We start from the raw sequence: 144,179 nt of genomic DNA on the forward strand, positions 1-144,179 counted from the left end.
GAAAAAAGGTTGGATGCTCTCCAGGCTTTGGTAAAGAAGGTATGGTTACTGTCTGCTCCCCGAGCTCTTCTATGGTTGCGACTGCACATTTGGCGTCAGTGATATTTTGGGTTCTTGGGCACGTTTCCATCCCCTGTGCTTGATGACGTGGTTCTTGAGTAGGTGGGATCCAGGGTCCGGTTCTCTGAAGGATGGGGTTCCAGGGTCCGGATTGATTCACAGAGAGTTGCAATGGTGGTTGGATGCAGACCACCTGAGGGTAGGGGTGTCTTTGTCACCTCTGAGACCCGTGGTGGTGACGACGGATGCCAGCCTCTCCGGTTGGGGGGCATGGATGGGGTCAGCTCAGATTCGGGGGTTTTGGTCCCCTCGGGAGGCGAGTCGGTCATCTAATTGGCGAGAATTGCGGGCTATATTCCTGGCTCTGGTCCATTTCCAGGATTCCCTGAGGGGGTTGGCGGTTCTGGTTCGCACAGACGACTTAGTGGCCGAGGCTTATGTCATTCGGCGAGAGTGGTAAATGTTCGGGCGGATCTACTGAGCAGCGTGATTCCTTCCTCTCAACTTTTCTCTCTCCGGAGGTCTCTGTTTCGGCATCTGGTTCGGCTTTGGGGTCTTCCAGTGCTGGATGTGTTTGCGTCAGTAGAGAATGCGATAGTGGAGTGCTTCTGCTCCCGGTTTCGGTGTCCCCAAGCATGGGAGGTGGACGGGATGTCATGTCCTTGGCCTTTTATATGCATTCCCTCCGTTTCAACTATTCAGGGCGTTTCTGTTAGGTGCCAGTGGCTTTGAGTTCTACCTTGCTGGCTTCATGGAGACGTTCAACTTTGCTTTCTTATGGTAGACAGTGGAAGGTGTTTTCGTCTTGGTGCTTAAGTCGTGAGTTGGATCCTTCCTGCGCTTCTCTCTTTGAGGTGATGCAGTTCCTGCAGGACGGTGCTCGTTTAGGGTTGTCAGTGGCTTCTCTTCGGGTACAGTGGGCGGCTATTCAGGCATTTAGGGACCATGGCGTAATCTTCAAGTTGAAGGGCGATTGATGCCTGGATTTTTTCAGGGGCTTATTAATTTATTTCCTCGCCCGGTACGTTCTTTTCCCTCATGGGATCTGTCCTTGGTTTTGGATGTGTTGACGGGGGCCCCTTTTGACCCATTGGGGGACTGTGATTTGCGACGTCTATCTTTGAAGACGTTCTTTTTGGTCGCCATTACTTCGGCTCGTCGGTTGGGGGAATTGGGGGCATTGGCATGTTCCTTTCCTTTTTTGTAAGATTTTTCCCGATAGGGTGGTTCTGGTTCCGGTGCCTTCCTTTATTCCAAAAGTCAATTCTTCGTTCCATTCCAGGCAGGCGGTCATCCTTCCTTCAATTTGTCCGGATCCCTCATCAGGGGAGGAGGTCCGTTTGCATTCGTTGGATGTACGTAGGGTTTTGTTGGAGTATCTGCGGGCGGTGGCTCCTTTTCGTACAGGGGATTCACTGTTTGTTACTTTTGGTCCGGCGCGCTAAGGTGAGAAACCTTCCACGGCTTCCTTGAGTCGGTGGGTTCGATCTTTGATTCTGTTGGCCTATTCCTTGAAAGAGGTGGTTCCTCCTCTAGGGATTCAGGGGAGGTCTTCCAGAGGCATGGCGGCGACGGTGGCAGAGCTTCAGGGGACTTCAGTGGTGGAGATTTGCAGGGCCGCCGCTTGGGCTTCTCCTTCGGCGTTTGTGCGTCATTATAGGCTGTCGGACTTGGATGGTTTGGAGTCGGTGTTTGGTCACCGGGTCTTATCCTCTATGAGATAATGTTTGGGATGTTCTTGGTGCAGGATATTAACTAAGGGTCTTGCAACTCGATGTCCGTCTCCTGTGTGTTTTTCTTGCTATGTCTCATTGGTTAAAAGGAAGGCGAGGGAGGGACGGGAGGTAATGCTTCCATTTTCTTACGATAATGGCATTACTCCTAGTCCTACTCCCTCGCCTTCCTTTTCCGTTCCCTCCCACCCTCCCGGTACGGACTGTCCGAGTTGCGGCTTGGGCTTGGTTTTTGTACAGGAGGGGATAAGGGTGGGGGGGGTTTTTGAAAGGGGAAGGGAGGGTCTAGGGGGGAGGCAGGAGGCCTCATTGGTTAAAAGGAAGGCGAGGGAGTAGGACTAGGAGTAATGCCATTATCGTAAGAAAATGGAAGCAAAATGGTTTAAGCAGCTTTTGATCACGAGAGGGTAAATGCAGTTACTCAAAACTGATAACTCAAGTTCAGTGGTATTTGCGGTCTCACACTTTTTGCTGGTCACTTGCAAGGTTAGTGAATGCCCAGCCATTGATCAACAGTGACTTGCACGTTCTCCATGTAAAATATTTAATGGATTATTGTTAGACGGAGGTGGCGTTCATTATTAATTGCATTTATTGATTTCCATACTTTACAAAAAAAAACATAATTAATCATTTTAGTTCCATACTAAGGACATGACGATAATGATTAACTGTTAGATAACTGTTAGCCGTCTTAAGTTTTTTTTAACATAGATTCTGAACCCGTATTTTATTGTATTCATTATAAAAAAGAGTGGCCTTTAACCCGAAATAAACTATTTTGACTGAACACTTAAAAATAAACTCTGTACGTATGGGACCTGAGTGTTAGGGAAAAACTGATGAAAGATGCGAATCGTATGGATATTTTTGTGTTTTCTCGTGAACTGTTAATAGAATCTGATTTATTATGCACCACAAAAAAAATAAACTAGGACGGGGGAGCCTCCAGACTTCTAGCTATTAATGGGTCCACAACTCATTATTTTACACTACCTGAGGTTGAACTTGACTTTCACTATATGCAAGCAATTAGAAATACACCTAGGATCCAGCCGAAAAATCATACTTCCGATTGTTTACTATCAATTGATAAGCAGAAATAGGTTTGTATTAAAAAACTTCGAAGAGGTTAGTGATGATTTAAAACAGCAGTGTGGTAGCACAGAGCTAATCCTAACAGCTAAATTCAACTTAAGCCTTACTTTTAGCAGCCTCGATAATGAGCGGCGTATGGAACAGAATTTATAATATTTTTTTCGAAAATTTCGTATTTTAACATCATTCACGCATTAGAAAGAGACCATTTTATCCAGGATTTCAGTTTAGGAAACACCTTATGAAATCTCAAATGAGTGCGTGAGCTGGGCAGTGCCATTGACCACCAGCAACTGAGGCGTGTAAAGTGAGTCTTAACGATAGTGACCTTTTGGAGCCATTGAGGCCCATATTTAAGGAAAAATTACAGAGTGCAATGCTGCGCCAAAATTGGCAGCGCCGCACTCCGTCATTTTCACAACGCCGGGTTGCACCCTGTTTAAATGAATATGGCTCGCCCCTGTGTTGTCCCCTGCGCTGGCGCTATATTTAGCTGCCAGTGCCAATGTAGGCATCCTTGCACCATCGTGCAAGGATGTCTGCTTTGAAGGGTGTGATTGTTTATGTGCACATAGGTACCAAAGCGTCATTTTCAAATGATTGTTTATGTGCAGGAAGGGACACCATCCCGCACATAAACAATAATTTCTGGCATTTGCTCTTTCTATGGCAGCACGCATAGAAAAAGCATAAAACGAGGAGGAATAATTGTATTCTTCCTCGTTGCGATTTGCTAAAGCCATACCTGAGGGTGGCATTAGATTTTGGCGCTGCCTCAGGTTTACAAAATCTCGTAAATCTGAGGCAGCATCAAAATGCAATGGGTGTTGCTGTGGCACAACCACAGCAACACCAATTGCACGCCCCTCTGACACAGATAACTGCATCAGAGGGGCCCATATTTGCAAGGAGGTGTAACAATACAAAAAGTGGCGTTACACCTCCTTGTAAATATGGAGCAGAGGTTAGTGCCACTGGAGCGTCATATAAAGTGAATCTCCAGTGGTGCTAGGGGCTCATAAATATGCCCTTGAATCTTTTTCAACATGGAGATTTCACAGCAGTTTTTAATAACAGTAGGGATGTCTTGTGGGGCAAGCTGTGGGCAAACTTTGTACAACGCCAGCTTAAAATTTGGTTTATTAGAACCTTCATTAAAATGGTTTTTTGAGGACCTGACACCATTAAGATCTCTCGTTTCCTTCTTGTTGGATTTGCACCTTTCTTCAGGGTCATCCCCAAACTTTTTTCTCCCATCGCCCTATTTCCTGAACCTGTTTTTGTAGGCTTTTAGGACTCGACACAGTTCACCACTGCTAACTAGTGTTAAATTGCTTGTGCTCGCTCTTTAAACATGGTGAAATTGACTTACATCCAATTGACACATTTAATTTACTAACTCCCTCCCTTGACCAGTGGTACTCCATGAGCCCAGGGTCTGTATATTTAATGCTAATATTGAACATGCAGTACTGATAGTGTCACACACTTAAGTAGCTCTTTAAACATGCCTCAGGCCTACTATTGCATCCTGTGTGTGCAGTTTAAACCGTTGATTCAATCTGGCAAAATAAATATTTTGTCAAACCTTCCTTTTAATACATATATGTAATCCGTAGGGTAGGACCTAAATAGCCCATAGGGCAGGGTGCAGTGTTTAAAACGTTTCCTTGTCTTGTTAGTGAAAAACTCTTTTTTCACTACTGTGAAGCCTGCCTCTCTCATAGGATAACGTTCGGTGCCTTGTTACATTTATTAAGTGATAACTTTTGATTGGGAACAGATAAAAAAATATTGTTTAATGTCTACGAAATTGTAGTTAGAAATCCTTTTTAATGGTAAATCAGATTTTAAGTTTCCATTTTGGAAAGGCCATCATTAGAAAGTTGGCTTTTTCCTGCCCTATTTGGTACCTGCAGCCTGTCCTAGTTTACATGACTAGGTTCACATGACTGGGTGTTGTTGCCAGTTATTCCTCCCAGACAGCACACAATAGAGGGATTAAATGTTCCTGGATGGGCCAACCGGAATGGGAGTGGGGTGGTGAGGTTGGAGCTGGGCACAGCCCCACTTCCAACTCAAAAGGCTGTGCCCTGCCTTCACACAAAGGACTTGTCACCACTGCACAGTTCATACAGATACCATGAGCCAAGGCAGGGGAGGCAGGAATGATCCAGGACTTCAAAGGGAATTCTCTAGAAACGCCCCCTTTTTCAAAGTGGGCACCAGGTATAAATATTGGACCTTCAGACCTAACTCTTCAGTGCTATCCTGGACCTGTGGATGCTACAGAAGATTGACTGCTGTGCTACTTTGCTACCAGAAGGACTGTCAGTCACCTGCCCTGCTACTCTGCTGAGAAGGAAGACCTGTACCCTTCATCCCAGGCTGAACCTCCTGTTCTGAGCTACAGGGACATGACAAGCTCCAGAGGCTCTCTGCACCTGCCCAGCTGACCTGATCCTGGCATGGACCTGCAACTAGACCTGAAATTGGACCTGCCTGAGCCCTGCTGGCCTCCACTGGAGAGAGTTCCTGATCCCCAAGAGGTGCCCCTCATGACCTGGACCCTTAGTGTGGCAGCAGTTGAGCTGTCTCTTTAAGAAAAGGAAAAATCCTGAAGATTTGGGATCTTTGCTAATGGGCCAGTTTGTGCCAAGATCTTGTGACCTGTCAACATAAAGTTCCATTGAACCTGACTCTTTGTGCTACAGCGACTGCCAGCAGCGCCCAACAATGCGAGCTCTGCACTTTGCAGTACACTGTTGACAGCTTGTGGTGGCTGCAATGCCCGACAGGATCTTCACACTACACTGACAACCATCCGTGATGCCTGGCATGCCCTTCGTACTACTTCAACAGTCATCTGTGACGCTCTCCCTTTTCCTCGTGGTTCTTTCCACTGCAAATGGAACTCTTCGTCCTGGACTTTGAAGCAAACATTTTCATCAGGACTAATCTGGTCCCTGTATCCGGCCTGTGCTCCAGCACGGTTGTCCTGAACTTGTGACTGTCAACTATGATTGGTGCTTTGTGCTTTTAGGCACTTTAATTACCTGAAATCTATTGAAATTGCTTATCTATTGTTCTACTGATTGGTCTTTTGTCATTTTGGTGCCAAATAATTTACTTAATCTATTTTTCTAAATTGATGGGGGATTTTTCTTGTGTTATCTTTTACTTGACTACCGTTGGAAGAGCTGCATAAATACTTTACACATTGCCTCAAAGTTTAGCCTGACTGCTTTTGTGCCAACATACCAGAGGGTTAAGCACAGGTGAATTTGGGGTTGCTTGTGGCTTCCCCTGACAGAAATTCTGTCTGCTGCTTGAGTAAGGTTTCACTCCCCTTAACTACTAACAATCTTCAACACTTCTGGATTGGCAAAGTAGCCCTGTAGCCACCTTGCCATCCTACACTTAGTATGCAGTTGACAAATGTCCCCTTTAGTGGGTTCCATTAAGAAGGAAAAAGGCTCAAAGGGCAGAAAATACCTCCCTGATATTCATGGACGTCAGATAGCCTGAATGCCAGGGGTAGCGGAAGTGACATCACACTGACCTTCCCTTTCATATGCACACACAGTCACAAAACAAGGAGAATGGCGCCCCTACAGAAATCAGTAAGGAGGAGCTATGGATAAACTGCTGCTATATTCCAGACTTTGGTCTTTCCCCGTGAGCCAAAGGTCACAAAAAATGTGCCAGGGGTCACAAGGGTCAAGTCAGGGGTCGCAGTTGTGACCTCTGGCATCCCCTAAATGACATTGATGCTGATAATATTGGTAATTCTTGATTGAAGATGTGGAATGATGAAAGTGTTGAAAAGCAAGGCACCAAAACTACCCTCAGATGGGGTCAAGAAAGAGCACAGCAAGAAGTAATGCAGAAAGCCATTCCAATAGGAATCCTGCTGTAGCAAAAATGAGAGATAAAAATGATGTCTAAGGTGGCAAGGAAAGCAACGGAAAATAGGCATAATAGAACATTGCAATGAAACCTTGTCTGACTAAGGTTTCCTTATATATGGTCAGACTGGAAATGATATCACATGAAAATGGGATGACATCATCTGGATTGAGAGCCCTGATAATAAATACTGTAATGCAGTCATATTGGACATGAATAGATTTAAAGCTAACTAAGCCTCCTTTTTTCAGAGAGGCAGCTCTTACTCCAGGTGTGAGGTTTAAAAAGATGGACCTTCTGTTCTTTGCTTCCATGCTCTCTGGCTCTGCCAGCCAATTTTCCAGTTTGGCAGTCTGCTCGCAAATGAACCTGCAAAAGTGCTCACTGTAGTTCTGTGAAGCAGCAGCAAAATCACTACTGCGTACTAAGTGCGGGCCAAAGATGTGCTGCATTCTTTTCTAGAAGTGCTAGGTCAAGAGTAACCATTGTGTAAAATTGGTTTAGGGGTTGCCCTTCTAGTGAGACTACGCTGCAAGATTTTAGAGAAATATGTAAACTGTATTCAGGTGTGTAGCTTCAGAGGGTGTGGGGGATGGTACACCCAGGCGCAGCTCCTCCTCTATGGCAGAGGCAGCTGCAAAACCTTTTTTTATCGTTTTGTAGTAAAAGGAGCAGGGCCAATGGGGCTGTGACGGGGACGAGGGGTAGTGCACAACATGCTGTCTTGGGCCAGCCAAGCAAACATGCGCACTTGGCTCTCTCCAACCCAGCAATGCAAGCACTGTGTTACGGGGTTGGGGAAAGCAGGCAGAGACTTCTCCTCTGCCACGGAGCGCCCTGGCTGGGTGCTCCATCCAATCCTAACACTGCTTTCATACTGCCAGCAGCATGAAAGTTGTGCTAGGATTGGAAGCAGGGCAGGATGGGAGCTTGTGCCTGCAGTCCAGTCGAAGAGCAGATCAGAGTGGCGAGTAGCGATGCAGTGTAAAAAGGTACATTTAAAGAAAAATTATATTCTTTTTTTTTTTTTTGTGTCCCTCCGTCATGAGCCATCCCGCCTCTTTCCCTCCTGTGAGCTGCCGCTGGGTACACCTCCCTAAAAAAATGAATTTTCTGATAAATAGTTGAGTACAGATACTTTCAGCCAGGTATGGGGAGATGTCTGCCGGATTTCACAAGGAATTTTTACATTCTTTCTGACAAAAATGCACAAACACTTTCTCTCCCTCTCAGTTTTTAAAGTCATCCAAAATGTTGGTAATTTTACAAAATATTTTGTTTTTGCTCGCTTAGTACCCGTACCAATACGCATTTGTCTATCTTTCCACTGCCCCTTAGGCCCTTCCCATGCACCCTGCTTGTCATATAATATATTTTTACATTTTATGCCGGCCTAATTATCGGAAAATACGAAGCTAACACCCCTCCTATTTTACTGGCCAAGCTACTCCCCTGATAATCATGTTTTTTAGATCACAAAGTGTACTCAAAGGAAAACATTTTGGCAAACTTTACACAATTTATAAAACATAGAATGGCAAGATATTTTTGTGCTATAAAGATATTCTCAATCTGAGTAATAGGCTGAAAGGTGATATTATCATGATGGAGGCACAAGAGGAGTGTGCTATTTTACTGTATTGCACTCTGGGCTATTGCAGTGAGAGCCAATCATTCTAATAAAGCTCATTGTGAAATGCCGATTATTGTTGATAATGCCAGTGATGCACATTCAGTCAAGTGATCTGTGGATAGATAAGGCAGTATTCCTGTTTCTGAGAGGGAGTGGTAGTGGAAGGATACAGTATGGTGGGATAGATTGGATGTGGCATCTGCTGTTAAAGGGTTACTTGCAAGTTTATATGAAAGTGATCAGACAAATTGGACATAGAGTTGCTACCTTTTTCAGAGAAAAATACCGGCCATTTTGTATATGTTTGGGCGCTCTGGAACGGCTAGACAATAGTACCTAAACAACAGTTTATATAAAAGCATCTGTGTTTTTTACCATATCAGTTCTGTATCAATGTACTTCAAAATCCATTTCTTTCTAACCAACTTTATTTATTTTAACAAACAGTGCAAATCCTCCTTGCATTACAAGGCATAAACAATAATCAATCAGATCCTTGACGTTGCGAGCTGAACTGTTTGTACATGACGCAGATATGTTACATTGACAGATCATGATAGGCCCACCATTTCCCCAGATTTTGTAATGTTTCGGAGGACAGCCACAGGACACATTAATTGGTTTTTCAACTTGAGCAGACCAATCAACCCCCGCCCCCCACTTTGATATTGAGGGGAGTGTAGACTGTTTCCAGATGCAGGCTCTCTCTCTTTTGGCTATCAAGCAGGCCATCCCTATGAAAATACAATCTGCTCGTGGGCCTTCCAGCTCCTCTAGCAATCCCAACAGTGCTATTTTGGGAATCAGATTGATTGTGCACCCCAGGACTGTTGATATCTCTCCTCCCACTGCCTTCCGAAAGAGTTGTATCTTCGGGCAATCCCATACTAAGTGGAAAAGTCACCATCGGGAAGACTGCACCTTGCACAGTTAGAAAGGGTGCCCAGGAACATTTGCTTTAAGCATGCTGGTGACAAGTAAGTAGCATGGATGTAGTAAATTTGTATCAAACCCAAGCGCATGGATATTGCTAGCTCTCTAGGACCCAGAGCGGCTTTCCTCCAGTCATCGTCATCTAAGTTGCCTATCCAAGTACCCATTTCTTTCTAAGGGATTTGAAGCCCTTCGGTCTGGCTAGAGGGACCCAGTTAGGCCTGCTGAACCAAAATATCTTAAATACTGGTGGAGGAGAGTTAATTGTATCTGAAACACAGATGTGTTGTGCAGCTGGGGCAGTGCATCAGTTCTTAGATGCAGAGAGGCTGTGGTGCGAGATCCTGATGCGTCGACATTGAGGATCCTGTTGACAGGACTTGCGATGCAAAGATTAGTATTGAGGATTGCAGGGGGCAGTCGAGGTCTCGATCCACGCACTGGCGGTGATGCGGTTGTGTGGCATCATCGTTGAAGGTGCTGTTGACCAGAGATGTGAGGAGCGTGTGCCAGGGAAAGCGTTGCGCAGTGGTGTATTCAAAGGCCTTACGCTGGTCCCAAGGTGCGAAGATGCAAGTCTGTTGTATTTGTTCCAACCAATGCAGTAGCGGTGGTGAACCAGTTATGTTCTATGGAACAGTGGCAATGCGTGGGTTCTGCTTTTGCAGCAGTAGATGTGTTGGTTCCATGGGAGCAAGTACCTTAGGCCCACTTCCACGGGTCCAGGACTGAGGTGGCACCACTGGCCAGGGCAGCTCACAGATGACAGAGTCCAGCTGCTGGAGCAGGGTGGTTAGAGGCCTTTTATGTTCCTGAGACTTCAGATCATTAGGCCAGACAGCTAGCCCTCTGAGTAACTCTGGGTTCTCAGTTTGAAAGATGCAGGTCCAGTCCATCTCACTCCTAGATAAGAATGCAGCAGGCACAGGTCAGCAAATCAGGAATCTAGCAAAGCAGCAGTCCAGAAGAGTGGTGGGCCTTTAGCAGCACCGCAGCTCTTCTTCCTGGCAGAGTGTCCAAGGGTCCAGAGGTGCACTGAAGTGGTGGTGTCTGAAGTCCAGTAGTTATAATTTAGTGCCCTGGCTCTAGAAGGTGAAAGAAGCTTCTAGAAAGTGGCTTTATTGTGGAAGAATTCCTTTCCTACTCTGGCTTCACGCTGTCTGGAGTGACAATACAAGATTGTTAAGCTCTGTGTGTGAGAACAGGACACACCATATTCAGGAGTAAGTGAGGCTGTGTCCGGCTCTTCTCTCCCACCAAGCCCAGAATGACCCATAAATTCACATCTAAGCTCCCATTATGTGTGGCTGTCTAGGAGGAATACACAAAGCCCAGCTGCCAACTACACATGGTATTGTGACCAGAGACAGGCTGCAGGCACCAAATGGCTAAGACAAGAAAATGTTAACCATCTAAAAGTGGCATTTTCAGAATTTGTAATTTAATATCCGACCTCACCATAAGTTAGGGTTTTAAACTGTGATTCCGGAGACACAAAAAATGAAGGGGTTATCTCTTCCCATTTGAAAGCCACACATATAGTATGTAAGAAGGTAACTTCAATCTTATTCTATTTGAGCGATAGGCCCTGCAGCAGTGAAAATGTATTTAAGAATGTTGCACTACCAGGACATGCAAAACTAAAAAATACATGTTCTCCTCTTTGAATACCTTGCACCCTGCCTTCCTGGCTGTTCGGGTCCAATCCTAGGGGTGACTTTTATGTATTAAAGAGTAAGGATTGGACATGGCAAATAAAGTTTATTTTGTAAACTGCACTCACCAGCTCTGCAATGGCAGGCCTCAGACAAGTTTAAAGGGGTAATTAAGTGGGTGGTACTATCAGTGCCACATGCCTACTAATAGCATTAATTTACAGGCCCTGGGCACTTGTAGTGAGCTTTACTAGGACTTACAGGAAAATTAAATATATCAATTAGGTGATGAATCAATATTGTCATGTTTTAAGGAGTGAGCACATGCACCTTAGCACTGGTTAGCAGTAGTAAGGTGCTCAGAGTCCTATGGACAATATCAATAGGTCCAGCAAAAGGAGGAGGAGAGGCAAAACGTTTGGGGGAAGACCACCCTAAGTCTGACAGATCTAACAGTCCTCCTACCCCTGTTGTGCAGGAGTCTGAATGCTGGGATATGTGGCTTTTATCGTGCCTGGTAATTACAGAGTGTGTTAAATATATAATATATTACCCTTTGTTACATTTCTTTAAACCTGTTGGAATGTAACAGGGTAAAATAGTATGTTATTTCCTTTAACATAAGGATTTTGGTGCAGTAATCACCAGAAATGGAATATTATTCCCAAAAAGGTGGAAAACTTGCCATTTATTGCCCCCTAGATAAAGGGCCTCATTACGAGTCTGGTGGTCTTCAGTCCACCAGACTCGCAATGGTAGTCGGACTGCTGTGACTTTGACAGTCTGACAGCCAAATGACAACTTTGGTGGTGGACCACCATCCCTACTGGGAACATGGTTCCCGATGGCATGCCGGCGGTCGGGATTATAATCAGCCATGGCAGCACTGAACTCAGAGCCGCTATGCTGATTACAACCCCCCTTCCCACAAGCCTTTTCATGGAATATGTGACAGAACAACTAGGTCCTAAACAACTGTAGCCTAAACCACTACTGCTAAACAACTAAAAAGTCTCTACAACTAAGTACTGAACAACTACTGTCTAAACAACTATTGTGCCAGAATAACAATTGCCTGAACAACTAATATATATATATATATTCTAAACAACTAATAAACCATAAAAACCAAAAGGAAAACCTTACCTTAAAATTAGTTGTTCAGGCAATTGTTATTCAGGCACAATTGTTGTTTAGACAGTAGTTGTTCAGTACTTAGTTGTAGAGACTTTTTAGTTGTTTAGCAGTAGTGGTTCAGGCAAGTAGTGGTTTAGACCTAGTTGTTCAGGATGTTTCCCTTTTCATGGCTGGGACGCCGCCATTGAAAGGCTGGCGGAAAGGTAGTGCACAGGGCCACAGGGGAGCCTCTGCACTGCCCACAACCATGTAGTGGGCAGCATTCGGGCACCCCTCCCCAGCACCATTGGAATAGCAGACAGTGCGCATTCCGATTGTTCTGGTCAGCCCCCGCTGTGCTCGGAGATAGAACTTGGCTCCTTTATGGAAGCCAAGTGCTATCTTGTAGCACTGTTCCCACCAGACTGACTGGCGGAAATGCTCAATTTCAAGGTTTCCACCATTCAGCCAGGTCAGGCCAGCCAAAACCTTGTAATAAAGTGGGGGGAATGCCACTGCCATGACGGTGGTGTCCTCCCTGCATTGGGATCGCCCAACTCGTATTGAGCCATAAAGGCTGAACCAGATTTTATGGGGTGTGATAAATCACACTTACTCCTCCGACGTACTCATAATCAAGGGCCTAATAGGGAACATTTGAGGCTGCATTTTGGTCTTTTTGACGTTAACAAATTTCAACATTCTTAGAAATCCTGCAAAACTAAGGCAGGGGGCGTTTACTTAGGTATGCGTGAGAAAATTAAGTCCATATTTTATGATGCTGTCCAACCTTTGCATATGAATGAAAAAATGTAAAACCTTCATTGTAATGACTGCGAATGACTAAATGCTACCATGGCTCTGCTTTACATTGTTTTAATGGTTCTGATATGCAATCAGCCAGAGCCATTGATAGATTTCTGTAAGTAAGTTATATTGAAGGCCCACCACTTATTAGGTAGAACGACTTGATTAGGTCTGTAAACCTTGACTAACGTTTTCATTTTCTGCTATGGAGAGCAGGTTCAAGACTGCGATTGTGATAGATACTGTTGCTTTTTTAGAGTAACTTTACTTTTTTTTCATTTTGCTGTTATGATTTTTTACTTTAATGTTTTCTATGGTACTGTATTGGTTTTGTTAACCAAACAATATGTTTATCATGATCACTATAAAATATTGCAATAAATCAGTCTGCAGTTCATTGTCCGTCTTTGTCAATATGCATCACCCAATACTAGTTACGCCCTTTACCATAAATGCTTTTATGTGCATGTGTGCACATGTACTTCAAAAGCCTCATATACTGCATTTGTAAATGCATTCATCCATGCACTCAATCACCTGATCATCTATCTATGCACATATCTAGTCATTCAGCAATTTATTTATGCACTGAGTCACCCATTTATCCACCCACACACTCACTGATCCATACATGTCTATCCATGCATGCAACTCCTTACCAGTTCATTCATCTGTGGCTTTGGTCACTCTCCAATTAATTCATTCTTACATACATGTACCCATCCATTAATGCACTTATTGTCCCACTTTCATATTTTTCCACTCAAATTTTCATACACCACTCACCCAAACTTGTTAAGCTATGAGGAACATATCTAGTCATCCTGTCATTCATGCACTCACTCGCCTATTTATCCATCCATGCCGTCACTCATCCATTCATTACTCCACACGCTCAGTCAGTCAGCCCTTCTTTCATCCTTGCATTCCCTGCACAGTCATTCACCCATTTATTTACCCATGCCTTAACTCACTCACCCATTCATCCATAAATGTACCTATACATTCACCAAACCATTGACCATTCTCAAATTCAGACGCTCAACTACTCACAATGCCACGCACACAAACTAATCAGGCATTGAAAAAAGGCGTTCCCACATAATATTGTTTTTTTCATACTGGCCGACAATAATAACGCTGGAATATCGACTACTGCTATACCATTGAGTTAAGTATATATAGGTATGCAAAGTTTTACTATTCTTAATTCCACATCTACTTACCTTGATGACACGGTCTAGGTAAGTGGGCATGGAATTAAGAATAATATGTTTATATTTGACAACACATGATTATCTTCATATTCTGGTAGTCAATGTTCTGGAGTCGATATTGTTGTAGGTCGATATTTTGTACCTCAGTGTTCTGACATATAACTGTGAAGACGCACTTTCAGATCTAAAAAAGGAGAGCTATTGACTTTGTTAACATACATACACAAACCAGTGCCATAGCCCATTAAAATTCACACAATCTGCTTTGTACTATATACACGTGGGACATACACAGAAACAACATATCAGATTTGCGATAATAATATAGTTATTCACAGTATATCCTGAAGAAAAGACATTGAGCGAGAAATTGTGTCAATGATTTTTTAATTTGCAAACGCTAGCGAAGCTAAAGCTTTTCTACATTAGGTCATGTTTACTGCAAAATCGAGTTGGAATAAGTAGACTTATTATGTATCAAGTTAATTCACATGGAGAAACCTTCAGGTCTAAAACACTCCCACCACGGACACACAAACCTTTACGGAGAAGTTATCAGTTGGTGCTAACAAGAGGTGTTACTATAACCCAACATTTAGAGAACTCACTGATCGACCTCTGGCTGATGTAAGGCTGAAGCAACCCACCAACTACAACCCATAGCCTTCTGATCCGTCACTGCTGCAGGGGATGAGCCAATGTTGAAAGGAGTTTTGTATTATTTATTATTGACAGTCCCTCCCGTGGTGGATCGAGCTGTGTCTTCTTGTTTAGAGCCAACTGAGGCAGGGCTGGGTGGAGTTGTGGATTACACAGTGGAGACAGCTGAGACAGGGCTGGATGAAGATGTGTGTTATATGTTGGACACAGCCAGAGTATTGCTGGATGAAACAGTGTTTTTAATCAACAAGATTATCTATCCGGGGAGAGTGGGGTTGTATATATTTTTTTTATTTACACAGCCAAGCAAGAACTAGATGTATGTGGGTAGTCTGCGAGAGGCAGCCAAGCCATGGCAGTGTGCGATGTGTTTTAATTTAGAGAACGCTGCATGGGGCTCCCTGTGTCATGACAGAGACCACCCCCTGCTGGGTACACCGTGTAGATTCAGTAGCCCCAGTACTGGGGCCTGCGTGCAGTGTTTGCATGCCCGGTAGAGCCTGACGCGATCTCTGTACAGTGGGTTCACCGTGTAGATTCAGTAGCCCCAGTGCTGGGGCCTGCGTGCAGTGTTTGCATGCCCGGTAGAGCCTGACGCGATCCAGTGCTGGGGCCTGTGTGCAGTGTTTGCATGCCCGGTAGAGCCTGACGCGATCTCTGTACAGTGGGTTCACCGTGTAGATTCAGTAGCTCCAGTGCTGGGGCCTGTGTGCAGTGTTTGCATGCCTGGAAGAGCCTGAAGCGATCTCTGTACAGCGAGCTAGAGACAGTTCAGTCACTGCTGACAGAATTTCACATCCCATGATAACAATTTTAAAACAGCCCGTCAGCCTGTTAGAGTCTGTGTAGTCCATGTTAGAAATAGTCGGGGAAATGCAGGCTGCTGCTGGGATTTATCAGTCCAGATTCTATGTTGGAGACAGCCGGAACCTGCTGGTTGGAGCTGTGCACTCTGCGCTGCAGACAGCTCACCAATGTTGAAAGGATATGTTTGTGTTTGTTAAAACATCTAGGGCTGGTTTGTGGTACATTTCACACCTTCTTTTCAATAATATTGGTATGTTTGTGATCAGTGACAGTTCCAAAAGGGCCGTTTTCTATTTCTATTCTATTCCCAGTGCACAGGCGCTCATCCTCCTTAAATGGACTCAGTCTTGGAAATGTGCTAGAAACCAGAAGCTTTCCTACTTTTTGCAGATGTTGCCTGAGCATGGCTCGGAATACCAACAAACATGCATAGTCATATGCTGTCTGTGCTACACGCGTGACCAACCTGTTGAACATCCGCACAAATTCCACTGCCTATGCTGGGACAGTACCCCCACCAGTGTTGTCTCTCGGCTCCTTTTCTTCACATGGACTGTTAACCCCCTTGGAACTGATTTCACAAACGTGACGATATCCCATGCGCCTGGTGTGAAGTGCATGATATTTTAAGGAGCTTATAATAAGGCGACCAGGATATACGTCACGTTTGTTTCGAGTAGTACTCCACCAAACTCAGGATCAACCCCTGTTATTTTTTGTGGTCTACTTGTGCGGCTGTTAACTTGTGCTGTCTGAGCCGGTGACATATGGCTGGCGTCTGGTCCCAGAGCTCTCTCTGAACCAAAACTATTCATTTTAGTGAAGTGTGAATTGTCACATTTTTTGATTGAGGTGAACAGTGCAAACCCCTTACAATATGTTTATTTTTATAATCGCAACCTCTGCAAAGCACGCTTTCTTTCCCTAGAGGCCAGAAAATTGGACCGGCCGATGTATTCCTAGTTACACGTGCGATATTCCCTATCACAATTCACACCCATGATGCACTGAAAGTGAACTGGGAGAAGATCGTCACAGTGCACCACAATCTGGTGTCTAGTTTTCTCCTGATTATTCGTATAGTGTCCACTTGGCTTGCGTTCAATACTGTAGAGGGTAAACGCGTCTTGGCTCAGGCAGTCTTTCTCTTGGCGACCTTGGGTTCCGCACACTTTGTTCACTTCTCTCTCAGTGGCCAGTATAAAGGTCTGGGTCAGCCGACCTTCGATGGGGATGCACCTCCCTTTCATGTCATCATTCCATGTACTTGGCACTCTCCCGATCACATGCCTGTTCAAAAAACGCTCATGAGGGGAGTTCCACAGTTCACAACAACATTCGATTTGTTTTAGTTTTTGGTTTATAATGTGAGGAACACCATTATTTGGACCATACATAAGACTGTTAGCAAATAGCAAGCACTTCCTTTCTACAGTAAGTTTTGTCACCTTATCACTTCCCCTGATTGGTTCTGACCTCCAGCCTCCTCTTTCTACAAACAGGTCATTGTGGCTTCTTGAAAAATAGTAGGTTCCACATTGCGTGTTGGTATAGGCGATGGTGACGAAGGTGAGCAGCAGAAACAGGACCAGGATGCTCATCCTCTTCATTCTTCAGTCACCTGCAGAGGAGACATGTCAGATTGTGAATATTCATGCTATCCATACCCAGGAATGGGAAATAAGAGCTTGGGAAAGGAAAAAGGTTTGTAAGAGGGAAATGGTGGAGAGCTGGGGGTTTCAATGTTATGCCCTCACTAGAAACAGATTTAGGGCGTAACGTCAGACTAGTAGGGACTCCATATAATCACTTGGAGGAGGCACAAGCCTTGCCTGGATCTCCCAGAGATTTAACATAGCGCAGAGGCCATTGAGCTAGCGCACAGTTCAAGTGCGCGTAGCCAAAGAGTCATTTGAATTCATGAGTAAACTTGAGATACCGGCCTTGAAAATACTGTAATAGGTTGTAATAACAGGCTCTAAGAAGAAAACAAATGCACTCAGCCTTGAAATAAGTCAAAACTAAATTAGTTTCTCATTCTTAAAATAAGTCAAGAGTAACTTAGGTTCTCATCCTTGAAATAAGACAAGAGTAACTTAAGTTCTCATCTTAACTGACGCTTACTACAGAGCATCACTGGATAAAATTAGAGTGTTAACTAATAATTAGCGTGAACTTAGTTCTTTAGCATAGAAAGGGAAGATTTTTACTTCAGCAGATGTATGAAATCTGCAAAAAAAGTGTGGAAATTCACTTCCCGAGCATGCTGTTCCCTTGTCCTTTTTCTAGATACTAAAGCAGTAGGGTTTCTGTTGTGCAGGGAGAAAACTAGTTGCACGTCAGGGCCATCGCTTTTTTGTTGCTCTAAAATAAACTCCCGTTTCCGGAGTGTGCCTTAGAAAAACAGAAAAGTTTGATGAGATGAGTAAAAAAATAAATAAATGATTCACCGCTCCCTCAGCAAACCGCTCCTCCTATAGTGCTCTACCAGCAGATCCACTGTTAGGCAGGTGGGAATTTGACAAGATGGAGGTCAGCCCTTCATTAGCAGAGTGGAGCCCAGGGCATCTGCTTACATGGGGCCATCTGCTGAAGTCTGAATGACCTCCGAAATCGTAAACCGTCTCAACGACAGGTATTACCTTTTCCTATGGTTTAGTACTAATTTCAGAAAAGTTGTTAAAACAGCACACTGAGTTGAACTACGGAGATTGAACCTGTGACCCCTGTGACCACTCATTGATCACCTCAGCAGGCCCATTAGTCCACTGAGCCATCCCCTCTCCAGCTTTACCCCAAAGAAGTAAATCTACAAAACTAATCTTGGTTTCAAGGCGGCGGAAGTACGAATTGTGAAATAGACAAGGTGGCAAGAGTGAGAGAGACAGATAAAGAAGTTTAGATGACAGACAAACAACTAGAAACATATGGAAACAGATAGGTCGACAGACTGACAGCGTGAGAGGAGGGTTGAGCACACCCTTTCCGTATTAAAGGCTGAGTCAGGACAGCATGTTAATACATTTGTGGACGGTTATTAAAATAACATTTGTTTCATTCTTGAAAATCAGATATATAACCTGTAGTCTTTTAAAGCTTCTAAAATTAAAGTGTACACTTCATTATCAAACACATGTGGCACAGGTAGCACTGTGTCTTAATATGGTGACGTTTCTTGTTTGAATTTTGTTGATTTCAGAGTGGAGTAGATCTATACACACCAACCGCAATGCCATGTATATAGGGTCAGAATATTTTCAGATATCACATTAATCCTCCCATTCTTCAAAGTAATTCCGCTCTCTCAATTATTGTAAGATAAGTAATCTCTGTATGTCTTTATGTACTCCTATGTGCACAACACAATGTTTTCAGCCAAATAAAGTATACAGCGATATTTATATTGGCCAAGTATTGCATAGTGCCTCTTGTACACTGGATTATACATACAACCTTTGAACTGCCTCTACTATCAGCAGTGGATGCAGAAATCCAGAGCACCACTGTTAGAAACCAACCTGTTAGACCTCACAGCCTTAGGGTGGTCACCCTCAACTTTTTGCCTGCCTCCCTCCTTTTGGACACTGTTTTTGCTGGTTGTAGGACTCTGCGCATTTAACAACTGCTAACCAGTGCTAAAGTGCTTATGCTCTCGCCCTTAAAACATGCTGACATTGGCTCATACCCAATTGACTTATTTAATTTACTTATAAGTCCCTAGTAAAGTGCACTACTTGTGCCCAGGGCCTGTAGAATAAATGCTACTAGTGGGCTTGCAGCACTGATTGTGCCACCCACATAAGTAGCCCCTTAACCGTGTCTCAGGCCTGCCATTGCAAGGCCTGTGTGTGCGGTTTCACTCTCAATTCGACTTGGCATTTAAAAGTACTTGCCAAGCCTTAAACTCCCCTTTTTCTACATATAAGTCACTTCTAAGGTAGGCCCTAGGTAACCCATAGGGCAGGGTGCTATGTAGATAAAAGGCTGGACATATACCTGTGTAGTTTATATGTCCTGGTGGTGTAAAAATACTAAATTAGTTTTCACTGCTGTGAGGCCTGCTTCTTTCATAGGCTAACATTAGGGCCACCCTCATATACTGTTTGAGTGGTTAATTCTGATCTGAAAGGAGTAACAGAGTCATATTTAGTATGGCCAGAATGGTAATACAAAATCCTGCTGACTGGTGAAGTTGGATTTAATATTACAATTTTAGAAATGTCACTTTTAGAAAGTGAGCATTTCTCTGCACTTAAATCCTTCTGTGCCTTAGAGTCCACATCTGGCTAGGTTAGTTGACAGCTCCATTGCACATTTCACCCAGACAACCCCAAACACAGGATGCTCAGTCACTCCTGCACACATTTGCATACTGAATGGGTCTTCCTGGGCTGGGAGGGTGGAGGGCCTGGCACCTACATTTGCAAGGACAGTGATCTGCCCTCACACAATGGGCTGCCAAACCCCCTACTGGGACCTTGGCAGACAGGATGGAACTGAAAGGGGACCTTGTGCACTTCTAAGCCACTCTTTGAAGTCTCCCCTACTTCAAAGGCACATTTGGGTATTTAAACCGGGTCTCTGACCCTACCAATTCAGACACTTGTGGACAGATACCTACTGGGAAAGAAACTCTGAACCAGAACCTGCAACCTGCCCACCTCACCTGACTGCTTTGCTGAAAAGGACTGCTGCCTTGCTGTTGCCCTGCTGCCTTGCTGCCCCCTGGCTCTGCTGAGAAGTGCTCTCCAAGGGCTTTGATTGAGCTTGCCTCCTGTGTTCTGAAGTCTCAGGGCCAAAAAGACTTCATCTCTGCAAAGAACTCCTTGTGCGGCGAAAAAACAACGCACAGCCTGCCAGAATGAACGAACAGCCTGCATCATGGTGAGCAAATCACTGCACGCCGAACTGGAACGATGCAGCCCCACTTCCCGAGTGGAGATTGACGCAGTGCCAGCGTTGCAACGGAACTTCGACGCATGGCCCACTGGATCGACGCATAGTCGAGCCGGAACGGCGCAGCCTGACTTCCTGCGAGAAGAATCGACGCAGCACCTGCCGTGCGATAGAAATTTCCCTGCATCACCCACCGGATCAACGCAGCTCCTGTGACTTCGTCCTGCACGCCCAGGATTTCTCCATATCGTCCCCGGGTCATCCAAATACCCCACAACCCAAAGAGGATCCAAGTCTGTGCACCAGAAATCGATGCAAAGCCCTTGTTGCGTGGAAAAATGTAAACGCATCGTCTGTGTGCGCCTGGAGAAACCGATGCACACCTCCCCATTTTTCACGCATCTCCTCCTCTGCGGTCCTGTTTGGATAATTCCGATGCAAACCAGGTACTTTGTGCTTACAAAGGACACCTATTGCTTCTTAAGAACTAAGGACTCTATTTATCATTACCAAAGTGATATTTCAACTTGTACTTATCAAATATTGATTGTTTTGACCTTATTTTAATCAGATAAATATTCTATATTTTTTCTATATTTTTCTAAACCCGTGTGGTGTATTTTTGTGGTGTTTATACTGTGTTATTGTATGATTCATTGCACAAATACTTTACACATTGCCTTCTAAGTTAAGCCTGACTGCTCTGTGCCAAGCTACCCAAGGGTTGAGCAAGGGTTAATGTTGCGTTTGCTTGTGCCCAGACAAGGACTGTGGTTGCTGCTTGTGCAGGGATCACTCCTCCATCAACCAATAACCTAATTGCTTACTGTGATCTTTCCTCTTTCATTATACTCAGAACTGTACCAAAGCTACCATGCCTAAACCGGCAAGATAGGTACTTTTTACTGAAGCGGTGACTAGGAAATCCTCCAAGGCAACATCTGACTCAGGAACACTGGCAACAAATTCACCATTAGAGGCCATACTAAAAGAACTTACTACATTATGACTCTCCATATCCATAGTAGAAAATAACACCATGAAGACCTCAGCAGATATCCCGTCTATCTGCTCTGACATTGTCTCCTACAATGAGCACATAAAGAAAATGGAAGAAAGTTTACAAGTCAAACAAAGGATAATGGCCTCCAAAGACTGAGGACCACTGGTTTCTACAGAAAAGGGTTATCAAACTGATAGAGAATATGTGAGAAGAACATTTCTGCTTCTCCGGCATTCCAGAAAAGTTGGAAGGCACTGACATCATTAGTTTTCTGACGAAATTCATACCTGAGCTCATTAAATTGACATTTGTCCATCCCTGGAAATACAAAGAGCTCACAGGGTCTGATCACAGAGACCAGAGTCTGCAGGGAGCCCACGACAGACCATCACCTGCTTCTTATACCACCAACAAGTGAGGAAAACCATTCATGAAGTGAAGTGGCTTGCCCCTTTGGGCATGAAGATATGCAGATTATCATCATCCAAAATTTTTCAAAGATGATCGTCCAATGTAGGAAAAGATTCCGGACTCTCAGGCCAAGACTTTAAAAAACTGGGTATCCACTATGGCCTTTAGGACCCTTCGACTATGCTAATTACATGCCATATAAAAACCTCAGAATATGATGATCCTGTTCAACCAGAAGGCCTATTCCACACCCTCAAAGAAGACATGGCTGCTTCTCAAAACTGAGGCCAACACAGGACACGCCTGAAAGAGACTCAGCCAGAGGAGGAACAAGAACATTTCAACAAACTGAAAGTGACCGTTTAGACTCATTGAAACAGCAGTGCCTATGGGTCCCAAATATAAACACACGATTAAGCAATCAGCACCATGACACAAATCCGGATCACCACTGAAATCACCTCAATTACTGGATGCAGCATCCCATTCCAGGAAAGAAGCTGCTAATGCATTAATTAGACCTTTTGTTTCTTTTGCTCCCTATTCTACACTCTCCCGTTACATATTTATAGTAAACACAGATGGCTTGAATCAGGGTTCTGGCACAAGGCATGGCCACCTTTGTAGGCGTTGATATTCTGGGCCACCTAACCATAGGTACAAATGATGTTGCATATGATTGTCACAATCCTGCACTAGGGTCCCACTCATTATACAATAGGTCAGAAGACACTAGGCACTCTTGTGGGATTAGAAACCTAAATACCATGGAATGTTTATTATGTATAGCTTTGGGAGAGACTCCGAGATCTACAACATGTCACCAAGAACGATGGTCACGATTTTAACATACATGACCATCCCATATTATTGCAGTGACAACTTTACTTTTGTTGGGAGATGCAAGTGGCGTCCCTGGGAGATAAGCTACAACCCGACTAAAGCGCCAGGTCTAGATATACAGTCGCCACATAGACTAGATCACTAATAGGATCATTCTGTTACCGTTCCTTCATCCACCCAAATCACCAGCTGCATCTTTCCATCGCTTTGAACTGGGTGATGCACACTATAAACAGCCTCAATATAATTTCCCTGAATGTCTATGGGCTGACAAATTACATTAAAAGAAAGAAGGTACTTGCACATCCCCCATACACTGCATCCCGACGTAGCGTTTATGCAAGAGACACATCTATTTGATGAGGCTAGTCTAAAACTGTGCAGGGACTGGTAGGCAGCTAATATCATGCAAAAAGGCGAGACCTCAAGGAATCCACGCAGTCTTCTGTGAATAAACATTTTAAAAAAATGCCATCTCATATGCAACGGCCTGCCTCTTAAAGTGCTAACAACATGGCAAGACCTGAAAGCTCACTATATTTTGCTTAAAGTGACAATTCAGAACAAACTTCATCACTGGATTCTACTATATGTGGTTGCTTGAACTCAGAGGGATACTTTTAGGGATATAACTAGGATCTTGCTCCAGTACTCATGCACAAAAATCTTACTCAGGGGTGAATAGAACTTACCTCCTGACCTGTATTTGCACAAATCTCAACACCCATTAACATAGAGCCTGACAGACAAAGGATTACTCCAGGATCTCCAAATTGACTTCTCCCTTCATGATCCGTGGAGACTCTTCCTATCCAAGATAGGGAATATACACTCATCTTCTGCGTACAGGGGACATGTTCTTGTATTGATTGTATTGAATATATCCTGATCATGGCCCCACTCCTTGGCAGAATCATGGACGCCATGAAACCAAACGGAGTGTCTGAACATGAAACAATAAAGGTAGATTTAGGACTAATAAATCTCCCAGTGGGACAGTGACGGCTCAACATATTCTACTACTGAATGTCTAATGCTAAACGAAAAACTCACTCTCATGCTACGTACATACTCAGATAATCAGATAAGAATGAATGCTCAGTCACTTCCACCAAGACAGCTTGGGCAACAGGAAAGGCAAGTGTCTGAAGGGAAGTAATGAAAGACGCACCCCTCAATGAATGTGAAACACAAATAAACAAAGCCCAACTGGAAACCCACGGGACTTCCCTCACCCCAATTTACAAAAATATGCATGCCACTGCAGACTTACACAACCTTCTACAGGCAAAATATGCTTTGAACCAATCGTTCACTTCTCAATCTGAAATACCTCAGTTCAGTCTTAAACATCGCCACTTCGAAAAATGGGGAAAAGGCAGAGATGCTTTTAGTTATGCAGTTCAGGAAAGAAGGGTCCCAAAATTTCAGCTCTGCCATATGTGACGCAAGAGCCATCATAGCTAGAGACCCGCTATATCTACAAGGAATACAATTGTGGACTCTACACAGGAGAGTGTCAGAATTCTAGACTCTATCATTTTCATTGCCAAAACTTACATCTGAACACACGGACTCCACTAATCAAGAAATCACTGAAGACGAGATAACGCACGTAATAGATGAACTCCCATACACCAAGGAGCCACAGATACCAGTCAGAAGACTGTCTGTCTACCAAACCTATATTAATACCATTGACATACAAACTGTTTGAGGAACTTAAGGACGGCAAACCTCCTCTAAGGGAAATTAATAGGACCAAGATCACATTGTTATTGAAACAATAAACATTGATATGAAAATTCTGGTGAGAGTGTCCTTCCAGGCTAAAATGGGTTGTATCGAAATCTGTTCAAAGAGATCAGATGGGCTTCATGCACCTCCGCATCTCACTTGAGATCACTCAGCCTCATGTTGTGGCAAGTAAAATATTATTCTGATAAAAAGGTGCCACTGTCATTGGATGCAGATAAGTTGTTCAATAGGGTGCAGTGGTCTTATCTATTTTATGCTCTACCAGGCTTCAGCACGGGGGAAAAGTACCTGATCGAAGTCTGATGTCTGTACATGAACCCTTCAGTGGTAGTTGTTTTATAGTGTCACCCACCCTCTACCATACATTGTTACTGCAATACAACCTGAAGGCTGGGCTCGGCCCAAGGGTATAAATACATGTGGAAGTGACTGCTCGAGGTACTTATCACAGGTCCCAATGTACAGTGTCTCTGTATTTTATCACAGCTGCAGCAGAGATGTTTCAGAAGCCAGGCCTACCTGTTTGTAGCCCCCACAAGGGCGCTTCATCTGGTGATAAGAAGTGATTCCTTTTGCATGCTTGCTGGTGCGATGACTGTAGGAGGCCGGCTTGGTTTGTAGTGGGTACCAAAGGTACTTTACACGTTATACCAGGTCCAGTTATCCCTTATTAGTGAAGTGTAGGCAGTGTCGAGAAGCCAGACTGCTAGAGGTAGCTGTAGGCAGAGCAGCCAAGGCTGAACTAGGAGACATGCAAAGCTCTTGCAATACCACTGTAGTCACAAAGTACTCACACACAACAAAGACAATACTCAGTATTACCAAAAATAAAGGTACTTTATTTTAGTGACACAAGGCCAAAAATATCTTAGAGGCTATACTCTCTTAGGAGGTAAGTATTAAACACAAAAAATACACTAGTAACCAAAATCAGGTAAGTAAACAGTCATAAAATAGTGCAAACAGTGAAAATCACTATAGGCTATTATTGGCCTACGGGCAATACAAATCCATATACTAAAATAGTGGCATGCGAATGTCAGTTTCCCACCTAGGAAAGAGTAGTGTGTAGAGGGGCGCTGGGAGTGTAAGAAAACACCAAAGGTAAGTAAAGTACCCCACCCCAGAGCCCAGGAAGACAGGCGTAAAGTACAGCAAGTTTCTTCAGAACACACTATGGGTCGTTATAAAGGATTATGCAAAAAACAAGCAAGAGTGCAAGACACTAATGATGGATTCCTGAACCTGAAGACCCGTGGAGAGAAGAGACCAAGTCCAAAAACAGCTGAAGAGTCCAGGAGTAACAGGAGGCCCTGCTGACTCGGATGAAGGTTCAAAAGTGGATTCTCCGGTTAGAAGAAAAAGTCAGAAATAAACCAAAGAAGACGCTGTGGGTTCCTGCTTGGTGCAAGAGATGTCCCACTTCAAGTAGAAGAAGCAGGCTGGTTTTTGTTGTTGGATTCCGCCAACAAGCATTGGCTCATGCAAAAGACGCGTTTGGTGAGAAAAGGCGCTACCTGGACCTAGCAGAGAGCCCTCAGAAGAGCAGGCAGCACCAACAGGAGTCGCAGGACATGTGGACAAAGGAGTCGCAAATGGCATTCATCGCAGCACTACACAAAGGGATGCCATGCTGCCGGAGAACAACTCAGGGAGCTGAGTATTGCAGGATAGAGTGCTGGGGACCTGGGCTATTCTGTGCACAAAGTGTACAGAAGCTCTAGGAGCTCCACAACATGCGGTGCACAGGGGTACTGTCTGGCTCGGGGAGGCAAGCTCTTACCTCCACCAAATTTGGACAGGTGGACCTTTGGACAGTCAGGGTCACTTTGGTCCACCACCTGTGCTCCAGCATCCATGCTCGCCATCAGGAGAGGGGACCCAGAGTACCAGTCGTTGCTGCAGAGAGGTGCCTGCTGAAGCAGGGAAGTGGCTCCGTCACTCCACGGGAGATTCCTTTGGTCCTCTGGTGCAGAATGAAGACAGGAGGTCCTCAGAGCGTGCACAACCTGGAAACTGTTGCAGTTGCTGTCAGGAGCTGAAGTTACAGAGTTACAGTAGCCTTCTTGGATACTTTGTTGCAGTTGTACAGTTCCTGGAGCAGTTCTGCGGTTGATCCGACCGTAGAAGGTGAAGCAGAGGTTGCAGAGGATTCCTGCTGGAGTCTTGCAAAACCAAATCTGAGGAAATACCAAGAGGAGAGACCTTAAATAGCCCTGAGAGGGGGATTGGTCACCTAACCAGGTAAGCACATACCAGGAGGGGTCTACAACGTCACCTGCTGGCACTGGCCACTCAGATGCTCCCAGAGTATCCCAACACCTTGGAATCCAAGATGGCTAACACCACAGACACTCTGGAGGAGCTCTGTGCACCACCCTTGGGGTGGTGATGGACAGAGGATTGGTCACTCCCCTTTCCTTTTTCCAATTTCATGCAAGAGCAGGGACTTGGGTTCCATGAACCGGCGTAGACTGGATTATGCAAGGAGAGCACCGTTTGTGCCCTTCAACGCACTTCCAGAGGCTCTGGGAGGATACCCCTCCCATGCCTGTAACACCTATTTCCAAAGGGAGAGGGTGTAACACCCCTGTCCCAAAGGAAATGGTTTGTTCTGCCTTCCTGGGATTGGGATGCCCATTCCGCAGGAGGGCAGAAGCCTGTCTGTGAGGTGGCAGCAGATGGGGCTGCAGTAGAAGCCTCAGAGAGCTGGTTTGGCAGTACTGGGGGGTCCACGGTGGAGCCCCCAGGGTGCATGGAATTGGCCCCCCAATACCAGAATTGGACTGGGGGTACAATTTCTCAATCTTAGACACCGTACATGGCCATATTTGGGGTTACCATTGTGAAGCTACATATGTGTATTGACCTATATGTAGTGCACACTTAGAATGGTGTCCCCACACTCACAAAGTCCGGGAAATTGGTCCTGGACAATGTGGGGACACCTCTGCTAGTGCAGGGGTGCCCTCACACACAGTAACTTTGCACCTAGCCTTCAGAAACTGAAGGCTAGACATATAGGTGACTTACAAGTTACCTGCTGCAGTGAAAATGGCTGTGGAATAGTGCTTACACTATTTCACTTAGGCTCCAAAGGCAGTCCTGAAAAAGTGTTTGTATGTGCTCCTTATGGATGGCAAAAGAAATGCTGCAGCCCATAAGGATCTCCTGGAATCCCAATGCTCTGGGTATCTATGTACCATATACTAGGGACTTATAAGGGTGGTCCAGTATGCCAATCTGGGGTGGAATATGGAGTCACTAGAATATAGTGGCAAATTTAGAAACAGAGAGAGCATGAGCACTGGAGGTCTGGTTAGCAGGACTCCAGTGACACAGTCAAGCATACTGACAACACAGTAAAACAGACTGACATATACGCCACAAACTATGGGCACTGGGGTCCTGACTAGCAGGATCCCAGTGAGACAGTAAAAACACACTGACAAATAGGCAGAAATTGGGGGTAACATGTCAAGAAAGATGGTACCTTTCTACAGTGACCCCATCCTGATGCCATCTGACATCAGGAGGTGCAGCGCGGTCTGCTGCATGGGCTTGAGCGACAGCCCTGATTCTCGCATCCCTCACAGGAGGCCAGGCACATGTGTTTTCTGCCACCGTCAGCCTCTTCCTGTGATTGTAACTGCAGGGGAGTGAACATGGGCCAAGTCACATGGTCCCACTCACTCTTTTTTTGATTGGTGCAACCTACTGGTGCATGAGGTGCACCGCACCCTCCTCATTGTGTACTACCAGCCTTGCCTTCCGCCACGGATTAAGAAATTACTAAAGCAGAATAGGGACACGTGAAGAGGCGCCTGCAAAATCATTGTGGACTTTCACTGTGGACTTTGGAGGTAAGGCCTGAAGGGCCCATAGGAGTGTTTGAATAGTGTTCTGGAGTACAGCCAAGTTGTGATAATAAGGAATTAAACTGCCTGTTGGGAGAGGTATGCTACTGCATGGGAGCTGAGACACATGCAATGTCTGCGAAAGGTCTTGCAGGTCTGCTTTACCCACTGGGGCTGGTAAGAACACCCAACCTGCTATTCGCTTAACTCCACAGCTGCTGCCCATACTCTGCCAAACCAAGAGTGCTTGGAGGCCGAGGAGCTGTCGAAATCTTTGGCGATGTTACATTAGCCACTTGCTGCACCTCCTCCAACCCTTCTATGCACACACTCCTCTAGCAAAGCACTGTGCCAGTTAATGAGCTTGCAGACCCGGCGACAGATGCACCACAATGGCACTCATGGTTCGGAAGGCTGAAGCACTACTTCCATGTGTCAAGGGAGACGGATGGGGCGATGAAGAGATCGCCGCTGCTCCACTTGGGAGGGAGTGGGGGGGCAAATATATGAGCTGTTTGAATCCCTTCCCAATACAGGTGATGAGGCCGTAGTGGCAGCATTGTACAGGCATTTCGACCCCCAACTAAACCCAGTGTTGGACTTGGCCTTTTTTGCAGGGGTATCCCCAAACTTTTTACCTTCTTCCTCCTATTTTTAATTACTTGTTTTAGTTGGCTTTAGGATTCTGGGCACTTTACCACTGCTATTCAGTGCTAAGGTGCAAGTGCTCCCTGTCTAAATTGTAGTAGCGATTGCTTTATTGTGATTGGCATATTTGATTTACTAATACGTTCCTAGTAAAGTGTACTATATGCGCCCTGGGCCTGTAAATCGAATGCTTCTTGTGGGCAACAAACGCAAAAAGAACAGATGATGGACAAAATGGTGAACAATGCAAACATTCTCCCCCAGTCACAAAGATTTGGGTTCAATCCATCATTTTTTTGCCCATCATGGCACCCCAGTTTCGACCCAACCATAAGCAAACCAGTCTTGACCTTGTTCCCCATGGGAACAGTTCAGCCCAAACTGCCAAGCCAGATCCTCACTGAACCAGAAACAATCATCCTGGGACCGGTTTTAGGGTATCACCCATCATCAGCCAGGCTAGCTTGAATCTAGTGGCGCAGTGAGCACGGGACTCAAGTCTGGGCATACCCTTCCAACATAGGGTAGCAAAAGCAAAAAGAACAGATGATGGACAGAATGCTGAAAAATGCAAACATTCTCCCCCAGTCACAAAGTTCTGGGTTTAATCCACAGTTTTTTTTGCCCACCACGCCACCCCAATTTGGACACAGCCATATGCAAATCAGTCTTGAGGCTGTTCCCCATGGGAACAGTCCAGCCTGAACTGCCAGGCCAGGTCCTCCCTGGACTAGAAACAAGCATCCTGGGACCAGTTTCAGGGTATCACCCTTCATCAGCCAAGCTAGCTTGAATCCAGTGGTGCAGTGAGCACAGGGCCTACGTTCAGCATTCTGGGGGTCATTCTGACCTCGGCGGTAAAAGGCGCATACCGCCGGTCAGAAGACCGCCATAACACCGCCGTGGACGCGGTAAACCGCCACGGTCATTCTGACCCGCAACTGCCAAACCTCCAAAAACCCGACATCCACAAAAGTCCGCCATACCAAAGGTCGGCGAAAAAATGGCGATGACCAAACCTCCACCGTCACGCCAACACAAATACACCCACACTATCACGACACACGAATCCATGCGGCGGTCTTTCAAACGCGGTATTCCATTGGCGGTACACCCGCCGCGGTCAAAATACACACACACATAGAAAACTCAGCCACATTGGTCATTTTGAAACACACACACCTGATACACATACTAACACCACTCCAACACACACACAACACAATATAAAACACACACCCACATCACCCACAAACCCCTACGACCCGAAATTATTGACGAAGGCTAGAGAGAGAGCACAGAATAGACAATCCCACAACACAGAGGCACACAACACCATCACCCACACAGAATCCACGCACCAAACACCACACACCACCACACGCACCACACTCATCACCACAAACGCCACCCCACACCTCATCCACACCACCCCATGGCACCCCAAAGACACCCCAGGTTCAGTGACGCAGAACTCAGGGTCATGGTGGAGGAAATAGTCCGTGTAGAGCCCCAGCTCTTCGGGGCACAGGCGCAGCATAACACAATTGCCAGGAAGATGGAGCTATGGCAAAGGATAGTGGACAGGGTCAACGCGGTGGGACAGCATCCACGCAATCGGGATGACATAAGGAAGCGCTGGAACGACCTACGGGGGAAGGTGCGTTCCATGGTATCAAGGCACAACATTGCGGTGCAGAAGACTGGCGGCGGACCCCCACCTACTCCCCCAGAATTCACAGCATGGGAGGAGGAAGTCTTGCACATCCTGCATCCTGAGGGCCTCGCAGGAGTAGGCGGAGGAATGGACTCTGGTAAGTCAAATCTTCACTACTTCATTCCCCCCACCCCACCTGCATGCCAAATCATACCCCCACCCTCACCCCCATCACACCGACTCCTTGCAAATGGCTCACCATCGCAACCCACCCATCCCAAAACCTAGCCCTGCATGCGACCACAAAGCATGCACACCCATCACCAAAGCATGCCCACTGCACACACACATCACCCCCACAAGCCACCCTCACAAAAGCCCCCACAAGGGAATGCCTGCACTTGGGTACACGGACACCCACCCATCACACGAAATGCCACACACAGAAGCAATAACCATACCTTAATACCCCTGCAGGACCCGAACGCCACCACACCGCCACGGAGGGTACAGAGATGTCCATCCCACCCCCAGAAGAGGCCCCCAGCGATGACAGCAGCTCTGTCTCCCTGGACCCAGATGACCAGCCCGGCCCAACGGGGACCTCGGGACAGTCGGTTCCCCACAGACAGCCACAGGCTATACCAGACCCAACCCCCTCTGGGAACACCAGCACAGCTCCCACCCAGCGGGCCCATGCCTCTGTCTCCAGGACACGTCAATCAGCGGTGTGTCCGCCACTACAGGGCACCCAGGTTGACCCACCACCCCAACAACAACAGGGACCTGGGGGCAGTGGTAGTGGGCACACCGTCCAGGGGACAGAGGCCCAGGAACACAGGGGAACTGGGAGGGCTGCTGTGCGACAGGGGGGGGACAGGCCCAGGGAACCCACTCTCCAAGAGGCCCTCTCCTCCATCATGGGAGCTTACCACCACTCCCAGGAGACGATGGCGACGGTACTGGCCAGGTTCCAGGAGATCCAGGCACAGCAGGAGGAACGGTACATGGGGTTCAGAGAGGAACTGAGGAACATCGGTTCCGCAATGGGGACCATCGTCGTGGCCCTTAACCAGATAGTCACCACATTGCGGGACCATGTGGCACCCCAAAGGGCCCCTGTCACTAGCCCAGGCCAGGAACAGCCTACCACCTCCGCCGGCGCTAGTGGACAGGAGGCCCCCACACAACAACAGGCCACCAGAACCCCACCTCCTGCAGAAGAAGAACCACCCCGCAAGCGGAACCTGAGATCTCACAAGAAGACAGAGTAGGATTGCAAGACCCCCGCCAGCATAAGATACCCCCTGATGTCATCCCACTGTCCCACATTGTCACCCTGTCCAACCTTTAACTGCCCCTGCTCCATCCTTCCACAGGCATATGGACAATGCACCTGTGCGTCTGAGAACTGGACTCTGCCATGGACATTACTCCACCCCCACCCATCACCGTTTTACAATCATGTACCAATATGTAGCACTTAAAATAAATCACTTATTGCACTTAAAATAACAGGAGTCTGCTTGTATTCTTAACAAATGTATTACACATAACAGTGCAATAATGTCCAGTAACTTTGTGACAACAACATACCAATTTCAATAAGCTTTAGTCCATGGGCAAACAAAGCAGAAGTCACGCAGTGGGTCATACAGCTCTGAAAAGGGAAGGGAAAGTCACAAATCAGTTAACAGGAACTGGGGGGAAACACAGACAGTACAGACGCATGAGGCCTTAAGTAAATGTAATATGGCGTGGGTGATTCTTACCTGTGTGCTACTGAAAATATTGTTGTATGACTGTATCCCTGTTGTCCGTGTCGTCCCCGTCGTCTTCCTCCTCTTCACTCTGCACAGGCTCCACAGCTGCTACAACACCACCATCTGGACCATCCTCCTGTAGGAAAGGCACCTGGCGTCGCAAAGCAAGATTGTGAAGCATGCAGCAGGCCACGATGATATGGCACACCTTCTTTGGTGAGTACATAAGGGATCCCCCTGTCATATGCAGGCACCTAAACCTGGCCTTCAGGACCCCAAAGGTCCTTTCTATGATCCTCCTAGTTCGCCCATGGGCCTCATTGTACCGTTCCTCTGCCCTGGTCCGGGGATTTCTCACTGGGGTCAGTAGCCACTACAGGTTGGGGTAACCAGAGTCACCAATTAGCCACACACGGTGTCTCTGTAGCTGTTCCATCACATAAGGGATGCTGCTATTTCGCATGACATACGCGTCATGCACTGACCCAGGGAACTTGGCATTTACATGGGAGATGTAGTGGTCAGCCAAACAGACCACCTGGACATTCATCGAATGATAACTTTTTCTGTTTCTGTACACCTGCTCACTTTCACTGGGGGGAACCAAAGCCACATGGGTCCCATCAATGGCACCAATGATGTTGGGGATATGTCCAAGGGCATAGAAATCACCCTTCACTGTAGCCAAATCGCCCACCTCAGGGAAAATAATGTAGCTCCGCATGTATTTCATCAGGGCAGACAACACTCTGGACAAAACCTTTGAAAACATAGGCTGAGACATCCCTGATGATATGGCCACTGTTGTCTGAAAAGACCCACTTGCCAAAAAATGGAGTACTGACAGAACCTGCACCAGAGGGGGAATCCCTGTGGGTTGGCGGATGGGGGACATCAGGTCTGGCTCCAGCTGGGCACATAGTTCATGTATAGTTGCTCTGTCAAGCCGGTATGTAAGTATGATATGTCGTTCTTCCATTGTCGACAGGTCCACCAGCGGTCGGTACACGGGAGGATTCCTCCTTCTCCTCGCTAGTCCCAGCGGACGGTGCCTAGGAAGGACAACATGGAGCACACAGTCAAGCAACCCACAGGTTCGTTCACACAGCTTGCACAGTACACGATTCGCTATGCATTGAAAGGCTTGTATGTGTGGCAATGCAAGGCCTAGGCCTGTGTGACGCAGTAGAAATTAAGCCATGTGGGCCCTTGAAATGGCGGCTGCCTGACCTGTGAAGTGTGACAGTGGGATGTGAGGTCAATGCGCTGGCGTGGCACACCGTGGCGGTCGAAAACTGTGGTGCTAAGCCGCATTGGTTAACATTGAACCCTACGGGTTTCAGTAGCCAATGACGATGTGCGCCGTCGGTCGCGGTACGCACTGCCGTGGGCGTGACTGCCATTTTCTATCTGATTAATCACTCGAGACCTGATCATCCACAGGAGAGGACCTATACCGCAAGTGCTGCTGTGACCTCGTTCTGGGAGATACAATGGCTGCTGCGACTGGGGAAAGGGCCCCTGCCTTCACTTCAGAAGAATTGGAGAAACTTGTTGATGGGGTCCTCCCCCAGTATGCGCTACTCTACGGTCCTCCAGACCAACAGGTAAGTACACAGGGTGCACATTGAATGGGCTATGCCTGTGTTGAGTGGGGTGGATGTAAGATGGTGGGGAGGTGAGCGAATGAGGAGTGCAACGCACGAAAGATGAGAGCATGTGCCACAAGGCAAGGTTGGGGAGGGGGGGGGCACTCACATTGACCAGGCAGAAAAGTAATGAGATTTCCTTTACCACCCTGTACATGTCACATAGGTCAGCGCCCATCAGAAGATCGACATTTGGCGTGCCATCGCCAAGGACGTCCGGGCCCTGGGGGTCCACAACAGACGGGCACCCACTGCCGAAAGAGGTGGGAGGACATCCGCCGCGGGACCAGAAAGACCGCCGAGTCTCTGCTGGGGATGGCCTCCCAACGTAGGAGGGGTGCCAGCCGCAAATTGACCCCCCTGATGTCCCGGATCCTGGCGGTGGCCTACCCCGATTTGGATGGGCGCGTGAGGACATCACAGCAGACACAAGGGGGTGAGTATCAGCACAATCTGCTATCTTTGCGCGCAGTGAAGGTGTCTGGGTGGGGGAGGAGGGCTGTGGCTATCTCTAGGCCAGGGCGCATTCTGTAGGCTAGGCCCCTCCGTTAGGCATGGCCCTGTGCCCCCGCCCCCCACCTCTGTAGGGTGCCAAGTACAGCTATCCATGGTCCGGCCTCACCCATGTGTGCATTTGTCGTCCATAGACCTGTAGGCCTAGTCATAATAACTGAGTAGTGTACCCCGATTGCGCGGCCTAGTGCAGGGGGCGTCTGTGTCTGTTCTCTCCGCCAACGGTGTTGCCAATGCATGCACTCAACCTGTCTTCATTTCTCCCCCCCCCCATTTTCTTTGTCTTCCTGTTCATGTGTGCATTCGCATCATCAGGCGGAGGAGAAGTGGCATCGGCGCACAAGGGTGCAGCATCTCACATGGCCCCGGAGGGCCATGCAACAGACTCCGAGTACACCAGTGAGACGGAGGGCGAGGGGAGCTCCACAACGGGGACCCGTGGAGACGTCAGCGACACCGACACGTCCTCGGAAGGGAGCTCCCTTGCGGTGGCGGCAACATCCGTTCCCACCGCCACAACAGGTACAGCCGCCACCCAGCGCACCAGCGCCGCCCTCCCAGCAGCCCCTCAGCCTTCGCTCCGTGCCCGCTCGCCCAGGAAGGCGGGCATCTCCTTCGCCCCAGGCACCTCAGGCCCTGCCCCAGTTACCCCTGGTGCCCTCAGTGAGGAGGTCATTGACCTCCTCAGGACGCTCATTGTTGGGCAGTCTACCCTTTTGAATGCCATCCAGGGTGTAGAAAGGGAGGTGCATCGGAGCAATGCATACCTGGAGGGCATTCATTCGGGTCAGGCTGCCCATCAGCGATCGTTCAACGCTCTGGCCTCAGCACTGACGGCAGCCATTGTCCCTGTCTCCAGCCTCCCTCTTCTGACTCCCTCCACCCAGTCCCAGTCTCCTGTTCCTCTGCCTATCCCATCCACACCATCAGACCAGCCTGCACACACCTCAACACCCAAGGGCAGCTCATCCAGACATAAGCACCACAGATCCCACAAGCATTCACACAAGCAACATCCAGATGCAGACATGCCAACAGTCACTACCACCTCTGTGTCCCCCACCTCCTCATCTCCCTCCTCCCTCCCTGTGACATCTCCACTCACACCTGCATGCACACCACCATCATCCAGTACTTCCATCACCAGCACACCCTCCATTACAGTCCGCACACGTGCAGTCACCACCCCCACTGCCATTTACACGTCCCATGTGTCCTCTCCCAGTGTGTCTGTCACCCCCTCTTCCAAACCACACAAACGCAGGCAGCCACCCACCCAACAGCCATCCACCTCACGACAGCCTCCGTCACAAGCACCTGCACCCAAAGACAGCACACTTGACTCTCCTACAACCACATCCTCTTCTTCCACTCCCATACCCACTGCACCTACCCTTCCCATGGCTCCTAAAAAACTTTTCCTCTCCAAAATTGACCTCTTTGCCTCACCTGACCCACCCCCTCCACCTGGTAAGAGTCCAAACAGCACCTCAGCCACCACCAGCTCTGCATCTACTGTGACCATAGTGCAGGGCTATTGGAGTCCACCAGCTCCTAGGGCAGGAACATCGGCCAGCAGCAAGGGGACAGACAGCCCACCCCCTGGGAAGAGGACAAAAAAGAATAAGGGCCGGCGCGACAAGCCTGTGACGGCTGCCACCAAGGACAGTAGCCTTGCCCCGTCACCTGCCACATCATCAAAGGGAGGCAAGGGCCACCGAGCTTCAGCGAAGGAGGGCAAGGGCAGCAGGGCGGAGAAGTCAGGCAGCAGGCGAGCTGCCCAGGAGGGCCCCACCAGCCCAATTCCGGTTGTGACGGACGACACCCACGGGCCCAGGACTCCATCACAGGACGGCCCCGCGACCGCAACGTCGGATGCCGAGTGAGCGGGAAGTCTTCGCCAGGTCTGGCTCCCTAGAAACACAGGACAAGCACCGCTGAACAGGGCCCCGCCGTGAGAAGCACCGCTGAACAGAGCCCCGCCGTGAGAAGCACCGCTGAACAGGGCCCCGCCGTGAGAAGCACCGCTGAACAGGGCCCCGCCGTGAGAAGCACCGCTGAACAGGGCCCCGCCGTGAGAAGAGTCGCTGAACAGGGGCCCGCCGTGAGAAGCGCCGCTGAACAGGGGCCCGCCGTGAGAAGCACCGATGAACAGGGGCCCGCCGTGAGAAGAACCGCTGAACAGGGCCCTTCCTGTCAAGCACCGCTCCCCTGGGCCCTTCATCTCAAGCACCGCTCCGCTGGCCACCGCGTCTCAAGCACCGCTCCACTGGCCACCGCGTCTCAAGCACCGCTCCACTGGGCAACGCCGTCTCAAGCACCGCTGGCCCATTGACAGTGCCGGTTCTGTGTCGAGCAGGGCTTCACGTAGCACTCTGGGCACCGTGCCTCCTCCATTAACAGTGGAGTCAATAATCCATCTGATGGACTGTGGCTTTGCGCTCCCCAGGATGGCACAGTGGGCAAGCCACCCACTGCAGAGACTTGTGAGACTGTGGCTTTGCACTCCCCAGGATGGCACAGTGGGCAAGCCACCCACTGTAGAGACTTGTGAGACTGTGGCTTTGCACTCCCCAGGATGGCACAGTGGGCAAGCCACCCACTGTAGAGACTTGTGAGACTGTGGCTTTGCACTCCCCAGGATGGTACAGTGGGCATGGAGGCCCCTTGTGGATCTGGCGTCGTGGACTCATGTGGCTGAGGTGCCCCCCCTTCCCTTCCCCCTGAGGTGCCTGTAGTTTTGTCATCTGATGCCCCAGCAGTGTTCTCTCCAATGGATTCGGGTCTCCTGTGTGGGCTTTGCCCCTGTGTTTGTGCACATTGGCCCACGGACTATGGAACTTTGACAGAATGGGCAGGACTTATTGCATATGTATATATTTTTAACTATGTTCATTCCTTATTTTGTATCTTTCATATTTCATATTTCACATTTCACATTACTTCATTTGTGCTATAATATACTTCAATTTCAATGATCATTTTATTTTGTCTTTGCATTATTTCATGGGGTTTGGGGGGTGTCAATCTGACTTGTTGCTCGGCATTGGTTTGTAGGTATTTGGGGTGGGGGGGTGGGTGTATCGCGTATGTGTGTGCCCGTAACCCTTCCTCCTCCCCCCTCCCCCCTCCCCTGTGTCGTAGGTGCAGTACTCACCGTTGTCGTATGCGCCGGCGTTCGTACTCGTGGTAGATAAGCAGGTAGACAATAGCTGGTAGGATGTTTAATTTGGGTTCCATGCTGTCCTCGTTCCTCGTGGAGTGTGTATAGGTGAGCGTTTTCTCGTTCGTAGTCTGTTTCCCCCGTGTTTTTATCGGCGGGGCTCCCGCCCCGGAAAAGGTGGCGGATTGGTGAGTTGTGATAGGGCGGGCGGTACATTGTCTGCCGCCTGCCTGTTGGCGGTGACCGCCGCGCTGTTTGTTTGTCCCGCCGTGGCGGTCGGAGTGTTAAAGTGGCGGGCTGTGTTGGCGGTTCCCGCCAGGGTCAGAATCCCATTTTTTTGACCGCCTGCCTGTTGGTGGGTTGGCTGCCGCTTTATCACCGACCGCCAGGGTTGGAATGACCCCCTCTGTCTGTTCTTTTGGCTTTTGTTGCCCTCAGTTTTGCCAACGTCTGTGGCACCAGACTCTGACTCTGTAGCTGCACCTGTGGCCCCGTGGCGTGATCACTACACCACGAAGGTGACGCCTTGCTTCTTGACCTGCTGGATTCATTGACCCTTCCTTGTCATAAGCACCTGACACCTCGCCGCCAATGCTGCATCACCTCCACTGCAACCTGAAGGAACCAACACCTTACCTCCCCTGCCTAGCAGTAAGGAACCGATGCCTCACCTCCCCGGTGGCAGTAAAGAACTAACCCTGCACTGGCTCCAATGACGCATCACCTCCTCGACTCGATGCAACATCTTTGTTTCCTCATTGTTTTCCAAGGTACTGTAACAGGGATCATTACAACTCCGTGGCCAGCCGTGCTCCCTCACGGATGGCTCTCTACTGTTTGAAGTGACTCTGTCAAGCCATTTTGATAGCCCCATTCCCTGACACTCCGGGACAGGCAGAAAGTAGGTATGGAAATTGTGGCCTTCAGCACTGAATGCCCAACATATGCCCAGCCCAGGGGCATGCTCTCGCTGTGGATGAAATAACCACTTTGCAAAAGTATGCCGGAGTGAAGGGAGAGGGGAGAGGACAGCCAACAGGGGCAGAGTGAGAGGAGCCTGGCATCAGTTGTCCTTAACGATGTGTAGCAGGAAGATGATCCTCCAAGGAATAGTCTGAGATCTTTCATAGTGCTGGAAGAGGAAGACAACAAAGAGGTCTTCATGATGTCCTTTGTGGGCAATGAAGGCAACCTGAGGCACCTTCCACCCATGTGCACTGTGGAAATCTGAAACTCGTTTGTGTGAGCTCTAATCAACACAGGGTTTCAGTCAAGATCACGGACACAACACAACTCAACAAGATTATACCTTGTCCTGAGCTTGCTCCCACCAGAGCATGAATCTAAATGTATGGAGGCAATGAACCATTGCTGCTGGTGGAAGTGGTGGAAATAGTGGTAGTGAGTGAGGGCCGATCGATGAAAGGTCGTTTTCATGTAGCCAAGGGCAAGACCAGCACCCTTCTCAGCTGCCACACAACAGAAGACCTGAGACTAGTGTTCTTCGCTCGGCAGGTCCATGAGTCACACAACTCGGCCATCGTGCAAGAATTTCCCCAATTGTTTGAAGGGCTTGGGTGCCTCCAGAACACCAGGGCAAAGCTACATATTGATGACACCATAGGACCCATGGTACTCCGACACCAGAAGGGGCCTTTACACCTGAAACCACTGGTAGAGGAGGAGTTACAGACCTTGGAGAGGCAAGGAGTGATCAAAAAAGTCACTGGGCCCGCACATGGATTTTGCCCCTTGTCATCGGGCCAAAGCCCAAGCAACCCAGAGCAATCAGGCTCTGTGTAGACATGCGGATTCCCCACAAGGCTACCTGGCGAGAATGCTACCTCACCACAATCACTGCTGACATTGTGGCAGACCTCAGTGGCGCCCAATGGTTCTCAAAACTTGATCTCAATGCTGGCTATCACCAACTGGAGCTGGACCCAGCCAGTTGTTACATGACAACATTCACCACACACGTGGGCCTCAGGAAATATCAGAGGCTGAATTGTACCATATTGGCAGCAGAGGTATTCCATAACACCATCCTGGAGACCCTTTCTGGCCTGATAGGTGTCATAAATATAAGGGACGAAGACCTGATCTTCTCTGAGACCCTAGAGGAGCACCATGTGTGTCTCCAATGATGCTGGAGAGGCTGGCCAGCTGTGGGCTCACACTCCATAGGAAGAAATTCTCTTTCTATGAAAACTCCATTAATTTCTTTGGATTTTATTTGAGAGAAGGGCTAAAAGTGTTCTCCTGGAAGGAGGAACTGATAGGTAAAGCAGTAAATCCATGAAATGCCACAGAGGTGAGAAGCTTCCTCAGAATGGTGACCTATTGTGGCCGTTTCATACAGACTTAGCTACTCTATCTGAGCCATTGAGAATGTTAACACGGTCAGATACTTATGGGACTGGACTGATGATGCTGACAGGGCATTTCGCCAGGTAAAGAGGCATTTCTTGCCAAAGCCACCAAGGCATACTTTGACTCGAGGTGCAAAACTGAACTGTGGATGTTAGCCCCGTCAGGCTAGTAGCTGTCCTCCTGTAAGAGAAAAGTGCAGGGTCATGGGTAACCATTGTATATGTGAGCAGAGAGCTATCAGACACATAGACTTGTCATGCTCAGATTAAGTGGGAAGCACCTGCAATTTGGTGGGCATGCTGCCACTTCCACCTGTACTTATGCATCCAGCAGTTCCAAGACATCACAGACCAGAAGCAGCTAGTACCCCTCTTCGCAGGGACATCTCGACATGCACCTCCCCACATTGAGCAATGGGCTGTGCAGCAGCAGCCCTACTGATTCACTGTGATATACCTCCCATGTGTTAACAGCCCAGTTGACCACCTTTCTCATCATCTTCAAAACCAGCTGGGTGCCCTTTGCAGTGAGGAAGATGAAGGGGCGGAAAGGCACATGCAAATCGTAGTGCAAAATGCATGCCCCCGAATGCTGTCAATCGAGGAAGTTAAGGAGGCAACCATGCTGGACACGAGTCTGTCCAAGGCCAAGGAAGCACTCTCTTAGAAGCAATGAAAGAACTTTCTGAAAGGAGGTGGGTCACTGAACCCGGTGGATCAGACAACAATGACTCAACTCTGGAGAGTCAGAGATGAACTGAGCACAAATGATGAGGGTTTGCTACTGTGAACACAGAGCATAGGGATGCTCTGTTGCCTGTGGGTGAGGTCAGTTGAGTTGGTGCACCAAGGCCACCAGTGAAGACGAAAGCACAGCTGTGTGACAATAGGCCTCTGTTCCAGGGGCAGGACTTTCAGCAGTATCTCAGCATCGCAAGGTGACCCCACAGTGGTCCCAAGTGAACAGGGAGGTGGAGCACTTTATGAGTACACAGAATTGTCTTAATCGATTTCTGCGAGCTTGTCGACTGACCCCGCATAGCACCACTTACTTTGTAGCGATGAGCCTGCTGATCCAACAACCTGGAAGAAACAGCTTCCCTGCCAGACCAGGCTGGCAGCCAGTGGTCCTGGACGTGCAGCCAACCTAAGAAAAGAGAAGGAAGACCAACTACTAAGCCATCCAAGCCGGGCACACCGTTGCCCCAACACTGTCAGTGGGTGACCCAGTGGTCTTGCGGGATCACCACCCAAAGTGGAAATTCCGAACAATGTTTGAGAAAGAATTGTGGACTACTGGACTAAGGAACTAAGGTCACCGCAAAGCGGGGGATGTCAACTGTTGCTCTGACTATGTCCTGGTTCAAGTGTGTATCCCCCTCAAGCGGAGAGAGGGGGGAAGTGCAAGCAAGCCAAGACGTGGGATCATCTGAGGCGGCCACTAATCTGGAGGGGCTGACACAGAGCGGAGACCTCGCAACCAGCAAGGCACGCCAGCAGATGGATGGTCTGGGTCCCCCAGTGATCATCAGTGCTTGAGGGCCACTGTGGTTCCACCAACTGGAGGCATCCCTTTACGAGATGCAGGTGGAGAATAGGGCCGGAGCCAGAAGTATGGTCTTCACCCTAACCAAGCACCAAGCCAGTTGCTCATAGACTATGAGCGTATGATGTCATTAATTTTTTTGTTTTGTTTCAAAATTAAGGTGGGATGGGATACAGAATGTCATTCGGCCACTACCATACATTTTTACCAAAATACAACCTGAGGGCATGCTTTGGCTCAAGGTTATAAATAAATGCAGGTTTGACCACTTAAGGCACTCACCATGTGACCCAGTTTGTGGTGTCTGTATTTATTATTACAGCAAAAGCAGTGACATTTCAGCAGCCACGCCTACCTGTTCGTAGCTACCACCAGGGCTCGATAGTGGGGTGCAATTGGCACATATCAACAAATCAGAGATATATATTTTTTTAAAATATTTTTTTATTAACATTTTGCTGTAACAAATATACTTTATATCTTACAGTATTGGCTATTTCGTACATCGGTATTTCAGATCATTGCAAAGTTCTATAACTCATTTCACAATTCGTTGCGACATTACTTCAGTTACTGGTGTTCTTTAATTCAGGTCTGGTGTTCCTCCTGTATCTATCTGTGTAATAAATCAGTGCCACATCCTTAGTCTTTTGGTTTTCTCATCAATCTTGGACAGCATCAAACTAAATTCTAAATTCAACTTATAACGTGATGGTATCCTGGTGGATCGGCTGTCACTCATTTGGGGCTAGTCACTTATCTTTCTCTTTTCAGGATTGGGTGAGGTCCTTCTGTGTTAATCGTCCTAATTAAGACTGTTAATCTTTCCTGCCATGTCCAACTTTACTTATCATGGATTGCTTCACTTGTGCTCCCAGACTTTATTCCGGTGCCTGTGGTCATTTCCCTCTTAGTACTTGTTTAGGGTGAGAGCTTCGGGTTCATCCCATTCCAGTGTATGTGCTGTGTCCCTGTTTCCTTCTATTGCTGTCCCCTCTTCAGCTCCTAAGTTACTCCCTCTATGGGTAGATCTCCTCTCTTTACTGTCCTCTCCCATTTTGTCAATATCTCCTCCCAGGCTGGAGCAATGAGTTTCTGGTGAATTCCTCGTTCTTCCTCTCTTTTTAACACCTGCAATTCAGCTCTGGACCATTTCTCCACCTCACCCCTCCATTCCATGAATGTGGGGGGCCCTGAGGATTTCCATCCCTTTGCTATCAGTTTCCTATATAGGACCAAAGCTAGATTTATGAATCGACTCCTCACTTTCCCACGTGGCAGTCCTGTTCTAATACCCAGGAGGGAGATAAGGGCAATTCCCTTTCAATCACTCTAGTTAAATCTGCTAACACACTGCCCCAGCCTCGTTGTATTTAGGGGCAGCTCCATACCATATGGTCAAAATCTGCATCTACATTACTGCACCTGGGACATGTCTTGGCTTCTCCCCCGTACATTAAGAATAAGCGGTGTGGTGTGAGGTATGTCCTATGAGTGTAATTGTATTGGGTATATCTCAGCCTCGTGTTTCTAGAGACCTCCTTGGAGTGTGCTAGTACTCTATTCCACTCTGGGCCTGTTATTTCACTTTCTAGGGATCTTTCCCATCTCTCTCTTAAAAGTTGCATTGGGTCAAGCGCTCCCTCCTGTTGTGCTCGGTACAATCTAGCAACGCAGTGGGAATCATCTCCTAGTGTCAAGAGGAGGTGTAGCATTTGATGTGTGGTGGGTTCTGCATTTACCGTATCCCAGTGTTCACGCACGTTATGTGTTAATTTCTGGTATAGAAGAAATTGCCCCGGCGGGACTCCCTCTCGCATAGCTAGGTCAGAAAATGATTTCAGCACCCCGTCCTAGAAGAGGTAACCCACTGTTTCCACCCCTGCTCTTTTCCAGGTCCCGAGACCTGTGCCTGTCAAGCCCTCTTCTCCCGAGTCTGTTAATAACATAGTCAGAGTTAGAGCCGGAAAATAAGGGGGCCCCACCCCCACTCGTTTACTGCACCTCTTCCAGTTTGAAATGGCAAATTTCATCATCCTACTGTCTGCCTTTTTGGTTACCTTCCTTTTAATCATCTGCGCTATGACCCAGTCCGTGCCCGCATCGCCAGTGGTACTCCATCTTTCCAGACATCCCTTCCCAGCAAGCCAGCTGGCAACCCATTGCAATTGGCAGGATACATAATAGGTCTCGAAGTCAGGGCCCCCCAGGCATCCCAATAGCACAGGTCTACAGAGGGTCACAAGAGCAGTACGTCTGCGGCCATCGTCCCAGATAAGTTCTCTAAGTAATGTATTCAGTTCACGGAACCAGTCCGGTGGGATCAATAACGGTAGATTGACAAAATAATAAAGAAGGCAGGGCAGCGTAATCATTTTAGACAATGAAATTCTGACCATTATGGTTAATTTTAGTGAGCGCCAGAACCCAAACGAAGCCCTCAAGGAGCGGAGCGCCCGTCCAATATTCGCGTCCCGCAAGTCTCCGAACTCGTGGTATATTTGTATGCCCAAGTATTTGAAGGTGCATGGGGACCAAACCAAATCCTCCGGGCACGATGAAGGTCACCCCAGGTTTTGTGTGAAGGGGAAGACACATGTCTTACCTCTGTTAAGGTGTAGGCCTGATAGTGCACCAAATCGGTCTAGGGTCGTCAAAGCCCAGGGCAAGTCCGAATCCCCATCCTTGGCATATATAATGATGTCGTGTGCATACAGTGAAATAATATGTTCTGACTGGCCCCAACTTATTCCCCTGCCCATCCCCCTATATCTCATCTCAGCAGCAAGTGGTTCTATGGCCAGGGCGAACAATAATGATGACAGCGGACATCCTTGTCGCGTGCCTCTTTGAATCGGGTAAGTGTCCAAGATCACTCTGCCCGTCCTTACCCTCGCCAGAGGTGCCAAGTATAATAAGTCTACCCACTTTATCCAGCCCTCACCCATACCCATCCGACACATCACTTTTCTAAGGTAGTCCCATCTAATTGAATTGAAAGCTTTCTCAAAGTCTACTGCAAGCAGCATCCCCGCCTTGGGCTTCTCCTCTTCTGGCATGTACAGGAGAGTGAATAAGCGCCTCAAATTCAGGGAGGTGCTGCGGTTCGGTACAAAGCCATTTTGATCTGCATGTACTAACCTGGTAATATGACGTAGTAATCTATTGGCCAGGGCTTTACTAAGGATTTTAAAGTTGTTATTTAGCATTGATAGCGGGCGAAAGTCAGTCACTGAGACCTCCTCTGACTTTGATTTGGGCAGAGGGACCACTAGAGCTTCTCTTAATGAGTCTGGCAAAGCTCCACGTCGCAGCGCCTCCATATACATTTCCACTAGTTGGGGGGTCAACGGTGGGGAGTATTTTTTGTAAAAATCCATTGGTAACCTGTCTGTGCCCGGGGTCTTACCTGGGGCCAACTGCTTAATAGTTTCTTGTACCTCATCTTCCGTCAGCGGACCCCTCAAGCTTTCTTGTTCCTCAGGTGGTAGTGTGGCCAGAGGGAGTGGGCCTAAGAAGTCGTCTAAGTCCTCCGCCCGAAGGTCCCCCGGGTCTCTATAGAGATGAGAGTAGTAATCTTTAAAGGTGTTGTTTATGGGCCCCGGTCTCCATAGACGTTCTCCCCACCTATCATGCACACTTGTGATGGGGGCATTCTCCCCCTCTGCTCTTACCAACCATGCCAGCATTCTGCCAGAGTGTCCCTCCTCCGCTTGGAGTGAGGCCAAGTGTTTCCGGAGGCTGTGACATCTAAGCTGCTCTTCAACCTGAGCATAGGACTTTCACGCCTGATCGTACTTATCTTGCTCCACCCCCCCCAGTCTCCCTGTTGCGCTCCCCTTCATGCATTATCGTCTCTAAGTTATTTAATTCCTGTTCAAGGGTGCGTCTCACTCCTGATGTTTGACTTGGACAAAAGCCTCTAGTTGCCACTTTAAGGGTCTCCCATTCAAGTGACCTTGAGGAGGCATTTCCCTTGTTAATTCTAAGGTGATCGTATAGATATATGCGGAGGGCCTCTCTATATGCTTGATCTTCTAGCGTTGAGGGGGTTTGTCTCCATGTTGGGACGGGGGGTCTGTCTAGTGTCGTCTTCCATGTGACAGTAGGGGATTATGATCTGGCAAAGTGCGAGCAAGGTATTCCGAACGAATCATGCTCTGCGCTAAATCTGCTGTGCGCATCACTCTGTCTATTCTAGTATGCACTTTATGCAGTCCCGAGTAGAATGAGCAGTCTCTGTCTGTGTGGTGCTGTTCCCACCATACATCTAGGAGGCCCCATGCTTTCATCCACTCCCTTAAATGTTTCGCTATCCTATGTGTCGCTGCGCCTGTGAGTGGGGGAGAGGAGCGGTCCAAGTTCACGTCCAGCACTCCATTAAAGTCCCCTCCTAATAATATTCCCCCAAACTGTTGATATGTGAGGTGGCTCGACAATCGCGCCATAAAGGTGATTTGGTCTTGGTTAGGGGCGTACACGCTACCCAGGACCACAGGAGTTCCATTAAGCCTTCCCTCCACAATCACATACCTTCCCTCTTGGTCATCTTCTTTGGATATTAGTTCAAAGGGGACCCCTGCCCGAATCCAAATCAAAGCTCCCCTCGCATAGCTGAGTAGCCAGTAGCAAACACTTGTCCTCTCCATCTGCGTCTTAATTTTCTAGCTCTCCCGTGATTAAGTGGGTCTCCTGCAGCATTGCTATGTGTACCCCCCTTCGTTTCAGGTAAGATAATATTCTATGTCGTTTGGATGGAGAGCCCATACTCCATGTTAGTATATTATGTTCCGACATATACAGTCTTGTTAGCATTACCTCTTGTCAGATCCCGTTCTGCGGACATAACCCCTTAACTTTCAGTGCATGTCTGAAATTCTCCATCCAGCCCATCCGGTGTACCATCAAAATGTGTAACTGCAAACCCCAACTCCCTCTCCCCAGGGCGCCTTGTGAACAGAAGGTTGCCCAGCAAATTGTGCAACAATGCAACATGTTGAATAAAGTCTTAGGGATTCTCGCCATCCTAATTGTTTGGTCAAGAATTCAGGTGGGGGGCCACGTCCGGAGGGGCCTCGAATAGACTTGTCATCTCACCTCAGGGCCAGTACACTTCTTCCGTTGTCAGAGTTCGTCTGAGGGGTTACTCACGGGGCCCGCACCGAGGACTCCGAGCATCCTATGGAGGACACCGGTGTGCCACCCGACTCCACTCCGGAGTCCCCCAGAGATGACGGCTTGCTGCTCAAGGTTGCCACCGCCTCCAGGGCCGCCAGCCGTCCGATTTCTTTCTGTGTCTGCGTTGGCCCTCCCCGGGAGTGGCCTCTGCTTCTCTGTCTCTTCGGTTTCCCTTGTACTCTGGTGTTGACTTCTGTCCTCCGGGTCGACTGTATCCCTTGGGCTTCAAGCCAGTCCCACGCTTCCTCTGGTTGCTGGAAGAACAGAGATTTACTCTTGTGCATTACTCTCAGGCGAGCAGGGAAGAGGAGCGAGTACTGGATCCCCCCCCACCCTGAGGGCCTTTTTGACTGCCATGTAGGAGTTTAATTTAATCTGGACTTCAAATGTGAAATCCGGGAACAGCGTCACCTCTCCGTTCGCCACTCTGTATGGGCCTGCTTCCCTAGCTCTTTGGAGTAGGATATCCCTGTCTCTATAATGCAGTACTCTAGCAATTACCGCTCTGGGTGGTCTGCCCGGAGCAAAGGGTCTTGAGGGCACTCAGTGCGCTCGTTCCAGTGTGAAGAATGGGGTCAAGACCTCTGGCGCTACCACTGTGCGCAACTAGTCCTCCAGATATGCTACCATGTTCGTCTCCTCTATTCCTTCCGGCAGACCCACTACATGCACATTATTTCTTCAGTTTCTCCTTTCCGCATCTTCCGCCCTTTGCTCCAGTAGTTTCACTATATCGCCAAGGCTGTCTACTGTGGCTGTTAGTTCTTTCTGCTTGGGGGTGATGTCTGCAAGTGTTGTTTCAGTCTCCCTGACTCTATCTGAGAGTTTCTGATGGTCTGCTCTCAGAAGTCCCACCTCCACCGCAACTTGGTTGATATCATGCTGCAGTGTGGCTTTAGTGTCCTCTATTGCCCCTAGTATTTTGTCTTGGACTTTCGTTTGTGACAGGTTCTGAGGGTCCCCCTCCTTGGGTTCAGCAGTTGCCAGGCCCTCCATGTTTTTGGCCCTGTGTTGGTTAGATGTCATCAGGTTAGCTATACTTTACTGCGATTGTAGCAAAAGAATGAGTAACACCGTTACAATCCGTGACAGTTCAACAGGTTGTCCCTCGTCGTTCTCATCGGTGTACGTGTTCGAGGCAATCCGCTCTCCCACATGGGTCTCTCATTCAGGGGGTTCCCCAGGCCCTGCCGCTGTCTCCTTCACTACTCGGTTCTTATCTTTGCTGTGATTAGCGTTCTGTGTTTCTTGGGCCCACCAATTCAGGGTCTTCCCTGTGCTTTCCTTCTCAGTGTCGCGGGCCAGACCCCACCCCATCGAGACCCCACCAGATCAGGGCTTCTCAGTCAATATCAGTTGTGCCTGGTCACTGTATTGCCACTGCGTGCCTCTGTGTTGCTTTGTTTGCTCTTGCCAGAGCGCTGACCCACAGTAGTCGCCCAATTCCTCTCAGTTTTGCCCGTGCTATTTATTGCTGACTCTTCGTTTCCAGGTGTCGGGCGCCGGGGGCCCCTCTTCGGGCCCGCCGATGCCCTCTTCCTTCTTCTGCTCTCCGGTGAATGTCTTTGCTTGAATGGGGTTGGGGCCGCCCCACCTCGATAACCAATATGTGCCCTTCTTTCTTTCAGAGACGCGGGGCGCGCTATTCCACCCCCCTTAGTACCTCCTCGCTTGGGCCCAGTCCCGGTCCTTTCCACCATTCTGGTCCGTGCTCTCCTCTATTTCGATGGCGCGGTGGGGGTGAAACCCTTCCCTCTCAGCTTATTCCTGTTCGGGTCCGACCCCGGCCCTCTCCACCGTTCCTCGGAGGCCAGTGCGTGCCCTCTGCTGTTGCAGCAGCGCGGAGGAGGGCACCCCTCCTCCTCTTCTGCAGCCTGTTCTTATTCGGGCCTGGACCCAGCTCCCTCCGCCGCCTCACGTGAGTCGCCCTCCGACCCGGGCTGCAAGCCACACTCGACCCCAGCGCCGGCCGCGGGCCTGGTCGAGTCGGGTCAGCCACGTCCAGCCCACAAGGAGCGGATCCCCTCTTACCGCTGCCCTGTCACACGGTCCCGCCGCTGGGCGCAGGCCAGGTCCGCCACGCACTCAGGTCTCCAGGCCCGGGCTCTCCGGTGCTCACTTTAGGCCCCGGCTTCAGTGCCGGCCACAGGCCCCACGATGTTGGCACGCCCGTGCCCCCCTGATGTCCGGAATGGGTCTCCACACGGCCTGCTTGGGCTCAGTCCCCCCAGGCACCGACCTATGGAGCCGATGGGTCCAGGTTGTGAGAAATTTTCATCAGATTAATTATAGGCCCCTGTGGAGCTGAGCGCTCTAGCATGCGCCATCTTAGCTGCTTGGCCATGCCCCCAACAAATCAGAGATATATAGAGGAATGAGGCAGGGATGCCCACTGTTTCCACTGCTGTTCATATTAGCGTTGGAGCCCCTAGCCCAAGCTATCAGCCAAAAAAAGGACATTGAAGGTACTTGTGACCAAAGCAGGGGAACACAAGGCATTATTATTCACAGATGATATCCTGGAACCCTCTACAGTCTACTCCTTACACACTCCATGATGGCAGCCTCAATAGCATATAACTACTTTAAATGAGAACCATCCATCCTGAAATACCTAGGGTTCCTCATGAACACAGAACTAGTGACTATGGTTCAGATTAATATAGTCCCTCTAACTTCCAAAATAAAGACAGCCACATTTAAATTGTCCTCACTTAACTTATCTATGAGGGGTAATACCCAAGTCTACAAAATGAATGTGGTGTGTCATTAAACTTACGTATTTGCCATGCTCCAGTTACGAATACCTACATGCATGATACAACTGATCAAGCTAATGAAGACATTCATTAGGGCAGGAAGGAAACCAAGGCTAAAAGTATGTAAGCTATATGCTGCCACTGAGTATGGAGGTGTATGGGCTTGCATTTGATCCAGCACAGAATACACTACATGCTACACAGTAGCCTAGTTAGCCCCAATGGGTACTCAAGAGTGATAATTGTGGGAAAGAATATGAATGTTATACCTGCTGTACGCCGTAAACCCAGAAACGTACAGACTTTCAACCCTATCCTACACAGAGTAATATATGTGTGGCATCGGAACACACTGTATTAGGGGATGGCGCCGCCCGCACACTAGTTCAACAATTTGAGGCAACTGCAAACATATGTATGGTAAGCACTGAGCTGTCATGCAAATGATTCAGAGATAAAGACATTAGAACAAGTGATCATTTCATTGAGGGTGGAAGGCTAAATATCTTTGTGGAAGCCCAAGAAGAGTTCCATCTCTCACGAGATTTGGGATTTCCAAAGGTTGCACCATTGCCTTGGTTAGATGCTTTGACACTTGCACCCTTTCCCATAGCTCTATGTGACTCCAAAATACTCAAATACCTGTGCATTCAATGGGTGGTTTAAGGACTATATAGGATCCTTATAGACCACACATTCCCTATCCAACACCACAGCACCTGAGGTCCTGGTGGTATGACGAATTACATCTGCAGTACACAGAGGAAGACCAGACATAATTACAACATGCCATGACAAAGTCTTATGAGAAGCCCATCTCAAACTGAGCTATTTTAAAATAGAACATAGTTGGCCCAGGGCTCCCAAACAACTATATAATATCCAACTAGAACCAGGGGCCACTTGTTGGTGATTAATTCTACTGAGGAGTGGGTATAGTCCATATTCTTTAGGACTGCCCTTCTATAGGGCAATACTGCAAAGGTAGATAGAATACCATCTATGCTGTATAAGAATTTCCAAACCTACTGTTCTGCCACACCGCTCTCTTGCATGACAATAACGGCTACCCAGACAATACACATTAGATGTCTAGATGTTAATGTGTTGGAAATTGCCTTTCTGCAGGGTCACCCACAAACTTTTTGCCTTCCTCCTCATCTTTTTCTGACCTCATTTTTGCTAATCAGTGCTAAAGTGCATATAATCTCTCCTTAAAACATGGTGACATTGGCTCATACCCAATTGGCTTATTTAATTTACTTGTAAGTCCCTAGTCAAGTGCACTACATGGGCCCAGGGCCTGTAAATTAAATGCTACTAGTGGGCTGCAGCACAGGTTGTGCCACCCACAAAAGTAGCCCCCAACCATGTCTCAGGCCTGCCTCTGCAGTGCCTGTTGGTGCAGTTTCACTGCCACTTCGTCTTGGCATTTAAAAGTACTTGCCAAGCCTTAAGCTCCCCTTTTTCTACACATATGTCACCCCTAAGGTAGGCCCTAGGTAACCCATAGGGCAGGTGGCTAAGTAGGTAAAAGGCAGGACATGAACATGTGTGTTCTATATGTCCTGGTAGTGTAAAACTCCTAAATTTGTTTTTACACTGCTGTGGTGAGGCCTGCTCCTTTCAAAGGATATCATTAGGGCTACCCTCAGATACTGTTTGAGTGGTAGATCCTGATCTGAAAGGAGTAGCCAGGTCATATTTAGTATGGCCAGAATGGTGATAGAAAATCCTGCCTAATGGTGAAGTTGGATTTTATATTACTATTTTAGAAATTCTACTTTTAGAAAGTGAACATTTCTCTACACTTAAATCCTTCTGTGCCTACCAATCCACGTATGGCTAGGTTTAGTTGACAGCTTCCTTGTGCATTCACTGAGACAACCCCAAACACAGAATGCTCAGTCACACTTGCATACATCTGCATATTAAATGGGTCTTCCTGGGCTGGGAGGGTGGAGGGCCTGACACTTACATGTCAAAGGACAGTAGCCTGCCCTCACACAAAGGACTGACACACCCGTTACTGGGACCCTGGCAGACAGGATGGAACTGAAAGGGGACCTTGTGCACTTCTAAGCCACTCTTTGAATCCCCCCCCACTTCAAAGGCACATTTGGGTATTTAAGCAGGGTCTCCGACCCTACCAACTTAGACACTTCTTGACAAGACGCTCTTGTCACAGACACTTCCTGGAGAAGAACCTGAACCAGAACCTGCAACCTGCCAAGAAGAACTGCCTAGCTGCCCAAAGGACTCACCTGACTGCTTTCTGAGAAGGACTGCTGCCTTGCTGTTGCCCTGCTGCCTTGCTGCTTTCCGGCTGTGCTGAAGAAGTGCTCTCCAAGGGCTTGGATAGAGCTTGCCTCCTGTTCCCTGAAGTCTCAGGACCAAAAAGACTTCATACCTGCAAGAAGAACTCCCTGTGCGGCAAAATTTGACCCACAGCCTGCAAGAAACGACGCACGGCCTGCATCACAATGAAAAAAATCACTGCACGCCAAACCGGAACAATGCAGCCTGATTTTGGAAGGAGAAGATCGATGCTGTGCCAGCATAGCGACTGGAAATTTGACGCACGGCCCACTGGATCGACGCAAAGCCGATCGGGAACGACGCAGCCCGACTTCTTGAGAGGAATCGACACAGCGTCTGCCGTTCGGTAGAAATTTCCACACAGCGCCCACCGGAACGACGCAGCCCCTGTGACTTCGTCCTGCAAGCGCCGGATTCCAACACATCACCCCTGGGACGTCCGAAAACCCCGCATCCCGAAAGGATGCCAGTCTAAATGCCAGAAATCAATGCAAAGCATGCTCTGCGTGAAAAAACAACACATCGCCTGTGTGCGCCGGAAAAATCTCCGCACACCTCCCTGTTTTCCATACACCTCCTGCTCTGTGGTCCCTTGCGGAGAATTTGAACGCAAAGGTACTTTTCGCCTGCAAGAGATATTTTTTGCTTTTAAGAGACTAAAGACACTATATATCATTTTTACAGTGATGTTTCAACATATACTTATTGCATCTTAATCGTTTTGACCTGCATCTTATCAAATCAATATTATATATTTTTCTAAACACTGTGTGGTGTATTTTTGAGGTGTTCTACTGTGTTATTGCATGATTTATTGCACAAATACTCTACACATTGCCTTCTATGTTAAGCCTGGCTGCTCAGTGCCAAGCTATCAGAGGGTGGGCACAGGATAATTTGGATTGTGTGTGACTTACCCTGACTGGAGTGAGTGCCCCTGCTTGGACAGGGGGTAACCTGACTGCCGACCAAAGACCCCCTTTCTAACAGTTAGCTACTGCAATAGAGACTGCAAAGCTTTGCATCCTCCAGTTGTGAAGATCCTCTCACAGCCCGAACATACAGATGTGGATAAGGGAAATGCCAAAAACAGCCACATATGAACAGGTGATATACAGCATAAACAACCAAATAGAACATTTGACAGAACTTGGGGTAGATTACATAACCGTGACAGCTAGATAGAAATGTTGACAGATTCATAAGGGTGAAAATGGTCTTCTCGGCATGTTAAAATACCACACCACAAGAGGCGCATACACACTAGAGGACTTCAGCTCATCATTAACCACACCGACCATAGCATTGTTTCCTAGATGGACTGCTAAAGATGTACATGGAAGGGGAGAAAACGGCAAGTGCACAGACCTTGGGATAGAGGTCATTAACTGAGACTCTCATTGCCACAAAACATCACCCAGGGGTGAAGGAACACTATTGTCACAGAATAGGCAGGCCACAATATCCATGACATCACAAGCATGCAAGCTATTTGTTTACTTAAAAGATCTAAAAGATCTATACGATTTAAGTGTTGGACTCCTCTGTCACGGATTTCACATTGTTGAGGTGTGCATACATTTCTCTCATTTTTGATGAAGCATAGCAATGCATTCACTGATTTATTTTTGAAGATAAGAAGAGCAAACCCACATATATATGACTGAAGGAGTGATACAGAAAGACCTAGACACCTGGGCCAAGTGATTTGGAATGGTTCCTATGCGTGACACCCTCGATGTCTGTACAACTATAATCCTGTAAAACTGCTGTTTTGCAGACTTTTGAATGAAACAATGTCTTGAATTTGAGAGTTTGTTTAACTTAATAAAGAATGAATAAATACAAAAACCTGAATGCTTCAACAACCTCAAGACTCTCACCTCCTGCATGGGGCCGTTCAACACTGGATGACAAACATGAAACTGAAGTTAAACACTCAGATAACTGGATTTCTCCTTGATTCCCGACACAACTACCATTTAAGTGATCTACTAAATTTAAGGGCATGAACCTCAAACCAAAAAGTATTACCTATGCTAAATCTATTGGCTTCAAACTCGATGGACTTCTCTACTTTTATCTATATGTCAAAGAAATGGCAATGAGTGCCAGATCCCATCTAAAACCTCTCCATATCCTCCATGTATGTATAAAGGAGAGAGGACTAAATAAATCACTACTTAACCGAGCAATCAACTTGCAGGCAATTACAATGTTAAAGTGTAACATTATAACTGTCATTTTAAAAAGGAGGTGGAAAATAGATCACCATTTAATTGGGCACTTGAAATGCAGGCAATATACCCACTGTGTGAAGTAACTCTAAAAAATAAAATAAAAAGGTGCACTTTGAACTAGCTTGTCGCCAAACAGAAAGGGCCTATTTTTAACAGAAGAGAACAATGGGCCAGATGTATGAAGCATTTTTCAAGTCGCAAATGGGTCGATTCGCAGAGAAGAAGAGAGAAGGGGTTTGTAAAGGACTGAGCAATGTAGGGGACACTGAAAAATAGATGACGCATGCTGAAAAGTGACAGGCTGAGAATATGAAGACACGTGACATGCACAGAATTCTGAAGGTGAGAAAAATGGAAAACAGAAAGATGTGCTGGGAGTGACAGAGGGTTAGAACAGTGTGAAATAAAAGAGACAGAAAAAGAAGAAATTGAGGATTTGAATGATGGAAGACAGAAAAGGCATGCTGAGAAATGACGGAAAGAGCACTGGTAAAGAGATTGTGTATGTAGAGGGCTGAGTGAAGGAATTGGCATGCTGATAAGTGATAGAGGAGGCATTAGAATTTACGTAGCAGATAGACAGGTAACTCGGGGAGCATCAGAAGGTGGAAGGCTATTTAGAGGACAGAGTGATGACGTTAACACTGGTAGAAAGATTGGGTGTTCTGAGAAGTGACAGAGGAGGTATTGGAAGATATTTGTGGCCAATGTTCCCTGTAAGGTGTGCGCACGGGCGCGCGTGCACCCTTCCTTCCCTCACCGTGCAGGCCTCTTTCCCAAGCGCGCACTTTTCAGCCACGTCACTTCCTGCATAACGCGAGAGAGTGAAACCGTACGTCACAGCTGCACTTGAAAAACAAACAGCGCAAAATCACTGTCACTCTCTTCGCTGCAGGACAAGGTGGCACCAGCAGTTCTGGAAATCAGCGTAGTAGGTATGAGGTGAGTGCGGTAATACAATAGCCCGTAATGGGCCCTGACTTTTACTCCTTCAGGAGAAGGTGTCCAGCCCAAGATGTGCCGAAATCGCATCAGAGGGAGACTTCTGTCCCAATTAAATAGACTGCGTGGATTGTGAGACTTTTTCAGATTTACTATAATGTTACTGCGATCACCACTTCCATTTTAATAGCTAATGATAGTTCTTCTGCCTCTGAAGCATAACACTTTATTTTCATGCTTGGAATTAGTAGGTGTGTAATCTCAAGGAGCTGGGGCAGAACTGAAAAGTTTACATTTTGGTATCATCTGAAGGTCGAATGTGCAATGTCTCGCAGTTTTGTTGCACACCTGCAATACCCTCGTTGTGCTGGTGTATTCCACCTCGTCCTGCTTGTGTATTGCACGTGATCTTCATCTGAGCAATTTATGAATGTCTGTGCTTTAGCGTTTCATGCTGAGCAGGCGAAGGATGGGCCTCTTTTCACCGAATCTGTGACTCTCTGATCTTGAATTTACTGTGTAATAATTCATCAAGACTCAGGGGGTCATTCTGACCCTGGCGGTAATTACCGCCATGGCGGAGGTCGGCGGTAGCACCGCCAACAGGCTGGCGGTGCACCGCTGGGCATTCTGACCGCGTCGGTTCAGCCACGGCCAGAAACGGAAAGTCGGCGGTGTCCCGCCGACTTTCCGCTGCCCTTGAGAATCCTCCATGGCGGCGGAGCGCGCTCCGCCGCCATGGGGATTCTGACACCCCCTACCGCCATCCAGTTCCTGGCGGTTCTCCCGCCGGGAACAGGATGGCGGTAGGGGGTGCCGCGGGGCCCCCCGTAAGAGGGCCCCAAAAAGAATTTCAGTGTCTGCCTAGCAGACACTGAAATTCGCGACGGGTGCAACTGCACCCGTCGCACCTTCCCACACCGCCGGCTCAATTCTGAGCCGGCGTCCTCGTGGGAAGGGTGTTTCCCGCTGGGCTGGCGGGCGGACTTTCGGCGGTCGCCCGCCAGCCCAGTGGGAAAGCCAGAATGACCGCCGCGGTCTTTTGACCGCAGAGCGGTCTTTCGGCGGGAACCGCGTGGCGGGCGGCGACCGCCGTCCGCCGCGGTCAGAATCACCACCTCAGTCTTCAAGTAGGCACATAAAAAGATTTTCTTCTACAGCAGACAAATGGCTTATGGCGTTATGTAGTCCAGGGATGCAGGTCGGCTCCTGTATCTTATACTTTTTGGTATTACGTATTCTAGGTGTCCACGGGGCGCCTTTGGTTGTAGCTGTTGCCTATTGGCATCAGGGTGAAATCTGTTTTAGTTTCTTTTACATAACACCTTTTATTTTCCACTAAATGAGTGTTGCTTAATGAGTATGTGAAGGGGTGCTGACTTTGAAGGTTTTCACTCAACTAAGGACTAACATCGTAGTTCAACCATGCGAATTAAAGTTTGCTTGCGCCTCTCCCTTTTTTGCACGTTGCTGCTATTCATTGCCTCTTTGAGCTTTAAAACCCATGTTCCTTGTCTATTTTCTTTTCTGTAGTCTGTGTTTTTGAGTGAGGGACAGTGAATTTTTAGCCAGCCTCCTACCTTCATGAAATCTTTTGCTATGGTAGTCACAGCCATGGGCGGCTCCTTCTACGTAATAGAGCCTTCCATCTGAGGACATCTTTTTGCCAATAAATATCAATGCAAACCTTGTATAGCGAAATCAAAGATATCTTCAAAACTAATCCTTTAATGCTTTAAAATATTGAAACATATGTGCAGCAGTCAATTCCACCAACAACTCTCATATTATGCAACAGTTTCTAAACTGAAAGAGCGACACAGAGCTTTGAACAGGCCAGTAAGATGAATCTCACAAACTGTGCCTCAGTCACAGGCATGGTCAAAACAAGGGTAAGCCATGGTCAACCATGGCTGACCTTGTGCTGACCAATGTTCCCTGTAAGGTGAGCGCGCGCACCTTTCCTTCCCCCACCGCGCAGGCCTCTTTCCCAAGTGCGCCCTTTTCAGCCACGTCACTTCCTGCATAACACGAGAGAGTGAAGCCGTACCTCAGTGCTAAGCTTGAAAAACAAACAGCGCGAAATCACGGTCACTCTCTTTGCGGCAGGACAAGGTGGCACCAGCAGCTCTGGAAATCAACGTGGCAGGTATGAGGTGGATTAAAAATGCATGATATGGATTCATGAGTATGCAGCCTTGGTGTTGGGTGCGCCGACAATTAATTCCACTGGCTGCACATAGGTTCCAGAGCAGAGTTTTGTGCACCGGCAAACATTCTATTACAAATTAAGGACTCCATGTAGTACTTAGAGCGCCTGCTGCAACATGCCCAGGAGCAAAACACAAGCTACTTTAGGTCCTCCTACAAGAATATGTTCAGCACATGGCTGTGAAGCCACTAGACAGGCTGCATGTAGGCGCTACACAAAAACCCACACACATGAGTTAATATATGGCATGGAAAACAAGTGCAGTTAATATCTTGCCCAGTGAATAAACTGTGGAGTTTGGATTGAAAAGTCCCAATTTTTTATATCGACCGGTCCACTTGATGACTGTGTTAAGATCCTAAAAAAAACAGAGAGCAATTGGAAATATGAGAAAAAAACTGATCTAACATCTAGGCCTCTCTGCTAAGACTGCTTGCACCTGAGGGCAGGGAGCCTGAAGTCCGGTCTCGTCGCTTAGAGGAGCTACAGGTGCATCTGTGCAGCAGTGGGGGGGGGGGTGCACCTTCTTATACCTGGGCGGTAACCCTCAGGCGGGTAGCATCTGGGAGCACCCTGATTGGCAGACACCGCATCTAAACACAGCTGTGCTGCCTTAGAATGCTCCTGTCAGGCCCACACCTACCGGCCATGGCTTTGGGAAATAGGACCACCACTCCATCACTGTCATCACCGTGCCCTTCTTAAAGGGATTAAAGATGGACCACTGAAAGGGGGCCCTGTTTGCACGACGCTGGGGTCTGTTTTACTAGGACACACGGGTCACAGGAGGCACAGGAGGGGTGTCTGATTAGGAATGCTTGGTATTGTGGGGTCAAATCTGCCATTCACAGCTGCACACAAAAGATTTTATACTCAGCTGTGATGAAGAAAACAGTCAGAGCCACCAACCCAGATGAGCCCTACCTACCCATAGTTCGGCTCCAGCTCCTAATGACATCCTGTAACTTACCAGTCCAAAGCCCTCAGTGGCAAGTTCCAAAAAAAACCTTTCGACATTCTCCACACCCTATCCCAACTGAGCACACCTACGTCCACTATATTTACCGCTCGCTCACCCACTGCCAACTTGGACTCCATCTTGTCTCATTTTGCTCATCCGCAAAGGCCTCTCTATACCCCAGACACCCTCATCTGTCTAGAGTGCCCTTCAAACACCACCAACCCTGGAAACTTTTTTGAGCATCCTCCTGCCCTCATTAGAGGCGCCCGAATGTCCCATGCTTCTATCAGCCCTACTCGACATTCCTATGTGCCTTCACAACCTAGACAATCTCAAGCACATTCTGACTCCTTCCCCCACTCTCACCATCCACGGCTGTCCTTAGCATACTCCAGACATCCCGCAGGACACCTCCCTCAACTCACGGATCCCCTTGGCCTGTCCCATCTGTCATGCCATTCATGGCATGTCCCAAACTATTTTTGCACCCTCTGCATGCCCCTGTTAAGTTCCAGGACTGCTTATCCCAACTACTCCCTCAGTGCCACCTTCAGGCTTTTTGGAGCCCCAGGCAACATATAATTTGGTGCCCTCTGTACCAACAACCTTAAATGTATTATCCTTTTTCAGATATTTCTGGCAATCATGGTGCCAACAATATCGACAACACGTTAAACTTTCAGAAACGGGGGCACAAAAACAACTGAAAGCTGAGACTGACCCACATCCGCTGGCCGTCTAGAAACAAAAGAAACATTGAACTTGCTTTAATCAATTATTATTATATTTTTGTGTTTTGATCTAAATGCTTTTTTTCTTGCCAGAGGAAGAGAGACACATAGGGACAGATTTAAGAGCCCCTAGCACCTCCTTGCGCCACATTAGCGTCATATTGTTTTTATAATAAGGTGGCCCAATGAGGCCAAAATCGCCGCCCCAAATTTACAATGTGGCACAATGCATGCATTGTGTCACTTTGTAACCCTTCGCACTACATTATGTCTGTGCCAGACATAATATATGTAAATGGGGCGTTCCCCGGTTAGGAGGGGCTGAAAAAATGGCACAAAAATGCTTATAAAATCCGATTAGTCAGGGCGAGTGGGTGAGCAGATAACTTGAGGACTGTAAAGGCTGCACCATTGAAGGTCTAAAGCATGACATAGGTTTGTAAATGGATGATAATATGGAACAGGAGTTCAGCTAAACTGAAACCCTAGGTAACTGTTCAATTGCTGTGGAGCTGTCATGCATAATGTTTTTGTAACTCCTACAACCTATGCTAAATATCTTCTTCCCAATTACAGATGGTCTACATTTGGATTTGAACGGGCAGGCATGAGTACCAAGGAAGCCCAGGTAATTCTGTAGACGTTCCAGGTGGGATTAAGGGTCTCTAGATAAATCACATTTATGAACCACACCTTTGCTTATATTGCAGGTTTGTCGGACTGAGCACGTTATCAATTTGAATGGACCGACATATGTAGAAGCATAAGGACCAGGTAATTATTTGGTCGGTACCCCATCTGGGTCACCTGGCACATTATAATATGACAACATGCTGTAACCAAATGTTAACCATATTTTCTTCTGTTGCAGGCATCTCAGACAGTACTGTTCATAGATGAGGACGGGCAGACTGGAGTAGCAGAAGAAAGAGAAGGTTATTATTTGCTAGTTTTTCCTTTTGGTGCATCTGACACATTGAAACGATCAGGTGCTTTAATCATGTTTTCTTCTTTAACAGGCATCTTGGACCCTGCCACACATAAATTTGAACAGGCATACGCGAGTAGAAGTAGAAAGACAAGGTAGTAATTTAGCAGATTTTCCTTGTGGTGCACTTAGTACAGTGGAATATGAAACCTACTTTAATCACCTTTTCTTCTGTTGCAGACATCTCCGACAGCACTACTCATAGAGTACAAAAGGCACATGTGAGTAGAAGCAGAAAGACAAGGTAGTTATTTGGTTGATTTCACTTGTGATGCACCTAGTACATTATAACATAACAACATTCGTCAACCCTTTTTTTTGTTACATCTACAGGCAGGTGTGAGAACCATTAGAAAGGCCTAGGTAATTACTTGCTACATTTTCCAAGAGATAGCTCAGCCTTGTCTGGTAGATTGCATTCAATAGCATAAGAACAAACTTTAAATAATGTTCCTCACTTTAAATAATGTTATCTCTTTTTTGATTTTTGTTTTTTTGCAGGCTTTGCAGCATAGTAGGCTCAGACTGATTGCCACCAAAATGTTCAAGCGCAAAGCTGTGACTTCTGCAGAGAGCAGTGCTTCGCCAAAAAGGAAGAAATGCTGTCTTGTGTTCAAAGAAGAATGGCTGAAAGAAATTGTGGAGACTGAGACACAGAAGTCACAGAGCAAGTTTTGCGTACAACTGGGAGATACATTTCTATACAATCCAGAAGTAGGCCCGATGGGCAAAGTATGTGCAAAAGCAAAGATTGCAGGGGACTTTTCTACTGGGAAGAAATGGAGTGATGGCTGGAAGCTGGACTACTTGAAACGCCATCTATTTAGCAAAGTTCATGAATCTGCTTTGGTGACCCTAAGAAATAAAAGTGCTGCTGTCAGGCTGGGTTTTGGAGTGTGCACCATGCTGACGGAAACCGCCAGTGACAGAGCAAATAGTCTAGAAGTGGTTGAACGGCAAAGATCCATGCATGAGGAGATAACGATTCTCATCAACAATGTGTTGCTAGCAGTCAAAATTAACACGTCAATGTTATCTGTTCAAGACATCCATGATCACGTCTCATTGTATGTGAAGATACCAGACAGCTGGAGGAGCAAGAACTATGCCTTTGAGTTTTTGGAGGCCATCAACAGCGTGATACGCTCTGACTTCATGGCAGAACTTCTCAGTGCTCGGTATCACACATTGATAATTGATGAGAGCACAGATATTTCAGTTACAAAAATGCTCATCCTCTACTTCAAATTCTGATCTGTAACATCAACAGAGCACAAAACAGTGTCGGAGGGAATTGTAACTCTGAGTACATGCAATGCGGAGGCTATCACTGTAGCTGTAAAACACTTCTACGCTGCCAATAAACTGGACCTTATGAAAATGGTCATGTTCACATCAGATGGTGCATCAGCGATGTTGGGAAAGAACAATGGTGTTGCTACCCGTCTCAAACAATCCATTTCCCATCTAGTTGAGCAGCACTGTGTTGTGCACTGAGAAGATTTGGGAGTTGATGCCTGGAAAAAAGTGCTGATGATCAGGGAAATGGAAACATTACTGAGGACTGTCTACACTGTGTTCTCCCGCTCACCTGTAAGGAAGTCCAAGCTGTACGAAATAGCTATGGTCACTGAATGTGAAGCGGTCTCCTTTCGGCCACTCAATGAAGTGCGGTGGCTTTCAAGGCATTTTGCTGTTGGTGCTCTCTTGCGTAATTATGAGGTTGCTCTCAATTACTTTGATCATGATAGAGTTGAGGAGAATGACAGAATTGCTGAATATTGCTACAAAGAAACTATCTGACTCAAACTACCATATTTCCTTTGCAGAACTGATCGACATTCTGGGTGAACTTGCATCTTTGTGCAAGCTGTTTCAGAAATGCTCTTTGATCACTGTTGAAGCTGTACAGTATGCAAGAGCAAAAATTGGCCAAATAAAGGGACTGTACTTGGGCAACACTGTCTTTTGGAGCAACACAGTAAGAGATCTGATGGCTTTGTACAGAGAGGACAGACGGTATGATAGTGAGCCAATGTTATCTTTCATTAAACTTCTTTGTGAGCACATGGAAAGAAGGTTCCCAGAAGATGAATTGAAGGAATGGACAAGCTTTGATTTCCATGCTGTAACAGAACAATCACAGTTTGATTTTGGGACTGAGAATGTACAGACTTTTTGAAAAGTATAAGAAGGTCTTGGTCCTGGGTGATTGTGACACCCCTGATGATGTTGTTCAGCAATACCAAGAGTATAAATATGTGGTGGCAGAAAATATAAAAAGCAGATTGTTTAGGGCCTTTCAAGACATGGTGAATTTCACTCTGCGGAATGCTGCACAGTATAGTGTTGTATCTCAGCTTATTGATGTCTGTGCAACTTTCCAGGCTTCAAGTGCAGACTGCGAACGAGGATTCAGCCTCATGAACTCATTCAAGTCCAAATTAAGAAACAGACTTGAAGAGAGTCACCTAGATATGCTGATTAGGACAAAGGCCTACCTCTCAAATGGGAAAGTTGACTTAGAACGAGTTTCTCAGCACTGGAAGAACGGCAAGGACTGGCGAGAAAAACAAACATGTCACACATCTAATGTTGGCACCTGACTTTTCTAAACTCTGATGTGGCTTCTCTTACAGTCCATGTGTGGGTTGGGTAAGAACATTTCTCATCCTGTCTCTTGGCAGGGGCATCATGGCATTCATCAGTAGTGTGTTCATCAAATTGTAAATGTTAACTAATTGTACAACGTGCTTTATTTGATGTGCATGGCCCTCTGCAGCACTCTGAGAGTATTCATTAAAGTTTCACAATGGTTCAACCTCCTGATTTCTGTTTTCTCTAACTGGAGTGTAGGTGGCACTTAACAGGTCATGTCCTTGGGGTGTGCCACCAGGTCACCAAACTGCCTTAATGGCCCATTATATGGAGCAATGTTTATACAAATATCCCTTTTTTGCTTTAGTGGTAAAACAAAGCTATGGAAAGACAAATGCCAAAGATCTTGGTAGTTATGGGCTGCGCTCATGTGAATGGTCAATTTCTTGGCGCACGTATCCGTGGCTGCAGCGCACAGAGACCTTACACTGCTGCACACAGTGGAAAAAAATTTGAGGGAACATTGTGGCATATTTTTTTTTATAATAATTTATTGTAAAGATAATTAAATCCAATACAAAGAAAGCAAAGAAGAAATCGAGAATAAATACCCTCAGAAACTTAATTCATGCTAAATACACACCATAATTTAGACGGTTCCCTGACAGGGAATCGAACCCACAAATTACATATTAAAAAAAGACATTCCTGCCTAAAACTGTAAGACAATTCTGAGATATAAAAATAAAACAAGCCACCCAACCTAAAACCTTGCATAGTACACAAAGACAAAATACATAGGCACAGCCCTAAAGTGCATGAATCATTAAATAGTAATTGCACTAAACATCAACATATGCTGTTAGAACTCCTCAACCTAACCAATAACAGGCAATGTGGCAAGAGCGTGAAAGAGATTCTGATTATACCTGTTCATTGCTTGCAGTGCCATTGAATTTAGATTGTGCAATTTTAATAAATTTAGTCAATAACACATTTAGCATTGGGTTGCCTGGGTCCAAAGACTGGATAATAGCCTGTCGACAGGAGCGGTTTCCCAGTTCTGAAGCAAAAATCTACGTTCCTTTGATAAAGCTGGGCACAGGCAAACCACGTGATCAATGGTTTCGTCTGTGTTACTACAACCTCTACATTCCACACCATCCCCGGGGGGTAGCTGCCATTGGGGCAGATGTTTTAAAAAACTCCAATCACCCATCCTTAAGGCCATGAAGGCCTTTTTCAACCAAAACCCATAAGGGCAAGAGAAAAAACTAGAACACATACCTGGCTTAAAGTATTCAATCACTACCCAGGCATGCTTCCGTTGAACGAGGAGGGAACAGTCTGAATGACAAGAATACAGTTAAATAAGCCTTTTAGTTTAAACAGAGAATAGGAGGGGTTACTTGCCCAAAGATCACCAGCATCTAGACGCTGTTTACATTCAACCAAGAAATGAGAATAAGTACACTTTGATTTTGACTCACTAATTTCTTGCCCAAGACTGCCTCCAAGTGACCGTCCTTGGCCTGACGCAATTTATAGCAAAGCTTCAAAAAATTACCAGCACCAACTGCCACCAAATCCGGAACCCCAAATTCCAACCGTACCTGCGCGGGTGAAGCCAGGTGCGGGACATGGAAGACTATCTTGTAGATTTTATTGACCAGCCTATTTAGTAGGCAAGAACCTTTGCCCAACAAAATTTCTTGGCCATAGGCCAGCAAAGGGATAATCTGTGCTCTCATAGTTTCCATTAGGGGAAGAAGGGTCGGCCCCTTTAAAACTTTAGATAGTTTAGAGAAGGCCACCTGCAATGCCACAGCTTTGAGTTCAATTTCCTTCTTATGTTTAACAAAACTGCCCCTGGAATCGAAATGTACCCCTAAATATTTATAAGACTGGTCAAAGACAAGTTTGCAGCTTTTATAATACCAACTAAAGCCCGAGTGTTTTTCCTCCCAAAGGAGACCACTTTTGTTTTAAGCAAATTAACTTCCAATTGATTCACGGAAATATAAGATGCAAGTTGGTTAAGCAGCCGTTGGAGGCCAATCTTAGTGCAACTAAATAGTGTAAGATCATCGGCATAAAGCAGATGACTAAACCTAAGACCACCAATCTTCGGGGGATGAGAGTTAACGGCATCAAGAGACGTTGACATGTCTGCAATAAACAGATTAAAAAGTAGGGGAGCAAGTACACAACCTTGTTTCACACCACAGGTGGTGGGAATTTTCCTAGAGAGGGAGCACCCATCACCAAGCTCAATGCGGACCCAGGTGTTTGTATGGAGTTCTATAATAGCACCCAAGAGTATTGGGGGGGTTGCCCCAGTTTTGTAGTTTGCCTTAAAATCCACAAAACAACAATTCAGCATCAGACCTGACACAATCGCCCTGTCGATCAGAATAGAAAGTGCTAATAGATTGATCGAAGTGCCTGAGCCAGCAGAAAACCCTGTTTGGACAATGGAAATTAAAGCCTTTGATTCAGCCCAGGCACGGAGATCTTGCAGAAAAAGTCTAGCTTAGAACTAAGCCTCATTGTCCAGCAGGGCTATTATCCTAATGTTGGCGGGGTCTGATCTTGAACCACTTTTATAGGGGACAAAGGATGGCACCACGCCAGGACTCAGGTATTGTTGAAGTCAAGAGGTAGTGCTCGAATAGATGTGTAAGATGGTTAGACCAAAAGAGAGGATCCTGTTTCAATAGTGTCTGTGGAAGGCCGTTGGGACCAGGGGCTACAAATTGCATAGCCCCCGAGATGATATGGGGGAGGCGTAATTGAAAAAACGTCCTCACTCCCTGCGAGGGAATTAAAGACCCTATAAACAAGGGACATGTATTAAACAAAGAAAGAGTAGATCTATGGGCCCCTCATCCAGCAGTTTTCCATCCTGCTCGCTAGCGGAGAAGTGGATAGTCAAGTAAGACGTCCAAGCTCCTTCTGAAATGTCGACAATGCCAGTGCCCCTTTGGTTGCTATTTAAGTTGTTAATAAGGGACCAAAATTTCATGGGATTTGGATCTTTGCTTGTGCTTAAAAGTTTAGCCCAAAACTGACTAAGATAGGTCTGGTGGTCATCATAAACAGCCTTCCGGTAATGTTTCCTCTGTTGTTTGTATTCAATGAATAAAACCTCAGAATCTGTTTTTTTTCTAATTGCCCTAGCTAGCCTATTACACGCTTTCTTTAAATTCCTAGTTTCCCTAGAGATGGCAAAAGACCAGGATGGAGCGCAATTAGTTGCAAATTGGTGGAACTTTGACCATAAAAGGCAAGAAAGTTTAACCCATAACTGAATTGGGGTCACACAGCCCGATCCCTCAGAGTAAAAAAAAGTAATACATTCAGTCAATACAATGCCGCCAATAGAAGCATTCCATTTTATGTGCTTTAGTAACTCAAAACAAACACCACCACCCACTGCCTGCATAACATTGTGTACAGGAAATCTAGATTTGATAGATACAATTTGTGGATAATGATCGCTCTCACTCAGGACAGAATCAAAAACCTTTCAATGAGAGGAAATAACTCAGTATTGAAAATGGTGTAGTCTAACTAGGAGCGGGATTGACCATCTGACATTGTCCACGGGGGGAGGGCATTGTCATGTGAATGGCCATTCAAGACTTTAAAGCTCATGCTGTTAAGGTGCGTTACTAAATACTCTCCCAACGGGCAATGCAGACAACCCTGGGGCCTTAATTGTTTGGGAATTAACTGGCGATTACCACAATCAGGACATTCAAGAGCCTCCACTGTATCCTGAAACAGGTTTGTATTAAAATCACCAGTTATAAGATAATTAGCACATGGGTATTCCCCAACTAAGTTGCCCACAATCTGCATCAGTCTAGAAAACCTGCCCCTTTTTTCCTTTGTTCCGGGAGCAATGTAAACATTAATTACTATGAGGGTCTGCTGTGCAGTCCCGTTCCTTATGACAATAACCTGGATCCAGTTATCACCCCAAACCAGTGGCAATATACTCACATTTAATTTAACAGTTACATAGGTGGCCAATCCTCCATTGGCACGGCCATTCTTGCTTGTTCTATGGGCCAATTTCCATATTTCTAAACACCCTGGCAATGGACAGCTATGCTCAGCCCAGGTTTCCTGAAGAGTGATTACGTTGTAACTGTTAAGAAATGTTAAAAGGTCAGCCAAGGCAAGCTTATGCGCAACCCCATTGATGTTCCATGAACATAAGGACAGATATCCAAGTGTTTGAACAGAACCACCCACCCGTGGGGGTCAATAGAGCTGTCCATGCAAGAGGGTAGATGGCAACCAATCCCAATTAGCAGACCCTTGGGAACCAGAATCGGTACGAGAAGTGCCATTAAAAGTAGAGGTGCCACCTAGGGCACTTTTCAAGATTTAAAAGTGCTTCAATACAATGGGAGCCGTTGAACATTGGGATTCTGATAGTAACACAGGATAACCAGACTCCTTATAGGAAGTAATGCCCCACAAGATAAATAAATCTCTCTTAGAGAGAATAGAGTAAGCTATTGTGGCAGAAATTAACAAAACCAAGGTGGATTCCTTTGGGTAGGGCTCCCTAGAGTCCAAAAAGTCTAAGAACGCAATGTCCTTGGAACCAATGTAGTTAAGATCTGGGATGGCATTAAAGAGTCTTAAAATATTCCTCCTATTCAATATGTCATGAGGGCCCCTGGAGTGATATTCTGGGGTAAACACAAGTTTAAGAGTTGAGTGTTCCGTTGGGGTAGTGGAGGGACACAGGGGGAATGAGGGCTGTAGCTGTTCCTATACATTGAATAGGTCCACAGGGCCCCTGAGGCCTGAATATCGGCAGAGACGGACCGGAGGCTTGGTGGCAGAATACAGGAAGACTGCTTCTATTATCAGACGGCAATTTGAGGAAATTGGAAGAACCAAAGTCCAAAACATCATCATCCATGAACAGGTTTGGATACAAACAGTGTGGTGGCAGGGCAAGCAGGCACTCCACTATCCCAAAGTGGGGCTACCGAAACCGACACACTGCCTCGGTTGCCTTTTACAGCCGAGATCAAATGGTCCTTGAAGAGGGGTTCAGTTTCCTGCACAGTAGTGCCAACCGAAGGGTCCTTAACAGGCTCAATCTGGAGGGGAAAGCCAACAGGTAAGGTCAACAAGGAATTGGATGGTGATGTCACCCTAGGGGCACCCTGCAACTGCAAGAGCTGCTGCGCCTCAGGACGAACCAACAGTTGAACGTTTGTTGAAAATCCTTGCGGGGTTGGCTCCGCCTATTGTTCCGTTGTTTACAGAGTCTTTTTTTTCCCGCTTGATCAACGAGGTTGGGCCACGGGATCAACTCCTGAGGGCATTGGTTGACCTGAAACAGGTTGTGCAGGAGTGCAGGGAAAATGGGAAGAGGCAGGCACTGTGGACTCAAGTTCGGGTAAGGAAGAAGTTGTGGAACCACCGTTGGCCGCAATGACATGCTCCAGGACTCCAGTAGCAACTGGCCGAGGAAGATTGATGGAGGTTACACTCTTGGCTGAAAGAAAATGGTCGTCCAATGATTTTGGTTGAGTGGGCCCCCGGGCCTAATCAGAGAGGGAGCTTGGATTCAGCAGGGGTACCAGGGGCACAGGAGCTATAGATAGCCTCTTGATTTCACATACAACCGAACTTAAAAAGGTTGGTGAAGATGAAAGGCTTTTAACAATTGGAGAACAACAACATGTTGGTTGCACAAAATTAGAGCTTGTCTGTGCTCTAGTAATTAGCTGATTGAGGTTTTCAATTTGTTGATCAATACCAGCTACGTAAGAGGCCAATGTGCTCAGCAGATCAACTTGGACGTCCAGTTTGTCGGAGTGATAGTTCAAAGCCAGCACAGTGGATTGGAGGGTTTGCAAAAGCTGAGGTCAGGCAGAGCCATTTGCCATGATCGTAGGAGAGGGCACAGGGTTGAATTCCCTGTCAGCACCACTCAAAGAATCAGATTGAAGACAAGAAAGGTCAAGGAGCGGTTGGTTGTTGAGCTCGCCTTCAATAAACTCTGTTTGCGGGCTGAGAACAGCCCTGCTAGAAGACCTTATTGGTAACATTGGATGAATGCTGCCAGTTGAACTCTGGCTCCATTGGGCTGCCGGAGGGCTAGGTGGCAGGGGGATGCTGTGATCCTGTGGGGAGACGTGGCAGCCTACAGTCAGCCCATCCTGCCCGGCCAACCGATCGGGAACTGCTGGAGAGGCCGCTAAAGAAGGCACCTGCTCCTCTGCGTTTAAAAAATGGTTACTAGAGATAATAATTGGTGAAAGTTCGTGTTTTGACAGAAATGCAGGTGGCTGGTCCTCATGAGGCAGTGAATGGCTTACTTCACTCTGAGATACTAACTGGGGGGATACAGGTGAAACTGGACAGTAGACTTGTGCTGCTGATAAGAGATAACCACAAGCAATGGGTAAAAGAATCGGTAACTGCAGGCTCAGTGGGGACACTCCGGCCTGACTCCGGCTTAATCTCCCCACCATTTGCCGAAAGTTCCAACTTTGTTTTTTTTTAAATAAGTCAGAAGAGAAGACTCGCGGAGCTTCGAGGGGCATGAATGTGGCATATGGACAACAGAAGGTTGAGACTTCAAAACTGCTGAACTAGGCGGATCAGCAGCCGGTGAAAGAAGTGCCGCTGTAATTGCAAATGGTGAAGGGGAATAAGACCACTTTTCAGAAGCTGATGATGAATGTGAAGTGGCATTGCCCACATCGACACCACAGCGCCATTTCTTATGCTTTTGAGGATTTGGGTGCTCCTTCCTTACTTTACCAGACCTTATAGTGCAGCAGGCTCAAAGCCCTCCTTCAAATCTGGGGAAACGCAGAGAAGGAAATATGGCGCTCAGCGTAGGTGAATAAGTCCTTAAATCCTGAAAGGAGCGCTTTGCGACACTTATGAAATATCTGTGCTCCAATTAAGACTTACAGACTTCAAATAAGGAAGGAAGGAGGGAGGCCCGTTTGGATTGAAGAGCAGAAGGAGGCAGGAAGGCATGAGGAGCAAGGCAACACAGTCCAGACAAGCCGCGCTGGCCTAACGCCAGCCGCCTCAGTCCAAAACCACTTACCTAAAGCCTATGCAACAGTTTTGTACACTTCCCGACACTTTCACATGGGCCAACTTGCAGGATGTTAAGCACTTGCCTGAAGCCACCGTTTCCTATGTGGCTCCTATGTAGCTCCCGCCCAGGCAGTCCAGGCAGTCCTGAGAAGTCCTAAGGAGGTCAATGGTAGCCCAGACTCAGGCTCCTCTCCACCAAGGGGCCATCCGTCGTGAGGTGGAGTGGCTGACCCAGTGAGACCCTTGTGCACCCCACCAATCCAGGAGTCCCTACACGCACAGGCCAGGAGTCCAGGTCCCGGGGACCAACAACCACTGCCCAAGGTAAACCAATGGCAAGCAAAGCACTGCGGCGGGGGGGGGGGGACAGACAGGAGATCCAGCAAAGAAGTCGCCCCCAAGAACACTGCAGCGCTGCACTCCCCACGCGGTTTCTCCCGCAAAGACAGGGGCCGATATAACATAGAAACCACTCTCGTGCAGGAGGTTCTTGGTCCTTGTAGGGGGGTCCTGCAGGGTCATGCGGTGGTCCTTACCGCCTTGCAGCATTCGCTTTCACCTGCAGCGGGACACTGGCTTCAGCGTCTCCGGCAGCTCCAGTGTTCCTGACAGCGTGTAGCTCCGGCGTCTCTGGCAGCGCGCGGCGAGCACCAAGCTCCACCTCCTGCCTCCTGGCGCCTCAGGTGAGTGAATGACGTGACGAACGTAAAACTCACCCACTATTTGTGGCATATAGAGAAGTAACTCAGAGTTGAATAGTGGAGATAAGAAAGGCATGCAGAGAATGATGGAAACCTGAAACGCAAGTATACATGAAGTTAAGAATTGTATACCTGTGCTTGCCTATAGTAGATTAACCTGATGATATACTGGCAGGCAATATTCCAGAGTCGATATTGCTGTACGTTGATATTTTGTACTTCAATGTTCTGACATACAACTATGAAGAAGCACGTTCAGCTATGAAAAGGGAGAAACATTGGCTTTGTTAATGTTTGCTCCTTCGAAGAATTCAGACACATTCACTGTTAAATGATTAAATTATACAATTAATGATGTATGTGCTTTTTTGCATAAGGCTATCCCACCACCCTCCTGGGTAACGATAACATGCCTTTTAACCCTGTGCAGTGATCCAATGCCTGTTGGCTAGGTTGGTGCTATTAAGATACCACATAACATAAATGCACACACCAGTGCTATAGCCCACTGAGATACACACAGTGTGCACTGAACTACATACATGTGGGACAAATAAAAAAGCAATATATCAGACCTCTGATTACAATGTAGTTATTCACACTATATTTGAAATAGGAGGCATTGCGTGAGAGATTTTGTCAATAACTTTTTAATTTGCAAACGCTACACTACAAATGTGAAAAAGCCTTTCTACACATAGGCCAGGTCAAACGCAAAGTCTGTTTGGAATTAGTAAACCCTCATTGTGTTTTGACGCCTCATCAAGAAAACCTCAGTTCCCCAACACTCCCACCTCGGTCATCAAAGTTTTACACAATTATTTTTAGAGAAGATGTTGTCAGTTGGTTGCTTATAACCAACAATTGAAGATGTTGTCAGTTGGTGCTAATAACCAACAATTGAGAGAGTAAGGGTTGGGTATGTGTGTTACGTGGCTTGAAAGACCTGAGTCCAGGCTGGATGGAGATGTGTGTTAAACGTTGGAGACTGCAGAGACAGACTGGATGGGGATGAGTGTTGCGCACTGGAGGCAACTGAGAGAGGGCTGGATACAGATGTGTGGTACACAGTGGAGACAGCTGGATTGCTGGTTGATGAAGCAGTGTATTTAATCCGAGAGACAAGCTGTCCTGTGAGGAGATGCATGTTTTTATTTACACAGTCAAGCCAGTACTAGATGAAGGCAGAATACACTACCTATGCCATGGCAGAGACCATCCCTTCCAGAGTACACCATGTTAGATTCAGTAGCTCGAGTAATGGGTGGCTCGGTGCAGGGTTTTGTGTCCTGGGAAACTGCGTCATTGCTGTCTGGATCTGTGTACAACGAGTTAGAGACAGTTCAATCATTGCTGACAGAACTTCACATCCCATGCTAAAAATGTTTAAAATAGGCCTGTCAGCATTTTAGGGTATGTGTAGTGGATTTAGAAATAGTCAGAAAAGAGCTGAATGGTGGTGTGTGTCATCAGTCCGGATCAAGAAAAGACCACGCTAACTGTTTTCCTTTCTCTGTGAACTGGAAGTTGTTTACGCGACTCAAAAACGTTCTTATTAGGGGACAACAGGTGACCTATCTCGTTACCCTACCTCTCCCCTTCACCTTGTGTAATGTAACTGGTGTCCAGGTAAAGCACGCCAACATCTTCCGGTGGAGTTTGCGCTAAATAAAACGGCATTTTTAAAAAATGTAGCGAGATCCTTCCATCCTCAGTGTTTTTGGGGAGGGCTGCCTCTTTTAGAAAACTAGGTTAAACTACTATTGAGCCTGCTGCCTCGGAGAAGGAACGATCCCACACAGCAAGCCGATCGTCAGGGCCACCTTGCTTCCCTTTTCTTGCCTGCCTGCCTGCTCCTTCGAATCAGTGGCCTAACAGCCTCCTCCCACCCCAGAAGTGCTTAATTTGAGCCAGTGATTGCCAGTGGGGAGCATCAGCACTTATATTTGGGGGCCGGCGCTTATTTCTCCACATTAGACTTTTCTCGAGACTAACATAGGACAAAAACAAACAAAACGAAAAGACTGAAGAAGAGAAATACATCACTGGAAGAGAAAGCAGACATCTGTAATAGTGAGATAATGGAGCAGGGCGTGCCTCGCAGTGAAGAGGCCTGAAGTGGATTCGGGACTGGGCACCCTTGCTATTTATTCCTGCTCTGACATTTTATAGCGCCAGATCGTGGGTGTCTCAGCAGCGGTACTTATAATTTTACAAATAAAGCACTGCCCCCCAGGAGCTGTGCACGGGCTCCTGACGTGAGAGGTCCTGACTGGGTCCAGACGTAGGGACTGACCTTGCTATACCGCCATCTTTTGAGGGTCGCCCCTGCAGTAAACAATACTATTCCAGCTTTTTATCATCATTACGAAGGCCTTTGACCAATATCTTTTGCCTCCAGTGACTTATACCCCTTCCCCTCAGTAACCGGACTTAAGCTATAACATCCCCCTTCCTAAAATAATTCGCCTGGGAAATCTAAGGGCTTAAACGCTCAGAATAGACATACTTACAATATCCTGTCTGATTTAGTCTATAAGACACTTAATGGTAGACTAGCTAGATGACCAGCCCGGCAAACCCACATTTTGGAGCCCGACTGCACACACAATTGACTACACCTTCATTCATTATTCCAACTTCTCCACCTGAAAGAGCTTTGCCATAATGGAGTGGTTCGAGAATGATCCTGATCCACAGAAGATAGTTTTCAACAATACATCAAACCAGTTGGAATCTAGGAAAACAACAAATAGTAATTGCATGACAGTTGTTAACTCCAGGAAGCTCAAATGGAATATCGCTCGCCAGAATAACGTTTCAAATCTACGGGAAGAGCTCCATCCATTAAGTCCATACCTCGAAAATAAGCATTTCACTTCCTTGTCTAATAGGGACCGGATCCAAATTTGGCATCATACTCTAGAGAACGTTCTGGCTATCTCGATTACAAAGCTACCCAATGCACATAGAATTCTTCTATACATCGATTACTCACAAAATAAGCCACGCAAAAAGGAATCATCGTAGGACACTATGAAATATTTTAAAACAAACCCTTTCGAAGGAACGCAGTGATTAAGAAAACAATTGCACAAATAAAACATGATAACCGAGAAAATGCTTGGGCGAAACTAACACACGCCATTCCATTGTGAAAATGAAAGGGCCTTTTGACCCGGGTTGGTGAAGGTTCCGGGTCTTATCAGCAGCCCAATTATTTGTTTATTACAAGCGTTAATGGTAAATCTACATGTAGTTCCGCAATAAATCAGTTCTTAATGTCCCATTTAAACCCTTTCCAGACTTTATATCATACCCAGTCATTACCAAGGAGGAAATAAAATTAATAAAAAGCTTTCGTCCTTCTAAAGCAGGGGGCCAGAAAGGCATACTCATAAACGTAGTTGAACTTGATATGCCTTTCTGGAGTTTATTACTGGAATAGCTATTTCTTAATGCCACCACACTGGGCGGGTTCCTACTTCATGGAAAGGTGCAGTAACTCATCCTATCTATAAGAGGGGGGCCAAAAAAGATCCAGCCAACTATCGCATAATAACCCTCTTAACATTTGAAGGGAAGCTATTCACCAAACATTTATTAAATAATCTGGCAAAAGGGGCTACAAAACAACTTCTAATCCCATCAACACAACCTGTATTCCGCCTAGGCTGTTCAACTGTTGATAATACTCCTTGCTCAGCCTCTTATTGCCTGACCCCCTTTCTTGTGACTTTAACCCCTCCTTCAGTCCTTCCAGTCTTGGACCCAGTTCTTTTTGTCCGAAGGTGTAATCAGTGGCCTGTCCATTATGCCTCTAGAGTCCTGAATCAGTCTCTTCAAACTACAGGGTGGTTTCGCCTCCATAGCCTTTCCTCCTTGGGCTCCTTCCTGAAGGCACTACCTGCTTGAGGTACAACTGTCAGCGGCATCCTAGCTACTGGAAATGGTTGCCCTTACCTTTGACAGACCTATACGAACATCATCTAAGTGATAACCGTATTTGCTAAACCCCAAAGTTTATGGCAGCAAACTTCCTTTGGCAGCACAAGAGACCAGGACCATGTGTTTACTGACCATATAAAATAATGAGAGAGTACATTTCACAGCATTATGTATGTCTTTTTTGCACTGTGGCCAGTTTTCACATTGATTATCAAGGCTTCTCTCCTCATTAGCAAATGTGACTATGCAGTAGGATTAACGCTCTGGTAGTGGATTTGAGTCTGTTCTAATGGATTTAGGTCTGTCCTCCCAGGAGAGAAAGTGCACCAACATAAAGTTAAAGATTGTGTGGGGGAGGTGGGCGATCTTAGACATTGTTTGGACACCAAAGTTTAGGCCTGAGGTCACAGAGGGGCCCTGAGATGTACAGCAATATAGCTGGCAATTAATTTTCTGCATAGGATGCACCAGCAGTGGGAGCACTAGCGGATGGACAAGGTTAGGATCTTAACGTGTGGCTACTATGGGTAAGACTTCTCCTTAGTTGGAGTTTACCTGATTGTATATCTCTTAAGATCTTTTATTTCCTCCCACTCTGATGTTTTTCTCCATCTTCAGTGGTCTGTTTTGCAATGTGTCCTCTCCTTCTATCTTCACCTCACCCCATATCTATGTTTCTTACAGTGAACCCTGTTTCTCTAATTTCCGCACCCTTCTTTTCCCTTGAGTCCTTCTACTGTACCAGCACACTGTATAGTGGATGATCATTATCTGTGCCGCCATCTCAGTACCTCAATCGCACCCTTGGGTAATTATCATTATCTGTGCCGCCATCTCAGTACCTCAATCTCACCCTTGGGGCTTTCGCAGACTTCCTCTGGTGGTACCTGCAATGCCCAGGAGGTTGCAGCTAGAAATTAAGGTTATGATAGGTTGTAACACTGGGAATAAGGAAGGAATTTAATCCAAGCCACCTTGGCCGGGAAATGAGAGCTAAACTTGGACCCATTCTAAGGCTTGCAGTCAGCGCTGGTTATTCAGATGTCAAGAGTTTGGGAGTATTGTGAATGCAATTGTGTGGCAGTGAGAGGAAAAGGGAGAATGTGTGGAGTGTGTGGATGGGATTCAGCATGAGAGTGAGAGATGCTTGTAGACAGAGTGTTAGGGAGAGCAATGAGTATAACATGGGAGTAAGGGAAAGGAGAGCGTGTGAGTGATAGAAGTCAGAGAAGACTATGAGAATGGGAGAATTCTGAGACCTAGAAGAGTGAAAGTAACTGTGAGTGTGAGCAGTTCCGAATGAGTGGAGTGTGAGTGTTCTCCTGTTAGGCCCTATTGGAGCTAGCGCATATCCCCAGAACTCAGGTTCTACACTCCCTGTGGGAAACTTTTCCATCTGGTCCTCTGAGTACCAGTTTCTTTGACACTCATGTATGAGGTGACTGCGATGAGATGGAGCTGTTCAACGACTACTGATTCTGTTAGGCCACAGGTCCTGAGCACCTCAGGCCTACAGTTTTGTCCTCCATGTTGGGATTCTTAGTCTCAGGGATAACAGTCAAATGGATGCCAACATGGAGAAAGATGTTTGCTTATTTAGTGTTTAATGTATATAGATTAGCTCAAATGGCTGTAGTTTGATCCTTGCGTGTATAACTGGGGCATGGGGCTCTTTGCATTGCGTTGCCTCTAGCTTTTTATCATGGAATTGCCTGGCTTCAAGAGAGGTTGGTACATAAACATCTGTACTACACCAACAGTGCTCATAGGACGTGCAATGATGTACCTCCACACAAACATCTGAATAGCCCATTACGGAATGGATCCCCTACCAAGATCTATGACTGGCCAGACACAAAAATAAGAACTGAGGAAGGAGATTCAAGAAGAAAATGTAAGAAGTTATGAAGGAAAACCTTCAACATAACCAAACTGGCCCAAACGCAGTGCAAAAGGGATGAGTAAAGTTGAACTGGGCCTTTGGGAAATACAGTGGGACAGGGGAAACTTGTGAACTTGGGTCCCAAGGCCAGGGTTAATAATGGTTAGAGTCAGCGATGCTGCAACTATTTTTCAGGGTGGGGGCTCTGGCTGGTGGCACTTAAGTCAAAGGGGCTGTTAATGTTAATGAGTGTGTTAATGAGTGTGAAAGGGTGCCATACAAAATGGGGGTCTAATTATACATTGTGGAGCACCAATTCTTATAAACTGAGTATATGTGTCATTTAATGGTGTTAGCAGTATGTTGGCATTCAAAGTGAGCCGATAGTTTACTGAAATTAAGTTTTAGTACTGATGTGTCACATACATTTTTCATGCTTCTTCTTACCTCCTCTCGTCATAATACCCAGTCACTCTAGGCTGTGCATCTAAGAATGCTAAGGAACTCAGGGCTCCGCTCCTGATAATGCTAACACTCTGTTAGAGCCCCTTCTCACAGCAGGGCTTGCAGTTGTCACCTGTTCATCTTTTGGCAGTAAGAGGTTCTATCCAAATGAGTGGTTTTGTGCCGTTTCCTATCTCATGCTCCCAAACACAAATAAAGCCTCTCCGGACGTTGTCCTTTATAGAAGGTCCCACGCTGAGCAATAACATCCACTGCCTAATGGTTACTCAAGGTGGATCCCTGTCAGTGTCATGGACCATGTAAATAATGGTGCCAGACGACATGCCATAGGATTATAGCGAGACCCAGTCTCCCTTTGAGCCAGTGACTATTCTCACCTCTGGGATGAATTCTCCAAAATCTCATTTATAATAATTGTGATCAGTGCATTTACATTTGGTTATGTAATATTTACACCTGAACATGTGCATTAATTTATGTTTAAGAAAATTAGAGCTTGTAGTAATGTCATTTGACCTGTATTCTTGTTGAAGTGTGTGCTTTCTTTCTTTTGTGAGCTTATGAATCTGTGAAGATTTGGGTAATTGCTATTGGCCTGATTTAGGGTTTAATGGATGCAGTAGTGCGCATCGGGATGGCGGAGGATATCGCCTTGTCCATCTTGACGGTACTCGATCAACCAAATTTAGAGATGACTGTCAGGCCAGTGGTCCCCTCTGTACAAGGAGGTTCCTTTCAATGCTCTAAAGGTTTGGTTGTCAGTTGCCATGGGTTTTGATGGCAGCCTACCCAACGTTTTACATTTGTTTGTTTTTCAGAAACAAACTCCACCAGAGGGAGTTTGTTTCTGAAAAGAAAACCACTGATGAACCCCACACCCTGGGAGGTTTCTTCCTGGGAGTAGGGGGTCAGTATTGTTTTTTCCCTGTCCCTCACCACCAGGTTTTCCCTGGCAGTTACAGACAGGGAAAAAAGGCATTACACTGACCACCCTAAATTGTGCAGGCAGTGTAATGTCCTTCCTACGACGGCCCACACTTTGTTGGGTTGTCATAGGAAGTATTCCATCGATGGAGCCATTGGGGGTGATATGAATGGATTACCTAAAGGTGTACCTGTCTCTAAATTAAGCAGATTGACCTAGCTGTTGATGGGCAGGGTACTCCATCGCACTTGAGATGGAGTACCCTCACCTTTTACATCGGACCCTATATTTCTGACATCATACCTCGTCATTTGAGGCAGTCTAAACAGAATAAAAAACATTTATTTTGGTGATCTCCCTTGTACAAACATAAATGGATTTTAGATGAACATCGAATCACTCAAGATTGGAAGATCCAGGGTCTATATCATTATCATGTTCGCAACTGTGCAACACAGGAGGGTATGTGTGAGCTATTTCTAATGAAATGTTAATGTCTGCAGTGCATCAGCTAACACACTTACCTCCCCCTTTTCTGCATCTGAGGTGAAGGCAGCATAGCACAGAAATGGACTGTTATTTGTCACTCGATGGTTCCATGCTGTGATGTCTGCTGTACTCGCACAGACTTAGTACAAAAGCACAGGCACTGCAGACACTGAGGTTTTGTTAAAAAACTGAAAAGCTGCACATTTATGTAATGTATAAATGTACAATATTGAGCAATATTGATGACACAAGTCACAAAAGGGTGCTCTCTGTCAGTGGTTAGATGCGAAATAATGGTACAGTAAGTCAATTCAGTGGTTCGTACCCCTAACACACAAGTTACAAAATACTTCTGATTGATGAAAAAAAAGACTATACATCCGAAAGTCGTCTGCCATAACATAGCAGAAAATACCATAATGTAACATAGCCTCGCAGTGCATGATATAACATACAGTGCAAATGTATGGAAGTTTCAAGACCAAACTTGAAAGGAGCTACACACACTTACAGAGTATCAATGACACAAATGAAATCGATCTGTTGTCCTACAATTACGTTACATTTCTCTAAAGAGAGTAATTATTTCATTAAGAGAAATACTACATGACAGTAGAATTAATATTATTTTCCATTCTCCACCTAAACTTCTAGCTGATATGAGGGCGCTGCAGCACCTGCAGCACTTCCTGTTCCAGCTTCACTGTTTAGAACCCAGGAACGATTTAACATCCTATGTGAGATACACAACAAACCATTTGTGAGGTTGGGTTGGGCAATAGGTATGTGGGATTGAATGAATGATGCAGAAATATTCAGTGTAGCAACAGCATAGTTTAAAGCTGATCAGTTGGAAGCCTACACTTAACACAGGCTAGAAACAAACGAAACCAATTACAATGCGGGATTTGTTCGGATCTAGGAGCTGGGACAGGACAGGCAATATCACAGATTTTGTTTCTTATTGATTGAAGATTGAACTAGTGCTCTAAATATCTGAAGTACTGTTATAACCCGTTTGTTTTTCTCTTTTTGACGATACCAGAAAAACTTGTTTAAAAAAACTGAGATAAACACCATGCTTAATTCCATATCTAAAGAGAAATCACAGCCCCTCTACTAATGTGACAGCTCTAGGTTCAGCAGAAGAAGGAGACAGCTACACATATGTCAGCTCCACGGGGGTAAGGACGGCAGGTCAAACCCCAATCAAAACCCTCCACTCATTTCACACCATACCTATTTTTTGGACCAGGGCATGTCGTCAGGCTCCCCTCTCAAGAACCCTCTGCCACTTGGGTAAGTGTATAGCTGCAGAAAATATCTGCACCAAAGCGCTGACACCAAGTAATTAGTGAAAATCCACTATATAAAAATTGTGTTACAGCACACAAGTACCAGAGGAACTTGCCAAGACAGAATAAGCCCGCAAGGAAGTGACAGAGGGGACATTTGGAGGTAAAAGAAACCTAAAAAGAAGTGACAGAGGGGGCATTTGAAGGTATAAAAATTATGCAGAGAAGTGACGGGAGGCTGACATGGGGAGGTTAAAGAGACGTGCAGAGCAATCCCTGGGGTGATAAGGGAATATAGCATAGATATCCAATGATGTGACGAGGCACTGAAAGAGGCATACATGGAAAAGACTGAGGGAGAAACTGGAGTTATATTGAGCACTGGAAGGAAAAGGAGGGGGCTGAGAAGTGACATGGGGCAATTTGGAGAAGAAAAGGCCTTCAGCGTATGTCCCATAAAGCTATTTGAAGGTATAAGGGACACATAGAAAAGTAAGAGAGAGGGCATTTTAAAGACAGAAGAAGCATGCAAAGGTGCAGTGGAAGATAAAAGAGACACAGAGAGAAGGAACTTCGGGATAATGGGGGAAAAATAGAGATATTTCAAGACATGACTCTGGAATATAATACACAAAAGTGTGATTTGTATTGTTGGGAGGTAATGTAAACACAGAAAGAAGTGACGTAGAGGATCCTAGAAGAAAACATAGATCCGAAGAGACAGAGGAGACTGAGCAAGATAATAAAAAGATGTGCTGGACACTGGAAGAAAACAGACGCATGTAAAATGGATGATCTAAAAAACGACTTTTGAAGATCAGAAAAGGAGCAAGAAAAACGGACAACCAAATATGGCTGACGAACATCCTGAACTAGAGAGTACGTGCGAGACACGTCCCGTATACAGCTCGCTCATCAAAAAAGTACTTAACCTACCTATGCAGGTACGAGAAGCCACTTCAAATCTCGTTGTACTCTCTCTTTAGTCAAGAAGATCTCACAAGCAGGGATTGTTGCTCGATTGAGTAGAAGGGAATGCAGCACACGTATATAAACACCTCCCCTCACTCTCTCTCCCAGTCCCCACTCTGTATCATACCCCATCAGCCTCCTCTCTATCTCTCTCTCTCTCTTGCTGCCCCACCCCCTCCATATCCGAGAAGATTTTGAAAGTAATAACTTGATTGCGATTGGATCGAGCTGATAAGGAAGGGTTGTGGCTATAAAATGAAAGATAACCTCAAAAAAAGTAAAAAAAACACGGCCTAGGGGACAGGCCATTAGTGGAAAGGGAAGGCAAGACTGGCGTCCAAACCAAATGTAAACAGAAAGGGGGATGGAGGGGGAGAGTTAGCAGGAGCGTATTTGACCTTATTTGGGATACAACATTTCAGAAGACTTATCTGTTTTTTTTTTTTAAACTAGATATTTAAAGAGCTGATTTAGTTATGTCCACTTCCCCATCTGTCTTATCAGTAAGTGCTTCTGCTTTTAGAGAATGAATGCTGTTTTGACATAAAGTCATTTTTGCTGCATCTTTAGCTCAAGAAGCTATAATATGCTTTGGTGCCTTGAGTCTTACTTTTTATTAGGTTAAAATGCTGCTGTTTTTCTATCATGCTTCGTCCACTTTTAGTGATGGTTCATTATCTGTTCATGATAAGTTGAATTCAAAATGTAAAAACATGTATTTAATCTCTAAAACAAAGAAGAGGATATCGGGTCAGTGAAAATCCCCTCATGCTCCAAATGAACCACATGACTGTAGCAGTGAACGTCTTGCAAAGGGGGGGGATTGCATTTAGATATCAGTCGGGCCCTGCTCAGAATGCGCACTGCACTACTGAAAAGCTTTCAATCTGATTTTGCCCTAAAGGCACAGTCGCAAATGCATTTATTGCGAACAAAGGACACGTTTGGGAAAGACGGAAGAAGAGAAAAACGAAAAAGCGTCACAAAGGGAGGGAGCAGAAAGCTGCAGGAGCGAGCTGAAGGATCAGGGAGTGGCTGTAAATGGATTGAAGAGGCCCGAGATGGCTTCAGGATTACGCTGCCTCAGTATTCCGTGTTTGCACATTTAATTATAGCAGCCGCATATTTAAGAGGCGGGCTTTGAGCACCGGCACGTTTTAAATTACAAATTAGGCACTGTGGACAATCTATTTTGCAGAGGCTCAGAAGATAACAGCTATGGCCGTTATATATCAACGCGTTTCCCCAAAGCTAGAGAATGGGTAAAACGTCAGCCCTACTAGGCAAAAAATTAAGCGCCGGCCCTCAAAAATACGTGCCGGTGATCCGCACCGGAAACAACAAGCACACATTAAACACTAATTGTCCAACATTAAAGTGGTATCAGCCTGTATCTGCAGCGGCGGTACTTCACACCCGTCTCCCCATAACTTGGAGGACCCATATAAGATGCTGGGGTTATATAGGTGAGACGGTGGAGCAGTTTGGCCCTCTGACTGGCAGAGAAACAGCGGATTTGAGGGGTTAAAGTTTAATTCCAGAAAATAAGCAGAGACAAATCAAATAGGCCTTGCTTTTTTTAAAATATCTCTTTTTCAGTTTTCACAGAGTAAAACAAACCGTATAACATACATCTGTCGAGGACATATGAGTGAAACATATAGCAACTATTACATAGGTCTTTCAAATGCGCCTTTGTTGCTGGTCAAGTGTTTGCGTTTTTTTGCAGATTTTATACAGTACGAATTTGCCCCAAGGGCAATAGAGCACGTGCTGTACACAACACATTTTTAAAACATGGGGAGGTTAGATACTTAGCCCACAAACACAGGATGTTGACCGAGACTTGGCTTGAACCTGGCTCCCCTGTTTCAAAACCCAAAATCGGCAGCCCTAGTCGCTAAAGTGGTTATGCGAGGCAGCAACTGGGTGCCTAGATTAGAGCAACAGCAGAATATGGGGTATTTTGAGTATGGCGAAAGACGTGGAGGTGCAACAGAATGTCGAAGGGCAGGGATGTAGCCTCTGGTGGACTTCGACGTGCTATAATATGCCCCTCACCGCATCAGAACGAAAGACCTAAATTGCACCGTGAAGCAAACTTTATACCCTTTCCCTAATGTTCAAATGATACATCAAACTGAATGTGCATCGTGATCTACAATAATATGGGGTAGATTAAAAAAAACACCACACAACACCAAAGTTATTATTCTATATTGCATAAAAGAGAGGGATCAGAATGGTACTGTTTCTCTCATCCCCAGCGCCATGCGCACACCTTTGCAACATAGTGCAGAGTGTGTGTGCTATGTCTTGCATAGGTTTTGTCTGTGGTGTCGCAGGTCAGTGACGTAACCGGTCACCGGACACCACCAATAACAGAGGGGGGCGGCCAGGGGTGTTTTTTTCCTCGGGCACGCCCGCATACAGTTGAATGGCCACACCCGTGTTTAGGTGTGCTGTGGTTTGCCGCAAGGTCAGGGGCACAAGTATAAATAAACTGGCATGGTCTGGAGGCTCAGTAAGGCGTGAACGGAGGAGCGAAGGACATGTAGGTGCCGTAGCCGAACCTGCCTGAGCCGCACCCAACCACATGTGGAAAACCAACCTTTGTGTCAGTGTATTATTTAGCTCCACAGCACCCAGGTAAAAACCAGTGTGGCGTACACCACATTGGCGACGAGAGCGGAGCGGCGACCTAGTGTGCTCCTCGTCCATTCCGCGGCTGCAGCTATAGGCGCGGTGCTCGTGCCACATGAGTGTGACCCTAGGCAGGCCCTTTGTCAGGACGCCACAATGCGCTCTGCTACACAGAAGTGCCGGCGCACGTCTGCCCTGACGCACCCGCTTTTTAGCGCAGCCTATGTGGGTAGCCCCGCCCGCAACTCCGGGACCCAGGCCTCGATGCCTTCCCTCACGAAGCTTCACACCCGGCCCACCCAGGGTTGACCGCCCCTCCCCCTGCACCTTCCAGAGAGGGGACTCCAGCTGCCATCGACCTTACACATGATTGGAGAGCTACTCCTTCTACTATACCAGCCCCTGCTGCACGTGCTCTATGCCCGCCACATCTAAGGAAAGTGCACTCAGCCATCCTGCCAAGCGGCCCACGTGCTCTAAGTGTGCCAGCTCTAAAAGACAGTACACCCAGGCGTCCTGCTAAGCGGCACACCCGGAGACCCTGGTGAGTGCAGCACTTTAATACCCCTGTCTAGTCACCACCCAAACCTGCCGCCATGTCTGCCATACCACCTGTTGAGCCATTCCTCGTCGAGTGAGCCCCGTCTGCGCATGCCCCAAAGTGGAGAGAGTGGGTGGAGAGAGTCCTCCTATTTTTCGAAGCTACCAAGGTCAAGGACACTCAGAAGCGTGCCATGCTCCTTCATTTAGGGTGGAAGGACATATACAAAATATCAAAAAACCTTGTCGGAGACGCTCCCAAGACACATACGACTCTCATTGCCGCTTTAAACAGGCATTTCGAACCAATGGCCAACACCGATTACGAATGTTTCATCTTTAGACAATCTAGGCAACAGGCAGAGGAATCGCTAGACGCCTTCCACGTGAGTCTGAAGGATCTAGCCTGCACCTGCAGGTTTACCGACAAAACAGAGGCAATAAGAAGACAAATCATCCAAGGATGTGCGTCACCGAGGCTCAGAGAACGCATACTGGAAGAGTCCGGAAGGTCTCTACCCGACATTCTGCAAATGGGGCAAACAAAAGAACTGTCGAAGGCCCGTGCTTCCCACACCGAAGCAGCTTTACAGAGGCCCATAAAAGAGGAAGCAGCCAACACAGTCACGTCATCTGCAAACAAAACCAAACACCGCCCCCACAAATTTCAGACAAGACAATGTGGATACTGCAGTGGAACCCCACACAGATCGCCCGAGTGCCCAGCGAGAGGCAAAAAGTGTTCCAGCTGTGGGAAGTTAAACCACTTTGCGAAAGTGTGCAGGTCAAGAAGGACCTGAGCAGGAAACGCATCTGTCAATACGGCGTCAAACAAGTCAGAGCATGGAAGTGATATGGACGACAACGAAGCCATGGTGCACGTGATTCACTCCCTATTCACTGTTGGGCATACACCCCTCGACAAACAAAACTACCGAGGTGCCAGATCCACATAGGCACACACGGGACAGCAGCAGTAGTACATACCGGAGCGTCAATCAACATCCTAGCTGCAGAAGAACACAGCTGGATGGTGCCTGTTCCGACACTAACAAAGGCCAATGTGAAAGTCAACGCATATGGGCAGAACATGCCACTCGCCCTGAAGGGCGTTTTCCAAATTACACTCACCCATGGATCACAAACCATCCCAGCAAAAGTTTTCGTGACCGAAGAAGGACAGGGGATGCTGCTTGGCTGCAAGGCTTCAGAAGACCTAGGAGTAGTCATGTTCGCCTTCAGCATCCAATAGGAATCCATAACAGAACTGTTGGCAAGGTACAAGGGAGTGTTTGAAGGAATCGGATGCCTACGAAGCCGAGAGATAAAGCTCCACATTGACAAGACCTTGCAGCCGGTCGCTCTCCTCCACAGACGCGTCGCGTTTCATCTCCGGCCACAAGTGGAGAAAGAGCTGGATCACCTTGAGAAAGCAGGCATCATTGAGAAATTATCCGGAACCACACCATGGGTTTCACCCCTTGTGGTAGCGCGCAAACCCAAACAACCCGGAGAGGCCCGCATCTGCGTGGACATGTGCCTTCCTAATGTCACCATCAAGGCGAGAGACATTTGACACCCACAATCGACGACATTCTGGGAGAACTCAGCGGATCCTGCTAGTTTTCCAAGTTAGACCTTCGGTCCGGATATCATCAGCTGGTGTTGGCGAAAGAGTTGCGCTACATCACAACATTTTCCACACATGTAGGACTGAGGAGAAATAAGCGTCTAAACTTCGGGATCTCCAGCGCCGCGGAGGTCTTTCAGAATGTCATACAGGAGCTACTGGCTGATCTACCTGGGGCAACAAATGTCAGTGACAACATTCTCATCTATGCGCCCACCATCACAGAGCACCACTCACGCCTTCAGAACGTACTCCAACTAATCCAAGAATCAGGGCTCACATTGCGCCGGAGGAAGTGCGAGTTCCTAAAGGATAAGATACAATTCTTTGGGTATGTGTTCTCAGCCAGCGGTGTTGCACCAGATCCGGCCAAAGTGAGTGACATCAAGAATGCACATTCTCCCATGAGTGTGACAGAAGTCCGAAGTTTCTTGGGCATGGGTAATTACTGTGGCCGATTTATCAAAGATTTATCCACTCTCACCCAGTCCCTCCGAAACATAACCAAGACCTCAGAAACATGGACCTGGGGCTCTCCGGAGCAAGCCGTGTTTGAAGCCATCAAGGAGGCGCTATCCAGCGAGACCACACTGAGATATTGTGACCCAAAAAAGAACACCAAAGTCGCTGTAGACGCAGGACCGAAAGGACTCGGGCTGTACTGTTGCAGGAACAAGTGGAAGGAATATGGTCCCCAGTAGCGTATGCCAGCAGATCACTCACTTAGACGGAACAAAGATATTCTCGGATAGAGAAAGAGGCGATAGCCGTAGATTGGGGTTGTAAACACTATCACATCTATGTCTACGCATGCCCTTTTATAGTGACCACCGACCATAAGCCGCTACTCCCTCTGTTCAATGGCACAGCCTCAAAGCCTCTGCCCAGAATAGAGAAGTGGATGCTTCAGTTGCAAGACTACAGTTGTCAACTAAAATACCGTCCAGGATCGGAAAACCCTACTGACTACCTTTCCAGACATCCCGAGCAGCCTCATATATAGAAATGCACGACCCACTGGAAACAGAAGAGTATGTCAGGTACGTTGCTGATCAGTCCCGACCCCTACCCATATCAATGGGTGAAATTGTTCAAGCCACCAAATATGATGAATGCCTGCATAAGGTTTTGACAGCAATACAGACCAGCCAGTGGCATGTCATAAAAAGACAACCACCCACGCTGAGCTTGGACGCACAATGCGTATGAGGAAGCTTATATAATGTGCAAGATGAGCTCACTGCGGACACGGAGGGATGTGTACTGAAAGGGTGCAGGCTGGTCATACTATCATCCCTCACCACCAGAGTTGTACAACTGGCTCACAACGGTCCTCAAGGTATGGTCAAGACAAAAAGCCGCCTAAGGACGAAAGTATGGTTTCCCCTCATAGACCAACAAGTCGAGAACATTGTGAAGTCGTGTGTATGGTGCCAAGCCACTGGAGAGCCAAACAGGCCAGTACCAGTAGAGACCGAGCCTAGCCCCAAAGGACCCTGGGCGTCTGCGAGTCTAGATTTTGGAAGCCTCCCCGATGGCTGCCACACCATTGTCCTAATCGATGATTTCTCCAAGTACCCCGAGGTAGAGTTCATCTCGACCCTCACGGCAGACGTAGTCATATCATGCTTGGAGAAGGCAATGGCCACCCACGGCTTGATATCGGAGATAAAGACCGACAATGGCCCCCTGTTCCAAAGTCAGGAACTAGCAGAATATCTAAGCAGCACAGGCACTTGACATCGGCGGATCACACCAAGATGGCCTCAGGCCAACGGAGATGTTGAAAGGTTCATGAGAACACTGAACAAAGTAATTCTCATTGCCCATGCCAGCAACCAAACGAGTGACTATGCCATCTACTTGTTCTTGGGAAACTACCGACAGATGCCTCATTCAACGACCAACAGAGCACCTGGCCACATCGCATTTGGGAGAGCTGCAGTTGACTCAATCCCACACCACCACTCATGGAAACCTCCAGCCCTGAATCGAGACCATGTTCAGGAACGGCAGTCAGCCACCAACCAGCATGCCAGCTTGAAGAGGCGAGCGGTGTCGTCCGACCTTGAGGTGGGGGACAAAGTCCTGCTGAAAGAAGTATCCTCTGGAAGTAAGTTCCGCATGCCATTTGGCACCACTCCATGGGCGATCATCCATGGAAACGGATCAGCGATAGTAGCACAGCTCGGACAAGATACCATCACCGGCAACGTTTCACTGTTCAAGAGGTTCTATCCCTCAGATGACAATCCCCTAAGTGAGCCTTCCAACCCCGATGATGATGACTCGGCGTCATTACCCAATGAAGACAATGACAGTAATCCATGTTCTGACAGAACACGGGAAGACACCCCATGTCCGACCCAGAGTGAACCCTCAAGCCACAACTCTGGTCCGAGTTCTGTCCAAGGAAGGTCAGAAGTCACCAGGTACAATCTGCGCAACAACCCCATTCCATCCACACGATTACGCAACCACCTGTGGGACAGGTGAAATGACATTGCTTTCTGTTTGTTTTTCTTTATTGTGGTTTTTGGAGGAATGTGGTGTCGCAGGTCGGTGACGTAACTGGTCACCGGACACTACCAAGAACAGAAGGGCGCGGCCAGGGGTGTTTCCCTAAGGCGCGCCCGCACACAGTTGAATGGCCACACTTGTGTTTAGGTGTACTGTGGTTTGCCCCAAGGTCAGGGGCATAAGTATAAATAAAAGGGTGTGGTCGGGAGGCTCAGTAAGGCGCGAACTGAGGAGCGAAGGACACGTAGGTACTGTAGCTGAACCTGCCTGAGCAGCACCCGATCATATGTGGAAAACCAACCTTTGTGTCAGTGTGTTATTTAACCCCACAGCACCCAGGTAAAAAACAGTGTGGCATACACCACATTGTCCTAGAAGGTGTGAATGTGGAATTTTTACTAATAAATATTCATGTATTCTGAATGTTGAATGTGCATAAAATTCAACTTAATATAGAAAATAATGCATGACTTAGAAAACGTGCCTACTTGAGTGGCCTTCAGTAACAACGAAGTGTCCTCATTAAATGCTTCTTAAAATAAATTGAAGTGCTCATGTTTAGATGAATGTAGTAGTATGCAATATTAATGATCGCTTATTATGTGTTTGCTTTATTAATTGTAGGCCTTATGTTAGCAAGGTCTTGGGCCTAGTTGCACAGCCTGATGTTAAACTGTGCTGTTAAAATAATGCTGTGAGAAATGTTTGCTTGAGGAAATTAATATGTGAATTACCAAACGATAGAAAATGTTTTCTTTTCCCATGAGAGCTCCTTGCTAGAATATGCTGTAATACTTACTGATACAATCTATAGTTCAGTGTGTGAGAAAGCCATGTTCCCAGGAGCTAACAATGAATGCACTGACTGAAGAACAGAGGGATACAAAATTGTTACCTTAAGAGCCTGGCAATGGGAACAGGAGAAGAGGCGCCAATTATCGACATGTGAAAGACAGTTTAGTTATATCTTACATTTGAAGTTCTACCTTCATTGGACTAAATGTAAACATACGATTCTTTGACCAATGGCAGCCTGGTAAGTGTTTCAGGTGATTTTAGCTTAGCCCGACTGCACTGAGAGAGAGGTGCTCATTTTTTTTAATCCTTTACTGATAAGCGCCATTTTAATCATCTTTGCCTCACGTTCTAAATTTTGATTCTCTTACTTGGATAATTCTGTCTTTAACTGTATTGCTTAAACTTTTGATGCTGAATGCTGATCCTTTAGATTTTGTTTTCAAATGGTTCAGATAGCTAGGAGTCCCATGTTCTGACCATTCCCTTTCATGGCCCGATGCTGATGCTGACAAAAAAGATGTCCGATTGGCGAAGATAGTCGCAGCTTGCTGATCCATACCGAGGAGAGGTATGACAGAATGTTATTATTCTTGTTGAAATTTGTCTTTTTTTTTTTTTAGGTACCAACCGCTATTTTGATAGAGCCATAGCTAGATGTGTTTCCAAATTTATGTTGACTTTAATTGTTTGCATGAAGTCCAAACATGCTATTCTAATCAGAAGGTTAGTGAGGGAAAACCCTAAATGCTATTAGTTTGTTATTAATAAATAAATGATTTTACTCAGTTGCTGAATCTAAATGTATGCTATTTCTATTGTGCAATTGTTCTTACTATTGATTTGTACTGTAACGTTTGAGGGCGTAGTAATTCATGCTTTGGTTAAATTGAGATTCTTTAGAAGAACTGGTCAACCAGTGTTGTTTTTGTGTGCATATCATTTGATTTTGAGGTTAAGTTACGTGATATCAGTGTTGTTAATAAAAAGGAAATAAACATTCTAACTTTACATAAGGTGTGGTTATTAATGGCCAAAGGGGTCATGATGTGTGAGAATTACTGACTTCAAAGATTATTGACATTGTTGATTGCTATTTGTTGATGATTTGTAGTGAAGTTATCAGTAGGGGTTGTAATAAATAGAAGCGCAGTCAAAGTGTCCATCGAACCTCTAACGCATCCCCTTATAAAATAAAGATAAGAAACAAATAAGGTCAGACACGCTAACGAAGGCTACCATTCAGTACAAAATACTATGCTTAGACATAGTTTAACACTCTTTCCACATTCGATTTGTGTTGTACAGTACAGCACACATGCAAATACTGGAACAGTTGGCATAAAGAACATTTTTTCTCCTTTGTAACACATGCCTTGAAGAGGCATTATTTTTTGGTGTAAAGCTCCAGCTACAATATTTAGGAACTAGAGCTGTTAAATTGAAATTGGGATTTTGGGGTAGTGAGATGAAAACTCTACTCAATCAACATACACAGTCCTTGTCAGGGTGAACCACAATAGTCACTGAATTGACACACTTAACTCTACAGTAGTGTGGCTCAAAAGCAGCCAGGCTTCACGTAGAAGCAAAGTGTAGAGTATTTTTGCAGCACAGAAACAGTAATAAAGTAAAAACACAAACAAATCCCAATCCAATTTAGAAACAGAGTAAATGTTAATGAATAAAATGACACCACAATAAATTAAATCCAATCTGTAGAAAACAGAGTTATGAACTTTTAAGATTTTAATACAAAATAGCAGTTGAAAGATTAAAGTGGAAATCAACGTATCTGGTAGTGTGAGACCAGGGAAAAGTCAAATGTTAAGGCCTGCCAAGATGGAGTGCAAGTTGGAGACATGGAGTAGATTGGGCCTGGTCTAGGTTTACCTTCTGGCTTAGAAAAAACTTCGAAGAAATGTTCCTGAGAAAGTAGAGTTTGGCGGGGCAAGGCAGCAAACGATATCCAGGGAGGCGACACTGTTGTTGGGGAGATCCTGGACGTAGTCGCAGAGAAGATTTTACTTTTGGACTTAGTTACTTTTTTGGAAGTAAAAAATCTCCAGTGGGACAAAAGTACAGGCTTTTGCCGATGATGGCTCCAGAGGCTGGCTACCTTTTGCTTTTCAGGTCTTCAAGCAGCAGAACAGTCCTCCTGTAGCAACAGGGTAGACCTCTTGGAGTCAAGGCACACCTTATGAAATCTTCCACAGGTCCAGGGGTGTACTGAAGCGGTGTGCTGGAGGTCTAATATTATATCTGGTGTCAGCCATTGAAGTAAGGTGACATCCTGGGCTATCCCCACATTAAGTCTGGGGTGACAAACTACTGGTGTCAGTTTCCTTTGTGTGTACTGAAGGCAAACCCTTTGTAGTGTAAGTAGGCCAGGGAACAGCTCAGCCCCAGCCATAGAGGCAGGATGGCCCATCCTCCCTAAACACAGTCCCCTTTCGCTCACTGGCTGGCAGGAATCCACAGAGTACAACAGCTTAGCCATTCAAAGGCACAATAATGGTGAGAGCAGGAAAATGCCAGCTTTCTAAAAGTGTCATTTTCAGAATTGTGACTTAAAATCCGACTTTAACATTAAAGAGGATTTTTAAAGTACAATTCGCTTGAGTCTAAACATCAAATGTGTGCCTGCTACCAATCAAAAGTTAGAATGTATTAAATGTGAGAAGGTAACCCCAATGTTATCCAATGGGAGAGGTAGGCCTTACAGTAGTGAAAATTAGTTTAGGAGTTTTTCACTACAACAACATGTAAACCCAAAGCCACATATCCCGCTTTTTAACTACAATGCACCCTGCCCTATGGACCTTTAGGGTCTATCTTAGGGGTGACATATGTATTAAAAATGAGGGTGTAGGCATGGCAAAATGTTTATTTTGCTAGGTGGAATTGGTAGTTTAAAACTGCACCTCAGGTTGCAGTTGCATGACTGGGGCATATTTAAAGTGCTATTTTAGTGGGTGGCACAATGAGTGCTCCAGGCACACTAGTAGCATTTACTTTACAGGCCATGGGTACATGCAGTGCCACTTTACTAGAGACGTACAAGTAAATCAAATGTGCCAATCAGGTGTACGCAAATTTTACCTTGTTTAAGGGAGTGAGCACAAGCACTTTAACACTGGTTAGCAGCAATAGAGACCTAATGCCAACAAGGCTACTTTCCAACACAGACAAAGTATTGCGCTGGAAAGTAAATTTGAAATCAACAGTTTTCGCGGGGCTCCCTCACTTTTGTGCTTCAAAGTCTGTGCTATTTGTTAGTAATTCTGCTTCCTAGTACTATATAGAGATTAAGCATAATGCTGCACGAGTCACTCTAATGTATGTAGGTTTTACTTATCAACTTACCCTTTTTTGAAGTGGGCCTCTATTTCTCTCTCTGTGGCAAAAATAAAAACATCTCGCAGGTTTAGTAACACTTTGCACCAAGCAAAGGCAGGAAAAAGGATTTACTTTCAAATGCAAAAAGTATTTTACGTAGGAAATGTGCCACTTTCTTCACACAAATAGCGATTTCTACTACTTTTTACCACTTTGCATTAAGAAGGAGTATCATAGTACAAGCACCCATGTGTTTTTTGACGGAAAGCCCGATCTACTTAGACAGCCAGACTGGGCCTTGCATCAAAAAAATGACACCCCCTTAAAGCGGGTGGCGGGTTGGACAAATGATTTTAGCTCTTTGAACATTTCACACATCGTTTGTGTGCTGCACTGCGCAGGAAAGCACTTCAGATGTGTAGAATTTTATAAAAATTGTAAATATATAGGTTTTTAAACTGAAAAGGTACACTTCTCGTGAAAAACATATGCTAGACTTCACACACCTTTGCACCCTGATGCAAAGGTCTGCGCATGGCACTAGGCAGCCTGTTTCTGTGCCAGCACTGGAGAAAAGAGTAGCAGCAGGCCATTTATAGTAAATAGTGCTCTCCACCATTTTCTTCCTCTTGCGCAACCTAGCGTAGCAACTTTAATTGTTGTACTGCTCGTGCTAAAGTGTAGTAAATCTGCCCCATTATTTCACAACGATTTTCAAGCTATACTTCCTAAAACATTCATCACCTCTCGTCCATTTTTAGACTACCAAAACTTTTCATATTTATCGTCATCCACCAGTGTTCATTCACCTCCTTAGTTTTTCAACATTGACTCAGGGTGGGATAAGCAATTTATAAGCAAACAGTGACTACATGTGGAACTCCAAGACTGGTATACTGACAAAGGGGCTCACACTGACATAATGAAACAGACACAGGGGAACCAACAATGACACCGGGCCCTTGACAAGGGGGCATTAACACTGTCATTAGTTCACTGCCGCAAGATCACCAACATTGACATAGGGGCACTGATTTGGGTACTGCAACAAAAGTAGACTGACACTGACACGGTGACACTAACACTGGGACAATGACAAACAGAAACCTTCACGGGTATCATGAGAGAGGCAAATCACTACTGACACTAGGTCACTGAGACAGGGTGCATTGAAACACAAGTAACAACACTATCATGAGAACACTGGCAACGGGGTATTGACCCGAGGCACAATTACACATTTTGGAACAATGGCATCAAGTAATTTTACTGGGAGACTGACACAGTGATGCTAGGACACAAGGATATAGACAGTAGGACACAACACTGGTACAGTAACATAGGGACATTGACTGGGAGGATGAGATAATATTATACCCATATGAAGATACTGAGAGGGGCGCTGGCACAAAGCTATTGACAGGGAGACACTGATGCTAGGATACTGCCACTGAGACATGGACACTGACTGGGACACATCACTGACATGGGGACAGTGAAGTTGAACACTGACATTAGCCACAATCATTGAAACTGGGACACTAACAACTGAAACGGTGATATAGAGGTTCCAACAATAACAGGGCAACACTGATACAATGTAACAGCCACTGGGACACAGACGCAAGAGAACCCACACTTGGGTGTATTGACTTGGAAACAGTGACACTGGAACGCTGACAGGGGGCACAAACACTGATGCTGGGACAACGTTCAGTGTCAGTGACCCTTGGAGATTGAAAAGGAAAGACTAGGATACACTAAAATACTATCACTTAGTCATAATATCAGGACAGTGAAATGGCACAGTGACATGAACACATGGGCACTTATTGGAGAAACACATCACTGGGTTGCTGGACTGTGGTTGCTTACATGGGTCACTGACATTGGGCTACTGACACAAAGACCCAACCACAAGGACACAGACATAGGGACACAGGAGGCATTGATAATGATACGGGGCACTAACATGGACACGAGCGGCTGCAACACTGCCATGTGGTACTGCCACAGTGACATTGTCTGGGAACACAGATACTGGTAAATGAGGACACCGTCACAGACACAATGACATTGGGATGCTGTTATTGGCATTTGGACAATGACACGAAAAAAGTGAGATGGGGATAAAGGTCCTAGGACACTCACACTGAATAGAGAGAGAAATATTGGCACTGATTTTGACTCTAGGACACTGATGAGGGAAACAAACAGAGGGACACTGACACATTTGCACTAACACTCACGTCGGGATACTGACGCAGAAACACCAGCAAGTCCACAAGTGCAAGGTAGGAAATTTGCCCTTTCTAATGTTTGACCTCGGATTATTAGTCATTTGCTGGACCCTATATTTTTGCTGACTGTAGAACTCTGCGCACTTTGCCCCTGCTACCCAGTGATAAATTAACTGTACTCCCCTTTTCAGCATTTTTTGAACTACCATGCCCCGGATTGGCATATTTAACTTACTCATTAGCAGAGCCACTGGAAGTATGCGACAGGGGAGCACCAAATTGTGCAGCAGGGTTGACTTAATTATGCAGCAGAAAAAGGCAAATTATGTGACCTAAAGCAGCACATTTCTTTTATGGTATAATTCAGCACCTTTCTTTTATAGTATTACTTAATTATTTTGTCATTTGTACACACAGTAACACTGTCTGAGCAAATATTTCACTTCATTAGTACCAGTTTAACAACCAAATAGAGAATTAAGCAACTGCAAGATGACCAGTTAACCTTTTCAAAGGGCCTTACGTTGTGCGTGAACAGGTGGTCACATTTTCTAGAAAGTTTGAATCATTTGAGCTCAAAAAAGTTTGTTTTTGTTAAAGTCTCCAGGTTATGCAGCAGATGATGAGTTGTGTGGCAAATGTGGCAAATCCATTATTATGTAAAAAATTATGCAGCAACAGAATCGCATAGTTAGAGTGGTCCTATCTCTAAAACGCTAGCATATGGTACAAAATGTATCTAAGGCCTCTAAGTTACATGTCACTAGCATACTGCAGCACCCATTGTGTCATTCACTACAGCGGCAGAGCAAACATGACAGCAGATCTACCATTTGTAGCATGGTTGCTGCAGTTTTAAAACACAAATTTGACCTGTCAAAATAACCTCCTTTAGCAACACAACAGGATGATGGACGGAGTGCTGAAACTTTTCAGACACTCACACCCAGTTGCAGATTTGGGTTAAATCCATTGTTCTTTTGCTAACCATGCCACCCCAGTTTGGACCCCGCCATATGCAAATTTACCTCGACTGTTCTCCATGGGAACAGTTCAGCCTGAACTGCCAGGCCAGGTCCTTTGAAAAGTTTCAACACTGCTTCCATCATTTTATTTCGCTATGTGTGCCCTAACTTGCTCGCTATGGCACTGGATTCAAGCTAGCCTAGCTGATGAGAGGTGATACCACAAAGCCGCTCCCAGGATGCTTGTTTCTGGTTCAAGGAGGACCTGGCTTGGCAGTTTGGGCCGAACAGTTCCCATAGGGAGCAGAGTCAAGACTAATTTGCATATGGCTGGGTCCAAACTGGGGCGACGTGGCACGCAACATAACAATGGATTAAACCCAGATCTATGACTGGGGGTGAAGGTTTGAAAAGTTTAAACACTCCGTCAATCATTTTGTTTTGTAATGTTGATATGTGAGCCCTAATTAGCTAGGGTATGCGCAGACGTGGGTCCCCTGCTTGCTACGCCACTGGATTTAAGCTAGCCTGCATGATGAGGGGTGAAACCCCGAAAAAGCTCCCATGATGCGTGTCTCCAGTCCAAGCAGGATCTGGCTTGGCAGTTTGGGATGGACTGTTCCCATAGGGAGCAAGGTCAAGACTGATTTGCATATGGCTGGGTCCACACTGAGGTGACGTGGTGAAGAAAATAACAATGGATTAAACCCAGGTCTGTGACTAGGGGTGAGTGTTTGAAAAGTTTCAACATTCCATCCATCATTTTATGTTGTGATGAATGTAACCCCCTTTGAAAGGCAAAACCATCCTCTTAAATATGTATGTCACTGGTGTGGCCGGCATGAAGGCTGACTGGCAGCTTTAGACGAGAGCCCCAGGCCCGGCAAACACATCTTCCTGCATCCTGTCTCCACAACTGTTTTAGTCTCTCTGCTGGGTGGTACAGTGGCATCCTGAGGCTGCCGGGGACCCCCTGGGTTTGTTTGGTGCTTTTCACCGCTGCCCGGACCCCGAACACCGAGTGACCTGGAGAGGGATGGATGGCCTGAGGCCTTTCTGGAAGTGTGTTCAAGGGTGTTACCAGTTGGCAGCATCAGAGTGAGTGCTGATGGGAGCCCGCCGAGTGCAACACAATTCCCTGTCCCACAGAGAGCAGCAATCTAGTGTCTGGCTGAACAAGGAGGCTATAATGGGTGGGGGTGTAGGCCCCAAGAACTCTCTGCCCTGCCCATGGTGGTAAGCAGTGGTGTAGCGAAGATGATGTGGCATGGATGGTGGGGCTGAAAGAGGTGGCGGTGGCCCTCTGATCTGGGTGCTAGAGTATTCCTCTCCCCTCACCCCAAGGTTGTGAAAACCATTCCTTGGATGGGGGAGCGGATCTGCTATTAGGCAGACCAGTGAAGGTAGCAGCGCTATATAATGGGCCTACGCTGGAGGAACTGGCCCAATTCTGAATGGCTATTGAGGCTTCATAGGGCAGCAGTCCAGGTTGCTGCAAATCGGAGCAGCCCGAGTGAATCTACATTGGGAGGGACCCAGGTCATCCCAGCTTGGACCACAGAGGAGGGGTGCAGTGTGACGCTGAAAACTGAATGTGATGGCCGAAGACAGCAGGGGTGGCCTACAACAGAGGACTGAACAATCTGGCACTGCTGCAGGGGGTCACAAGCGGTGGCCATGTTGCTTTGTGTGCCTGCCCAGGAGGAGTCTATTACTGGGACTGGTGATCGGGTGCCAGTGGGAGCCTCCTGTGCTGCGTTGGACTGCTGGAGTACAATGCGGACACCAAGGCTGCAGTGAGGAAGCTGCAAACCCCACAGAGAGTTTTGTGAGGTATGACCTGTCCCCCCTGCAGAGGAGGGGTGGATTTGAATTGGGGGTGCATCTTGGCTGCCTGAAGCCGCATGACATTGCTGGACACTACTGAGGTCCATCCTGGAGTGTACATGGAGGGGCGTTTGTTGTACGGGTCTCCTGAAAGAATTGGTGGAACTTGAGAGCTGCTTTCACTGTGGTGGCTGTAGCGGACCTATTCTTGGAGGCGCGGTGGTGGTGGCACGCAGTTGACGTTTGGTCAAAGTGGAGACCTTGTGGAAGCAGTTTGCTGTGTGAGCGGCACTAGATCCTGGCCAGTTCCAGGGATGAGTAAAGACAGAAGGACACGGGGTACTCAACAGACAAAAATTGACAAGTACATGGCCACAGGCATCGGGGAGCCCCACCAGTGGCGGGGGCGGAGTGGGCCCAGATGAACATCAGGGCCTTACAGGCACACAGATTATGGCTGCAACCAAGCCTGCATCACCAATGTACAGGCTAGGATAGACTCAGTATCCCTGGATGTAAATTTCTTGCATAGAGACCTGTGTAACTTGGCCAAGGGATCTCTGGAAACAGGACATAATGTACCGAAACTCGAGGGGGGGGCCTGTGCATGGAGGGTGCGGAGGGCTGCTCCCACTGCTGTAATTTGTGGTTTGTGGGGTTTCCGGAGGGAGGGGAGGGCACTACATATGAACTCTTTCTAGGACAATGGGTCCGGAGGACACTCCCTTAAACCAAGCTGCTTCCTGTCTTTGTGGTGGAAGGTGCGCACATGACCTTGGTGTTGCCGCCACCACTGAGGGAAGCACCAAGAGCAGTAATCGCCAAGATCCTTTATTACTGGGACAATGATGTTATGCTGCAGGCAGTGCGCCAGCACAGGGGCCCTGCCTACTAGGGCCGAGTCATTCAGATTTCCCGGATTGTACCCAGCATGTGCAGCAGATGCGGAAAACATTTGGGGGTGTGAAACAAAATCTGAGGGCCATGGGCTTAAAGTATATGCTGTTATTCCCTGCAAAGTCAAAAGTCCTCCATGAGGGATGGTCTCACTTTTTTGTGACACTTGAGAAAGTCTGGGATTGGCTGTATATTCGGTGAGATGCCCGGATCCCGGTACCTGGTGGTGGAGGGGCCTCCCGCTGGTCGTTTGGTTCTCATCAGAGAGGAATGGTGGGGAAATGACTTGGCAATCAAGTGAAAGAGTCACACTGGAGCACCTGAGTAGTGGTCAGACCTGATGGTCCACAGGACATGGAACAACAATCCATGGAGAAGGAGGAGGTGGGAGCATTGATGGGGGCTGTCACATTGGCGACATCTGCAGACGGTGGCTCAGAGGTGAGAGAGGAAACACCAGACTTGTCTGACTGGTAATTTCCAGGGCTGAGTGGAGACCCTGCCCTGGGACTCTGCTGTTGGGGCCTTGTGAGGTTCCGGATACCATGGAAATGTACCCAAGGTTGCCATTGTGTGTTGACTGCCTGGCCATAGGAAGCTGCCAGGCCCTGGTGGGACCAAGATGCTTCTCCTGTGGTACACCTCGGGGACCTCTTTCTGCTGCTGCATGTGACATCGACTTGCATAGCCAACAGATTAGAGACACACTGCAAAGGAAATTAGTGGATCTCTATGCCACTCCGCCTCCCTTTTCTTTCTTTGTCTATTCCTGATCTCTTCTTCCTTTCTTGGCGTCTTCCTTTCTTTAAAAAAAAACAAAAATCTTCTGTGGCTGGCACCGCAAGAATTGTTTCTTTTTATTTTTTGGTTAGTGGAGAGTCTGTTTAAGTTGAAGAGTGTGGTGGTACTTGGTGGTACATATGATTTGTGGGAGCGTTTGAGAAAGAGTGAAGTGACAGAAGGGTGTGTGTTGCGCTGGGTTGTTTCCTAAGTCCTCGATCACAGCTGAGGTCACTGGGTGCAGCTTTTTCCCCTCAATATTGCTGACCTTGTGAGTTGACTGCAGATTGAAAGGGTTGGAGGAGATTGAACTGTATAGTGGATTGAGAGGTTCTATCAAGGCGGGGTACAATGGGGCTATGTTATTTGGGGAGACACATCTTGTTTGATTGTGTTTACGCAGTGGGAGGGTTATGATGTTTGGGATTAGTTCTGTTTGGTTTTGCAGTGGTGGTAGTGAATGGATGCTTGGAGTGGGGGAGGGTTTGAGTATCGAGAGGGGACGGTTGAGCACATGCAAATATGGCCACCCACTTTAAGGTAGTCACACAGAACTTGCAGAGCTCAAATCCTATGTCAAGAGGCATAGGGTCCAGACCTATCTTCGGTGGCAGGGAATAGAGATCACACTCCTGCAGGAGACCCATTTGATAGATAGTGAGGTTCAGAAGATTTAGCGAAAATGGAGAGGGCAGATGTTCTCAGCTACCTATTCTAATTACCCTCAGGGGTTTTTAATTTGAATTGCCCCTCATGTTTCATTCAGAGTTTGCCATTTTTAAGCAGATGTGCTTAACCTGTTGTTACATGGCACTTTGGATGAGCAAGAGATCTGCTTCTTGAACATTTACGCTCCCAATGCAGATGACGGTAACTTTTATCTTGCACTGGAGCTGGAGCTCATCCCTTATGTTGGGATCTCCCTGTTGTGGGCTGGGGACTTCAACTGTGTGGTGGACAGGGACAGGGATCGCCAACCCCCAAGATGAGGTTCAAAGCCCGACATGGTGTATGCGCTTCCGGTGTGATGGAGTGCATTGGTTGTCTGGATACTTGGCGCACCACTCACCTGGAGTCTAGAGAGCACACTTGCCATGCCCCAACTCATGTCGTATATAGCCACCTAGAGAGACTCTTACTGTCGGTGTATCTTGCCCCAGAGGTAGTTGATATCCAGATTCTTTGCGGATTTCTCTCTGACCATGTGCTGCTGCTTATGGACTGGGGAGGGTGTGGAGATAGACCCAGGGTGCTGCTGTGGCTCTTGCTCCACGCAACGTTTGGTGACACACAACTCTGCAAAGAACTTAAAATGGTAACTGTTGGTTACTTTGAGACCAACTAGACAACCACAAAACAATGGAAGGTGGAATGGGATGCCCTAAAAGCAGTGACTCAGGGGAAGTGCCTGTCTCATGTCAGCAGCACCAGGTGCTGATTTGAAGCACAGCTAATTGATGAGGAGCAGCAATTGGCGGTCCTGCAGCAAGATGTCCCCACACTGGAGGCACAATAGGAGGCACTGTTAAAAGCACACTGGTCGGTGGGGAAAACCTGAGATAGACTAAACTGACTGATGCGACGTGATTACTGTCAATTACTTCATGAGGAGGGAGATAAGGCGTGTATCTCCTGGCAGAGTTGCTTAAGAGAAAACACCCTCCCCACTTATCCATTCTCTAAAGTGACTGAACGGATCTATCACAGGCTAGCATCAATCTGCACCTGTGGGATCACCTTGCATCTGTTTACAGGGAAGAGTGGGAAGGTTTTTTGTTGAGGACCACCAGCTTCTTGGATGACCTGACGCTTCCTCGCCTAACAACTGCTCAGGTGGAGAATCTGGGGAGAGAGCTCCTGGTGGAGGAGCTGCAGGAAGCACCTCAGGATATGGCTTGATGAAGGGCATATGCCCGGAAGGACTCCCAGTTGAGTATTATCGGGCATATTAGGCATTACTCCTGTCCTGTCTGCTGGAAAAACTTAAGGAGGCGTGGAAGCACTGAACACTACCCCAGGCTATGCAAGAGCTCAAATAATTATGGTCTCCAAGCCTTGTAAAGATCTGTAAGACCCCGGATTGTACAGACCACTTTCGATATTGAGGGTGGATGCTAAGATACTAGCGAAGGCCGTCACGACCAGATTGTGCGGTGTGGTGGCTCTCTTAGTGCATAGAGATCAGTGTGGCTTCATAACTTTTAGGGGAACCCACATGAATCTTAGGAAGTCGTCACCCATTCTTCATTCCATCACTGGTGAAGACCTGGAGGCATCATTGATTCCCTTCAATATCGAAAAGGCATGTGATAGCCTTAACTGGCATTATCTCTGGGTGGTTGTCTAGAGGATGGGACTGGGCCCAGTCTTTTTGTCCTTTGTATACCTACTTTACATAGACCAGATCATCCTAGTGCATCCTGGACAGGTGGTGTCAGAGAGCATTCCTATTGGGAGGGGCACCGAAGAGGGTTGCCCCCTCTCATTGCTCCTTTTTGATTAGCAATGGAGCCTCTGGCGATCCCCCTTCGTATAGGCAAGACAAAGTGGGGTATTGAGCTGGGTGGCATAACCCACTTAATCTCCCTTTATGCTGACGATGCGATGGTATATGTCACGCACTCAGAGAGATCTATAGCTGCACTACTGTGGATTATGACTGAATTTGGCACTGCATCTGGTCTACACGTTAATAAACAAAAGACAATAATATTCCCCTTGGTGGCAATGGCGCGTGTGCCCCTATTCAACCTCCTGGTGACTGAGCTCTGGTGGGACATGGATCATTTCTGCTACTTGGGAGTTCAGGTGGCTAACACCATTGAAACCCACTTCTGACTTAATATGGGTAGTGTCTTGGCTAGCCTTGAAGAATCAATCAAATTTTGGGTTTGGTTGCCCCTATTGGACATGTGCAGAATGGTTCTATTGTCCTGATGCTTATATGCGCTACTGAATGTGATTTACGTTGTCCCCAGATCCACAGTCACAAAATTGAATAGCCTCCTTGTGTCTAAGGTGTGGGCTGGTAAGAGGAGCAGGGTTAAATTGGATGTACTCAAATTGGATACCAAGCTCGGGGTTCTTGGGCCTCCGGATCTTCAATTATATTATTTTGCAAGCTGACTGCAATATGCAGCACAGTGGTGCAGCAATGGACTGAATGGCAGTGGCCTGGGACTGTACGGTGATGTTGTTATTGCACTGGGTGCCCTACTCTACATTGCTGCCCCTCCACTAGCTGAAAGCCTTTCCCGATACCCAGTGTGTGATGGATATGTCTTGGTGGTCTGAGGAAGGCTGCCTCATGGCTGGTGACCTCTACCTAAATGGGTCTTTAATTACAGTCCAGGAGGTGCAAGACCTGTTTGGTCTTCACTATGGCAGTGTTCACAATATTCAGAGGTGTCTTGCACATGCCGGGAAATATAGACTGTTTTTCCTGGGTAACGAATGGAATCCCAGCCACTGCTGCTGATACTGGACCACGGGTCGACTTAGGGATTGATCTCTTGCATTGCCAGGCTGACTTGTCAGGGGCTCATGAAAAATGGGCTGCTGCTCTGCACCGTGCTGCTCTCTGATGGTGCTTGGAGACAAGCTCTTGCCCAGGTCAGGGAAGTGGCGAGAAACGCATGATTCAAACTAACTCAGTTGTACTATTTACATCACACTTATCTAATGCCACAGCGGCTACAGGTAATCAACCGATCTCGGTCTACTGCTTGCCCAAGATATGGGTATACACTGATGTTTTCCTACATGTGAGATGGGACTGTGGTGGACTACGGGATTTTTGGAGGTGGTGCTGGAAGTTTTGCGGGAGATCACAAATATGCTGTTGGAATCCTCCGTCGCCCATTGTCTACTTGGGGTACTCGTGACACCCAGCGCACCAACAAGATGAGCTGCTGGATTGCTCTCCTAGGCCTGGTTCTTGCTATGCATTGGGTGGCCATTCCTGGATGCAGCCCCATGCCCTGGAGGCACAGGATTGGATTCTGGACCTGCAGGAATGGGGTGTAGCAGAGGAGAGGGGGTTGCACTGACACACATGCGGAACAGGATTAAGACATATGGGCGAAGATGTTGGATAGTTTGGCTGTGGTGGATATGCTGGCAGACAATGCTCCGGCCGCCTCCTGGGGCTCTGACACTGAGCCCACACCAATGGAAGATTAGATGTGGTCCCATGAGACAGGTTTGGATAAAGGAACATTAGCAAATGACATGGGATGCAGCACGGACCATGGGTGGAGGTTGCTGCAGTGGTTTGTGGCCCCTCCCCTCTCGACACCCCCGCTGAAGAGGGGATTCTCTTCTTCTCCCCACCCCCTGATTTAATATTTGTTTGCCCAGTCATCCCTACTGCAATAGTTATCGGATATGTGGAGGGGGAGAACTCCTGTTAATGAAAGCCTGCTTTCAGTATCTTCTCACTGCTGCTGCTAGTTTCTTGTTGATGTACTATTGTTGTTTGATGATACTAAAGTACAATATTAATTTTTCTGGCCTTGGATATTGCTCACACTAACCACTGTGATTCTGTACTGGGACGGGCCACTTTTACATGATACAAAATGCAAATGTACTGTTCTTCTTGTGCCATGTCTAATACGCTGAACATAATAAGCACGTAAAAAAAAAAAAAAAAAAAAAATATATATATATATATATATATATTTGTAAGGCATCCATATGCAGGCCTTATTGCCTGCTAAGCAGGATGCATTGCATTTAAAAGAAAGACACTTAGGGCCAGATGTATCAAAATGTTTTGCATTCGCAAACGGTGCGAATCGCAAAATTTGGCCGTTTGCGAATCCAAAAACGTGGTCTGCGATGCATGAAAGGCATTTGCAGACCAAAAATAAGAAATTGCCAAAATTGCGATTCTTTGCGTTGCGACCTGGTTTTGCGAGTCACATTTTGCGATTCGGTATTTCAAGTAGGAAATTCTGAGGCGCAAAATGCGAATCGCAAAACCAAGTCGCAATTCGATGCAACAAAAAATCGCAAATTGTGATTTTTCGCAGAATGGCATTATGCACATGCAAAATACCACGAAGTGAAACCAGGTGGTAACCAGTGGCAACCTATATAAAGAGGCCCAGAATGCCTCAGACTCTTTTCCACAATGGCTGCACTCTACGCCATGGCGAGGAGTATGAGGATCTTGGCTGGTTTGAGGAGAGGAAGGAGGAGACAGGAGCGCATTTTTAGAGTGCGCATTACACTTTTTGACCAGACTGAGGAGGAAATATTTGAGAGGTATAGGTTGAGCTCTGCCATGATACTCGACCTGATAGCTGAGCTACAACCCATACTGCAGCGCAGAACACATAGGACTCATAGCATACCCACCCATGTGCAGGTATTATGCTCCCTCCACCTACTAGCCTCAGGGAGCTATCAAGGGGTCATAGCAGCAGCTGGAGGGGTATCACAGAATACCTTCTCTAGATTTTCAATGCATTTATTAACGCCATGCTGAGCAGAATACACCAGTACACCCGATTCCCCGACACCCCACAGGAAATACAGCAGACTAAAATTGATTTCTACCAGATAGCACAGTTCCCCCATGTCCTAGGTGCCATAGATGGGGCACATGTTGCAATCTGTCCACCATCAGCCACAGAGTATGTGTACCGCAACCGTAAATACCAACATTCAATGTGATATGCAATGCCTCATACATCATAACTGATCTCGTGGCCAGGTACCCAGGGAGCACCCATGATTCATACATCTTTTGCCACAGCGGCATTCACACAAGACTGCTAGCTAGGGAGTTTGGTGAAGGATATCTACTAGGTATTGTCCCTCTGTACACTGGCACATTGATGGCAGTGTGACGTCAGATGGCTCAGTTAGTCATTATACCCTCTGTCCCTTCCAGGAGACAGTGCCTACGCAGTGCGCACCTACATGATGACGCCCTACCTAAATCCTTCAAAACCAGCAGAATGGAGATACAATGCAGCACACAAGGCGAAACGCAACATGGTGGAGCGCACCTTTGGCCTGCTGAAGAGTTGCTTCCGGTGCCTCCACAAAAGTGGAGGGGCACTACAGTACAGCCCAGAGACAACATGTAGAATAGTGGCTACTTGTGCAATCTTGCACAATATAGCTACCACCAGGGGCATACCTGTGGAAATATCTGATTCTGAATCAGATGAGGAAGATGATCCCATACCATCCCTACAGCCAGCAGACAGGACCAGTGCAGCAGAGGGCAGGCAAAGGTGTGCTGACATCATACACAACCATTTCAGATGTAAGTATGAACAACACAAATCCACTGGCAAATGTACCTGTAGTGAGTAAATGTATTACCTTAATGTCAGGTAATATAAGTTCCACGAGTACCAACACAAGTTATTGTGAAAAAAATCAATAGCAGTTCACAGTAAAGCACTATTCCTTCATAGTGTCCTCATTCCTGAAATATATATATAGTCCCCTGTGGCCACTACACTCACTTCTTTCAGCCACGCACGCCACTCGAGTGGGCAGTTGCCTCACTGGCACCTCGAGTGTCTGCCTCTGTGGCAGTGCTGTGCCTGGCAGTGCGATGTCTGGTGTCCATTGCGGGCACAGCTAGGCTGCTGAGGCTTGATGTGTCATCCGTGTCCTCCAGTCCAAGTTCACTAGGTGTGGCTGACCGGCTACCCATTATATTGTCTATCACATTAGTGATCTGTACAAGTCTTTGGGCAACATCCCTGCTGCTGTCTGCTGCCTCAACCTGTGCAGCCACAACACAACGTGAAATTAGGGATGTAGAATTAGCCAGCCTAGTCACAGAGTGACAAAAACCTCCAAACGTGCTCATGAAGCGTCGCTCCTGCCTGCTGTGGCTTACCCTGTCATGGCGCAGCTCCTGACATAGTTCCCTCACAGCAGTAGTCAGCTCCTTTGTATCCTGCGATTCCTGGACCTGTCCCTCATGCAGCTATTCAATGTTGGCAGTGAGGCACTCTAGCTAGCGATGCAGGCCCCCCATGTTTGCATTATGTTGCTGCATCTGCCTTTGTAATGCCGTGATTTTTTTATTTTGCATGCGCTGCTGCCGTAACATAGCCGATTCCAGGCCACCAAATATCGATGTTCCCTCACCTGCCTCAAAAGCCTGTGTGCCTGCATATATAGGCATCATGCGGAGTGCTGCGCTCTGCTGCGAACGGGACTACTGCATCCGAGTGCATCTGCCAGTTGAGGACGGTGTTTGTGAGTCTTCCTGCTGCTCATCAGAGTCCTGACTCAGTTCTGGCAGTGGCAGTGCCCTAGGCCTGCGTCAGAGTGGCGCAATGTTCTGAGACTCACTCGTATTGGAGTCTGAAGCAGGGTGGGTGTCTGTATCCCTTGCACTGGCACATGCTGTGGCTGCTGGGCCTGGCCCACCTGCAACGACAATATGCAGCATGTCAGTTATGTTTGTTACAATAAAGGTCACACAATGGTAATAAATGTACAGTTACTTCTCACCACTATGTTGTGGGTGTTGTGTTCTTCTGTGTGTTGCTCTGCCTATTACTTGTATGTGCTACTTTCAGCTCTGGGTTGTGGACTACAACTCCCATAAGGCATTGTTGTGCTGCTTCTAAGATGTGGAATGGACTACTTCTCACAATGTTTTATATTCCTTGCTAATTCCTACGGAGCTTTTGTGCATACACATATGGGGTTACATTTCAATATTGCATTTACCTTTACTTGTACTTGGTGTGCCAGATGTGTCAATGTCAGTGACCCCGTTGACTGCGTCCGGGAGGAGTGTAGACTCCACTAAGTCTTCTATCGAGGTGGAGGGTGTCTCTGTGGGTGGTCCGCCTCCTGTGCTCCTGGCCTCCTGCAGTCGTATTGCCACCCTCTCCTTGGCACGGGACAGCAGGTCGTACCACCTCTTCTTGATTTTGTCAACAGAGCGCTGCGCCACTCCAACAGCGCAGATCTTTGTCTGGATATCTGCCCAGAGTCTGCGTTTTTCACTCTCAGGCACCTGGAGTGAGCTTTTGCCAAACAACCGGTCATGGCTCCTGACCACCTCCTCTGTGAGCACCTCCAGCTTTTGCGCAATAAACTTCAGCTTGCGCTTCCTTTCTCCCTTCTCCTTTCCCTGGGCAGAGGTGTCCATGTTTGTTCTGCTGTGCTGCCTTCTTCAGAGACTTGCTCAGTGTGGCTGGGCTGACTCTCTCTGAGTGCTGGTTTGGGTGTGGCACCTGCAAACTGCCTGGGATGACTCACTTCCTGCTTGTGATGTCATCAGGCTCCTCCAGGTGTGCGTTCTCGCAATTTGCGATTTTCAATTACCGAATCGCAATTTGCAAATATGCAAATTGCAATTCGGTATTTGGGCCTCGCAAACCACAAATAGTGATTTTTAAGAAATCGCTAATTCTGATTCGCAATTATGATACATGGCCTATTGTGACTCGAAAATAGCGATTTCTTAAAAATCGATATTTGCGATTCGCAAGCCCATTTCATGATACATCTGGCCCTTAGGAACTTAGGGCCAGATGTAGGTAGGTATCCTTTTGCGAGTGGCAAATTGCAAGTCCCAGCGACTCTCAATTTGCAACTCGCAAAAGGAAATGCAGAAAGGTGTCTCAGACACCTTCTGCGACTCGCTATGGGGTCGCAAAGACCCACCTCATAAATATTTATGAGGTGGGTCGCAGTTTCTGACCCCATACGAGTCTAGGCACTCACAGGGATGGTGGCCTGCTGGAGACAGCAGACCAACATGTCCGTGACTGCTTTTAAATAAAGCATTATTTTTTTTCTCTTTGCAGCCCGTTTTCCTTAAAGGAAAACGAGCTGCAAAAAGAAAAAATACCGAAACCTTTTTGTTTAGTTTTTTTTCAGAGTAGGCAGTGGATCATAGGACCACTGCCTGCTCTGAAAAAATATTTTTGTGTGCATTCACACGGGGAAGGGGTCCCATAGGGACCCCTTCCCGTTTGCAAATGAGTTACCATCCACTTCAAGGGGATGGTAACTTCGAGTTGATTTGCGACCAGATTTCGCAGTCACAAATCAACTCTACATCGCGATGCATTCGCAAATAGGAAGGGAACACCCCTTCCTAATTGCGAGTCGAAATCACATTTTGCGAGTCGGTACCGACTCGCAAAATGTGATTCTGCATCGAGTAAGGGCTTTTGCGCCTCGCAAACAGCGTTTTTCGCCATTTGCGAGGCGCAAAAGCCTTCCTACATCTGGCCCTTAATGATAAACGTCCTCACAAATGAAAGAGCCCAAAAGGTATTTTCACTGTATCAAGGCTGACTGTTCTATATGAAAACACTGGGTTAAATTTTTAAATTTAATAATGCTAATTTTGGTTAGGAAAGAAATAGAAAAATTATGTAAAACTATTTGTAATAATTATTAACATCCAATTCAATGGTAAAGTTGGATTTATGATAAATGCTGATGGTAAATGCTTAGCCAGTTTTTCTGGCTAAAGCTTTGGGAGGACCATTATCATTTGCTTCTAAATTTCTGCCAGCCAGTAATTAACATTTGAATAGGTGTGAATAGGTGTGAAATGCCTCCCAGGAGCAAAAAAATATGCTGGCCTGAATTAGCACAGATAATTCCTCTGAACCTGATAGAATATATATAGGGTGGGCTGTGGGCATCCTTTTTCACATTGTGCCACATTCTGCTTGAATTAAATGTCAAATCCTGCTAGACAGATTTGCAGGATTTACGTATAACCCTGGTGATGCACTTAAAATGAAGGGAAAGAGGATGGCAAAACAATTCCTACTTTGGGATTTTCTTTTCGAAAATAAATAAATCATGTTTGATGGAACCATCCAGCAAAGTTACCTTGCACTGACAGAAACCACATCGATGGTGGTTCCAGTCAATGCTTGAAACGTCTGCTGGGCCAAAGAACATTTAAAAATTTGGTTGTTGGCACCTTGGCCAGGGTGACAGAGTAATTTATTTTATCAGCCTGGCGAGGATGTGGCAACTGCCAAAAGTTAAATCAGGCTCTAAACCTGTGAGGTACCCCATGAGCATGGGCATATGAAAAAATAAATCGATGGGCATATGAAAAAATAAATCCATGTTCCCAACTGAACAACATTGTTTTTTAACAAGCCCTAGTGCCAATAGGTCAATAATGTTGGCAAATGCTGTTCATTAGCAATACTTCCTAATCTTTCTTCTTTGCACAATAAAACATCCTATTACCTTTCAAACACAATGACCCTCAGCCCTGCCCAAAATAACCAGAACACAGCATCAGTCAATGTTAGTTCTCAGAATGCACCTTTTTTGTTCCAAGAAGGCCAAATGCTTTCTGCTGTCGCAGTAAAGAAAAGGTGATTCCATCAAGCTAGCATGCTGCATTTAAAAGCGAATAGGGGTATTATCTCCTTTGTTGTTATAGCATCCTTCATGATTCAAATTGTTTTGTCAATTTGGAAGCACTCTGCAAGCAGCCATCTGAAGAGAAAGGCCAATACAGAGGGAGGACCTGGCCCCAAAATGTATCACTGTCATTCCAGTCAGTATTTTGGAGTCCAATCAGTTCATATTTGTTAAACATATTAGTGCAGGATCCTAAGGCTGTCACATCATTACTGAATGTCAGGATTCTCAATAGCAAGGCTGGCTAGTTCTGATTCCACCTCATGCCTCTTTCACCCACCGCCCTACACATCCTTTATCTGTTTCTTTTTCTTGAAGATTAACTTTCTTCCCTTATATCCTCCTTTGTTACTGTTACTCCATCTTTCTCTGAGACTTTCACTATTGTTTCCTCTGGTTTTCTTTGGCTGATGTTATGTTTGGATCCACTGAAATAGGTGCTGGTGTTTGTCACCTCCAACCACCGGCACAAACTAAGCAGTATGCCCAATGTTCTGGCGATAGCTGCCTGGCTAGTGCCAATTCTCTATGATTTGTAGAACTGGGCACATTGCTACATTTACTATCTGGCCAGTGCCCATGCTCTCCCCTTAATCTATGCCTACCTTGTCTTTTCTCCTGCTGAGTGTTCTATTGAGGTCTTTCCCAAAGGAACACATTGATGAATGACAGTGGGACCATATCTTTCTCTAGCTATTCAGTGTCAGTGTTAGTGTCCCAGGGTCATTGTTCCCATTAAACTTAATTTGTGTCATTGGTCATGTGCCATTGGCAGACTTCTAATGTCAAGTACCAACACCAGTACCTGTGTCCTTGTGTCAATGTCCCTGTGACACAGCCCTGTAGTGAATCCTATCTTGTTTTATCTGGGAAACACGAGTTAGCTTAGCCTTCTGGCTTGTAGGCCTGTGTCCCCGTCACCCAGCGACTTTTACCCTTTTAAGGCATCACTATCAGCGCCAGTAGATAGATAAGATGTAGGTATTCACATTAGGCACTTTCCCATTTCGAGCTTTTGAGGAATTGTTTATGTAGTTGCCGCCCCAAACGCACCTCACATAGACAGAAAGAGGGATTCCTTCCAGATGCCATTGATGCTATCCATGCTGTCCGTCGCCTTGACGCTGACCCAGTCTTTGTGTCCATATGGAGTCTGAGCAAGAGACCTCATTCCAAGGTAACGAGAGTTGGGGGCCCCTTCATATGGACATGGCATTGGCAGATTAGGTTTAACACATCTAGCTCTCTTTAGGTTAGAGATTAGATTCATCATGCTAGCGTATTAGGACATATTTCATGTAATTTTATGTTACTGCAAGATGGTGGGGGTCTTTATATTCATGACTCTTGTCTGCCATTCTATATCTTGCATTATTTATTATCCTTATCATTGCAGCCCATGCAACTTATTGTAGATTGCAGTTTTGTTATTAAAACCTATTGAAAACTTTACTGCATCTCCTTCATTGCCTGTGTTTGATTTAGACATGTTGTTCATGTGAGAAAGGGGTAACCTCCGTTTAACCACAACACTCCCTGAGATGTCGCACTCTTGAGTCCATGCGTGAAGGCAGCCATAAATCACCTTTTACTGTTTGGGTTTTTGGTGAGGTGCTGCTTGCGAGCCGGGAGGGTTGGGATGACAGTTGTGACTTGTTGTAGGACTGGCATAGTCGCCATACAAAAATAAGTGCTGTCATCCTTAAACCAGCAGTCTTGCCTAGAGCAAGAGTCAAACTACAACAGCCCTTATGTGAGTAGCTCAATGTTAGTGACCCATGTAGGCAGCCACAGGCCAGTAGCCCAGTGTTGTGCCCCTCTAGTCAGTGCCCACATTTTAGTGTTCCTGTGCCATTTCACTATCCTGGTGTTGTGTTTAAGTGTCAGTATTTTAGTGTAAGTATCCTAGTCTTTCCTTTTCAATTTCCCACTTTCACAGCCTCTGGCCAGTGTCCTAGCATCAGTGTTTGTTCCTCCTGTCAACATTCCAGTGTTACTATTTTAAAGCTAATATCCCCATGCCAGTGATTGTGCTCTTGTGTCTGGGTCCCAGTGACTGTGCATCAGGGTCGCTGTTGCTTGTATCAGTGTTGCTTTATCATTGCTGATGCCCCTATGTCAGTGTTCCGTTATCAAAGTCCCAGTGTCAATATTTGTGACCCATGTCAGTTTTCAAGTGTCACTGTCCCCAGGTCTATATTTCTTGAACTTCCTAACAAAAGCCATACAAAGGCTGTGAGGGATGCATTGTATGTGAAATAGTCCATAGTGTGAAGATTTGCACTTCACTTAGATTTGTCGGCAGCCTTTGATACTATATCTCCTCAGAATTTGATGACCCGCCTTTATCAAGTAGGCATCAGAGGTAGGGCCTTGAAACTTTTGGAATCCTTTCTAACAAATAGATGGACCACTGTAAGATGTGGTAATTTTGATTCTACACCGTATCTATTACCTTGTGGGACTCCACAGGGTTTTTCACTGAGCCCTACCTTGTTTAATATCTATGTTGCCCCGCTGGCTAATTTGGTCCGAGCCTTTGGTTTCATCCCCACCTCATATGCAGATGATACACAGCTTATTATCCCAGTTAATAAAAACTGTGAGGAGGTGGCAGACTGTTTTAACCATTGTATGAAGGAAGTCAGTAACTGGATGGGGACCAACTGGCTTAAATTGAATGCTGCTAAGACTGAAATTCTTTGTTTTGGGTCTGGTATTAAACAATGGAATCCACGCTGGTGGCCAACAAATTGTGGCTCCCTTCCTACTCTTACCAATGTCAGTAAGAACCTGAGTATTATGTTTGATGATCAACTGTCTTTCAAATATCAGGTAAACCACACAGTAAAAACATGTTTGTGGTTGATTAAAATGCTAAGGAAAGTTTTTCCTTTTCTCCAGTATAAATGGAGGGTTTCTGCCACTTTAGCTTTGGTAATGTCTAAAGTAGACTATTGCAATGCCTTGTTTCTCAATTTAGAGAAAGGCCTTCTCAATAGGCTGCAGCTGATTCAGAATTCAGCCGCCAGAGCTGTTCTTAATCTCTCTAGTTGGACCTCAGTGAGAAGTAGTCTTAGACAATTACACTGGCTTCCGGTGGCTCAGCGGATTATTTTTAAATCTCTTTGCTTGTCTTTTAAACCAGTGCATGGCCAGGGTCCCAAATACTTGACTGCAAAATTTTGTTGGTACAAACCAAAGAGACATCTCAGATCATCCACAGCCTATAACATTCAGGTACCCCGGACTAACAGAGTGACGTGGGGTGATAAAGCTTTTTCTGTAGCTGCAGCTAAGTGCTGGAACTCCCTCCCTCTAAACATTAGGGCAGAAACTAGTTATTTACTCCTTAGGAAATTGATTAAAACATGGCTCTTTCCTAGCTAGTCTTCCCTTTCTTTTCTGTGGGTTGGGGGTTTCCTGATGAGTTCGGTGTCGTTTTTACCTATGCTAGCGCTTCGATGCTCTTTGTGAGCCGGAATGCACTTTATAAATGCAACATACATACATACATACATACACTTCAAATCTTTTTTGTCTGATTTTGTTAGATCGAAATAGGTTCTGGCACATTCATGAGAACATGGTCTGATGTACTTGTATCAACTAATAATAGACCAAGTCAATGAATGGATTGTACCAGAGGTTTTTCATCAGATAAAACTGCAATTGTGAAGAAAGTGGGACTGCACAGACTCATCCAAGCCACCTAGTAATGCTAGTGGTGTGAGGTGCACATCCTGAAACTCCGGCCTGGACTAGTCACATTCACAGAGTAAGGGGATGGCCAAGACTCCTACTGGACAACATGCCAGTGAAATCCTCCAAGTCTACCATCGACATCTCATCGGCTAGGTGAGTGATGTGACATGAGTGACATTTGAAGGAATAAAACCTGAAGGGGAACTGTAGACATACACACAGAGGGTGTGTGAGGAAGACATGGATCGTCAGCACTATAAAATAGATAAACTAAAGAAGTGAAGAGATCAATAGATATAGAGTAGTCAAAAGAAAAGAGAGGTTGAGTAAAACTGCATATTCAAAGATGCTTTAGGTGGTTGTCTGATGATGGACTGCAATGTCTGAACACCAAATTAGAACAGGATATTTCAGGGCGTATGAGGGCCAGTTGATAAGGTTACTTAAAAAATAATGGATGGTGTTTGAAGGCCAGCTGATACTCTCTGAGGGCCACTGACTGCCTAGAGGTGAGCTTTAAAGGTCAGCTGGGGCCTGTGAAATCCAAAATCAGAGCATCTGAGGTTCTGTTGGAGGTTCTCTGTGGCCTAGCTGAGGAAGGTGGAGTGCAACAGGTTTGTCAAAAGGAAGGCTGAGAGTCTTTATGGTACCCGAGTCTCTCTGAAGGAGTAGCAATGACCCCTGAGAGCCGCAAGGCTGCAGATCTTTGGGAGTTGGTTGGGGATATTTGAAAACAGACCAGGTCCTGGCCTAGATCCTCTAAAGGACAGTTAGGTGTGTCTCACTGCATGACAAGTGTCTCTGAAGTGTCAGCAAGATATATGCAATTTCCAAAGTAATGATGGTTGTCGAAAAGTCAAAGAATCAGTTTGGGGTTGTCCGAATTTTTTTAATGACAAAGTAGGGTGTTTGAGGACCAACTGGGGGTATCTGAATGCTGGTCGAGGACATGCAAAGGCCGACTCAATGTGCCTGTGGTGAGGCGCATCCCCCTGTTAATTAGTGTTTATACTCTACCAACTTGTAACCAACGCAGTGCGCTATCAAAAACGTAGATTGTCGCATCATTAGGCCACAACTCTTCCTGGTGCTGCCCAGAGGAAAACTACCATGGCAATTTGTAGAATTTGCCACTCTGGCAACATTTGCTACAACCTAATCTGAGCTTATTTGCAAGGCACAAACACAACTTTTTATCTGTTTGGAACAGTAAAATTTCATAAGCATGTTTTACACTGATGCAAAAAGGAACGTATGTGGCAAAAAACGTATGAGATACTTATCGTCTCACTATCTGCTGGGCTGCTTTTCGCTTCCTCTTTGTTCTCTACTTTGAGAAAATTGCTCCAGTTTCCAGGCCTTTTAGAATTTCAACACAATATTTGTTGACTTGAAATCACTTTTTCTGCATAAGCTACCCTCGAAATTACTATATTATTTGCTCCTTTGAATACTACATTTTATTAAGCTCATAGAATTGGCAACTATTGGTTGTTATTATCTGTGTTACTTCGCCCCGTTGTAGTGATGGGTCAATACATCTACATGAGAAGTGAGAATAATTAGTGCTTAAAATGGCGCTTAAACCTGATAAATGCAAAAAAGTAGAGGGAGATAGTGGGAAAGTCTCAGGATCCAATTAGATCATGCCGTTTTGTTAATCTGTGTCCTAGAAAGAATGAATGGCTCCTCGATGCATTCATCCCTGCTCTGAATGCAGGTGTAAAATGAAATACTTTCAGTCTAATGTTTCCCAAAAGCAACTGCTTGCCATTTAATTATTAGTCTGATCCTCTACAAATACATTGCCCTACATCAACCTGAAACCAGTCTCTCCCATGCAGAGAGAGGGCTCCCCATCACACGTGACCTTCTTTTTTCCTTTTTTCTCCAACAACTTACAAGACATATACCCTGATCAACATGGCAATTTGAAACAATGGCAATTGTCTTGAGAAGCAGCACTTGAGGTCAGCTGAAGCCTCTGTTTATTAATAAAGGTAGGGGTTTATTATATTGGACCGTATGTGTCCTTAGTCACAACAGAGATGGAGTTCCATATCTCCGACATGGAGGTCTGCTCGCCCTATTTTAAATGCGAGTGACCTTCAGTTTGACCACGGCGAAGACTACTCTGTCTCCGCTGAGGGTCAGAATGACCCCCTATATGTCTTTCTTTATAAAAAGAAAATCCCATTTGACGATTTTCTTTTTGTAAGGAATAAACAATTACTCTGTACTACAGGATCAGTGACATAGTATTGAGACAACAAATATTGACTCACAAAATTTTCAAAAATGTATCATTACAAAAATATCGAGTCCCCAAAATACTGAAAACAACAATATCGACTACATATATTTTTTGTAAAAACAGCTAGTTGATATGATTTTTTATTGCTAAAAACACATTGGGGGTCATTACAACATTGGCGGTAAAAGGTGCTTACCGCCGTGCAGAAGACCGCCAATACACCGCCGCGGCCGCAGAACTCTGCCACAGCTATTATGACACACATCTCGGAATCCGCCGAAATTCAGACACCTACACAAGTCCGCCACACCAAAGGTCAGTGTTAAACTGGCGAAAACAAAACCTCCACCTCCACGGCAACAGAAACACGCCCATGCTATTACGACCCACGAATCCACGCGGCGGTCTTACAACCGCAGTATTCCATTGGCGGTACACACTGCCACGCTCAAAATACACACACATCTCCAACACACCGCCACATTGGACAATTCCAAATACACACACCTGATACACATACAAACACCACTCCCACACACCCAATACAATATAAAACACACACCCACATCACCCACAAACCCCTACAACCAAAAATCAGAGACGAAGGCCCGAGAGATAGCACAGATTAGACAATCCCACCACACAGAGGCACACAACACCATCACCCACACTACTTCCACGCACAAAACACCACACACCACTACACATCACCACACTCATCAACACATACACCACCCCACACATCACCCACACCACCCCATGTCACGCCAAAGACACCCCCGCTTCTCCGAGGAGGAGCTCCTGGTCATGGTGGAGGAAATCCTACGGGTAGAGCCACAGCTATTTAGCTCACAGGTGCAGCACACATCCATAGCCAGGAAGATGGAGCTATGGCGCAGAATAGTGGACAGGGTCAACGCTGTGGGACAGCATCCAAGAAATCGGGAGGACATCAGGAAGAGGTGGAACGACCTACGGGGGAAGGTGCGTTCCGTGGTCTCCAGGCACAACATTGCGGTTCAGCAGACTGGCGGCGGATCCCCACCTCCTCCCCCACAACTAACAACATGGGAGGAGCAAGTCTTGACCATCATGCATTCAGAGGGCCTCGGAGGAGTGAGTGGAGGAATGGACACTGGTAAGTCAATTCTTAACTTTCATATCCCCCACCCTACCTGTATGTTATCACACACCCCCACCCTCACCCCCTCCCCTGTCACTCCAAATCCTCACTAATGTACTCATAACACAAACCACACATACCAACACCAAGCCCTGCATGACACAACTAAGCATGGACACCCATCACTAAAGCATGCTCACTGCACATACCCAGAGCACCCCCCCAACCATCATCACGCAAGCCCCCACACAGGAATGCTTGCACTGGGGTACACGGTGAGCCACCAATTGCACACCATGACACACGATAGCAGCTCTGCCCTACTGGATCCTGATGACCAGCCCCGACCATCGTGGGCCTCGGGACAGTCGGTTCCCCTTGCACAGGCACAGCCCAACACTGACCCTCCACCCTCTGGTAACACCAGCAGAGCCACGCCAGGAAATGAGACCACCCTGATTGTCCTCCCACTGTCCCACTTTGTTACCCTGTCCATACTTAAACTGCCCCAGCTCCACTGCTTATGCCTAGATGGGCAGTGTACCTGTGAGACTAATAGACTGGACTCTGCCATGGACATTCCTCCACCATCCCCCCTCACCATTTTACAAGCCCCCTCCATTTTTGAGCACTTCAATAAACACCCTTGAACCACAAAACAATCTGGAGTCTATCTATGATTTGGTAATATGTATTATCAATGACGGTGTCAAAATGCGTTTCTACTTGTAAAGGCAACATACCTATGTCACACATCACAAGTCCTTGAAGGATGCATGCAGATAGCACACGTTGGTAACCACACCTGTGAAACCGTAATGGAAAGGAACAACTCAGTTACCAAATAATGCTATGAAATTACACACAGGATAGAGGAAGACGTGTGACAGTGAATGTAATGGGAAAAAAGAAAATTCTCACCTTTGTGTCACTGGAAATATTGCTGTATGACTGACTCCCTGTTGTCGTTGTCTTCTTCCTCAGCTTCCTCCTCATCACTGTCCACAGGCTCCACAGCTGCCACAACACCGTCATCTGGACCATCCTCCTGCAGAAAAGGCACCTGGCATCGCAATGCAAGATTGTTAAGCATCGAGCAGGCGATGATGATCTGGCACACCTTCTTCGGTGAGTAGAATAGGGAACCACCTGTCATATGGAGGCACCTGAACCTGGCCTTCAGGAGGCCAAAGGTCCATTCGATCACCCTCCTAGTCCGCCCATGGGCCTCATTGTACCGTTCCTCTGCCCTGGTCCTGGGATTCCTCACTGGGGTCAATAGTCAGGACAGGTTGGGGTAACCAGAGTCCCCTAATAGCCACACACGGTGCCTCTGGAGTTGACCCATCATATCAGGGATGCTGCTATTCTGCAGGATGTAGGCGTCATGCACTGAGCCAGGGAACATAGCATTAACCTGGGAGATGTACTGGTCTGCCAAACAGACCATCTGTACATTCATAGAATGATAACTCTTCCTGTTCCTGTACACCTGTTCACTCCTGTGGGGGGGACCAGAGCTACATGGGTCCCATCAATAGCACCTATGATGTTGGGGATATGTCCAAGGGCATATAAGTCACCTTTCACTGTAGCCAAATCTTCCACCTCAGGGAAAATGATGTATCTCCTTACGTGTTTCAGCAGGGCAGACAATACTCTGGACAGCACGTTGGAAAACATTGGCTGGGACATCCCTGATACCATGGCCACTGTTGTCTGAAAAGAGCCACTTGCAAGGAAATGGAGCACTGACAGCACCTGCACGTCAGGGGGGATTCCAGTGGGATGGCAGATTGGTGACATCAGGTCTGGCTCCAACTGGGTACATAGTTCTTGGATTGTGGCACGGTCAAACCGGTAGGTGACGATTACATGTCGCTCCTCCATTGTCAACAGGTCAACCAGCGGTCTGTACACCGGAGGATTCCGCCATCTTCTCAAATGTCCCAGCTGACGGCACCTAGGAAGGACAACAGCGATGACCGAGTCAATTTTTATCAAGGTATGTACCCACAGTTACAAAGAAGACGACACCAAACACAAAACCCTTCCTGCATGTGTGTTGAGTGTAGGCCTAGCTATGTGTGACGCAGAAGTAAATGAAGCCATGTGGGCCCCTGAAATGGCGGCTGCCTGACCTCTACACTGGGACAATGGGATTGTGGGGTAACTGCATTGGCGTTGCACACCGTCGCGGTAGGCGGTCGTAGACCGCTGCGCAATGCTGCATTGGTTAACATCGGACCCTATGGGTCCCAGGAGCCAATGAACAAGTGCGCCGGCGGTGATGATACGCAACGCCGCGGACGTCACCGCCACGGACGTCACCGCCATTTTCTATCTGTTCAATCACAAGATACCTGACCTTCGACAGGAGAGGACCTACACTGCAAGTGCTGCTGTGACCTCGGTCTGGAAGCGACGATTGCTGCTGCGTCTGGGGAAAGGGCCCCTGCCTTGACTGCTCAGGAGTTGGATAAACTAGTAGACGGGGTCATCCCCCAGTACACGTTACTCTACGGTCCTCCAGACCAACAGGTAAGTACACAAGGAGCACGTTGTATGGGCTAGGCCTGGGTGGAGAGGGCTGGTTGTAAGAGGTAAGGGGGCAGAGTTCAGGGAACATGAATGCATGTGCCAAATGGCAAGGGTAGGGAGGGGGGACACTTACATCTACGGTGCAGTTGGTAATGACTTCTCTTCTTCCCTTGTGCATGTCATGTAGGTCAGCTCCCACCAGAAGAAGGACATTTGGCGTGCCATCGCCAAGGACGTCCGGACCCTGGGGGCCCATGGGAGGACATTCGCCGCTGCATCAAGAAGACGGCGGAGGCTCAGCTGGGGATGGCCTCCCAACATGGGAGGGGTGCCCATCGCACCATGACCCCCCTGATGTTCCGGATCCTGGCGGTGGCCTACCCTGAGTTGGATGGGCGCTTGAAAGCATCACAGCAGACACACAAGGGGGTGAGTACAACCTCATTCTGCGGACTTTGCGCGCAGTGGAGGGGTCTGGTTGGGGGAGGAGGCCTGTGGGTGTACCTAGGCCAGGCAGAAATACGTAGACTAGGCCCCTCTGTAATGCAGGCCATGTGGCACTCTACCCCACTGCAGTATAGTGCCAAATACAGGTATAGATGCCCCTGTGACATCCATGTGTGCAGATGTCCACCATAGCCATGTAGGCCACATCCCAGGAATTGCATCTGCAGAGGCCAGGAGCACGGCGTAGTACAGGGGGCAGCTGTGTCTGTATTGTCCAACAACGGTAGCGGTATGCCATCCACTCAACCTGTTCTTCTTCTGTCTTCCCCCCACCCTTTTTGTGCTTTCCATGTTCTTTTGTGCATCAGCATCATCAGGCAGAGGTACAGTGGCACCGGAGCACGAGGGAGCTGCATCCCACATGGCCATGGAGGGCCACACAACGGACTCAGAATGCACCAGTGGGACGGAGGGCGAGGGGAGCTTCACGTCGGCCACCGGATCACCAACCAGCGACACAGACTCGTCCGCCGATGGGAGCTCCCTTGTGGTGGCGGCACCATCTGTGCACCCCACTTCTACAGGTACAACCGCCACCTCCTCTACCAGCACCGCACTCCCAGCAGCCCCTCAGCGTTCGCCCGGTGCCCGCTCACCCAGGAGGGTGGGCATCACCTTCGCCCCAGGCACCTCAGGCCCTGCCCCAGTCACCCCTGCTGCCCTCAGTGAGGAGGCCACTGACCTCCTCAGGTCACTCACTGTTGGACAGTCTACCATTGTGAATGCTATCCAGGGTGTAGAAAGAGAGTTGCAACACAGTAATGCATTCCTGGAGGGCATTCATTCTGGTCAGGCTCCCCTTCAGCGAACCCTGCAATCTCTGGCCTCAGCACTGATGGCAGCCATTGTCCCTGTGTCTAGCCTCCCCCCTCCAACCTCCTCCACCCAGACCCAATCCCCTGTACCCCAGCCCATCCCAAGCACACCTACAGACCAGCATGCACACACATCAACACCCAAGGGAAGCTCTGGCAAACATAGGCACCACACAACCCACAGGCACTCAAACAAGCATCACCCACATGCAGACACACCAACACACACTGCCTCCACTGTGTCCCCCTCCTCGTCGTGTGCCTCCTCTCTCCCAGTGTTGTCTACACTCTCACCTGCATGCACTACATCTACAGGCACCAGGAATCGCACCAGGACACCCAGCACCATAACCCGCTCACCTCCACTCACATTTACACGTCCCCTGTGTCCTCTCCCAGTGTGTCTGTGACGCCCCCACCCAAAGTACACAAAGCCCGTCAACCACGTGACGGTGTGTACCCAACATCCATCCACCTCACGACAGCCTCCAGTACCTGCAACTGCACCCAAAACACCTAAAGTGACACCTCCTACAACCACCTCCTCTTCCTCCACTCCCAGACCCCCTCCAACTACCCATCCCAGTGTTCGTCAGAAACTGTCCCTCTGCAAAACTTACCTTTTTGCCCCCCCCTCCAATTCATCAGTCCGGTCGTAGCGCCTCAGCCAAAAAGCCTCCAGTACCAGTGGTGCCTGTTCAAGGTGTGTGGAGTGCACCGGCCACCAGGGCAGGTAGTGTGACCCGGAGCCAAGGCACTGGCAGCCCACCCCCCTGTAAAGGCTCTGAAATTGGAAAGTGGCAGACGGGACCGGGTGAAGACTCCTGGAGGCAAAACAACTCACAGGGATTCCAGGGGGATTGCAGAGGCAGCTGTGACTCCTCCAAAGGTGGGGAAGGGCCAGAGGAAGTCTGCACAGCCTGGTGTGAGCATCACGGCAGAGAAGGGCGGCATCCTTCCCGGCGGTCGGGACGCCACCGCCAGCACCGTCGTTACTGGTCCTGAGACCACCGCCAGAGTCATTGCCCAGGAGGGCCCAAGTATCGTCATAGGTCAGGAGACCACCGTCACTGCCGGAGTCAGTGCCCAGGAGGGCCCAAATATCGTCACTGGTCAGGAGACCACCACCACCGCCGGAGTCAGTGCCCAGGAGGGCCCAAGTATTGTCACTGGTCAGGAGACCACCGCCACCGCCGGAGTCAGTGCCCAGGAGGGCCCAAGTATCGTCACTGGTCAGGAGACCACTGCCGGAGTCAGTGCCCAGGAGGCCCCAAGTATCATCACTGTTCAGGAGACCACCGCCGGAGTCAGTGCCCAGGAGGGCCCAAGTATCGTCACTGGTCAGGAGACCACCGCCGGAGTCAGTGCCCAGGAGGCCCCAAGTATCGTCACTGGTCAGGAGACCACCGCCGAAGTCAGTGCCCAGGAGGCCCCAAGTATTGTCACTGGTCAGGAGACCACCACCAGAGTCAGTGCCCAGGAGGGCCCCGGCTTCCACAGCCCCGCTGGGCAATGAGGGAACGTCATGCCACACACCAATGCCCAGTCCACAGAACGTCATGCCACACACCAATGCCCAGTCCACAGAACGTCATGCCACACACCAATGCCCAGTCCAGAGACCGCCATGGCAAAGCACCGCTGAACAGTCCAGAGACCGGCATGGCAAAGCACTGCTGAACAGTCCAGAAACCGCCATGGCAAAGCACCGCTGAACAGTTCAGAACTGCCATGGCAAAGCACCGCTGAACAGTCCAGGGACCGCCATGGCAAAGCACCGCTGAACAGTTCAGGGACTGCCATGGCAAAGCACCGCTGAACAGTCCAGGGACCGCCATGGCAAAGCACCGCTGAACAGTCCAGAGACTGCCATGGCAAAGCACCGCCGCACCGCTGAGCAGTCCAGGGACCGCAATGGCAAAGCACCACTGAACAGTCCAGAGACCGCCATGGCAAAGCACCGCTGAACAGTCCAGAGACCGCCATGGCAAAGCACCACTGAACAGTCCGGAACTGCCATGGCAAAGCACTGCTGAACAGTCCAGAAACCGCCATGGCAAAGCACCGCTGAACAGTCCAGAACCGCCATGGCAAAGCACCGCTGAACAGTCCATGGACCGCCATGGCAAAGCACTGCTGAACAGTCCAGGGACCGCCATGGCAAAGCACCACTGAACAGGGCATGCACCGGGGAAGAATGAAAAGGCCGCCACATCCGGCATCGTTATCCCATGTGCAGCTGGGACAGTGACGGGACAGGAACTGTCACGGGGAGTCTAATCCAGTCTGGGCACCAGTCCCCCTATAGAACCAGTGGAGTTATCTACCTGAGAGACTGTGGCTTTGCACTCCCCAGGATAGTTCAGTGGGTAACCCACCCACTGTAGAGACTTGAGAGAGTGGGGCTTTGCACTCCCCAGGATACATCAATGGGCGTGGATCTGGCTTTGCACTCATCCGGCTTAGTTGCCACCCCTTCCCTTCCCCTTGAGGTGCCTGTAGTATTTCTATCTGATGCCCCGGCAGTGTTCTCTCCGTTTGTGGGCAGGTATCTTTTGTGGGCCTCGCCCATGAATTTTTGGACTAGTGGTGCACGGACATTGATATGTGCATATCTCCACTACTTCTCGTAATGTATATACTTTTGACTGATTTAATGATATATCTGTACATTTTTGAGACATGTATATTGATACATTAAAATGTTTGAACTGATTTTGTTTTGTCTTTGCATTCTTCCGGGGGGGTTGTGGGTTGTTCCTGAGATTTTTGTGAATGTATTGGTGTGTGTGTTGTACTATGCGAGGGTGGGGGTGAGGGTGGGGGTATTGCGTGTGTGTCCCCCTAACTTTTGCCTCCCCCTCCCCTATGTCATAGGTGCAGTACTCACCGTTGTCTTCACCGGCGCCGGCGTTGCTCTTTGTAGATGAGTAGGAATACAAGGGCCGGTAGGATTTGTAATTCCGGCTCCATGGAGTCCTCCTTCCTCGTGGGATGTGTTCAGGTGAGCGTTTTCCCATTGCAGAAACTGTTTCCGCCGTGTTTTTATCCACCTGTGAAACCGCCCCGGAAAAGGTGGCGGATTGGTGGGTTGTGATACTATGGGCAGTACATTGTCTTCCGCCTGTCTGTTGGCGGTGACCGTCGCGCTGCTTGTCTGTACCGCCGATGCGGGCGGTGTGTTAAAGTGGCTGTCTTTGTTGGCGGTTTCCGCCAGGGTCATAATTCCCTTTTTTTGTCCGCCGGCCTGTTTGCGGTATTACTGCACCTTTAACACCGTGCGCCAGGGTTGTAATGACCACCATTATTTATACAAACAACAATAAATAGATGCTGAAACTATTCCAAAAATATATAAACATATTTATATTTCACTCCACAAAAAACTTAAGCATAAACAATAGAAACATAAGATGTCTCTAAAATATAGAGTACATATATTTACATTTAGATACATCAAACATTTATATTAACAAACCATAATATTTTCTAAACATAAATATAATATTAAATAAATAAACTTATATATATAATATGAACATAAAACATATTAATTAACGTTTATCAATTAAGGATATAACTGCCCAAAAAATAATTTCAGCGTAAAACAACCAATAAAATTAAACTATACTGTACACTACTTAAACCAATAAAATAGCTTAAAGAATTAAACAAACAATGTCAAAGCCAGTCTAATTAAAGCAAAAAATATATCCAAAAACGACAAGCATTTGAAGAGTAGGAAACTCTGCTGCTTTTCCCCAACAAAATAGAAGGCTTCAAAATTTACAACTATACAACAACATTTTCAAGTAAGTATTAATTGTATTTAAAATAAAAAGTAAAATAATTGTAACTTGCCAAAAGATTACTTAACAATGTGTAACACACTTTTTTACATTTCTCCTTTACAAAGATTATCCAATTTTCTACTAAACACCATTTATAACTACACATAAAAGAACACAAAATAAAGTATATTTAAATAACAACTTTAAACTTACTGCAACAGCAACGCCCAAAACTACTAGTAACCTAAACGTAGTCAAACATAAAAAGTACAGCACACGCAAAAAATACAATTACTTTTTCCCTTCCAATAGAAAAAAAAGACCTGTTTCACGATCAGGCTTACTGAAAGAAAATACTCAGAACAACACACACTTTCTCTGAACATCATACAGGTAAGTATAAACAAATAGTAAATGTATATTTACCTGCATATTAATAAATAAGATATTAAATAACTATTTTTCATAATATTACAATAATTAAAAATATAATGACGGAGGTGCTAAATTTATAACATCACAAAAGGGATAAATGTTACTATGTTACATGGGATACACCTACAGCCAAGAAAATGCTCCTCCTGAACATATTAATTAGAAATGTACAAAATATTATTCCACTGTATGTAATGGGAGGGCAACTACTAAATACACTGTAGTAAATAACATAAAATAGCATACCCCCATATGTCACAGAGATAGAAGTGAGAAAAGTTTTACAAAATATGAGAGAAGGAAGCACTAGTACTCAAGAACCCACAGCACAAATACTAAAGATTATACTACACCAAAGTGCCTGAACATATAACAGGCCAATTATCATCAATACCCACCTTAAAATGCCTAATAGCACACACTAAATAGGTCACCAGTGACATCCCACCTGCTCTTAAAACATACAGGGACATAGACATACCATAGAGAGGAACTGTTTCTACTATATGACAATAAAAATAATGACAAATGATAACAACTTACTTAAACAGTACCAATGTCAAACATGGATGAAGGATGGGACATTTAAAATGTGTCTTAAGCCATTCCATCAACTGTACACCATACATGGTGAATTTCAGAACACCAATATTCCTTTTGTTTATGCTCTACTTCCTAATAAACAAGGCATACCTACATGAAACTGCTAAACCATATAAAACAACACACAAACAACTACAATCCTCAAATAATTATGACTGACTATGAACAAGCTATGATTCATTCTATCCTAAAAATATACCCCTGCACAGCTGTACTAGGATGCTAGTACCATTTTAACAAAAGGCTATTGCGTCACCTACAGAAATCTGCACTAAGGGCCTGATTACGAGTCTGGCAGTCCATGGATAGCAATGATGGTGGTCCGACTGCTGTTGGGTTGGCGGTCGAACCGCCCTTGGGTTGGGAGACAGACCACTGTATTATTGTGCATGCAGTTCTATTGACAAAAGACCACTGCAGTCCGGCTGGCACCACCAGGCAGTGCAAACTGATGCGAGATAGGCCAATGAGGCTGTCAGAGGACAGACTGCTAGTGTTTCTGCTAGACATAATATGATGTTGCTTTCCACCAACATCACTGTGGCAGTCCAACCACCATGTCTTAGCTGACAGAAGTGGAGGCATCTTCACATATCTTGTGCTGCCATGCAGCCGATGCTTCACATCCTGTCCCTGCTGCTGCTGATAGATGGAGCCCAAATTTAACATCGCCATAGACTTAACTAATGGTAAGACCACACACCTACCCGTGTCCCCAAACTCAACACCAAATCAACACTCTGCCATCTACCTGGTAGGGGGCTGTGTTCCGTGGAGCAAGTATATTTTTTTGTGTCCCGGGTCGGAGTTGTACATAAGGTATGACCCAACTACCCCTTTTGGGCAGGTCACTGACACTGCACCGCCACACTTCACAAAACCAGACATATCTGCACGTCCCAGTTTCATGGACAAGAAAGTGTACATAACATTGTGTCATACAACAGCAGCACCACATCAATATCACACCTACTAATTGAACTGACACCCTCACCTGGCTCACAAGCCATGGCCTATCATCATATTGAAGACATATATTAATGGATGTGTCATTTAACCCCAAAAACCCTTCCATGCAACATCCCTGTAATGGACCCACACATACCATCCACATTGCAAGAGAATGTAAGGTAAATGGGATGTACAATATTTTGTGAGAAAAATATCCAAAGCTCACAATGTAAACAATACCTGCAGAATAGGCATGGCACCATCGGGGGGGGGGCAGAAAAGATGGTGTCCTGGTACACATTTCACTTTGCAATGGCCCCAAAACACTATGTGCACAGGAACTGGGTCTTCATGTATCTCAGGGACAACCAAGTAACTAAGTGCCATGCCTATGTGAAAAATGTGTAAGTGCAAGTCAAGAAGGCAAATACAAAAGCAACAGCATGGGTCACACATGTAGATGAAGTAACTGGAAGGTACACACGTGAAAATGGACACATGGTCAGTGAAATGTATAGAAAGGTAGCATAATTGACCACCTTCTATGTGTGGAGAAACAAAACTCGAGTTTGCACACATGATACGAATGTCCAAGCTACAGCAGGGGGACAAATGTAACCCAATAGATGTTGACATTGGCCAAGCCAAGGTCAAATACTTACCATATCAGATAATACACAATGCAATGACACTCCAATTGGATTACCACCTACATATCCATCCATTGAACATCTCCCTTGTCCTGATTTACACCAGCACTGCTCCCAAAGTCAGATCTTGCCAACCACAGCAAATGGCTCAGCTATCAGGGTGAATCAAACACAACAGTAAGCATACATCACAAATTACTTAGGAACAGCAAAAAGGTAGGCAGGTAATGGCAGGACAAATGTGAACCCAAAAAAACAGCTTAGGTTTATTAAAGAACTCCCAATATGAGTAAAGGCCAAAGACCAATCCTCAAATAATAGTCCATGCACACTGCTATGCACCACAACTTGACTCTCTGATCACTGTCATTGGAACCTCCATAGGAAGGGGCATCAAGTGGGCACGCCAGGCACCTCAATGATCACACTTGGGTGAAGTGGGATTGGATTTAGGATAGGTGGGTTTGGTTTTGGGAGGAGTGGGGTGGGCTTAACTTTGGGAAGGGTGTTCTTCTTCTTGGGGGTGGGAGGGGTATGACTGGATTCAGGGGTAGCAGGGGCAGGTGTGACAGGGAAGGACTTGGACATGGAAGGGATGGGTCGGGATGTTGGTAGGGTCCTTTTGGTATTGAAGGGGTTTAATAGGGGTAAAGGCAAGGTCAAACAGGAAACTTTGTTTGTGAAAATGGGTAGGGTCCACAGAAGGGATTAGTGGTTGGGAGGTTGAGGAAGTGCTTTTGTCGGCTGTGGGTGTTGTTGGTGCTGGTGTGTGTGTCTGAGGTATGCTTGGGTTTGAATGGTATCTGTTGCCTGCGTGAGTGTGGGGGTGTTTGCATCTCTTGGGGGTGTGAGGTGGAGGTGATGGCTAAGGTGGAAGTGGTGGCAGTGTCTGTTGGTGTTAGAGTGGTGTCTGGGTTATGATGTGTGAGGTGTGTGGGTCTGTGGGTGTTGGGGTGGTGTCTGGTGGTATGGTATGTGGGTCTGTGGATGTTTGGGTGGTGTCTGGTAGCATAGTGTTTATGGTTTGTGGGTCCGTGTGGGTGGGAGAGATGTCTGGGGTATGGTGCTGTGGCTGTGGGTGTTGGGGTGGTGTCTGGGGGTATGGTGTGTTTTGTGGCTATGTCTTTGGGTGTTGGGGTGGTCTCTGGGGGTATGGTGTATGTGGTGTGTGGGTCTGTGGGGATAGGGTTGGTATCTAGGGGAATGTTATATGTGGTGGTGTGGTTGAGTGACTGTTGAGTGGTTGCCTGCCGGTGTGTCTTGTGATGCTTGTGCTTATGTATGCTGCTTGTGTGTGTTGAGGTGGGCGTTTGTGGATGTGTGTGTGTGCTTGGCACATGTATGGTAAGAAGGAAATTGGATGGGGAAGAAGTAGCTGCTGAGGGGTAGGATTGTGGGGGGTGGAAAGCTGCCAAAAGTGAAGTGGCCAGACCCTGAAGATATTTCTGTAGGTCAGCCATGACACTATGAATGCCTTCAGGTATGCCACCACCTGCTGATGCTGGCTGCCCTGCACCTGCATGGCTTTCAGAATGGTAGTCTGACCCACAGAGATACTCCTCAGGAAGTCAATAGCCTCCTCTCTCAGAGCAGCAGGGGTAATGGGGCAGAGGGTGAGGCTGGCATGAAGGAGATGCGCACCCTCTTGGGTGAGTGGGCACAGCCAACTGGGTGGGGATCATCAGGGAAGGTGGGGATAGAACTGTGGGTGGTGGACAAGGATGAAACAGGTATAGATCCGCCACCACTAGGAAGTGGCCACTGGAGTAAGAATCCAAAGATGATGATGTTGATCCTGTGTCCTCTGTGGCATTCTCCTCACCCTCCGGGCCAGTGGGCCCCTCTGTGCCTGATGTCTTGTGTCTGGAGGTACTGTGTCCAACTGCTTCTCCACTGGTTTCAGCCCTGTTTCTTCCATTTGCTTGTGCAGATGCTGAAATTACAAAGATAAATAGGGTCATTACATGTGACTGATCACCCTTGAACAACAACTTTGATTACCAAACATTACCATAATGTACACTAGTACCCAGCTACAAGCTTCAGCAAAGTGACACCAACATTTGCTATGCCACATGAATGCATGTTACATGAACTGTGATCAGTTGCCCACAGGAAAATTAATCAATATTACAGGCAACTTCAATTGCATGGGTGAAGTTGTGCAATCACAATGCCCATGGAGCAAGTAGGAAACCTTATCACCTTGAATGCTTTGGTTTATGTAGCATCTCTTAGTAACCTGTTGTCACAAAATAGTCTAGCAATGGCAAGTTCAATCTCACAGATCCCATACAAGATCCTGCATCAAGCCAATCCTCATACACCCAACACTACATCATGATGAAATGATGGCCAAATAATCCAGCCACATTGAAGAAAGAAGTACAGTAGTTGGACGAAGGTGACCTCGAAACACATGTCACACTGTAAAAAATCCCCAATGGCTACTTAAAGTAGGAAAAATGACTCTAATCTGGTTTGCGACATGGAAAAACGTGGAAAAACTGATATGCGCCATTTGTCACCGCAATAGTGTCAAAAAGCAACGCAAACGCAGCAAACAGTGCTAAGGAGCCCAAAAAGGATCCCAGAAGCAAGGAGAGACCCCAGGGAGACCTCAATCAACCAGTTAGGAGGACACAGACAAGACCCAAAGGAGAAACAAGAAGAAGAGTGTTGGAAAATGGGTTATTGGTAAGGGCAGGTAGGTACCTACACCTAGCAACAAGCCACCAACCTCCACTTAGGTACAGTTAGGTCTCAGTAAATGAATCCCAGCTCAACCCTTGGTAGCTTGGCAACGAGCGTCAAGGCTTAACTTAGGAGACAGTGTGTAAAGCATTCAAATATCACAAAACAGTAATTAAATAAAACACAAGAAACAGTTTAAAAATCCAAAACCAATTTATAAAAATAGTTTATATTTTTATCTTTAAAATGACACAGAAACGAATAAAATCGGATAAAGGGAACCGGAGATATGAATTTTTAAAGAATTATTATTTTTCTAGCGCTTAGAAACAAAAAGCGCCAATCAGGTCATCTGGTTGCACCTCGACCGGGGCAAAGTCAAAGTTTCAGGCCGACCGCGATGGAGCCCTGCTCGGCTACAAGTCGCGGGAGGCCTCGGTTAAAAAGTTACCTTCTGACTTAGTCTTTATTTTGAAGATTTTCTTCAGCGGGACGAACCTGCCAGTCGAATCCGACCTCCTGGAGCCCTTGTCCGGATACGCGATGCTGGATTCCTCGGTGGAGATTTTTACCTTCGGACTTAGTCGTTTTTTCGAGGTGAAAATCCTTCGACCGGGGTAAACCTGGATCTTGATCCGACGTCCGTGGAGCCCTTCTCGGATACGATGGCTGGGAGGTCCCGGTCAACTTTTTACCTTCAGACTTAGTCTCTTTTTCGGAGATTTTTCTTTACCGGGACGAACCACCAAGTCAGGCCGGGTCACGGTTGAGGCAAGCCGGCTAGAATTTCCGCGGCGGTTCGGTCCCTCTCTGGAGCTTTTTTACAAAAATTCTCAAATCTTCTCCAAACTTCTGGGGCTTCACCCAGATGTTCTTTTAAGGTTCTTTTGGGGTCCACAGCTCACCCCAAGGGTCCAGAAGTTCTGAGATGGTCCTTGGGGGGTGCAGACTTCAACTCCCAGAATGCACCTGGCGCAAACTCCTTTTTGGCCACTGGACAGTGGTCAGCTGGTCACTTTTTTCAGGAGTTGGTGCAGGGGACTCTGGATAGCAATTTTTCACCTGTAGCAAACAGGGAGTCCCTCCTTGAACCAGGTGAAGCCAGGCAAAGTCCTTCTTGTGGTGAAGCCCAAGTGTGCAGCTGGTGCAGTCCTTCTGAGTGCAGGTACCAGGTGCAGGCCAGGGGTCCAGCAGGGCAGTCCTTCTTCTCCTTTAGTTCTTTTCTTGTTGAAATCTGGTGGGGATCTCAGGTGTGGGGGCAGGTCTGCCAGTTTTATCCTTGCTCCTGGGTGAAAAGCAGGGGGGTCCTGGTTCTCCAATCAGGTACAGGGTCGTCCCCCTGTGATGACTACTTCCTGGGAAGTGTGGCAAAAATCCATCCCAAAAGGCAACATTCTCTAAAAATCCAACATGGCTGAATCTGATTTTTGGAGGTTACATCTGGCTGAGCCCACCCACTGGTGTGGCTAAAAATCATAAACACACCCCTCTCCTGCCCTCTCCTAATCTAATCAAGGGGGCACCTAGTTGTCTGGGGTTGCAGGATGTGGGGGTGTTGCTGGGTGCTCCAAATGTCCTTCTCTGCCTTTGAAGACCAGTTTGGCAGCCCTCCCCCTTCCTGCCTCACCATCTGCTGAGGGGAGATTCTCTCCCCCAAGCACATTCCTTTGTGTGAAGCCAGGCCACTTCACACCTCATCAAGGCAGCTTTGACTAAGCTGCTGCAGGCTGGCCAATCAGAGCACAGCAGCAAAAACAATGCAGGGCTGAAATTGGCAACTTTTTAGGTAAAGTCTAAAACTCTTTACCTGAACAAGTTATATTAAATCCAACAACTGGAAGTTGTGGGATTTATTACAACAATTAATTTGATACCAAATTCTTGGTATGCAACATTTAAGGAGACTTTAACATTTAAAATAAAGTCTCCCCATTCTAGCCTATGAAGGCCATTTACTTTCATGAGGGAAAAACAAAATTGGCTGTTTTTACCTCACCAGGGTTTATAAATCTATTTTTATAAAGTCCCTGCTTATAGTTACATGGCACCCAGCCCTATGGGCACATAGGGCACACCTTAGGGGTGACTTATATGTAAAAATAAGGTAGTTTAAGACTTTGGAACTACTTTTAATTCCAAAGTCGAATTTGCATATAACTTTAATTTAAAAGCAGCCAGCAAGGCAGGCCTGCCTTTAAAATGACACTGGGCACCTCAGCAGTGCACCTAGGTGTGCACCACCTATGCTGTGGTCCCTAAACCTACATGCCCTACCATATGCTAGGGACTTATAGGTAGGTTAACTTAGCCAATTATAATTAGCCTAATTTGCATATCCATTTTACACAGAGCACAGGCCCTGGGACTGGTTAGCAGTACCCAGGGCACCATCAGAGTCAGGAAAGCACCAGCAAAAAGTGGAAAATGGGGGCAAAAAGTTAGGGGGCCTCTGCAATCAGCCCTGTTTTCTCACATAGCTCCCCCCCCCCCCCCCCAGCCCACACGCCCAGGAGACTCAGCCCAACCCTGGGAGAGTCTTCCTGGCTTGTTAGGCGAGGAAGACAGTCAAGAAAACTGGCTGTCCCTTTGCAGGGCCTACTCTGCCTTACATCCTCCTGTCAGGGTCCCTCCCTCTGGGTAGTGAACCCACCCCAACAATGAAAGGACCCATCTCAAACTGAAACTTCCCTCCAGGAGGGTCTTCCTCCTCTCTCTCTGCCAACTTGGGTAGTGAGGTGCCCACCTCCCCTACTCCAAACTTTGCTAGGGTAACACCTAGCTTACCCAAAGAGGTCACCCAACACTTGAGCAACCCCACCATGACCAATAGGGTCAGGGGGCCTACTTTGCTATTGGCCCTGGGGTCTGCCTCCCAGGCCAAGTACAGTGCTGCCAGGAAGGCTAGCACCCAGCAGAGGCTACTGACAGCTGTCAGTACCCAGAACCACACCCTAAGCTCTCCACTGACAGGTGGCTGAGCTGCTTTAGGGGCAATTTTGGGGTCCTGGCACCCCTCTTGCTGTCTAGAGTGGGGGGCTACCACCTCTTGTGGCAGACACCCTCCTTCCACTCTCCCTTCTGTCAGTGCAGGGGCAACACCCTGCATCTGGACAGCTGCCTGACTACTCAGGACTTCCTTGGGGTCAGGTGAGGCCTCACCAGTGCCAACTCTGGGCTCCCGCCCTACTGGGGCAGAAGGCCTTTGGCTCCCTGGAACTCTCTTTAAGAGTGGCCTACCCTTCCTTTTCTTCTTTCCTTTTCTTGGGGACCCCTGTCTCCTAACTGTAGGGACTGACTCCCCAGGACTTTGGGTTGGGGGGGCGCCCTGGGCGACCGCCCCATCTGGGACCAGACTCACCTCTGGGAGGTCATTGCCCAGGATACAATCTAGGGGGAGGTCAGCACTGACTACCACCCTAAACCAGTCAAGGATACCCTCCCTCTCTAGGGGCACTGTGGCTACAGGTTTGGTGGTGACCTCCCCTGTGGCTACCCTGACTTTCCTTGTCTCTCCTGGGACATACATGTCTGGGGTCACTAACCGGTCACTCACTATAGTGTGACTGGCACAGGTGTCCCTCAGGCCAGTGGTAGGGATCCCATTCACTTGAATGTGGTAGAAGTGCCTACTCCCACCCTCAGGGATCACCAGCTTACCATCTGGTCCTGTCTCCCAGCTCAATGCTAGGAGGACTTCATCATCTGAGGAGTCCTCCTCCATGGCTACACTGGACAGCACAGTGCTAACCACCTTCTTTGGACAGGCTGCATCTCCTCTGAAGTGACCTGTCTGCTGACAGTCAAAGCAAGCCCTACTGTCCAAGAGCTTTTTTAACCCTGGGTCACCCTGTCTCTGCTTGTCAGAGTGGGAGTGGGATTTACTCTCCTCCTTCTTAGGGTTCTGGGGTACAGAGGGAGTCTCTGTGGTGGGCTTACCACCTCCCTCCTTAGGTTTTTGGGGACCTGACCCCCCCTTCTTGGAGTCTCCCCCCTGGGACTTGACAACCACCCTGGTTCTCAACCACTCATCAGCTGCCTCCCCTAGCTCTCTAGGGTTGGGGTGCTTAGAGTCCACTAGATGCTGGTGTAACCTTTCTTGGGTACAATTGGTCAAAATGTGCTCTCTCATGATCAGATTGTATAACCCCTCATAAGTATTTACTTTGTTACCAATAATCCAGCCCTCCAGTGCCTTTAGTGAGGTGTCTACAAAGTCAACCCAAGACTGGGTACTGACCTTCTGGGTGTCCCTGAACTTCATTCTATACTGCTCCGGGGTCAGACCAAACTTTTTAGTCAAGCAACTCTTCATACTGGGGTATGAGTCTGCATCTTCCCCACTCATGGTTAGGAGCCTATCCCTCCCAGAGTTGGGAACTAACTCCCAAAGAAGTGAACCCCAGTACTGAGGCTTGACTCTCCTCATCTGGAGGGCCCTCTCAAAGGCCCCCAGCCACTTATCTATGTCATCCCCCTCTACATAGGCAGGAACCACCCCTTTGGGTAATCTGGGGGAAAAAACCCCACCCATGGACACCTCAGCTTCTTTCTCGCTGCCACCATCTCTTTTCTCTTTGTTTGCCCACTTTTTCTTTTCTAGGGCCAGCTTCTCTGCTTCCAAAGCTATGTATGCTAGCTGGGCCTCCAGCTCTCTTTCTCTGATGGTTGGGTTCTCTCCTCCTGAAAGGACCCCCTTCCCACCACTAGCTTTGGGCCTGCCCCTAGTGACTGTATTTACTGAGGACCGTTCTTCCTCATCCTCACTTAGGCTCAGATGCCTTCCCTCCCCTGAGTGGTTAGAGCTAGCATCCTCCCCTTTTTCTCCCTCCTCTGGAGCTTCCTCTGACTCTCCCTCTTGGGCCTCAGCCCATGCTGTCAGGGATTTGATCAGGATTTGCTTCCTGAGATCAGTGGTTGCAGGCAACCCTCTTTCAATACACAACTCCCTAAGCTGGACTACTGTCAGTGTGGGTAGGCTAGCCAGATCAAGCTCCATGGTTCCCTAGTTTTGTGTCAACAAAAACTTTTTGCAAAAATTGGAAACAAAAATTTAGAAAAATTACAAAAATTCAATAATTGAAATTAATCCAAATTAATTTAAAAAAAAAATGTTAATTAAAATTTTTTTTTTTTTGCACTAGGACAATTTAAAGGATTTGTAATTCGTTTTACTTAAAACTATAACGTGATACTGAACACAAGTACAGGATCCCACTGCTGCCACCAAAAATGTTGGAAAATGGGTTATTGGTAATGGCAGGTAGGTACCTACACCTAGCAACAAGCCACCAACCTCCACTTAGGTACAGTTAGGTCTCAGTAAATTAATCCCAGCTCAACCCTTGGTAGCTTGGCAACGAGCGTCAAGGCTTAACTTAGGAGACAGTGTGTAAAGCATTCAAATATCACAAAACAGTAATTAAATAAAACACAGGAAACAGTTTAAAAATCCAAAACCAATTTATAAAAATAGTTTATATTTTTATCTTTAAAATGACACAAAAACGAATAAAATCGGATAAAGGGAACCGGAGATATGAATTTTTAAAGAATTATTATTTTTCTAGCGCTTAGAAACAAAAAGCGCCAATCGGGTCATCTGGTTGCACCTCGACTGGGGCAAAGTCAAAGTTTCAGGCCGACCGCGATGGAGCCCTGCTCGGCTACAAGTCGCGGGAGGCCTTGGTTAAAAAGTTACCTTCTGACTTAGTCTTTATTTTGAAGATTTTCTTCAGCGGGACGAACCTGCCAGTCGAATCCGACCTCCTGGAGCCCTTGTCCGGATACGCGATGCTGGATTCCTCGGTGGAGATTTTTACCTTCGGACTTAGTCGTTTTTTCGAGGTGAAAATCCTTTGACCGGGGTAAACCTGGATCTTGATCCGACGTCCGTGGAGCCCTTCTCGGATACGATGGCTGGGAGGTCCCGGTCAACTTTTTACCTTCGGACTTAGTCTCTTTTTCGGAGATTTTTCTTTACCGGGACGAACCACCAAGTCAGGCCGGGTCATGGTTGAGGCAAGCCGGCTAGAATTTCCGCGGCGGGTCGGTCCCTCTCTGGAGCTTTTTTACAAAAATTCTCAAATCTTCTCCAAACTTCTGGGGCTTCACCCAGATGTTCTTTTAAGGTTCTTTTGGGGTCCACAGCTCACCCCAAGGGTCCAGAAGTTCTGAGATGGTCCTTGGGGGGTGCGGACTTCAACTCCCAGAATGCACCTGGCGCAAACTCCTTTTTGGCCACTGGACAGTGGTCAGCTGGTCACTTTTTTCAGGAGTTGGTGCAGGGGACTCTGGATAGCAATTTTTCACCTGTAGCAAACAGGGAGTCCCTCCTTGAACCAGGTGAAGCCAGGCAAAGTCCTTCTTGTGGTGAAGCCCAAGTGTGCAGCTGGTGCAGTCCTTCTGAGTGCAGGTTCCAGGTGCAGGCCAGGGGTCCAGCAGGGCAGTCCTTCTTCTCCTTTAGTTCTTTTCTTGTTGAAATCTGGTGGGGATCTCAGGTGTGGGGGCAGGTCTGCCAGTTTTATCCTTGCTCCTGGGTGAAAAGCAGGGGGGTCCTGGTTCTCCAATCAGGTACAGGGTCGTCCCCCTGTGATCACTACTTCCTGGGAAGTGTGGCAAAAATCCATCCCAAAAGGCAACATTCTCTAAAAATCCAACATGGCTGAATCTGATTTTTGGAGGTTACATCTGGCTGAGCCCACCCACTGGTGTGGCTAAAAATCATAAACACATCCCTCTCCTGCCCTCTCCTAATCAAATCAAGGGGGCACCTAGTTGTCTGGGGTTGCAGGACGTGGGGGTGTTGCTGGGTGCTCCAAATGTCCTTCTCTGCCTTTGAAGACCAGTTTGGCAGCCCTCCCCCTTCCTGCCTCACCATCTGCTTAGGGGAGATTCTCTCCCCCAAGCACATTCCTTTGTATGAAGCCAGGCCACTTCACACCTCATCAAGGCAGCTTTGACTAAGCTGCTGCAGGCTGGCCAATCAGAGCACAGCAGCAAAAACAATGCAGGGCTGAAATTGGCAACTTTTTAGGTAAAGTCTAAAACTCTTTACCTGAACAAGTTATATTAAATCCAACAACTGGAAGTTGTGGGATTTATTACAACAATTAATTTGATACCAAATTCTTGGTATGCAACATTTAAGGAGACTTTAAAATTTAAAATAAAGTCTCCCCATTCTAGTCTATGAAGGCCATTTACTTCCATGAGGGAAAAACGAATTTGGCTGTTTTTACCTCACCAGGGTTTATAAATCTATTTTTATAAAGTCCCTGCTTATAGTTACATGGCACCCAGCCCTATGGGCACATAGGGCACACCTTAGGGGTGACTTATATGTAAAAATAAGGTAGTTTAAGACTTTGGAACTACTTTTAATTCCAAAGTCGAATTTGCATATAACTTTAATTTAAAAGCAGCCAGCAAGGCAGGCCTGCCTTTAAAATGACACTGGGCACCTCAGCAGTGCACCTAGGTGTGCACCACCTATGCTGTGGTCCCTAAACCTACATGCCCTACCATATACTAGGGACTTATAGGTAGGTTAACTTAGCCAATTATAATTAGCCTAATTTGCATATCCATTTTACACAAAGCACAGGCCCTGGGACTGGTTAGCAGTACCCAGGGCACCATCAGAGTCAGGAAAGCACCAGCAAAAAGTGGAAAATGGGGGCAAAAAGTTAGGGGGCCTCTGCAATCAGCCCTGTTTTCTCACAAAGAGGAAGTGTCGCTTTAGAGCAGAGGAGCATGAAATACTGGTCAGAGAGCTGACGGAGCACCACATCAATTATTCATCACCTTTAAATTTCCAATTGCGAGCAGTGAGGCAATTTGGCAACAAATTGTGGACAAGATTAACAGGTTGGCAGAGGTCAGGGGAACTGTCACCGAGTGTAAGAAACGCTGGCATGACTGCAAGTGCAAGACAAAGGAGAACATGGCAAAGAACGGGAAGGCAGCACTGCAGACCGGAGGTGGGAGTCCAGCACCGCAAGAGGACCTGGACGACATGGAGGAGATGGTTGCAGCCGTCATCCTGGAGTAGATTGTCATAGAATCGCAGGACAGGACAGCGCAGACTACCAGAAAACAACATATATGCAGGGTAAGGTGCATGGGGGACAAAAGAGGGGGAGGCACATACCTACTACACAATGCATGTCAGCCCTGAAAATCAGGCAGTGGAAAGGGCACAGGGGCACAATATGGGTGCATGGGCTGTGCAGGGGCATCCAGGGGCACAGCAAAACTCAACATCAACAACCTTTGTATGGGGGTACACTGCCATGCCAATGCTGTTGGAAATGCTGGAGCGGACCAGGGGAGTAGGGAAGAATGTAAAACTGGGCTGCTGTCACAGGACAGCTGATATTGTCAGAATGTAAGCTAGAGGACAATGCCCAGTCTCAGGCCATTGGCTCAAGCAGCATTTACCATTGACAACACTTGCCACTACTACCTGTGCTGTGTGTGCTGGTCAAATAGGAAATGGCAGTTAGGCGCCCATGGCACAAGCACACTCAGAATGAGGGATCAGTATGACTACGTGATCAATCCCCATCAATCCCTATCCAAGTGCAAATCATGTCAACTGTTCCTGTCCATAGACTCAATAAACATCAGGCACTGTTACAAACATTATGAAGTACACAGCAGTAATCTAATTTCCGTGCTGCCCATTCCAGGGTCTACCCCGTGCCTGTGTCACAATAGCTGCAATGGCACCATGCAACATCTCAGGTATCATGGTGCTTAGACAACTGCATTGAGGGGGAGGACATATGTGTGTAGCTAGGAAAACACACCCGCACAGTCATAAGAGAAAATGGAACTCTGCCATGGCCCATCAGTGCAATGCAACATAGCACACATACACAAACATCAACATGAGAAACTACCAATGGTGACACCTGTATTGTTTCATGGAAATGCAATACATGGTATGGTGCTAGGTCTCAGCACCGGACTGGGACAGGGCCAAATTGTTATGTGTGGTGCATGTGGCATCAGCACACCAACAACCATTGCAAGGCCTCACCATGCTAATGGTAGCAGAGGGAGGATTCATTAGGACAAGAAGGTGGCAAGCCACAATTTGGACAGAAACCACACCTAGAAGATGTGACGCAGACAAATACCCCAACTGCCCACACTGCATGTGACATGCAGGTGGGGCATAGGCCTGAGAGACTGCAAACATTAATGACAGGAACAATGCATGGGAACCCACATTACAACGTACCACCAATGGGAATTCAGTAATGTCACATTACAATTAGCACAACACAGACACTAATTGTACAATATCTCATTGCAGAGGACAATGGCTCTCCTGTGGATCTGTCTGTCCTGGACTACCCTGATGACATGGATGACCAGCTGACAACCATCAGCCAGGAAACCCTCCAAGATGTCCTGGGAACCCTCCAGACACCACCTCCAGTCGCAAGGAGGAGCACACATGTAGCAGCCATCCCAGAGGACCCACCCACCACCCCAACTGTACGACCTGCCAGCTCAAACACGGCTGACAACTCTGATGACTGGGACCACCTTTGAGAGGACAGTTGTGGGAGTACAGAGGGAAATGGCCAAGGAGGTGCGGTTGGGGATGCAAACTATGGCAGCCAGCTTAATGAAATGCGCATGATGACATCCGCAGAACAGTCAGCAGCCATACAAGTCACCCAGCCACTACTGGAAGGAGTCCAACAGTGTGTGAGGGACCTCGCCACTGATGTGAGGGTGTTGCAACAACACCTGCCCTCCAAATCTTGCAGCTGCATGCATGACAACAAGTTGGACTCCTTCAGGGCAGACATGGCTGCCTACCACTAGGATGTTGCTGCCATACTCAATCACCAGCAGCTCCTCATTGCTGCCGTTGTGCAATATCTAGTTCCACAGATGGCAGCTGCGGGGAATTCAGAGTACACTTCTCCATCCACTGAAGTGTGTGTTGCCCCCTCAAACCCACCACCACCAAGGGCAGAGGGGACAACACACACATCAGAGGATGAAGATGTGGAACAGATCATCCGTAGGAGTACCCAGTAGCACCAGCCCATGTCACATGGGCACTGTTTTTCCTTTGTCCTGTGCTTGACAACATGCCAGGGTTGCTACAGTTGGTGACATGCACTCTTCACTGACACACTGTTAACCTTACCACTATGGACTGCAATTGTCCCTCACTGCCCAATTGGCAATGCATGTTCTTCTGCATTGAACAACACTTCATCTCAGCATGTCCAATGATATGTCTCTCAACCTTGCACTTGTGTTGCATCACAATTGAATGCTTTACACTAATGGGCTTACAAACCTGGACTATGTAAATATTGTACTACAACACTTTAAAATAAACAGCACCTACACAACCACCTTGTCTCTGTGTAATGTGACACATCTACTTTGCTGGAGATTTGTGATGCATGTAACATGTCAATGCCAGAGTGCAGAAAAAATGTGGGCAGATATTTACGCACAAGGGCCAGGACTTCTAAATCTTCTGTACTGCCTGTGCCTCATTTCTGAAGTAAAAGCAGCACAAACGTACAAAATATCATTGTAATTTGTACGTTTGCGCTGCTGTTGAGTTAAAAAATGAGGCAAATGCAGTGTAATAATAGTATATTTCAGGCCCAAGGTATCTACAAGATGAAACTCAATGCTGGCCACATCCCCTACAAGACAGCCATTGTGTATGTGACGTTTGCCTCAAAACATACATCCCACACTCACAACATACAGCAGGAATGGCTGTGTAAGAGTGTTTGGCCAATTACGTCAGCTGGGAGTACGATTAAAACACCTAGGCGTGAATTTGGTATACTTGACCTCATCAGAAATTTACACTACTCAGTTTAGCAGTGGTCACATGAACATTAGGCTGCAGGCAGACATCCCACAGTGCCCAAGATTCCAACACAGGACCAAAATAATGACAGCTTTAAAATCACACCTACCTGTCCAATACATGGGAACCATGGTCACCTTCAGTGGTGGGTAAAATGGATGGCAGATGCATAGATATTTAGCTTTGTTGTAGCTGCCAATGTGACAGCTCAGTTGGAAGTGGGAATTAACATGTCAAGAGTGGGATGTGGATGAAGGACGGAATACACAGGCCAACAGAAAATTGGCTATGTACCCTCATGCAAAGACCCAGATCCCCAAGCATATGACACATGCCGTAAAGGAGTGCCTAAAACTTTAATAACTATGTTTAAAAGAGAACTTAAAACTATGTCACATACCTATACTAACCTAACCTATCCTAAATACACTACCCACAACTGGCCCTAACTACACTATGCTAAACTTACTTACCACATTTAACTAAACACTCTAAACATTTACCCCCCACCCTCCTTATATGACGGGACACATGTAGGACAACATGTACTAACCTAAACAGATACTAACTAGTACTAAACAAATACATATTTTATTGTATATATTTTTTTTTTATTAGAATACACAAAAGCCCCAACATTAACACCCACCCACAAACTAACATGTAATAATATGAAACCCACCAACCTACTTATCCTATCAAAACTACTAGCCTACTATAACTTATCACTAAACCCACTAATCCCACTAAAAACCTGGATAAGGAAAGAGGAGGGAGGGGACCGAATTAGGGGTGAGGTAAGGCAGGAGTTCAGAGGTTTGCCCTATTCAGAGTTTTCTTTGATTGACTTTAGCCTCCGGCTATTCCCATCCACGTCCCGCTGGAAAGTGTTAATCTTCTTTAGTACCTTCCTCATGTCCCTCTGTAGCTGTGTTATTGCGGCCATGTCTAAAGCAGCTGCTGTGGTGGTCTGTGTCCCTGACGTAGTTGCTCCTGCAGGTGCCATGGTCGGGGATGCTGGAACGGAAGGTGCAGCAGGTGTTGTGTGTGGTGGTCCCGAGGTTGAGGGTGCAGCACGTGGTGCTGATGAACTGGTGGCCACTGTGCTACTGTCTGCAGTTGTGGTGGTGGCTCCACCTGTTGTGGCCAATGCCGGTCCCCCTTGGCTGAAAGACGACCACCATGCTCCTTTGGCTCTCCCTCTGATAGCATCTTGCCATCATCCGGAACCCAGACTCCACATCCAAGATGTGCCTGTACCTCACTGCCCACCTCTGGAAATCTCTTATCTCCACGGCATTCATGTTGGCAGCTGAAAAATGAGACAGGCAACCATTAGTGTCACCATTGTGGGATGCATGTACAGATGATAATCTAACACTCTCCCACAAATTGCACATGCATTCTGAATCACAGTACAGATGATATAATGTCCCTGGGAAATGACATGGCAACACTGCCTAACCATAAGTATTTAACAGCACAGCAAAGCACAACAATGGGTGTACCAAATAATGTGGTCTGTGCATTTATGTAGTGCAATGTGTCACAATGCAAAATGCAGCAAGTACATGTGCCAGGCCGACTAATCCCTATCATCTGGATCAACTTCAAGGCACTCAAGACCAGTGATTTGTAGATGTAATTGGCAGGATGGGATGCCGTTGCCAATCATGAGAGGTCGGTGTTGTTTGGGACACATGCATGCTTGAATTAGATGACTGTAATCTACCCTGTGCCCATCACACCTACCTACATATATGTTCTCGCCCTATCCGTGTGCCTCAGGGCGGATGGGCATACAATACATCATCATAACTGTCAAGGACAACCCCGAAGCCATGTCCACCTGTACATGGATTTAGTGAGTGTAACACATGTGAGGAGGCCTGCCAACTAGGAGTGAGGTATCAATTGGTCAATCACATCTACATTCATGTTTCCATCTGTGGACAACCATCAACACCTGATCTGCCAACACATTTCCATAATCACCCACATTGATGCCAGCACACATCTGGCCTTGACCTGCATGTACGCCTATAACATACCTGTTAGAAATGGGGTCTTTGGTTGACAGTCAGGTTACCCCCTGTTCAAGCAAGGACCCTCACTCTAGTCAGGATAAAAGAGAATCACACTCAGTTAACCCCTGCTTACCCCCTTGGTAGCTTGGCAGAGCAGTAGGCTTAACTTTAGAGCGCTAGGTGTAAAGTATTTGTACCAACACACACAGTAACTTACTGAAAATACTACAAAATGACACAACACCGGTTTAGAAAAATAGGAAATATTTATCTAAACAAAACAAGACCAAAACAACAAAAATCCAACATACACAAGTCAAGTTATGAATTTTTAAAGATTAAACTCCAAAAATAGCGCTTAGAAACAAAAATGCTTCGATGAGATGTTAACACGGCGTCGTGACGGAGTCGTTCCCAACAAGCCGACACCAGCGGCGCCGGACACGGAATCGTGTAGACCCCCAAGTACAGTACCTTTGGTGAAGAGTGAAAACAAGCCGATGAGCAAAGTCGGGGATCGCGGCGTCTGTGCGAAATGTTGAATCCGTGCACTTCGAGCGGCATCGGTCACAACGTGGTGCAGCGACTTCCACGGAGTCGTCAACTTCAGCGGGGCTGCTGCGGCATCGGGCCTGCGAAGAGCGTCGCTTTCCCGCAAAGGTTACGGTGTGGGGTGCAGGCGGCGTCACCGGATTCAGCAGCAGCGTCGGTCCGGAGTCGTCCGAAGTCGATTTCCTTGGATTTCCACCAGCTTTCCTTTCAAGGGCCCAGGGACTGGATAGGGCACCACTTGTCAGAGCAGGAGTCTCTACAGAGACCCCAGGTGCTGGCAGAGAGAAGTCTTTGCTGTCCCTGAGACTTCAAACAACAGGAAGCAAGCTCTAACTCAAGCCCTTGGAGATTTCTTCACAAGATGGAAGGCACACAAAGTCCAGTCTTTGCCCTCTTACTCTGGCAGAAGCAGCACTGCAGGGATGCTCCACAAACCACAGTCACAGGCAGGGCAGCACTTCTTCCTCAGCTATCAGCTCTTCTCCAGGCAGAGGTTCCTCTTGGTTCTCGAAGTGTTTCTAAAGTCTGTAGATTTGGGTGCCCTTCTTATACCCATTTTAGTCTTTGAAGTCACCTTTCTTCAAAGAGGACTCACACCTACTTGTGGAATCCTGCCTTGCCCAGGCAAGGCCTCAGACACACACCAGGGGGTTGAAGCCTGCATTGTCAGAGGCAGGCACAGTCCTTTCATATGAGAGTGACCACTCCACCCCTCCCTCCTAGCAGAGATGGCTAATCAGGAAATGCAGGTTACACCCCAGCTCCCTTTGTGTCACTTTCTAGTGTGAGGTGAAAAATAACCCAACTGTCAAACTGACCCAGACAGGGAATCCACAAACAAGGCAGAGTCACAGAATGGTTTAAGCAAGAAAATGCTCACTTTCTAAAAGTGGCATTTCCAAACGCACAATCTTAAAATCAACTTTACTAAAAGATGTATTTTTAAATTGTGAGTTCAGGGACCCCAAACTCCACATGTCCATCTACTCTCTAGGGGAATCTATACTTTAATCATATTTAAAGGTAGCCCCCATGTTATCCTATGAGAGAGACAGGCCTTGCAACAGTGAAAAACGAAGTTGGCAGTATTTCACTGTCAGGACATATAAACCACATTACTATATGTCCTACCTTATCCATACACTGCACCCTGCCCTTGGGGCTACCTAGGGCCTACCTTAGGGGTGCCTTACATGTAAGAAAAGGGAAGGTTTAGGCCTGGCAAGTGGGTACACTTGCCAAGTCGAATTTACAGTGTAACAATACACACACAGACACTGCAGTGGCAGGTCTGAGACATGATTACAGGGTTACTTGTGTGGGTGGCACAACCAGTGCTGCAGGCCCACTAGTAACATTTGATTTACAGGCCCTGGGCACCTCTAGTGCACTTTACTAGGGACTTAACAGTAAAATAAAGATGCCAATCATGGAGAACCAATTACGTACATATTTTAAACAGGAGCACTTGCACTTTAGCACTGGTTAGCAGTGGTAAAGTGCCCAGAGTAACAAAAACAGTAAAATCAGAGTCCAGCACACATCAACAACCTGGGGAACAGAGGCAAAAAGTTAAGGGAGACCACGCCAAGGATGAAAAGTCTAACACGTGTCCACCCAGCTAAAAGTGGGGAGCAACTACCCAACCTCATGGGAGTTCTCATCACTAAGGCGGAAGAACCT

General features: G+C 46.9%; 2 long non-coding RNA genes across 2 annotated transcripts; one reads left to right on the top strand and one right to left on the bottom strand.

Moving 5' to 3' along the window:
* Positions 1 to 14,531: 14,531 nt before the first annotated feature.
* On the bottom strand, positions 14,532 to 80,526 carry LOC138261718 (uncharacterized). Its single transcript, XR_011199140.1, has 2 exons — positions 80,372 to 80,526; positions 14,532 to 17,249 (listed from the first exon to the last, which is right to left on the bottom strand). It is a non-coding gene; the product is annotated as an uncharacterized lncRNA (long non-coding RNA).
* On the top strand, positions 59,721 to 60,160 carry LOC138260794 (uncharacterized). Its single transcript, XR_011198994.1, has 3 exons — positions 59,721 to 59,823; positions 59,921 to 59,984; positions 60,069 to 60,160. It is a non-coding gene; the product is annotated as an uncharacterized lncRNA (long non-coding RNA).
* Positions 80,527 to 144,179: the final 63,653 nt, after the last annotated feature.

Source organism: Pleurodeles waltl, chromosome 10 (assembly GCF_031143425.1).
Source record: "Pleurodeles waltl isolate 20211129_DDA chromosome 10, aPleWal1.hap1.20221129, whole genome shotgun sequence".
Lineage (NCBI taxonomy): Eukaryota > Metazoa > Chordata > Amphibia > Caudata > Salamandridae > Pleurodeles > Pleurodeles waltl.